General features: G+C 33.4%; 1 protein-coding gene across 2 annotated transcripts; it reads right to left on the bottom strand.

Moving 5' to 3' along the window:
- Positions 1-56107: 56107 nt before the first annotated feature.
- LOC143225542 (uncharacterized) lies at positions 56108-121647 on the bottom strand. 2 transcript variants are annotated; one of them, XM_076455179.1, is made up of 9 exons: positions 121508-121647; positions 92952-93153; positions 77287-77468; positions 74865-75002; positions 73431-73516; positions 66289-66490; positions 57342-57463; positions 56760-56901; positions 56108-56295 (listed from the first exon to the last, which is right to left on the bottom strand). In XM_076455179.1, the coding sequence occupies exons 1-9, from the start codon at positions 121530-121532 to the stop codon at positions 56129-56131; spliced, it is 1266 nt and encodes a 421-aa protein (XP_076311294.1). In that variant the 5' UTR covers positions 121533-121647; the 3' UTR covers positions 56108-56128. The 2 variants fall into 2 exon arrangements, with proteins under 2 accessions (XP_076311294.1, XP_076311295.1); XM_076455180.1 differs by having other exon boundaries at positions 56168-56384.
- Between the last annotated feature and the right edge of the window lie 9698 nt (positions 121648-131345).

Genomic DNA, 131345 nt, shown 5'->3' on the forward strand with positions numbered 1-131345 from the left:
ATTAATTTTATAATTCTTTGTGACGCACAATAACACTATATTCGAAAGATTATAGCGCGACAGTTTCCCTAAACATTATCAGGGAGGTAAATAGCTGTGAAGTGACTATATAGTGTGAAGAACTGAATAGTGGCCAATAACACCTTTTGTTCACTTCACCTGCCTGGTATATTGGCTTTAATCATAATGACTACAAAGCACGTTCACACCAACACTATGTTTGACACTTTTCAGTATGATGTAGGTCCAGTTTATATCTCTTTGGTTAACTTGTGTTCAAGGTTAGTGATGAGGAATGGACTACTCCGAAACAAGTATAACTCAATAACACATGTTGATCAAAGTAAAGATTGAACTGGACTTCCCTTGGACTAAAATTTCGAGATAAAACAGTTTTCAAAATACTAAATTTATTTATTGCTGTTCTTGGGTTTGATATCACGAAAGAATTCCCGAGAAACAAATGTACTGCATTACTTTATTATGTGTGACAAACCAATTACTGACACAGAGGCTATAACGTGAGAGTTAGCGATACACAAAAATGTTACACTTCTGTGGGGTAGTAGTAGTTTCTATTGGAACAGGCAGTCAAGGACTTACTTTTCCAAGGTAATATGTAACACTTCTCTAACTACAGACTAAGTTGTTCTTTTTTTTTTTTCTTTTGGTCATAACACGAAGGTGCGTAAGGAAAAAATAAACTTTCCTTTAGAAGATGTAACACGGATGTTTTCAAGAGAAATACTGTATCTACTCTTTTAAATGTAACACTTCCATTCTTGTATGTTGTAAGAAAGTTTCTGAGATTAGCTTTATTTTATATAAATATAAAGTGACATTTCCTAGCATATCGATCAATTATACAGATAAATGTAATAATGTAGTTACAGGAAAACAGATTTGTTCTAATTTTGAGAGATCCAATGTGACAGATCTATAGGAATATGTCAGGTTTCAAGAGACGAATATCTGTTCTTTAAAAACATGTAGGCCCGTCATGGCCAAGAGTGTTAAGGCGTGCGACTCGTAATCTGAGGGTCGCAGGTTCGCATCCCGGTCGCGCCAAACATGCTCGCCCTCCCAGCCGTGGGGGCGTTATAAAGTGACGGTCAATCCCACTATTCGTTGGTAAAAGAGTAGCCCAAGAGTTGGCGGTGGGTGGTGATGACTAGCTGCCTTCCCTCTAGTCTTACACTGCTAAATTAGGGACGACTAGCACAGATAGCCCTCGAGTAGCTTTGTGCGAAATTCCAACACAAATCAAACAAACAAACAAACAAACCAAAAACATGTAACACGACTATTGATGCAAAGTAAACCAGATATGATGAAACAAGTAAAGACAATAGGAACGATAAGCAACCTTTCATTGGACATTTTGAATCTTACATAACCTTTATTCAGCAGTTTATTACAGAGATGGAATAATTACATTCAGATATTGGCATAAATATCAACTATTGTAATAACATAAAACAGTATGAAAATATTTTAATGTACAGCATTTTTTCAGAAAGAGTTCTAACTAAAAAGAAGTTAGGTGGTTGTTAAGTAATGTTGAAGTTCATTAATAAATATAATTTTTTTATCATTAACACAATATTTGATTTTTTCTTAATAATTTTAAAGCTTCGTGATTTCTTGGTCAGTTTCTCTGTCTGCACGAACGGTAAAAGAGATGAGAATTAATGTTTGCTTGTTTTTAACAGAGATTAAATACGTTATATTAAAACGATCTTGAAGCCCACCATTATAGTCCATGTCACCACGTCCGGTCAAGTTTATCTGGCGACATGCGATCTAAGAATGGACTAGCAGCGTAGTTTCTATTGCAAAACACTCCACCATGTGGTTGCTATGTTTAAAGCATACCTCTCCTTTTTGTAGATTTTCTTAATCCAGTTAATGATCGAGGACTACGATGATTTTTAACATCCATTTTAATAGTCCAATCACACAGAAATACAAAGGCATTGCGTCCGATGGTTTGAACGGTATGTTTTCTTGTGAAATAGTATGAATACCCTATTTTGCTCTTCAACTGTTTGAGATACGCGCCGGCTGTATTGGGGAAGCAGCTTGTGTACGTGTAATTTGTGTTACAACCAGGCAGAGATTCTTTGTAATTATGTTGCATGCTGATGCCTGGGAGACGTGGACTTTTCTGTCACCGATCATTTAGTTTGTGAAATATTAACTCTCAGAAAACCCTGTACTTTCCTTGCCATGTCTGGGATACGAATTGTTGCATATCTCTTTCTGGATGGTCCGGTTAACCTAGTTGATCCACATTCTATTAAATACAAAGTATGTAATTCTATATACATTTTATGGTCTTAATGTACGGATATTTTCATTCGGAAGAGTCTGTTACATGCTCTTCCAAATGTGATCAGCTTTTGGCAAAACTCTATACCCACTGTCCGCCAAACAATGGCAAAATGTAGTTTTGATGCCTTTCGTTCCACAGCGACTTTATATGTGTTATATTTGCCTGTTTGCATATTCAAAATCATTTTAATATAACGTACTCACATCTCTGTACGTGTGGCAGGATAATATTTCATTTTTTCGTAAAGTCAAACTTTGTAGTTAAAAGAGATATTTTAATTAATAAGAAGTCTAAAATATTATTTTCTAATTAAATTGAGAATACTTTTTGTATTGACCTGAATAGTTTCGTTACTATTTTACACCTTCTCTGCTTAAGTATGGCATGTTGAGGCTTAGAGAGCATAAAAAAACACTGGAGGTTTGATTTTTTTCTTGAAACTTGGAGTTAAGGAAATTACGAGTCAGGTTTGCTAGCATGCTCGTTTCAAAAATTTGAGTAGGAACGTTTGTCTCAGTATGTAAAAGCTGGAAGTTCCAGTATATCTCAAAAGTTGTACTAAACAAGCAAAATAAGGCATCCTGTTCATATGGTGTGAGATAAAACTGTCAAAAGCTGTAACTAGACGTGTAATTGATTCTTCCTATAAATTTAGATTGCCTGCTAGTTGACCATTTTAATGACTTTGTTTGTTTGCTCTTAAGAGCAAAACAAGAGTAAAAGAGTAAAACAAATTCGAATTAAAATTTTGGATATGACTCCATGAGTTATACTATTATCATGTCACTACACGTTACGTTCATTTCAGTAAGATTTTCAGGCCCATATTTGAACATATAAAATAATCCCATTATTTCTAGAATTTTGTCATTTTTAAACTCTCATGTTAATATTTTCTCTAATTACGTGTACCTGGAATTTACAAAATATATTTCACTTAGACGTACCAAACTTTAAGGCTAAACTAGTTAAATGTAAAGAGTAAACACCATTCTGGGAGTAACCATCCTTGTGATGTCATTACCTTATTATATTAACTTCAGACGACAAGAGCTGTCTTTTATTTAGGCTTAAACGACATCTTCTGAATTTCTAAGAAAAACAGTTTTCATCTTTCTTATATTTTTTTTTGTTTATGTTGGAAAGCATAGGACTACAAAATGGGCTATCTGTCCTCTGCCCTCCATGGATATCGCAACCTGATTTTATAGCGTTATAAACCTTCCTGCGTGCCGCAGAGTCATATATATATATATCCAAAAAAGAAAATTAAAACACGGAACAATCACAGCATTCTTCACTTGATAAACTGAACTTAAAGAAAATGCTGAACTTATAAACGTCTATCAAATTAATATAAATAAATATAAACGTTTACATATAAATTGTTGAAAGAAAGATTAAAACGCCGAGGTAATCTTTCCTTGTTTTTATTTTGTCGTCTTTAGAATCAACATATAACTCGTTCCGTTGAAACAAATGTCATCATGTCGACCAATGTCTGGGCTTACGATTCTGCTGTTACTTCTGGAAAAAAGACAGATCGAAAACGCTACGGTTTTATTACTTGTTTGTTCTTTAAATCGGTTTAATAATCTACGTTCTCAGCTTGAAAAACCATAAGCGATTAAGATCGCTTTAAGGACTAAAGTAAAGGTTAATGTTGCAACCAAACAGCCTTCGTCTGTTTTTGGTTTTTTTTTACTTAAATGACAACCTTAACGATATTTTTATTTGTTTTTGTTATTTTTTCACATTTGATCTCAATATAAATACATTTGTTTCTTAGTTACTTATGCTTATAGTTTCGAGATAAAATCCGTGTAAATATTCCCCACTTTCAGCTGAGAGTGCGTTATAAGCGTGACAGTCAATTCATTGGTAGGGAATATCGTGCTGCTGACTGGTTGTCTTCCTTCTGGTTAGTGGTTCAGAATTAAGAACGTTGGCAGGTACCCTAAGTAGCTTTGCCATAAACAACATAAACACATTTTGTATGATTTAACTGTAAATAAGTATACAAACTACTCTGAAATATTTTTATTAACACTTTCTGTACTAAAAATACCGAGATTCTCCGCATACTTAATTTTGAGCTATATTGCTTAATTATCTTATCACTTTACAGTGTTGTACTTCACATTACTGACATAATTGAATATATCTGAAATATAAGGAATATATTTAAAAAATTCCAAAGTTATATAAGACACATCTTTTTATTCATACCTATAACTGAGTACTTGCAAGTTTTGTTACGAAATATTCGCTTCGCTTCCCTGTAAACTAAAGTCGTTTTTTTGCTGTGATGAAGAACTTAATAGTCATTGATGTAAAATATTTTAAAATTTCTTAACTTATTTAGACATTTTAAGCTGTGTAATGTGCAGTATGTTTGATATATATAGTAGATATGTTATGTATTATATATGACTGTTTATTGGAACCTTTTTACACGTTTTTTATGTCTTTGTCGTTTATTTACAGAATATCTACCGTTTTAAGTAAGGTTTGTTTCTCATGTTAAATGCCACATAGATTGAAGGTTGTCCGGGAATTGTAAAACTGGCCTCGTCAAGGGAAAGGGAAAGTAAAACGTCTGAAAATATATATGAAAAAAAAATAATTATGAATTCAAATATAAGTTTTAATTAAAATAATTAAAGACGGCAACTTTACATTTCTTGGTTATCAAGGAACTCAAGGTACCACAGCAGCCACAAATCTATAATGAACACCTAACAGTGTTCAAGAAGCAAAAACTTTGTTGTGCAGTGTAGTCTGCAGTGGCTTTGCTATAAGAAAACACACACACTCCTGTTAAAACCAGTGACGGACGTCAAACGTGAAAAATCCTGTGTCAATTAACACATTTAAAGAAAACACTTTAGCGATCCTCTGTTTATATTACATTATTACCTAAACAATCTCATGACTGTGAACGTAGTTTTGTCTTGTAATTCATTACTGCCCACCTATAACCGTCACAAATATTTTCAGACTAAGTTGTCTTTGTATGTTTGCATGCTAATGCTTATTTACTGCTCTCTTATTTGAAATTTACATAAAAAGACAGAAGGTCAGTGATATTTTAACTTCATTTGAGGTTGAAGAAATTAGAGACTGTGGTACTTTTAGCTTAATGTTGGGTCTTTGTTCTAGTTGAATAATCTTTTCGGTGTTGGTCTCTTTTACAGTTGAGTTCGCTTTTAGTTTTTATCCTGTGCAGTTCTTTGTAAAGTGTAGTTCTGGTCTGTGTTGTATATAGCTCTTTGTTTTACACTGTAGAAATCAGGGCACATTTAATATTGATTACTGTATAGAAGAAACGACACAAATAGTAGGTTGAAGAAAAACGACAATTTTTGCTTCATTTCCTGACCGTTCTTAGTTTCCTTGTCTTTAAATTTATACAACATGAAATTCTCTATTGTTATGATTCAATCTTTTGTTTTCCATTACTACTTGCTAACTTTCAAGTAGTTCTCTTCAACTTTCTTGTAAGTAATATTTATGTAACATTTATTTTAGGACTATAACAAAGCAAAAAAAAATATTACATCTAATAAATACTGTGATCACAAATAACCATATTTACTCTAAAATGGTAATACTTGTGTATCATTTTTCGTATTGTAAATGCCACTTTTTACATATTTAATTTGTTCTTTGATTGTCTAGTCTGGCGTTGAAAAAGCTATAACTCTCAGCTATTGGTCAAAGAACCTTTTGTTCCAGTGATATAAATCTTTAAACCTTCAGTCATTGTCCAATAAGCCTTTTGTTCCAATGATAGAAAAGCTACAGTTCTCAGCCACTAGTCAGTAAACCTCCTGTTGTAATAATGACAAAATAAAAGCCCTCAGCCACTGTCCAGTATACTTCCTGTTCCAATGATGGAAAATTGCAACCAACAGTCACTGTCTAATTAACTTTTTGTTAAGTGATGGAAAAGTTAAAACCCTCAGCTAATTTCATTACCCTTTATATGCATTGCACACTTCAGTGAAATTAAATGTTTACTTCTAATAAATGATTATCTCCCATCGTTTGCATTTAAAGTTTGAAGGGGTTTCGTGAAGAGATATATTAATATAAGTTTTTAATATTATTCATTTGATTCGCTTATTCTACTCTAACAAAATAAATCAACGAAAGATGCGGACATAGGTTCAAAGGTTATTGTTTGTTAGCTAAACACAAAGCTGCACAATGGGCTATCTGTGCTCTGCCCACCACAGGTATCAAAATATCACAAACTGCTTATGAATATAAATCTTCTCCAATGTGTTATACCAGAATAAAAACCACCACAAGTCAATTTTTTTGTCCATGTGTTTTTCATGCATTTAAGAACAAAATAATATGAAAACGAAACTTAAAAATTGAGTCCACCTTACTAGGCAAGATTCATCATTGATTAGATGCAATTATTGTGAAGAATGGTATTTGTTTTACTCCCATTATTCGAGCACGGTATCGGCAAATTATTACGAAACATATTAACCACAATGCATGACTAACAATGTTGTACCATTATACCATTTTCAACATGCCCCTTTGGTCAATATTTTTCCGTACCTGCTGAAGCCCTCATTTTCGATCGTTTCCGGAAAGATGTCAAAAGCGTCTGTTTGCGTGCCATACTTTGTTCGGTAACAATATTTATCGGTGACTTAGTAAGCTTGTTTGCCATGGAAAGCCTCGTCGAACACAATAACGAGGATGCAGTAGTACTAAGAACGTGGCGTGCAAGCTTTCCCAATAACACTTTTACTTCTAGGTGTTCGCCTTCTTCTCTTGAGGGGCTTCTAAAAACAGTACATGTTCATCGTGAATTCAGCTCAATCGATTTTAAAGAAAGCAGAAATTAAATTATATGCATTTAAACAAGTTAAAAAATTCCCGAAATAAGAAATATTTGTTGATCATTTAAAACAGAAAAAAAGATACTTCAAAACAAAAAAGCAAAAAAAAATCCGTGCATAAAAATAATAAAAATTAATTCATTTAGGAAAAAATATCGCTAAATAAAAAATCTATGTAGGAATTTTTATGATTTATCCATGTAAAATCGAGATGGTTTAGTCTACTACGTGATCATTAGTCGAATCAATGACATGCCCACTTCCATCCCTATCTTGTTTGGTCCCTTTTGTCAGGTTACTAGCCTACACAGTTACACAAGATTAATCATTAATTAATTACTAGTGCCCGACATGGCCAGGTGGTTAAGGAACTCGAATTGTAACCTGAGGGTTGTGGGTTCGAATCCCCGTCACACCAAAATGCTCGCCCTTTCAGCAGTGGGGGCGTTATAATGTGATGGTCAATCCCACTATTCGTTGGCAAAAGAGTAGCCCAAACGTTGGTGGGGGATGGTTATGACTAGCTGCCTACCCTCTAGTCTTACACTGTTAAATTACGGACGGTTAGCGCGGATAGCCGTCGTGTAACTTTGCGCGAAATTCAAACAAACGACAATTAATTACTAACTTGCAATAGCACAAAGTATCGGAGAAGGACACCGTACATACACTGAAAAATACTGATATAATAGGCCGCGAATAGTTCAAGGGAACAAATAAAATAACAGAAATTTTCAACATCCACTTATCTAAAAGCATACTCAGTCAACTTAGCATACAAGTCAGGAAAGCCTAAACACCCTTCTTGAAACCGTTATATACATAATTGACATCGTTCCTAACAGAATGAGGATTTGTGCTTGTTTGTTTGTTGTCAAGAACAAAGATAAACAGTGAGATATATCTGTACTGTGTCCACCGCAGGTATCGAAACACGGTTTTCAGCGTTATGAACCCACAAAAGGTATTGCTGAGATACTGTGGAGTTATGTATTTGGTATTGATTTCTCTTTTATTTTGTATTTTTTCAATAACCTACTTCTTTTTTAATGTAAAACATATTAGAAATGCATATAATTAAATTTCTATGCATAAGTATCATAAATTACTAGTGATTACTTTTTTGACCACGGGTCACTTAATTGGCAACTGATTATTTGCTTTGTCGCTACAAATCGTCACATTTATACAATGGTGATTTTAACAAGTCGATTAAACTCACTATAACTATGGAATATTACCTATAGTGTTATACCTCCAACGCCATAAAAGAGCATCTTTACTAAACATAGCGGGAATATTCCTAAATTTAGAGTGATAAGTGTAAAAAATAAATAAATAAATATTATGTGTAGTAAGAATCTTTATGATAAGTGATTCTCGATTTTCACGACACACAAATCAAAAGTACGTGCTGAATTTTATAGTTGTGTTGTAATCCTTCCCCTTTGACTAAATATTTTATAGTGAAGTGTTGAATTTACTAAGTATTTCGGAATGACTGGCTTTTTGCGAAACAAAGTTATGTTAAAAATAGTTAACAAATCTAATTCAAAGTATGTGACTATCACACGCGGCACGTTGTATCACTTAGTGGACCATCAAACACTTTGAAGTTCGCAGAATGCTAAACTGTTAGTCTACTTTAGTTCAGATGATGAACTAATTAGATGTTGTTCAGTTAAAGACGACAAAAAAACGTCATGGATAAAACCGCAAGCCATATTTCCAGTTCTGAACTAAGTAAGAATAGAAATATAATTTTCCTGACTAAAAATGCATTGTTTGTACAAATTAGGTTACGGTGTACTCAAGATTAGCAAGTAAATAGGTTGGATAATATTTTACAGAAATATACTTGAGGTGACACTACTTTAACGTATTCAAACGACGTTGATATGGCGCTTTTAGCAAGTTGTATAAAATTAAACTTAATTTCAAATACATTAATTTTTAGTACTACAGAACAGATATCATAATCTCACAAAACTCACTGTCCTACATCATAAAAGGTAAGAGCCTTCGTGTTACTGCGGTGAAACTTACACTGAAAGTCTGTTATAACTAGTTTCTTTTTTTCCTTTCTCCAAGATACGAGTAAATTCAACATGTGTTTTCTTCTTTATAGACTCATAAAGAGAGAAATGTGTGTCATATATTTTTCAGAGACTATTTATATAGCCCTATAGGTGCAACTAGAATACTAATTCGAAACAATTGCTAATAAACACAACTCACCAACCCTTTAATTCGTAGGATACTGGATCAGTTGAAATAAGTTCGGTGGTCTGAGATGAACCACGCCTGAACATCGGATACGCCTGTCAACCAGAGTCTGAATATGGCAGCAATTCAAATCTTGACGTGCGAAACGCCATTAATTAAATGTCAAGCTACATTAGGACACTTACAACTCAACGTTATTTGAAAGACAAATTATGAACGCACTCCTTATTCTATCATACGCACGCTGATACATATATATATATATAACACATATTAATTCGTGTCACGAATGAGACATAACCTAATGAACCATCCACCAACTTTTCACTGATAAACTCACAGATTTGATATCAAAGTATGATTTGACTACGATTTCATGAACCGACAAGGTTGTGTGTTTTTTATCGCACAGTAAAAATTCTGACCCTTTTGCACTGTTGTAAAGTAACCACATTTGCTCTTATGTATGTAAAACCGGCTGGTACGAGTTGAGAAAATTCTATGTAGAGGGGCGAACAACGTTTCGACACTATTCGGTTATCGTCAGGTTCACAAAGAAAGAAAGAGGTAACTGACCGATAGCTAACCACACAGTCAGTCGTTTTTTACATATATTTTTTTCTACAAGTGGGTTTTCTCGTCATCACGGATCACATTTGCTCTTGTTCTACTGAGCGGTCGGAACAGTTTCCTTGTTTGCTCTTCAAAAGGCTTTCCAACGCGAGTACTTTTTCTTCGTTTCAGTCCAGCTGGTTTTGTTTAACCCAGCTTTTAGCAGGTTACTATCTTCCAATTGATTTTTGTCATATCTCACTATGGATTTTCATACGAAAGAAAACAGATAAGGAGAAAACAAAACGGCCTAGTCGAATTCAGAATTCTAACTGAGTGACGTCAAGGAAGATTAGAGACAAAACGTTATCCCTACCCCTCGGATAAATAGAAAAGTCTTCTCTCGTTTCCATTATCAATATCCATGACAAATGATTGACAAAATTTCAAGGATTTCAAGTTTAGACGCGTCTTAGATTGCTCGATCTCTCACCAAATGAACGCCACACATTATTTGTGAATAAATAAATAAACAAACAAATAGAAGTAGAAAGAAAATTATATTTAAACACCACAATGATTGGCTAAAGTCAACCGAGGTAATTTTTTGTTCCTAAACTATTTTTTTATGTGTATAATAAAATATTCCATGCATATAAACACTCAACAATATATTCTCGCTCGAAGATATTTTATCTTTGACATATTTTCGAAACTCGTAATGAAAAATGTAAATATATCACTTTAGTATCCACCATATTGCGCCAACTTAACAAACCTATTCTCCTTTTCAAGGTCTCCGATGTTCAAACTCAAATTGGCAAACTTTTTTATTAATCCATTAATTCTGTTATTTTTCCCTGTTCTGTCCTTAAGACGCAAAGATACACAATGTGCTATATGTTCTGTGCCCATCACAATAATTAAACCTCAATTTTTAGCGATATAAGCCATCAAAATGACTCACCGCTTAGAAAATTCTGTTGTTGTTTTAAAATATCTATTACTATTCTTATCGCTAGTAATATTTTAATTAAGACTATCCTGGATAAGTTCCAAAGTAATTTATAATTTTGCATTCGAATTAAAATCATTGTTTTCTCTGCAGTGTCTCACAAAATATTTATAATTCTAACAGGTTCTTTTATACAAAGAAATCTTTTTAATCTTTATGTTGAGATAAATGTATCTAAAGATGAGCTAATTTTGAACAGAAGAAATCTGGATATTTTAAATGTCGTAAGTTTTATGAGCCACAGGTAATAAAACCATCGCAAAGAACTTCCTACACCACAAGAAAGAGTTCATCTTTACTGACTCCAGATACTTTCCCTCACGTGGCTTCGCTAACCCCACAGACTTTTTTCACTGCAATAAACAGTTTAGTCTAACTATGACCCAACAAATATTCTCCCATTGCAGAAAACAGTGCAGCTTCACTTCAAACCACTGATTCATGAGTCTACACTGAACTCCGAATGTACTCTGTTCTGAGCAACATCTTTATAAAATATCACGAGTGTTTGAAGCAGCTATACCTTAACTGGTGAAACCTAAGTTCCTGTATATAATATAATACACTACCTATAGGCAGTTACGAAACTTGTATCGAAAACCACCTTTTGCTTGTGCATAAACTTAAGCAGGATATGATTAATGGCTACAGTTTATAGTGTATTAATTAGCAAAATAATTATCTAAAGCTAAGACGTTACTAGAGTCACAGAATTGTCGTACTTCTTACCTTTGTTTACAGGTCACTTTATTGAACAACTCAATAGTAATTAAGTGCACAATGTTTTACTTCTTTTCTTGTTAGAACTTTTTTAGTTGATGAGTTTCATTGCACAAACTTGCTTTCCACTAAAAGTTTTTGTTTGTTTTTTTTTGCAACGCAATTTATTCAATAGTAAATTCTCCCATAGTTTAGGATCTAGCGTACCAATCTTGGCAGGCTCACTCGAAGTGGCCTGGGTCCTTACCTATAACAAGAGATTATCAAAGTCATCCAGGCTTGTTGGGGTCTAGTAGTAGATTTTCAAGGTAACTGAACCAGAATTTGATATCTTATTGTGTGTTCCTGGTTCCCTCTGGAATCCTCTGGAAACTGTTTTCATACCTTCATTCACAATCAAGCGTGACCAAGCTTGTCTCTCCGTGCTCAAATATTAAGAGCGAGTGTCCTAATGAGGTTTTTGCTCGGGTACTGACCCTCTCTTCTTTGATCGGTACATTAAGGCCCATGTGAACTATGAGGAGGCCTATGAATCTCGCAGCGGAGTGGGAAGTACTTTATACTAATTATCCTGATTAAACATACAATAAATTAAAAATATTAATTTCTGTTATCATGTTTAGTTTGTACGTCTTGTTGTAGAATACTTTACACTTAAATTAGAGCTTGTAAGTAAAAGAGTTGTAAAAAAAACACCTAAGTGCAAGTATCTTATATAGGGATATAGTTTTAATTAAGGCTTGGATTACTATTGATTTTTCATTGTAAAAGATCATGTGTGTGTTTTCTTATAGCAAAGCCACAGCGGGCTATCTGCTGAGCCCACCGAGGGTAATCGAACCCGTGATTTTAATGTAGTAAATCCGTGGACATACAGCTGTACTAACGGGGGGCATATTGTAAAAGAAAGGTGCACCAAATCTCAAATTACCAAATAACGTTTCAAACGAAAAAATCATCCTGACAGTTAAAATTTGTTTTATTATAGTCTTCTGTTTTAATGGTGGAAAATATTGATGCTCACACACATTGTCGGTTTCTGAAACTTTGATATAAGTATGTTACAAAATCAAAACAAAAAATATTAACAATGGCTTTACAAAACCTTAAATACAGCATGCATTTGATAAACATTTCCATATAATATTACAAGATTTAAATCTACAGATAACTGGTTACTGTTTATAATTTTTAATAACATATTTAATTAATTTGACTTCTTCTTCTATTCTAATACTGAACACTGGTGTAGCAATTCAAAGGAAAAAATAAACAAACTATTGTTGTGCACCAGACTTTCAAAATGATTTTTTTATGAAATCACCACTTAGTTTAATGAAAAAACTTGATGGGTTATTGGAAAAGTAGTACTACAGGTACTTCACTTTTCACTTCTGCTTAACTAGGAAAAAAACAAACGTGTGTGTACATATATATATTTGTATAAATATAGTGTTGGTAGTTAGGTCTAAAAGGTACAGTATCTGAACGCTAAATTAAAATTCACTAACCTTACAAAGACCCATTTCTCAAATATTATAAATAATTACTTAGATTTAACCCTAGATGACTAAACACTCTCTTTTGACACGTATTCGTTTTTAATACCTCATGCTACAACACGAGTAAATTATTTTTCGCCATTTCCGAACGTTTCGTTTCATTAAAAACACGACAGTCCTTTAACGATGCCACCTGTTGGCAAGCTTAATAAATTACAAAAAAAAAATAATTATCAGCGACAGAGAATAAATGTAATAAATAATATTTCTTAATAATATGGTTGATAGTAAGCTTAATACTATTATTAATTTCTGGCTGAAAGTAGGATCACTAAAAGGTTATATTATATTATAATATAGAAAAGACGTTATAATTTTAATTAGTCTTAGTGAAAAGTAATATCACCACTCTTTTCCTATTAGAACTAATGAGAGTGGTTCATCCATATAGTCGTTGTGCACATTAAGTCACCAATAATCATTAGCATTTAAAGTACATAAGCTATTTATCTTTTACATCGATCAGATCATATGTTTGTTAGTACTGTCTGAAGGACCTTTATTTGATTCGCTGTGCTTTCGGATTATTAAACCAATTAATACTTGTTGCTGAGTTACATTCAATGGAACGTTTTTAGTCACTTAATTTTCACTCGCTGTATACTAGCTTTGATTTTGATTGTGCCACGTGTTGGTCTACATATATTCCGATCTCCCCACTGTGCTGGTGCTCCCAGGAATTTCTGAGGCGGCTATTCTTTTACATAACATCGCCATACCAAGTTGTATGATAGAGATGATTTCCTATTAAAACGAAAAAAAACATTGAGCTTCCACTTTCGTTCTGTTTGAATGTCTCTCGCACGAGAAAAATTCTGAAGACAGCATGGTGAAAACACTTCTACTTCACCGATATCCATGTTTTCCTTCACAAATGGATCTTCTACCTGGATACTTCACTTAGAAATTATAAAATTCTGTTTTCAAACTGAAATTCATCTAGTTATCCTGATCCAATGATCAACCTTTCAACAAATAGGCCTGTTAAACCTGACTCCAAGTACTGTCATTCAGAAACTTATCTCTTACTCTCTCAAACAGGGGCCTGGCATGGCCTAGCGCGTTAGGGCGTGCGCTTCGTAATCTGAGGGTCGCGGGTTCGCGCCCGAGTCGCGCCAAGCATGCTCGCCCTCCCAGCCGTGGGGGCGTTATAATGTGACGGTCAATCCCACTATTCGTTGGTAAAAGAGTAGCCCAAGAGTTGGCGGTGGGTGGTGATGACTAGCTGCCTTCCCTCTAGTCTTACACTGCTAAATTAGGGACGACTAGCACAGATAGCCCTCGAGTAGCTTTGTGCGAAATTCCAAAAACAAACAATCTCTCAAACAAAGTCCACTGTTTAAAATACCCCCACTATTTTCGTGTATTACTTGTGAGGTGTACCCTCTAATTACTGAACAGAAATTATCTCTGTATTACTGGAAGATAGATTCGCGCTTCATCTAATCACCAGGATTAAAAACGCTTAAAGTCTAACTTACCTGATTCGCATTCTCATTGACTCTCTTCCTTTCTAATGAGCTTATACCTTTCGCCAACCTTATCAAGTTGAGGCTTCTAGATCACCTCCTTTTAACCACTGTAATGTGAAAACTGCTTCTATTACAATCTCCTCACAGCTGTGAAATTCCCTAATCCATCTGTTTGCCCACATTTTAGGAACCCACGTTTTGTCTACCAGCATGTTCGCCTAGAATTTCCTCCAGTTTGTATTATTTATTACATGAGTCACCCAACTTATTTCTACAAATGTACTGGTAAACTAACTATTAAGCTGGATGATCCTTCCACAATAGCCCTAGTCAGTACTTACAACCACATTACTCCTCTTTTAAACGTCTCTTATTACTGCTCATCAGAACATTCATTCGTATTGGTGACCGACCACTAGTTCTTCACACTATCAGTTATACTGCTATGGAGTCTTTAAGCTAAATACACCTACGTTAGAATTAATACTTATTTTATATTTTGTCAGCTATGACAGCCCAAAAAATCAGGATGATTTCAGACATTATGTTCGGTTTTTTATTTGTTAATATCTACTCTTGCTTTATGAAGTTGATCGTGTCATCTCGAAGAAAGGAAATTATATCATTACTACTCAATGATGAGACTTTTGTTCAGAGAGGTTTTTGAGTTATTTTGCACGAAACTAATATAATTTGTATTCTAGCTGAAGGTGATGCTATCGACCATTTACTTCTACGTAAGGCTTAAATATTTCCACAACAATATGGAGTAGATTTCTTCTAGACATCTCCTTCTCAGCCTCTACTTTGTGAAAAATACCTCATCTATAATTCTTATCCCACTGCATAGTGTCCCAACATCCTACATTTACACAATCCTTTGGCCCACATTTATTTTATCATTGCACTCAACTGGACTTAACTCCTCCTTTCAATATATGTAAACTAAATCTTCCAACCTACTTTTTTAAGTGTCATAGCAAATTTTCACTCCAATTTGACGTCTCAAGTACAGTTTCTCTAATAAGTAATAGCAGTCCTGTCATGTTTCCTTCCAATTTGACAACTTCGTTTCCTAGTATTTAAGACATCATTCTCGTGCTTGAGGATCTTTATTCCTTTTAGAGATGTTTCCTTCTTGATTGTATGCAACATACAGTTGTGGCAGTGTCTAAATACAAATATGTATGATTTAACTCTCACTTTCTTAAACTAACCTGATCTGCTAAATTATTTTACGATTCACTTTTCATTGTTAGGACCAACAACTCAGTGGTGGTCATGGTAGAGTAGTTATGCACAAATGAGCTCGCTTTAACTGCCAGATACACTCTTTCCTATTAAATAATTATCCTGGATGTCTGCTTATTGTGGTTTACTTCTCTTAGAGAATAATTACATTAGTCAAAATTGATTTTCATCCCAACAGTCCATTTTCTCATGCCTTTTTCCCTTGCAATGGATATCACATTTTATAACTATCTTGTTATAGTTTATTTCAACTTCTACAGATTGCACATTCACTGAACTTATTGAGTTTCATACTTGTTTATATGACATTTTATGTTACATGCTACCTCTTCATTTTCTTAGTTGACTTGCATTTAATGATTTATCTGATACTGTTCTGGCGTCTTCCACCATGTATCTCCTATTTTATCCATCAACATACTTTACCCTATTTAAGCCTGCATGTCTACATGTTGATAAATATGAAATATGCTTCAATGCTTGTAAAGCCAGTTGGACAGAATATTGTTATATTATTGCTAGTACTCTCTAACACTTTGAATACATCATTTCCTCTCAAAAATAGATCATCTTTTTCCCATTCTTCTGGAATCAGCTTTTGCATTTGCCAGTTCACTTCACAGTCCTATTATTCAGTACACATCTCATTAGAAAGCTTCACCTTGTATAGTAATGAATGAGCCTTTAACATCTCTCTTGGCTTATGTTGCAACGTTATCAACACACTTAGGCTTTTTCCTTCTCATATAAGCATGGCATGACCTAGTGGTTAGGGTGCTCAACTCTCAATCTGCAAGTTGCAGGTTCGAGTCCCCGTTTCCGAACATATTTGCCCTTTTAGCTGTGAGGGCATTATAATGTAATGGTAGATCCCATTATTTGTTAATAAACGAGTAACTCAAGAGTTGGTAGTGAGTAATGTTGACTAACTGTGTTTCCTGTAGTCTATCATTTCTAAATTAGAAATGGCTAGTGCAAATAGCCCTCGTGTAGCTGTGTACTAAAGTTAAGATAAATTGAACAAACCAAACCTTTTCAAATAGAATCATAGTTTCCACTGAACATCCCTTAACTTTATCTGTGAGGTGTAACACCAACATTAGCATAGACTGTAATGCTTTCTATCACTCGTCCAATCTTAGTCAGTTCTGGAGTAGACTGAGCTACTGAAATATAGAAAAACTCTTCAGGATATTATACTAGCTCTGAGTGGTCTTCACAAATAGGTGAAAGGCAGCCACAAGTTCAGAGAGATTAACTGATTCTATTTCAAACATGCTCCAGTGTAGTTCCTCATGCTTCATAAAACATTTTATACATTTACCTTTTACTCAGGATTTTATCTTGAATCCTGTACAATTTCCACTACCTTCTGTTTTAAAGTGAAAAAGTTTCCTATCCGAAATACTCGTTTTATAATGAATTTCATTCAAGAACCAGAAAGGGTACTGGGGCCAGCAGAGAGTTAAACCCTCTCTTTAGCCAAAAGAGAAAATGTACTTATTGTAATTAAAACTCATTATCTATGGTCTTAAAAGTAAAGTAAATTAATATGAATATGGTAAAACTGCTGTGCTTATTGGCTATAGCTAATGGTTTAGCGGATGTGTACTTTACAACACTGAAAAGGATTTCCATACAGAAATTATGCTAGTCAAGTGTTTAAATCTTTACTTAGTCAATGATGAAAGTAAGTGAGATACCAGAATAGAAAATAATCTTTATATAACATGAGTAGCTTAATTTAGAAGGCCAATCAAAAGCCATTCTAGGATAATAAGTATTTCATAAAAGTAAGAAGAAACAGATATTCATGAGCTATGACTATTGATAATAGATGTGTAGAATGACGAAAAGAGGTGAGTTCAGTTCCCAAGTACTTTCACTCAGAAACTTTATAGTCTTTGTGTGATCTTAAAGTCGAAAGGTGCAAAGTGAACCTTCTGTGTCAGATGCTTAATGAGAGTGATATCTACATATTTAACTGTTATATACTTTTATTGGTTCATGGTCTGTTAACAAAAATGATATCTCGATTTTGGGAAGGTTGATATTTCATTTTGTTTAAACCGAACAGGAAAGTTTCAATTTTATGTATATTGAATGTAAGTCACCAGTGTCTGCACCATACTAGGAAGCAATGTTCAAGCAGATAGCCACTATAGCAGTATCATTAACATACTGAAAATGTTGGTCAGGAGATGAAGACTTGGGTATATATGAAAAATACAGGATACAAGGAAAGGTGCAAAAGTGAAACCTTGTGAAACACATACATACATGTTACTGATTTACATTAGGTACACAAGAGATCTGGGCTGAATAGAGACTAGACATCCCGTTACCATAATAAGAAGGAATGTTAAAAAGATCCTTAGACAAAAATCACTTATCATCTTCCATTGAGAAAGTCAGTTAATCTGGATAAATGTAATTGGGTAGATTCATTGGAGAATAGTCATTATGATATTTTATTGTACCCATTAGCCGAACAAGGATTTTATCAGTTTGGACATTAAATGTAAATCAAATGCAACAAGGACAGTATGCAATTTTTTAACAATTTATTGGGGTGATCATTGTCAAACGTGTGGTTACTGCAACCGTATCATCAGCATAAACAGTGGCCAGGTAATCACAGTATCAGGTTTTTTAGCAAACAGTTCAGTTGGTTCATTAGAAGCGAGATCTACAACTGTATTCTGTAGAGTTATTTTGATATGGGTCTGGTAGGAAGGCCAACCTGTATCGTAGCAATTCAAAGAACTATTTTAAGTCTCTAGTCTCATATATGTGTTTTTAGTGGCTAGCTGAATTATAAATAGAAGACATACTTACCAGAAAGGGAAATAATATGGAGAGTTACTAGTGAAAAATATCATAGAGACCAGAATATCAGGGGTTGTCTAGGATTCAAGATAATTATTGGAATGAAAATACAAAAGAGATCCAGCAATATTGTTGAACTTGTTATGAAATTTATGTAATTCAGAAAGAGATTTACTGCAATAATTATTATCTGACACAGCATTATGGCCTTGTAAGTTATGGTACATGTATTTGAATAAGTGACAAGACAAAGGATGTCTAGTGACAAATGTGATGACACAATATGCAAAGTACACAGCAGATATGGCATGTTGAGAGTAATGTATCAGCTGAAGTATTTCTATTCAAATTGGAAGAATAGCACTATTATCTACTGCCATTTGATCTATTCCAATACTCATAGCCTTGCCACTGCAATGCTAGATCTAATCTTGCCATCTGAGATTGTTAAAGAAATATCTTGTTGAGAAGTAAGTAATCAATAACATCGGCAGACAGAAGTTACTCCAAAAGTTGTTGATTATTATGTAATGAATGGATGATGATAAAAAGAAGCTTTAGAATAGATTGTTTTTTGTTATTTCATGAATCATGAGCCATCAGAGAGTCACACCCATTTAGCCAAGAAACAGAGGAAAACTAAAACTTTGAGAATATAAGTGATCTGTGAGAAGACATAAAGGAAATAGTATGTCTATGAATGATATGACAGTATATTGCAGGCACATGTATGTCATTGGTGAAAACTGAAAGTTTAAAAAGTAGCCCAATAACAATGGGAGCCAATTTAACTGGATAAATGTAACTGGGTAGATTCGGTAGAGGAGAGCCATTACAATATCTAAATGTATGGAGGAGCTGAACGAGGATTTTGTCGGTTTGCACATTAAATGGGAATGAATTGCAGTAAGGATAGTATTTATGGTATGTAAAACCAAACAAATATTGCTTTGGTGTTGATAACAGACTGTAAAACTATACTGGGGTAATCATTGCTAGAAATGTGGTTACAACAACTTTATCATGAACATATTGAAAAAAGATGAAGTGGGAAATTAGGTTTTGGCATGTTGGCAACATGAAAGATATAAATGAAGGAGACAATACTAATCCTTCTGGCACAACAGAACAATCTCGTTAGACGAAAATTTCTTCTTATCTACCATTGAGGCAGGTGTTGATAAAGTGGGTGCAAAAATGAGTAGAGTTTGAAGATAAAGCCTATCTGTAATACAGAAATAAAAGCATATTCAATTTCATATAGAAGCTTGTATGAAGGATGAAAGAGAGATAATGATTAATTTAAACGTGTCATAAAGTTTAAGAAGTTTATTCATGATAAAAAATCGAGGTTAAAATTAGCTTAGGCATTAGAAGTATATGATAATACTGAAGAAAAACATGCAGTCGACCTACAAGAACCCATTTAAAGGTTTGGATGAATACATTAGTGAGATCGATGAGATTTTTTGGCTTTAAGAACAAAAGAATAGTAAAGTTTTCCAAAATTCACAATAAAAATTTGACCTCAGGACAAATGTTTCGAATTTTTCAAGAAGAATGTAAAACCAAGCCTGAGAATGGTTTACCTGAGAATAAGTTAATTAATACAAGTAGACTAGGAGTTGTGTTGCATCTATTTCTGATATCAATTTGGAGAATCTGTATAATAATAGGAGCATTTAAAAATAAAACTATTGTCTGGAGTATTTGTAGAATACGGAGTGATTTCAGGAAAAAAGGATCAGACCGAGCTAAAGTGTGAATAGGATTATGAGATAATAGTTCATCTTGAAATGAAACTAGATATTTAGTTGCCAAGAAAGAAGCAAGAACATGAAACGGAGAGTAAGGTGAGTCCCATCAGATAGAATAGGGTACGTTGAGATCTTCTCTGTCCTCTTTCAATTATTTGCACATTTTCATTTACATAGGGTTCGAATAAATTAACATGAATCAAGATTTACATGTATTTATACTAACGTTATACAAAAATGAACAAATATGTTTACAAGTGAGCAGTTTTTCAAGATTTGCGACTGTAATGTAAATCACTTTCACATATCAGCCCCTAAATATAGTCTCACATCATGTTTTCGTTATACGCTCCTTGGTAGCGGCGTTAAAAGTCCAGTATATCTTGGTGGAAGCGCTCGCCTTGCTTCTCTGTGTATACTCCCATTTTCTCCTTGAATTTATCAAGATGGGCGTCAAGGATATGGACTTTCAGGGACATCCTGCAGCACATTTTGCCTAGTTCTTCACCAGAGCCTCAACCAGTTCCACATAATTCTCGGCCTTGTGATTGCCCAAGAAGCCCCAAACCACTGCGACAAAGATTCCCCAAGATTCTTTTTCCTTCCTACTGTGTTTCTTGTGGAATTCGGTGCACTCCAGGACCTTCTTTATTTGTGGTTCAACGAAGACACCAGATTTGATTTTTGCCTCAGACAGCTTAGGGAAGAAGTCTCGAAGATACTTGAAGGCTACAGACTCCTTATCAAGAACTGTGGTAAAATTGTTCCATAAGACCCAATTTTATGTGCAATGGTGGGAACAACACCTTCAGGAGGTCCACTACTGGCTCACACTTGACATTGTGCCTTCCCACAGAGAATGCAGTCCGTTGTGATCACTGCTTCCTGTTGTAGTGCGTTGTGGTGTCCCTGCTGTCCCAAAGACAAATATAATAGGGAAACTTGGTAAAGCCTACTTGGAAACCCATCAGGAATGCTACCATTTTGAAGTTTCCGATAACCTCCCAGCCATACTAATCATACTTCAAAGCAGATGCTGTCACATAGTACTTTCTCGCTCTTGTCTTGATAAATTGGCCACATACATAGCAAAATGCGTCTGGAGAATGCTTGCAGCTTCTTGATACCATCTTTGATAAAATCAGATAAGTCTCTGTGTTCACTTAGGCAGCTAGAACTAAACTGAAGTGATGAGCCAATGTATATATATTACTATGGAAAGTTCTACAACTTTCAAGAAAATTCTTGAAAATTCTCGTAAGTTCTACAACATTCTAAAAAATTCTCTATCAACTACTCAGCACTGAATCTACCTGGAATGTTCTGGAAAATGGGTAACTTTGAAAATTTTATTACTCAGGTCACAAAAGCAAAGTTTGAAGAGAAAAATAGGTCTTGTTCATTTACTTTAGGCGTAAGCAATTGTGAAATAACACTTTCTGTCAAGGAACAAGAAAAAGTAAAAAATTTTGTTACATAGTGTAATATGAAAATACCATAACTCTCTGATGCATCTCAAATTTGTTAATGTTTATATCATTTCGTCTTTTCATCTTGTCACTGGCTAATTAAACTTTCTTTCGAATAAGCACTTGAACAGTATGTACTCTATGTAGATCTGTGCAGTCGGGAATTTTCAATTCTAGACAAAAAATAAAAAGTGCTGAAGTGTAAATTGTTGTTTTATATGTTGCAGCTTGAAACTGTATAATTGATCAAAATATGATACTGATTTGTTTTCATATATTATGTTCTCCATTCTTATCATCGTTACAGTTGATTCAATACCTTTTGGTTTTATCAAACAATTATTTCATCTAAAACAATTAGAAAAGTATCCCTATATTGGGACGTGTAGCGCAGATAGCTCTCATACAGCTTTGCGCGAAATTCAAAACAAACAATCCATGGATATTTAAAACATTATACACGTATTCAGTGTCAAGATACGGTCTCAATCAACACGGTTAAGCCTATATTTTGTTTGCTAAAATATATGATATCAGTTTATTTGTAACATTATCCATTATTTACGTAATATGCTTGTTGTTATCCTTAAATTATGACAGTAACACTGAAATCTCAATAGATTCTTTTGTAAGAAGTACTAAAGCACTGGACAACTGTAATTCTCCAAATTGTTTCTTTCAAAACACATGTGTACATTTCCATAGTTAGTAAGCAATATCCAACCCTGTAAAATGTTTCATACTCAACAGAAAATTAGTTACGAACATTTATAAATTATCTTCATTGGAGCGATCTCAGTGGTGTAACTGGTAATTTTCTCGTGGCCTCTTGTGGGTTTTAGTCCCGGCATGGCTAGGTGGTTAGGACGCTCGATTTTTAATTCGAGAATAGTTGGTTCGAATTCACGTCATACCAAACATGCTTCTCCTTTCAACCATGGAGGCGTTACAATGAGACCGTCATTCCCAATATTCGTTGGTAAAAGGTTAATCCAACTGTTGGCGGTGGATGGCGACGACTAGCTGCCTTCCCTCTAGCCTTACACTGCTAAATTATGTACAGCTAGCGCAGATGATCCTCGTGTAGCTATGCGCGATATTCAATAAACAAATAAACAAGCTCTTGTGGATTTTTACTTTTGGTAGTGGAAATGTGTGTAAATTTAACTGAATCCCACTGAGACTTATATTTCTTCAACTATGTACTTTACTTCGTGTAGCTTCTACATGCCAAAAAATGTCCTATTTACTTAATGAATGCACAATACTACATTCTTTAACCCGATCGTGCTGATTTTTTTGCTTGGAGCACATAAATTCATATTCGTTTTGTAAAAATATGTACATTTGGAACTACAGTTTGTTCTCACTTCGATTTTATTAGTACTTACCAAAAAATTGTATTTAGCATTCCTTTGTATTTAGCATATCAAAACTTGCATCAGTTCATTATTTGAAGTAATTATTGGAGATAGGTTCCTATCGCTCGAGCTCATGTCTGCTTGGCCATCATTCCTTGGTATCATTCCTTTGATAATTCCAATAACCCTTGAAAAGAATGTTCTTAAACGGCAACGTTTCTTATTGAGAACGAAGCACTTGCTTCATTTCATTGGAACATTCCATTCCAGTTGAGTTAACCTACATTCCTTATTTCGATACTTTTGTTATGCTAACATTCGCTGGATATCCTTATAGACTTCTCTTTAGAATCGTCAACCACAGACGTAACAACCTTGTCGTGCACAGGTCTATGACATCTACAGGCGGTAACGACGTAATCCATTTTTCCAAAAGAAAACTAAATATCTGTATTTAAATAAAACATATTGTCTAGATTTTAAACCCAAAGGCTTTTTACAATTTTCATTTCCATTTAGTAATAAAATTGATGGATTTTATATATAAGAACCTAATGGAACCTTCTGAAAAACGTTTTCAAATTTTTTCTGTTGTTACTTTATTACACAGGTGTAGAATGACTTTTTTCTTCATCGCCTAACGAACATTCTAAGACGATGATGTACCTTGTTTTTTATGCTTGTTCTTGAGAAAATTGATATGATATAATTAACCAATACACGAGTATAGTATTATGATCATTTTTTTCAGTATTCATGCAAGATTCTATGTTTTGAAATCTTACAGTAAGATAATTTATTAAAAGCGGATATTATACTTCCATTAACTAAATAATATTTTTTATGTTCATGCAGGCATGGTTACTATGCATAACATACATTTGGAATGCTTCTTTACGACTTACTTAAGTTGTGTGTCCATGAATGTTTCTGCCGTTTTAACTTTTATTGATATTCTGCTTTTAGCCATAGATTTAATGATCAATTATTTTCTGACACTCTAAACTGACTAAAATCTCTTAATTGATGTGTCACCTTGAATATCTGAGATTTTACTTCCTTGTTCTCATTTTGGAACTCATATTGCTCCGCCTTCTGCCATAATTTAATCTAAGAGTTAACAATCATCTCACCTCTTTAATGTTGAATTTAGATTTTACACATCCGGTGTTTTATATATAATATTGTGTCTAATCAGCTAGCCTGGTACTACAGCGTAAGTTTTGTCAACTTCTACCTCTGGAAGTCATGAACTCCTTACTCTGCATAACGTAACAGCAAATCATCTTTTCTTTTATATTATTTGCTATATTGGCCAGGAAAAAGTTTCAAAAACAAGTTATTCAATTAATTCACCTCTGTCAATTCTCAATCAGAGTCCACTTTATATGAGTGAAATAACGGAGATGACAAAGTGGCCATTCTTTATATTTCTCCTTCTTCTTGATTTCATTTTTCTTCTACTACAAGTTTTATAAAACTTCATTGGAATGGCAATTCTTACATCTCAATGCAATGTATCCTAGTCTCAGTGTGTTACTTCTTTGGGTATTATCACAAACTTTACTAAATCAGAGATGTAAATAACAAATGGAACTTTGGATAGTTTTGGGATAACCCTTAAAAAGTGGTTATAAAACTAGAAAGATCTACATGTTTTTGGCACATTCTAGACAATTATCTAGCATTAACTATTTATGCTTACATGTTGTTTCACGGGACTTTTACTCTTTATAGATGCACTAAAAACAAAAACATCGTGCCAGATGGATTCGTTCGGTTAACGTTTTATTTTACTGATTTCATTATTGAATCTAAAGTTTATTGTACATTTAGGAATGGTGAACATTTCTGTGTTATATAATGTGTTACCACTGAGGTCTCAAAATAGCAGGTTACTAGGATGCCTTAAGCTTCAAAAAAACGTTTTTGGAATTGGTCGGCTGTTCAGTCAGTCAGCAAACTAGAAGAAGTATCACATATAGATTTTGATCTAGCGTAAAACTGAAAGAAGAAAGACAAGTGGAGGCAGCCAAATGAAAAATTTGTGCAAAATATTTGTGAGCGAACCACATACTATAGCTGGCACACAAGTAAACATTTGAACTAATTTCCAGATGTGCCCATCGCATCATAGTATACTGAATACTGTATGAGTTACAAAAAATACGTGACATCACAATAGTAATTTTTGAAAAGATAATGTAGGATATTTCCCTACAAGTTTTCTCCAAAGTATATGAGTTTCATTAATACACTTTGTATGAAATAATTAGAAGAAACCGAATTTTAGTCCTAATTGTCGATTTGTAGCATCCATTTGCAATTTTCACTTTGATTGTAAGACAGAAACAACTTTTCAATAGATGATATAAAAACAGTACATAGCTACAAATTTTCAAACATACATTCCTAAATATTTAGTTAGAACTTGCTGTTAAAAGTGGGTAGACAATGTCCTGTTAGCCCCTCCTCCGTCTCCGGTGCCTATGATTTATCCTAAATTATTTTACAAATAGCAATATCTAATTATAAAATGTCAGTTTTATGCGACTCTAAACAAATGGGAGAAAAGCATACATCACTAAGGAAGATGGAAAATATTTAAAGCATACCTCAATGCTAGACCTTTTAAATTCCTTGCCATTACACTTTAAGGACTTCGTACATTTCAAGAAGATAGGATATCTTTGACTTCACAAAAAAAGAAGGATTCGCGAACGTTCCACTGTTCGTCCATCAGCCAATTAAAAAGGATCTCACATATTTAACTTGATATATCGTAAACGCAAAAGTAGGCAAGTTAAAGTTGGACCGAGTTTACTAATTCATACTATTATTTTGTTTCCATTCCAGAACTTCTCCCCTCTTCCACTATGTTCCTCATTGGATTTGAGAAAAGTGGTTGGATAATGAGTTTCGCACTAGAATTGGCAGAAAATTTTCATCCCCAATAGAATGTTTTCCTATGCGTGTTTTCATGCTCATATCTGATATGTAACTGACCCTTTCCAAGGTTGAATGTTATACGCTACAAACGCTGTGCATGCGCGGTAAGAAAAGGTTAGAAAACGATACAGATAAACATTACATCAGCAACACTAGAGTAAGCTTTTACAATAAGCCAGCTTCATCAATACACTTATGTTGAAATGATGGACACGAGCTGTAACTGTAACTGGGATAACGATGATTCACCTACAACATTGCCAACCTTTCAGCAGCAAATCCTAATATTCTAGGACTTGCCACACTATCCACCGGGCTTCCGATTTTGACACAGTGCTCTGCTAAAACGTTTACTGGACAGTTGGTAGGTAATGACCTAAGACCTGCTATAGCAACAAAAAGTGTAAAGATGTGAGAAACATTGTCCCTGTAACCCCAGACCAGTGATACAACAAGTTACATAGTTTTGATGCATAATAAGTATTTCAAAAAGGAGTTGTCCTTGTTTCAGAGATATCTGATAAAGCCAGGAGACTTGATCCAAGTCACGCTAAACTCAGATAAAAAAGCCTTTCAACTTCCCTGAAAGACGTCTTCTTGTTGGCTGATTAAGAGAATTCAATGACGATGGTGCTTTACAACTGTAAATAAGTTTTTCTTAAAATGTAATTTGTTAGAACTTATGTGCTTACTTTGCAAAATGAATTTAAGCTTTCATTTCTCAAGATCGTTAGGTATTCTAAACTGAGTTAATGCAAAAGTGTAAAGTATATATTACCACACTATAAAGATGTGATGTACAAGTTCATGTGAACACTAGAAAATTAGGAGAAACACTTTAAAGTATAGTACATAAAAGATTCAGGTGTTAATTGCTTTAGCGTAGAATTTAGAATAACAGTCTGAGGTAAAAAAGTGTAAACCATTAAAGATCACTTCTAGTTATTAGAGCGAAATAGCTCATTACAAGAGTCTAAATCCAGTTTAGATATTTCATTTCTACCATGCATAGTTTAAAGACTTTTGTGTGACAAACTAATTCCCACACTGTACGTTTTATGGTGTTATATGTTAAGTAATAGCACTTATGAAAAATGCCTATAGTAAGAGTCTCTACTTTACTGAGATTTATGGTGTTATCTAAACACTTATAGTTAAATGTTCATGTTATAATAAAAAAAACCTCATTTGTTCCTTCGAGGGGCTTGCTATAATCTAGATAAATACATTAATAACATAGGTAACAAACATGTCAGGTGGTTTTCTTTGTTTATCTTTTTAATTTATTGATATTTCTATTGAATTTAATATTTATTGTGCATTTAAGAATGATAAAAGAATCTGCGCAAGATATTGCGTTAACAAAGCAGTGTCCTTTTAATAAATATTTGTAGAATACAATGAGTATAGGGCACAACGTTAGTTTTCAATGAGGCCACTGATGTTTTTTGCCTGAGGAAGGATTGCACACTCATTTCAACACCTACACCTCTTTCTCTAGCTATGGTTTACCTAAGAAAAGTAAATAATGCTACTAGTAATCTATTTACATGTTAATCTGTCCTCTATCCTTCCCAAAAGTTCTGTTTTAACCTCTCTCTCCCAAAAACTGGTTAGAAGGAGTGGCCCTAATATCCTTCAGATTTAAAGAGTGTTGCAAGTGCATTATTGCACATGGTTTTAAATTAGAATTTCAAAGCATATATTAATATGATGATTAGTTAAGGGTTATTAGGACAACTACATTTAGTTTTCTTGTATCATAACGCTGGTTGGTAGGCTAGTCAGAGTAGACTGCTTATAGTTAGTTCACGTGTCCGATTGAATGAGACAGCTATCTGAAGGGCACTGTTTATCACTTCCGAGAGTCAGTGTGTATCTAGGTCAAGGGGGAATAGGTTCAATGCAATCTGTATTCAGTTTGAATATGCTGTAATCAGTTAGTTTCTCTGTAAGATCACCACAGTACAGTTTGATTTAAAAAAAACAACAAATGTCTGTATGTGTATTTGCCTGTACTTCAAATAGCGATACATTGCTATTTTTGTTGTTGTTTATTGTATAAACATTAATGTATAATTATTACATGAAATAATACAGGCTTTCTTTAATAAATTGTTGTTTTGTTTTCTGTGAAGACTAGTAAATGTTAAAGAAACGTCACACGTTGACCAAAGTGTAGATTGAGCTGGACCACCCTTGAACTTAGACTTCGAGATTAAACAATTTTAGAAACACTAAGTTTATTTATTTTGTTAAAGAAATATCATTTGTATGTTGTATTTCTTTGTATCACAGGTAAATAGTTTGATACTGAGTGAAAGTTATGTTTCTGTTTTTGACTTGAATGATCCGGGTTGGCTCAGACAAGTATATACATATGTATATCCAATTAAATTTTAATGTTTATTTCTTCCTACCATGTGACGTCACGTAAGTGAGATTCAACACAGGATTTGTATGTATGTTGTAATCCACAACGAACCCCTAATCTTAGAGTTATAAACCCGTAGACTTACCGCTGTACTAACGGGGAAAGGGGATTTCAACCCTTATCGTCAGCACCTCAGTTGGGAAAGTTGTTGTTTTTTTCAGGTAGAAGTTTCTCCTTATGTACGGTTTTCTACTCTTTACTGGCTGCACTTCTCCCATATATATGCATATTGTTAAGTATGTGCATTCTGGCAGCACGTGAGACGTTGTGTGTGTCGTATAACTTTGTGATTTTGTCTAAACCAATACCAAACTAATATGTATCTTCTTTTTCTTTTGCATTATAAAAAATAACCTAACTTCACTTCAGTTATGGTTATCACCATAATGTTCAGTTTCAAGTAATAGTTACAATATAATGAAGTACTATCCTCAGTCTGTTATTTATCGTCTTATTCTACATTATTTGTGAAAAAAGAGCATTTCTTTGCTTTACACGTTCAGTATTTTCTCAGCGTTTACGTAAACTTATCTAATATAGTTGCTTTCTACAACGTCCTTCGTCTATTTGGTTTACGGGCGTTCTCCCGTGTACTGACAGTTTAATTTCGTGGTAGGCATAAACAACCAACCTCACAGTTGTGAGTATTGTCTGATGAAAGTGGAAGACTAGCCTTAAAAGTAATGGAAGTTATTTATTGGTGTCCATTCAGAATATAATTTTTTTTATTATACTTCCAAAACATATGTGGATTTAAGTATTTTAAAATATTTGTATTTTAAAACACCGTCCAACATATCACATATGATATCGATGTATAACTGAATCTCTCAACATTCTTTGTTCCTATGATACATGTCGCGTTATTATGATATTGAATTCATCCAAGGAGGGGGGGGGGGAAACTTTGAGCTTTTTAACTCACAAATATCTCTGCATGACTGAGATAGTTTGGCCATTTTCCAAACAAAGCTGCATCAGGAAATAACCAGAACGGACAAAATGTTAGGAACTCTAAGAAAATTCTAGTAGGAAGGAACTAGATCCTTGTCGTAAAACTTTATATCAAGTTTCTGTTTTATTCTTTAATCTACATTTTCTGGTTATAATCAAATGTGCGTTCACTTTACCTTGGTAACTAAATTACTTGGCTCTTTGCCAAATTCCGTTCGATTGACGTGAAAAGTTCCCGATGTTAAACTGGAATCGCCAAACCTCTTCGCAGATAAGCCTTTACTTATTTCCCTTTGTTTTTAATCTTTTTACTACCATAGCTTACTTTTACATTTTAACTAACCTACAGAAAACAGCTTCGCAAAATTGGTGAATGGTGTGAAAAAAAGTTTTATTACTACAGAAAATTCGAACAAGCTTAATTTGAGATTTCAAGAAGTTGAGGAATCTTTGAAGAACTGTGAAATGTAATTGGTTGAATTTCTTCGTCTCTATTCTACATAATTTACCAACTATATAATGCATATTTTTCCCTTTATGATGGTTTCTAGTTAGGTAGACAGTATATCATATACTTTGTAAGCTTCTGTCAGAAACATGTGTACCCTAATATATCACTCTTAAACCAATTTAAACACGTATATAATCTGCCTTACTTATTGGAAAACGTCTGAATTATACTGTGGCCTAATTGTGAAAACAAAAGCTCTTACGTATAGTATTTCACAAAGTTATATGAGAGAAGATTTACGTGAGGCTGCCTACGCCTATAAATTAGCGCACTATAAAATTGAATTTTTTTTTTTACAAAAAGATAGTTTAATACATGTGTCTTTAAATTGCAATAATTATGCAACTGTTTATATGCATGGTAGGGCAAACGATAATATACGGTTGATAAAGTATAGCCGGTATGATACGATTAGCATTAAAGAAAATATTAAGACAACTATAACCAGTTCGATCATCGTTTGTTTCAGAGTGATAGTTAGAAATTAGCCTGTCTTCTAAATTAAACAGCTGTACGGTCACTTTTGTCTCACTCTATGTATAGTAAACACCTCAGTCCTATGTGATTTTAATCTAGTAACAAGATTTATAAACAAACACAAGGCTTTCTTTGTATAGTGATGTCATCATTTATAATTAAAAACAAAAACAATATAAACTTTTGAAATCATAACATAAATGTTGAGCTAATAAAAAAAAACAAATGTCATTTAATGACTTAACGGTTAGCTTTATTGTTTATAACTATACAGTTAGGGATTCGATTCCCGCAACGGATGTAATGTAGCTGGACTATTGCATAACTCTGTGCTGAAAAGAGAAACAATCAGTTAACTTTTGTTCACAATGTTTTAATTTCAGAAACATTATAATACAAGCAATATAGCCCCTTAGTGGCACAGCGGTATGTCTACGGACTTACAACGTTAGAAACCGTATTTCGATACCCGTGGCAGGCAGAGCACGGATTGTCCATTGTGTACACTTGTGCTTAATTTCAAACAAACAAGCAAGCAACGGTAGTGTTTCTTTTAGAATGTTCGAGTAAAGCTTCACAAGGGTCATCTCTGCATAGCCGTCCCTAATTTAGAATTGAAAAACAAGAGGGAAGGCAGTTTGTAAATACCACCTCCTGGATTACTAATGTCTGACAGAGTAGTGGGATTTGACCATCCCTTTTATAGGACACTTATGTTCCCAAAGTGCAGCGCGTGTTGTTTCTGCATCAAAGGGACGCAAGCCACAAATCCAGTGATTCAAAATCCGTACACCCCAATCATTATGTTACGTCTATGCATCCATTGTTAAATGTACAGAGAATCACGAAATACTGAACAATTAAGAACAGCATGCTTATCTATCTGCAATAATGAAGCTAGGAAAATCAAAATAAGAAACTGTGATAACTTCTAAGACATACCCAAATTATGTCCGACTTCAAAAAGTGAAACAATATGCTGATTACACGCACTACAAAATGTATACGTACCAAATGTTACGGTTCTTATATTTATAAATCTAAATATAACATCAAAGACACAACAATGAACTCGGTTGTTGTTTTTATCTAGACTTTATATTTCCATTTATCTGTAGATTTAATCTATCCATGTCATAATACCCACTTTAGGAAATGTTTCCTTTAAATGGTCAATATTTTACTCTGAAAGACACATGTCACGTCACATGAATAAAAAATAACTAATCAACTCATAGCTAAATAATTCTAAATAAAATTCAAAATGCAGTAACAATAGGAAACAAACATTTAATTTATAAAGATTTGTGCTGCCATCTATGTTTTGTTATAACAATATAAACCTGTAGCTTTTCAATGAATTAAAAGCAAGATTATGAAAAATAAATTTCGCTTCTGAAGATTGAACTTATATCTATAAAAGAGAAACAGCCCAAAAATTAAGGAACAACTTCTGGAAGCTATTTATATCATGAGCTAAGAAACAATTTCATGGAGAGAAAAGTTGAAAAAGTTTCAGTGTGTGATTTGTATATTATATTAATATTGTATTATTATTTGACAAATTAAAAGTTGATGCATAAGTTACCTAATGTTTCCATTAAGATTTAAGTGTTTAAATATGTGTACTAAATCTACAAAAGTAACTTTAATTTTCGTACACCCGACACATGTCCTATTATTTTTAGTTCTGATTAATAAATCGTCATTTTTTCACAGTTATTTTATCAAATATACCATAAACATTATTACTTCTAAGGTTTTGATAACATAATTATGTTTCTTCTGTGGTCTTTGATATCGTTTGATCTAAAGAATTTCATTTGCTTCACTCAATTGTCAGACCGAACGGTCGAGTTAAAACTTTCGTGATGAAAGATAATTTTAGCTAAACAAATGACATAAATAGAGCAGTTAGAAAACGGACCACCGATTGAAAAAAATGACAACTTAAAGATTGCAGCCAGCTCGTTGATGAAGCGAGGTCAATTTGTGTACTGCATGACATCCAACAAAAGCCCCAAAGTGAGGGAAGTTCTTGAAAAGACGAAATTGTAGGGTGCATTTTGTGGGAGGAGGAAATGTAAGTGAAATAAGATCTGACGGCTACGTCTGTCTGTTCATTCCAACGCTCTAAGCTCGTTCGATCGTTTTCAGTCTGCCTACCAATCTATCCAAACATGTACCGCTACGCAATTACAGACGCTCTTATAATACACGCGAAGAGGAGTCGAAGAACTATTGCCCCTCGTAAACCGTAGCAGTCTCGAACTCACGTGAGAGCAAATACAGACGGAAAAAAGCAAGCGTCTTCAGCTTACCGTCCCTCCTGGATAAACAGATCGGCGCTCCCAGATGTTGTTACGGGGTCCAATTCGCGCGCGGTCTTATCATTGAACGTGGATCATTCTAGTGATAACCGAGAGCGTTAAATTGACAGCAATGGTCACAGCTGCAGTGTTCTACTTTCACGTTAGAAGGGGGCGGCCACGCTGCCGAGTGTAATAAATCAGCTTCTGCCCGTCACTTTGCCCTAGGCAACCCCATCGCTTACATTCTCTGCTCTCCGACTCTGTGGAACACGTGTCAAGTGTGGGGCAGACCTGGGCGATGTATGTGTGCGGGATAACAGCACAATGTGCACTCGCCGTGCTTCAGAGCACTTTTCGACTTGAAACATGCTTCCAAGTAACACCAATAAAACTCTTTTGTCACGTTGTTAGTGAAATTTCATTGTGCTAAAAACATCTAGAATTAAACCGAAAAAATAACATCTTAATGTTTTTCTTCACTTTTTTTTATCCAGTTCCAAACTCTGATCAAATAAATTATTTTGTTAAATAATTTATAAAAGGGATTTATTCTCGTGTCGTAATTTATGTACTTTTAATCATGTAAAACTGAAACTGCCTTATTGTTGTACAAATATTACACAACAACTTTTTGTCTCAAATCAGTGAAGAAGGAAAACATGTTTCTAATTTTAAAACTTACTTTAGAGGACAAGACATGGTATGGGGTTAGGACACTCAACTTACAATCTCTTGGTTTCGGGATCGAAAACCGACCCTTAACATCCTTACCCTTTCTGCTGTAGAACAGTAAACTGACTAGTTCTCCGCGGAAAGTTTACGGATTTAGAAGGCTAAAATCATGGATTCGATTCCCCTCGGTAGACACAGCAGATAGCTCAATATGGCTTTGCTATAAGAAAAAAACAAACAAAACATGACTATCAGTCGTACAATTCGTTGGCACAGAATAGCCCAAGAGTTGGTGTAGGTGCTTCTAGTCAGTTATCTTCCTTGTGGTCGGCAGCTGAGTATTAGGAATAAAAATAAAACAAGCAAACAATATCTTAAGTTAATAATGAAAATAAGAATTGTGATCACCTTTTTAATAGTAATATTTCAAACTTTATTAAAGTTTGGTGTAACGTAACAAATATGGCAACAAATTTTGTTTTCTCAAGCTAAATTGTAAGAAGATCAGTGAATTTGTTCTTATTTCATGGACCAGCAATCGCTACAGAGTTGAGGGATATCTCACCTCCCAAAAAAGTGGACCTTTTCTTCTACAAAAAGAAGTTAGGTGACTTACATGAAAATACAAAGTGTTTAATAAAAAATCAAAAGATAATGTACTTTTTGTATTTTCGAAAATATTGAGGTGGTTTTGTCCACTGCCAAGCTGGACCTATATGTTTTGGTCCGAAGGATGCTTACTCTTGATCAAACTTTTACTCTCTTTTTTTTTTTTATTAGTTACACCTGTTCAGACTGAGATGTTTACATGTAACATAAGACTTAGATAACGCTTTAGATAACCTGAAACCCGCATACCGTGTAGCGTTCGTATCTGGTATCATGGCTCTTATAATACTTCAGTTTAAGAATGTGTTTATTTGTGTTTTCTTATAGCAAAAGCACATTGAGCTATCTGCTGAGCCCACCGAGGGGAATCGAACCCCTGATTTTAGCGTTGTAAATCCGTAGACATACCGCTGTACTAGCGGGGGGGGGTGCACTTTATGAAATCGCAGATCAAAGTGAAATCATCTTGGAGGAAAAGCTGTCATGATTTTAGGGTAAGGATTCATAACACCGATAAAAGGAGACAAAAACGCGTTTAATTCGCTAAATTCGAATACTTGTACCTAGTACCACGTTTAACATGGATAATAATTATTATTCAACTTTAATATCTGTTGAATTTCCTGATTTATGTAAGTCTATTTCAGCTGAAGATTTGAATTTTTCATTATCTCTCAGGAAACAGAATTATTGTAATTACTTCTGTAACTTTGAACAAACATTTCTCAGCATTAAGACTTGTTTAATACAAACAAGTAAAAAGTACAGTTGTTAGTTCGTATTACCGCTTCCTTTCACACAAACCTCATTTCTGTTCTCGCAAGCTGAACATCTAGCCCGTTCTCCTAGACCATCCAAAAATACAAATATCATCGCCACATATTCTGACAAAGGAAGAGGAAACAGCATTGTTATTTAGAAAAAATCGGACTACATTAAAACAAATTCTCTGTTTCAAGACAAAAATAAATTCAATACCCTGAATTGCAATGTCCTGAAATATCTCCATACAAATTCGATATTTCATTAGAAACTTAAAAAACAACAACAAATTCGAATAATTTCGACCCCTCTTATTCCCTAGACTATCTGTATATCTCAAGGTATTTATTGCGTTAGTAATATGTATAAATTTCTAAAAGTGCAAGATGCTGGATAATTGAGCTAGTTTCTAATTACAGTCCTGAAACCTTTAAAAAATTGCAGTTTCACTACCACCTTTCATTTTCATTTTCCAAGAAATTCAAAATTCAAAATCACACAAATTCATCCGATGAAAAATTTCGATGTTACCTCTATATTAGCTGAAATTTCATTAAATAAAATAATCGAAATTTGTCTATTACAGCTCTCTTCACCAAACGCTGATCTTGTAAATGGTTTAAACGTGTCACAGCTAAACCAACTCTAAATGTCACTGTATGTCCGTCAAACCTACATGGCGTTGCGATAGAGTCATCTTTCACAAAAGCACATGGCTTAAGACTGCCTGGGTGAAATCAGGCCTGTTTTATGTAACAGGCTGCCGAGATGCTTGTACAATCTTTCGCTCGAAATAATATGTTAACAGCTTTTTAAATTGCTATTAGACACAAATATGTAGAGTTCAATGGTATTGAATATTGGTAGATGTGTACTGTTCAAGATAAACGAAACTGATGTTGGTATTTGGGACTGGAGGAATAAAGTAAATCTAAACAAAACAAGACAAACGCCACCAAAATGTTATAATAATAAACTGTGAATTCATACAAATTAAGAAACACGGAAGTTAAGGCAACATAGAAACAATGTGAATAAAAAAAACTATTGTTTTTATCAAAAAACAACACAATGATAATTAGTAATGAGTTCAGGTTAAATATAATAAACTCGTGGAAAAATTATAGTGTACTCTAAAACAATGTTGGAGTTTTACCTTAATTTGAGGAAATACACGTAGTATTCTAGATGGCAGTTTTAACCTTGCAAGAGTATACCCCTGCCGGGTATATAATTATATTAGGAATTAAATACAAAGCCACACAATAGGCTATCTATGCTTTACTCATCACGGGTACCGAAACCCTGTTTCTGACGGTGTGAGTCCGCAGACATGTCGCTGTGCCACTGGTTTTTCTTTTCTGTCAGTTGAAGATATTTATATCAATATTATTTATAATGGCTGAGCAAAAATTATGCTCTAAAAAGTTCATTTATACTATATTAATAAATAAACAATTAGTTCATTATAGACATAGAAATGAGTGAAACTCATCGGGAAAAAGGATGTTTTCACAATTTCATCACTTGTAGAAAGTATGCTAGTGCTTTAAAAGCATAATTATTATGCCAATGAGAAAGAATTGGCAGTTCTTTAAGCCAGGCCCACCTAACGATAAGTGAATAGAATATCACATAAGCTGATTAGAACCCTGTAACAATAAATAGAAACCAAGAGATATCAAGCTGATGGAGCGAGTTATAGGGAATGCAGTTCTAGCAAGATATTGATGCCTCAGCTTGACAGCTAAGAAGTCAAGCTAACTGATTAAAACATAATGAAGAATTTATAGCTTATAAAGCAGGTTACCTCTACCCTTCACCCCGCTCCAAACGTATGGTATGGCTGAGTCACAATGTTGACTTCTCTAGTCTTAGGTTTAGTTGAAAGTAGTGGAAGGAGTACTACGTTATCAACATGGGCTAACTTACACTAACAAGCTGGCTCACTCCTGCACCAGACGGCCATGGAATTGATTGAATCACTGATGGCGCAGGGCAAATTAAATAATATGCGTCTTCTTTTTTTTTAACCATATAACAATGACCTCTCGAGTTTCTAGTTTATTTGTTATATAGTAATAGATTTAAAGGTTATAAAATGTATTTAGTTTTTGGAATTATTTACCAATAAAAACAAAAGTTGTCACTCTTTTAATATGTCTCTTTTTGGGAGATCTTATACAAGTGGAAAGTAGAGTGTTTATTGGAAATGCCCCCCAGTGGCACAGTGGTACCACTGCCCACCACGGGTATCGAAAACCGGTTCTTAGAGTTGTAAGTCCGCAGAGCACAGATAGCCCATTGAGTAGCTTTGTGCTTAATTCAAAACAACTACTTCAACAACATTATTGGAAATATGTTACAATATCAACACAAAGTATTCAGTACACTTCTGATGTTTATTGGAATGCTGTAATAATATCAACAATAAGTATTATCACACTTCTAGTATTTACTAGAACTACATAACAATATCAAAAAGTATTCGCTATTGGAACTATGTAACAATATCAACCAGGAATAACAACAATTCTGTGGCGTTTGTTTCTGGTAAGTTATGTAAAAAATTCCCAACAAATAATAGCTATATCTTTTGGTGTATATCTTTCTCAGAGCTTCACTGAATCAATATCCATGATAAGATTTGGATACATTTGTTTTTGAGCTAAGTTAACTTACATGATTTCCAATATAAGATGAAAACATATATGTTAATCTTTTTGTGCTTATATAGATGAATTATGATTATTGTTGCCACTTGCCATATGAAAGTACAGTTCCTTAATATTCCACATGAGCTCCACCTTACAAAAGACAAAGAGCACATATTTTATTAAAGCTACAAGCGACAAACATCTTAGATATTTTAACACATTGTTCCATTATATCTGATAATAAAATAAGGGAATGTTTTATATTCATATCATATTAATAACTAGAATATAAATGAATACATACTTAGAAATCATCCACTATTAGCTGAAATAAATTATCGATATTTTTTAAAAGAGGTAGTTTTAACATAACCATTCAACTGTACAGACAGAAACCTGTGTATAAAGACATTTAACATTATAATTATTACACGCACATCTTGTATTAATTACAAAAAGAAAAATCAAATCAGTGGCACAGTGGGGTGTATGCGGATTATCATGTCGACCCCGTTATAGTGAATAGTCCTAGACTTTATTCATTATAAACTACACAAACGTGATGAAGATAATGAAATTTTAAAATTCTTCTGTGTATTGGTATGAATATACAACAACTTACTTGGCAATAAACAGAGAATTATGTAATTAATCGAGAAAAAACAAGCAAACTCAACTTCATACGCTAAACATACAACTCCGAACACACACTGACTAAGTGAATTACTAAAATAATTCAATCACAAAAATAATTTTGTTTGATACTAAATCAAGTCCACAAATGGTTAGCAATTGGCTCTTGGTTGTTGGGAGTATATCATGGTTGTAAATTAATTCTAAAGATATCTATTGACAAAAAAAAAATGCTTATGAATCATTGCCATGCTACTGGAATAATATCTGGACAATACACGAATAGTGAACTGTTGTTGTATTATCTTAGAAGATCACTTGTCCATCAGGATGTAAATAAGCCATTGTGATTTGGACGCAACTGAAATAGCAAGCATGTTTGGAAGGGGTGCTAAAAATCACGTGCTTAGAAACATTTAAACCACAACTGACACGAATTCGTATAAGGTTCGAATAAATAAAAAGTTTCTACAGCGACGCAAGTGACATTTGATTATACATATTATCAATAAATGTACGGTAACTTATCACCACAATACAAAACTTAAGAATTTTGTTTTTACTTTAGTAGTCATTTAAAATGTAAAGTGTGTTTCTGAATTCAAAGTTAACGAGGAAATTTTTATTACAGTTATTCATAACGAAGAGCTATTCGTGAAGTCTTACAAGAATATTTCAAATATTCTTTGAATATTTGAACGTTTGAACGTTGTAATCTTAAATAGAACACTAAACGCTCATCATAAAAAAAGTGTTTTCCTTATCACACAGGTTAATATTTTGAAATAAAAATATCTTTTTTTTTACTTTTTAAAAATATTCCTAAATCATGAGGACCATATTTCCCAATTGTTAACTAAGTTAATTAAACCTTATACTTCAAAACTATATTTTCTTCGAGTTTTTGTATTTAATCTAAAGTTTTACAATCACGATTAGTCACTGATAAATTTGATTTCAGTTTCATAAAAAGTATAATAAAACGTTATTTTAATTGTAATACCAACATTTTACCGTAACTTATGTCATGGTATGGCATGGCCAGATGGTTTGGGCGCTCGACTCGTAATTTGAGAGTCATGGGTTCGTATCCCTGTCACACAAAACATGCTCGCCCTTTCAGCCGTGAGGGCATTATAATGTTAAGGTCAATCGTACTATTCGTTGGTAAAAGAGTAGCCCAAGAGTTGGCGATGGGTGGTGATGACTAGCTGCCTTCCCTGTAGTCTTACAGTGCAAAATTATGGACAGCTAGTGCAGATAGTCCTCGTGTAGCTTTGCGCAAAATTCAATAAGCCAAACCAACCCTTATTGAAACCGTTATATACATAACTGATACAATTCCTAACAGAATGAGGATTTGCGCGTGTTGGTTTGTTTATAAGAACAAAGATATACATCTATATATATGGATGTTATATATAGAGTTATATATGTTATATAGATATATATATATATATATATATACTTGTGCTATGCCCACCGCAGCAAAATCTTTGGTATAGCTTTGTGCGAAATTAAAAAAACAAACAAACGAAATATATAGATATTTAGGTTCTTTATGAGGAAAACATCGTGACTGTTCATCATGTGTGCTCCTGAGGACACAGTCCGCTCAATACCGGAGCTCCTCAGATCGTCTGGGCTTACAATATACAAAGATATTATATTCTTATTGAAAACTTGTAAAGATCCAGTAAAGAAAGATTTGTTAAAAATGATCAGTTTTGTTTTAATATAATGTCACAAACTACTGATCTGTACTTCACGCATCGATGGTACAAGGAGTTCTATACCATAATTGATATCTTATATACGATCGACAACACAAGCGTTTCGACCGCTGCTGCTTTGTGTGTTACATGCCTAGCTGATCTGATGAGCTCTTGATATTGAGCGAAAAGCTTCATCAGACCGACATGCAGTACATAAGGTATGCGGTGCTGTTTTGTTCCTTTCTGAAAAGGTGTATAGGAAGAGCCTAGAAAGAATTATTTAAAAAAAATCGTTCTTATTGACGTATAATGGCAATAAAATCATTGATTTATATATTTTACTTCACTTATCAAATGCACAATTAAAAGACTTTCTTCTAAATCACTTATTACTTTATGAATTTTATAATTAAACATATTTTTATTAGCACTGAAAAAGCTTTACATTTAAAATGAAATAACAAAACAAGTATACCTCTCTCAGATTTTCACATACTCCTGTAAAGACGAACTGAGATGTTTGTCCTATATACAATAAATATTGCATTTCTTAATCCTTAAGATCTCGAAAATATCACTTCATTTCATAAAATTTTTCCCGACCCCAGAGACTTCTGTCTTGAGAAATATATAGGCCAGATGGTTTGGGCGCTCGACTCGTAATTTGAGGCTCATGGGTTCCTATCCCCATCGTACCAAACATGCTCGCTCTTTTAGCCGTGTGGGTGTTATAATGTGACGGTAAATTCCACTATTCGTTGGTAAGAGAGTAGCTTAAGAGATGACGGTGACGGTTGGTGGTGACGACTAGTTGTCTTCCCTCTAATCTTACACTACTAAATTAGGAACGGCTAGCGCAGATAGCCCTCGTGTAGCTTTGCGCGATATTGAAAAACAAACAAGCAATGCTGTATCAAGTTTAAAAAATTTTAGTTATCCTGGCGTCTATATGTTATTTTTCTTTTGCCGGAATCTCATATAATAACAAACTGTCTTTTCCTTTATGGACTTCAGCTTCCAATGTTTCTTCCTCGTTCCTTAACTTTCTGGCGATTTATTTTCCAATTTCATTATATTAATTTGTCCTTGAAATTTCATTCACAGTAATCTCAATGAGAAAGGCTATAGGCACTTTAGCCACGCTTATAAATAAATTTGTCTCAGTGGTAAGTCTGAGGATTCATACAGCTGAAACTGGGTTTTTATAACCGAATTATCCAGGTTTTTTTGACACTGACGAACATATTTGTCGAAAAGAACTCACTCTGGAAAAAAACAAGAGTATTTTCCACTACAAACAAAACGCATTAACTGAATTTAAATATAAAAAATTTACAAGGTTTCGTGCATAGAACTAGTAAACTAATTTTGGACAGAAGAGATTCCCTTACCGTATTATGCTAACCCAGTTCATATGGCTTGGCAATAAATTCAACAATATTCTTTTTACTGATTACGTATGAGATTTGTAACTTGACGTAATAGGACGACCTATCCGTCCCATGTTAGTACAGCAGTAAGTCTACGGATTTACAACGCTATAATCAGGGATTCGATTCTCCTCGGTGGGCTCAGCAGATAGCCTGATGTGGCTTTGCTATAAGAAAATACAAACGACCTTTTCAGAACACCTTTAGCAAGGAAACCACTACTGGTTTTACCTTCTGTTAGTTTGAACTGTTATTATAGTTAATGCAAGCTACGTAACAGTTTTTATATGATACAGTATTACGTCTTTAAGATTAATTACATTATCACATCCATCATCTTTTGTTACTTTAAGGCTTCATGTCTTATTACTGCTTATTTTTTACCATGGTATTTAATTTATTTATTTCTCTTTGTTTGACATTTGAAGGATATTTGTTTTTCCTTCTCCGGTTATTTTAGTTTCCAACACTTCCGATTTTGACATTATTTTTATTTAAATTATTTGGTATAACTCAGAATTAGGATACAAGTCGTATCTTAATGACCACCATCTTGAACTGGATATGTAAGCTAAGAACTGTAGTAAGTAACAGTCAGTAGGTCATCATATACGGTTGAAAGTAGTATGAATTTGTCGCTTTTCCAAACATTATGTGAAGGCGTAGCCAAATTCTTAACGTGCTCGAACTGTGAATCTGAGAGTTAATGATTAATGAGTTATTGCCTCAAAAACGCGTTTCATACTCTGGGACTGTCAGTGAGCTATAAAGAGCGAGGGCTAGGTTCTACTATTTAGTCAGACAAGTGTAGCTCAAATATTGGCAATGGGTTCTGTTAACTAAAACCTTCTCTATAGTTTGTTAGTTCCAAATCAATAAAAAATGTGCGTAGAAAAAAACTCTGAACTAAGCAAACAAAACAAGTTTAAAAATACATGTCGGAAATAATCTACAATTGCGCTAAGAATATTTTCAGTCCAAATATTCCTGTTTGTATTTAGGTCATTATTATGATTTTATAAGTCCTTCTGGTGCAAAATCATATTTCTTACAAAATGTTCTGTGCAGTTTCTATTTTTAGGAGATGAATTAATCAAAAATCTGCGTTGTTCGTAAGAAAATGAATTATATAGAATACATACTTTGTTCGTACTTTTTAAGAAATTACAGTGTATCAAGAGCTATTATGTTCTTTGATAGGTTGTTTAGGCAGAGTATTCATGATGAAAATTTGTAGAATGGACGAGCACTGCCTGTTGTGGAGACACAAGTGTAGAGGATGACGTTTCGAAAGTATTTCGTCTTTCGTCTTCACAACAGGTAGTGCCCGTCCAATCTACAAAGTTTCATCAGCTTTTATGTTGTTTTTTTATATGCATTACAAGATGAGTTTATTCCAACGTTGCACAATCCTGAAATATCAAGGAATAAATGAGCTTCAGTACAACGTTTCTTTTCAATTTTACTCAGAAACGAATACCCAATTACGCTTATAGAACTTCATTGTCACTACCTGCTATAATACAAGCTTATATCAATGGTTTTGGATATAACAATGTTTCAGGCTTTTTCCAATGTTTAGAAACAGTAGAGTTGCCAAAATGTTTCAATAAACATTAAACATCTAAATCTTATTTTTGTGTTTACCAGTGCTATATAATAGGAATGAAAGTTTTGTTTTGTTTATAAAAAAATAAAAGGAAACAAGATTTATAAGTAAAGTTAAGTATGTCGAGACTGTAAGCTGTCTTTCTAACGTCTACACTCCTTTAATATTTTCTGTGGACGTGATTAGTTTTAAAGAGATAACACAGGTTTTACAATCATTTCTTTACCACGGAATGAGATTTAAAAAATTACTCACATTTTTAAAGCATTTCAAAGATTAAATAGTCTTATAAATGTTAATGCCATTAAAAACTTATAATTTGTATCATTTAGTTTATAACGCAGTTTTGAGTTAAAACCGTACGAATTGATGCTCTTAACTAATTGCATAAAAATGTGATGAAACCAACTTTTCCCTGCCATTTATTGAGCTTGACAAGATTGTCGATAGGCGACAGCAGCAGGCAGTTAACAAATATTGTTTGTTTCTATGCCAACGAATACTAAACGTGTTTTGAAATTAATAGGGTTCTTCAAAGTCAATCCTATCACGTTATGTAAGTGGGCGAGACAGAGTGTTGTATTGTCAATCATAATAAACAGAAACCCCAGCAACACCTAAGTAGTACTCTTGCAAATACCTCAGTACACCTTAGAAACAACAGCAATATAAAAACATACCCATTAGTTAAAACCCAAGTAGTAGTATTTTGATGTCTCGCAGGGGTGAGGGGTGGGGAGTACTGATGTTAAGTTAGTATACGCAGAAAATGGTAAAATTTACTCCATGTCTTGTTCGAAGTCATCTAACTTAAGCCTTGTTTGATTTTACTAATGTTAACGTTGTACTCTGAAAGAGCTACAGTCGTTTTTTAACGTTAACTAATGGATTCATTTATTATTTGTTTTCAATAAAAACTGGCAAACAAAGAGCAGTCTTCTGTGAAACTGTTAATGTACATGAACTATGTTGTGTTTCTATCCACCTCAGGTTTAATCTCTGAGTAGCACCATATTAAACTTGCACCTTTCCACGGATTAGCACGATTCTAACTAATTTGGCTACTTTCTCGAGAAAATAGCTGTTCATTAAATACGTGGGCTAGAACCAAAAGATATGTTACTTTTAATTATAGTGATTTATTGGTTCTTTCGTAACCTTAACTTTCACTTTGCAAGCGATGACGTTGCTTCCGGTCAAATTAAAATATGGTTTCAGACCTCGTTGCTGTCTTAAACACTTGTATTTGAGTTTTCCACTTCCATATGGAGCGTTGAAAGAACTCCTTTCTCTAAAATGCTGTGTTCTCCAGCCTCTATGGTTTAAAACTCTCACTAAAGAAATGTTAAATTCTTCCACTTGTAACTACATCCTGCCAGTGTTGAATTATTCAGAGATAAATAGGTGCTAAACAGGTCACCCGAGGGGCTAGAGCTCATATCTTTTGCGGCACACCATTGCTTTAGCTCACGCGGATTTTTCTTATCAAGCTGCATTATCATTTTTATAAACACACACGACCTAAACAGAACAAATAATTATTATAATTTCACATATATATTTAATACTTATGTGATTTATCAGCAGTATACACTCCCGCAAGCTTTAAACACGTGCGTCATATTTTCTAAAGAAGTGTGGAGTTCATGTGGTTTTTCGAGAACACCGGTTTACCTTCGAATTGAGCTGACTCAATGTAATAATTTTGTATGTTAAAACACTTTTTAAACAATAGTGTTTCTTAAAGTATTATATGTTCTTCCTTCTGATATCATGTTGTCTAACTAATGTCATGTATGTGCGTGTGAAGAGACATACTAAAAGCAGACGCACCCGCAAAAGCGCTATGAAAAGACGGTGTACAGACTGGAACTATAGCAATAATTTATTACTGCACAGTGAAACTGTAATTAAGACAAAGTGTATGAAAGTAGCAAAGGCCGAAATACCCAAGTGCCCGAGAGTAAGATAAGAGTATAATCTCTACCGCAAAACGCACCAAAACTGCGTTGCCTAGGGCAACCAGGTAAAGTTATAACAGTGTTTGTTAGTGGTGTAGAGGCCAGAATTTCCTGAGAAAGGGCCCTATCTCCGTACTAACCCTTACATGATTTTTTTTCCTTATTCCACCACCCATTCTTTAACTATTATTTAATCACCTAACGTTAAAAAACTGCTTAATTTTGAAACTTTATGATTTTTCAAATTCCCTTCTTGTTTCATCGTTTCTGATTTCAAAGTGACACTTTATTAAAATACATCGAATCATTAAGAATGTTTAATTTCACATGATAAAACTCACATTTTTGTATCACGGTCATGTTCGTAATAAGTAATTTTAACACGCAGCCACCAAAGAAACAACAGTGAGTCATATTACAAAAGTTCACTCTCTAGCTAAACGTAATATCTTAAAACAATGTTATCTCCAGGTAGGTGTGAATACGTGATATGCCAGCTCCCACGTAAAAAACAAACAAGAAACAAATAACGCTGATGACTGCCGGTTAAGAATCATTCTTAGCCTCATCGAGGTCACTTCTATCTCACAAAAAGGTCAATTTTTTATCTTAAACTAATAACGTCAGTAAATGAAAGATAAAAATAAATAACAACTCAGTTGGGATCTTACATACATGTTCAACGTTTATTGAGAAAACTCTTATACCCTCTCTTCGCCTCCTAGTGGTACAGACTCACTACCAACCGGGCTTCGATTCTCGTGAGGGCAGAGCACAGATATCCCATTGTGTAACTTTGGGCTTAATTTTAAACAACCAGCCTTCTCAAAATCATTTTTATTTACCTGTTTCTGCACACTAATATTTGAAAAACGTTATTGTAAGCATTTCTAACTTGAGGCCCAGCATGGCCAGGTGGGTTAAGGCGTTCGAGTCGTAATCCGAGGGTCGCGGGTTCGAACTCCCGTCAATCCAAACATGCTCGCCCTTTCAGCCGTGAGGACGTTATAATGTGACTGTCAATCCCACTATTCGTTGGTAAAAGAGTAGCCCAAGAGTTGGCGGTGGATGGTGATGGCTGGTTGCCTTCCCTCTAGTCTCACACTGCTAAATTAGGGACGACTAGCACAGATAGCCCTCGAGTAGCTTTGCGCAAAATTCAAAAACAATTTCTAACTTGTTATATTTCTTTGTATTTCACTATTTATTTGACGACAAACGATGTATTATTATTTATTTATTTTTTTTGTAAATAATCTATTCATATGTACTCGCAATAACACTTTTAAAACTTCGGTGCTATTGTGTTAGCTCCGTGATCCAAAAATTTATGGTTCGCAATCCGTTGCAGCAAAAACTCGTTTCATATTTTAAAATAATGAGTGCGCTATAACAATGATAGTTAAATCCCACCATTCAATCAGATAAGAGCTGGAGGTGGGTATTTGTGACTTTGGAAAAGGTTTTGCCTCTGGTTTTCTCCAACTATTGTATAATGTTTATGCTTTTAGCAAAATTCGATCTCGAAACAAACAATATTTAATCTTATACAAGCACTTCTAGAAGGAACCAAATTGTCTGCACGTAAAATTAGATGTCGGTATTAAGAAATTAACATTAACAAGTCTTGATCGGTCTTTGACGAAATCCATAATTTTTTTCGGTCAGACTGGACGATGTGATCTGACAAGAGTAAACCATTCTAAACGCCTAGTCATCGACTTGTATTCAACAATTCTTCCTATAGCACTTTGACCGACTTTTATTGTCCATGTTATCAGACCAGCTCTTTTCTCCCATCTTTAATAAAAATCCTGATTTTAATGTAGCTTTTCGAACTCTTGAATACAAAATAAGTGTTTAGTTAATAGTAAAGAATAATTTACTTCAAACAATGTTCTATTTTTTTCTGTTTTCGAGAACTTCCAAGCAATTTATATCTAGAATACAAGAACTGGATCTATTAATCTAGCATAATGTCGAAGACTTAAAATAATCCCTGCAGTATTATTTGGGTTTATTAACATTTAATGATATATTTCAAAAGCAATTACCCTGTGAACTCTATAACACCGAAATTATGACACTGACCAAATTAATGTTTAATTAAAAAAGGTCGTTTTAATTTCATTGAAATTGTAGGCAATTCAGACGAAGTAAAATAATATGTTTTATGGATCATGGCTAAGGTACCTAAAAAAAAATATTTTTTACGTATGTGAAATGAAATAAACCTTATATTTCAAACCTGGTTGAATTTTGGTGGTATTACTTAAGTGACTGAAGCGGTATTACGAATGAAGTTGTAATTTACGGCACTGCACAACTTACAACTAAGAATTCGAATCCCTCTTCAAGTGAAATTAATTTATTTATATGTATATGTATAATTATTTAAGCGTAGTTTTAATGTTTAAAATTTTCTAAACAACGGATATGTCCTGAAGTATCTTGTATATAGTATTCTATGGATGACGACAACGCAATGCAGCGTTTTTAAATATTAAATGTGTTTTTAATGTGTTTATTGGCGGACCTTAAGAAACATCCTTTTCATTGTAAAACTTCCCGTACATATTTCCCTCTGTTGTTGCACTATGTGATCGTTGAGTTTAATACTCACTTTCGAGATGACGAATTACAAACTCTCTTTGTTAACCTGGACATGACTTAAAAAGAACGTTGTTTTCTATTTTATTTTAATAAAACTTTTAATACCCATACCAGCCGTCTTGTGACACATTAATCCTCGATCTATTTAATAAACAAACACCGACTAATACGAATTGCTTTTTTTGACAAAGATAATTGAGTGTAGATAATCATTGTTAATTTCTAAAAACATGGCATCAAGAAATGGATTTATTATTTCTTTTTTAACGAAAACTGAATTAAATAATTTTACAAATTCAGCAATGTCATTTTCAAAAGCTTCAGATGTATCATTAACATGCCTTTCAATTCATATAGCAGGGTGGAGAGGAATTCAGTATTCAAAATTATGGAAGTTCGAGCAGGTAACCCATGATCTGAGCTGTAATTTGTTGCTAAAACGTACTTTCATAAAAAAGTGTGGCGGTATTTAACAAACGTGTACTAACTGTTGTACCTCAGGCATGAACTAAGAAGTCTGTTCAGTGTAAGTCTGATCATAAGCTAAATCTTGATATCAATCTCAATACTCAAATCACTGAGCACGAAAATACAAAAAAGAAAAGAAAACACTATATCTAAAGCATTAAAGATATGACATCTTTGGACGCATTAGATGATATTGCGACTTAATACAAGTACTGTCCAAAGATTTTGTTGTTTTAATTTCGCGCAAAACTACACAATGGCTATCTGCGCTAGCCATCTCTAATTTAGCAGTGTAAGACTAGAGGAAAAGCAGCTAGTCATCACCACCCAACGCCAACTCTTGGGCTACTCTTTTATCAACAAATAGTGGGATTGACCGTCACATTATAATGCCTCCATGGCTGAAAGAGCGAGCATGTTTGGTGCGATGAGGATACGGACCCGCGACCCCCAGATTATGAGTCGAGCGCCTTAACCCCCTGGCCATGCCGGGCCCGGGAACTACTTCAATTATGTTTTCGAAATGCCTCACTTTTGTAAGTTATTTATAACATGTACTTTACTCTTATATTAAATAGTATTACATTTAATTTGTTTAAAGAGTTAGTTATGAAAGTTAACTTTAGTTTTATGTCATATACAGCAGTATAAGATCTATAATGCTCATATTTGTGGCCCATACATGGTTCATTGTCATTTTTAACCGAGTATTTTATTGTGAACGTTATCCGAGGTAGGCAGAACACAGAAGGGGCTTTGTGCTTAATTCAAAACTTCATACATTTCAAGAACGCAAGCGCCATCCTTTGACAAACAAATAAAACGTTAAGACTATTTCGTTCTTTGATTTAATTAAAGAAGATTAATTTCTAAATACAAATCCTTCAAGCTAACCAGTGATTAAGTTTATACAAAATCGAATAAAAAATGATTGAAGGTACTGAAAAAGATATCACTATAATGACTTTTAATCCTCTCGAACAGCTGTTCAAGGACTTAAAAATTAATTTTGACTCAATTTTCTGGTGAAAAACATTGTCACTTTCCACGGAGAAAGATATAAAGTACATCCATTCAAATCAGATAAATGAAAGGTTTTTTTTTGTCGTGAACAAATGACACTTAAAACAATAATCATGCTTATTCTGAATGAATATAATGTCAACTTTTTAAAGTTATGTTACTACATGTTTGAAATATTCATAGATATCATGCATGTTCACATTTTTGTTGAAATGTTTAGCTGTTTTATGCAATATATGTAAAAATATAAATATCCAAAATAACATCAACTATTATATAAATGTGTAAATATATTTACTAATGAACAAGAGCGTGTTGTAATATTGTTGGCCTCATTAGTAGTATTTTAAGATATAAAAAAAAAACTTCCAGATGTTTTCCAATTTATCTATGTAGCTCAGTATGAGATTTGAACTAGACCACTCTGTCTAATAATCCATTAAGAATATTTATCCATGATCTGACCCAGTACTAAACATAGAGTAAATCAGTTGGACTAATAGCCCTTGATGAATATTAATTCATGATTTGACCCATTACCAGACATGGATTAAGTCAGTCGGACTATTAGCCCTTCATGAATATTCATTCATGATCCGACTCATTACCAGCTCCGAACTAAAACGATCATGTTAATCAATCCAGATCAGGAACGTCGTTTTAAAAGCGACAAGGGCGCCTCCACACCACTCTCGAGGGAATCTGAAATGGTAGTTTCTGTAAGACATTTCTAATCAAGCCTGATTAAATGTATGCGAAAATCATGCCATAGAACAGGACCCCCACCTGAATTGGGAACCACCGGCAAACGCCAGCCTTATTTTCCCCCATCTCTAAGCCTTTTGTGAATTGAACTTTCCGTCCTAAATATATGCATATGTATTTTCTGAGCAAGTGCCACCTCTGAGCTAAGCCACATAAATTAACAATTCTCTAAAAATATTTAAATATTATATAAGCCGTACAAGAACACTAATTACAGACATACAAATTTATTATAACTAGCAAGCGTTTACAATGACATGAGAAACATGAATATAACTGGATTCTATTCATTTGTCTTATATGCATAAGACACAACATTTAATTAAAACACATAGAACATTAAATATCTCGTCTCTCTGTTCTTTAATCTGAACTAACTTTATAAAATAGATGCCGACATCTTGAACATTTTCCCACGCATAATAAAACTATTATTGTTGTTTTTTAACTTAATACTGTATAATTTGAGAAACTTCAGTGTTATACATATATCTCCACTAATACATCACATGTTGGGAAAAGCGAAGATAATTTTTATTTTCTAGAAGAACATGAGAAAATAACGTATGTAATGTAAACCAATGTTTCATCAGATATTTTGATATAACCTTTATCATTTTTTCAAAACAAACAAACTAAATTAACCATTATTTTCTAATAGAATTTTCATTTCCTGTTTAGCCTCTAATCAAAGATTTCTGACTAAATAAATAGTATCAAATTAGATGGGCATTTATATATAGAACTTTACTCTTAGAATATTAACTTTGATCAAATTTATACCATTTTCGAAGTTATTAAGCTTTATGTTTTGGCTATTATATTGATGAAAGTTTTATATATTTTTAATTTCGTATAATACCATAAAACACTAAGTAGACTTAAAATCTGTGTTTTATCAACACCTTTACTAAATCATCATTGGGAGTTTCATCATTTTCTTTAGAGTTCATCTTTTGAACAAGTAATACTACCGTCCAAATAAATTCCTTGCTCATCATTGAAAACTATTATTACTCTCTTGACCCACGTCAAGGTGTCATCACCAGCCATCTTATCACTGGTAGGGCAAGTAAGATTTTAGGTTATATCTTAAGAAATAATTAATGCAAATGGTTATACTTTAAGAATTTGTTACTGGTTACTCCTTTGGATTCTTGGGTTCCATCTTGAACTTCTTACCTTAGGAAGGATACTGAATTATTCAGAGTAGGACTACTGGAACTATACCTGGAGTGGGAAGCACGTTAAAATATCTTAAATCTTTTACTCTTAAAGAAAGAAGTTAGACAGGATCTGATTGAGATGTTCAAGATTCTTAAGGACATGAGTGTCTATAAATCTTTTTCTTTTCTTTTTTTTTTTTGTCTATTTAATTATCAGAAAGATAGGACTATGGGATACAAATATAAGTGTTGGCAAGGTAGAAGTGATCTTCAGCTAACGCAGCTTTACTCTTCTAACAGGGTAGCTGGCTTTGGATGAGTTGCTTTCAGATGTGGTAGGCATCGTAAATTTAATGGAATCATGGGAAGGCTTAATACATATTTCAATGTTTGAGTTTTTGTTAAAATACTAATTTGTTTTAGTGGATGGAAGAGCCTAAATAGACCGACTTATCCCTTGTCGTTTATATTATGTCGACTAAGTTCAGTCTTATCATCACCCATACAAACTTCAACACTTCCATATGTGCTATTACACCTTGGAGCATATTATTCTGTGGATCATTATCACAATTCTTACAAACTTTATCATATTACATATCACCAACTACATGTTTCATTATGATCGTGAAGTACTTCAGCATTCCATAATATATTATTTTTATCTACGTCCTATTTTGCGACTTATTATTATCAATACTACAAAACCTTATCAACTCATCCATAAATATTTCCATAAATTTTGTGTTTCATCTTCATTCTTAATACGTGTTATTATAATCAAGAGAACAGTCACTAATTCATTGTCACATTTATCGTTAAGAGTTTCAACATCTTTTACAACAGTATTTTACATGATGCTCTGTAACACTTGTATCCATACAAACCTTTGTATTTACTATATTAACCACAATATTCGCTTTATAATTATCTTATAAATTTCAGTAATGTGTCAGAATTAACTTTCTATTTTATACATTATATTACCAGATGCGAATTGTTCATAAGCATAATTCATTATTTTTGTGTATTTTTTTTACTGGTTTCTACAAATTGATCAGGCATCATCACATCACATAAAGAAATCTCTATCTTGTTACTTAACAAAATTCAGTTATCATATGCTAACCAATAACTACGTCACTCCAAGTTTTGTCCCAGAAACAAAAATAAAAATAAAAACTTGTTTCAAAAAGTCAAGCCATTAAATATTAGAAAAAATTTAAACGATTATGAGATGAAGACACTGAGAAACGTCTCTGAACACTGAAAAGTGTAAAGTGATTGAAAAATCTATTTTTATAATAGTAAGAAAGGCTACATGTAGAGATTGACGTTATACGTATCACAGGCAGTGAGCTTATGAAGGCAGAATATGTTTTAAAAGTTGCAAAAATACCATCCGTTTCTAATACGAACCAGAAAAATGTATTTTAAGATTTGTAAAAACAGTTTTCAATAACTTCCAACTGATGAGAACATCTCAAAAGAAGTTTAAAATACAATGGTCAAGATTAATACATGACATTAAAAACTGGACATATCACAGGAGTAAAAAAGTATGGAAACAACAAGCAATTTGATAAAGGTTTGATAAAGTGGTGTTATAGGCGGATTACAATAAGTAATTTCAAGACATTATTTTTTACTTTCGATTTTACAGTTAGAAGAAAACTGATTACAGTTCCTCATTTCTTTTCCATCTTTCTAACCTGATGTACCTCCTTTACCTATTAAGCGTCTCACTTGTGCTTACTGAAGAAAAACTTTTGTTTTGAAAATGACAAAAGGGTGGTTTCGCTTTGCCTTTTTCTTGCTCATAAATTAATAATGGAACAAATATTTTAGTGGTAAAATGACTATACATTAATACATAAGCCAAATAACGTCAGACAAATATGAGCAAATGCTATGAGTAAATCTGATAACATACAAAACTAACGCTTATCAAAGTTGTATGAAAAAGAAAGCAATCATATATATATGAGCATTTGAAATTGAATGAATTGAATGGCTTAAAAGTCACCCAGAGGCAAAAAAATGTCATGAAGGAAAATCACGATCTATGTTAGGAGTTAAGTATGAGATTTTAATTACTTAGATTATTACGAAAAACATATAACAAATCTTTACCTTGAACCATTGTAACATCTTTCATGCCTAAAACAAGAGCAGCATGTGTTTATACATTAACATTTAAAAACTTTACTTAATATTCAAAATTGATTTGATACCACATCTTAGTGCATCTAAAAAAAAAAAATGTTAAGAACAATTGAACAGTTACTTCTAAGTTTCAAGATCGTAATACCTGTTTTATTACTGATACTAGAAATCAAGATGTTCTTTTAAAAAACCCATTTCTCGTCATAAGAACAATAACGATTCACTCTTCAGGTTTGCATGTGCAACGTAACAGAAAAGATGACCGCAAACCACCAAGATAATAAAGTATCATTCTAGTAAAAAAAATATTATAAGGAAATTTAAAAGTTAGTATCAAATATTTCTTTACTGGCTCTATACTACAAAAACCCGAAACGAAAGATTTCTAAAGAAATTGCAATCAGTACTATTGTAGTGTAATGTTACACTGTCTATGAGCAGCATATTATATGATTTTTGTAGCAAAACACTAACTTGGATTTGTAGATAATGTAGCTTTTTTGTTTCTAGGTAAGAAAAGCAAACAAAGCATCGTCCGCAAAAAATAGTAGCTGGAGGTATACGAAATAAAAATTGAGTTTTGGCTCATAAAAGTATGATTTTCAGATCTAAGTCATAAGTTTTCTGAGTACCACAGCACGCTTCGTGATGAAGCAGTGTTGGCGCTGTGCTTCATTAGCCTGCTGCTTTAAAAATTAGTGTAGACACTATAAATATACTTTAAACGTACTGAGTGAGGTCCAGCAACTTCTACAATTATGGCATTATAAGCAATTTTAACAAAATACCACTACACGAAATTATGTCTAGCTCAAAATCTCTCTGGAAAATGTTAGGTTTTTTACCTAAAATTTTGTTTAAAATTATTCAAGCTTTTCACTTCACTTATTCAGATGTTAAATTATCAAAGTAAACATTTAAAAAATCTTTATGTCTTGGCTTACTACCTCAAGGAAGATGTTTTCTCTTGTATTGCTAGTCATTTTTAAAAGTAAAAACACATACGATGTTGCCCCTAATTAACGCCCCTTTTCTAATCATGTCCACCTCCCCCACACACCCCTGGTCGCAGAGATCACCAATAAACACTGGTAGCAGCAGATAATTGTTACGTAGGCCACAATTTTCTTGCCTTTTTTCGCTGTTGCAGCAAACTTTAAAGACTCTATGGCGATGCCGATCAGAGGAAGTTACACGGTACACAGCAGGACCGCCTCACAAGACTTTTTGACACTTATAAAGAATGATTAATATTTTACTGCGATAAGGAACACTGATGCTTTAGAGCAAAGTTAGAAATAAATAGACTATATTCGCTACCACTTATTATAGATACATTTGTTTATAATAGAGATATTATCAAATGGCACAATTAGTCTTCAGTTAACGTCCCCTTTTTTTGCAGTTAGCAACGCCCCGGAGGCGTTAATTAGAAGCAATACGGTATTTCATAATACTAAGTATTCACTTCTAAACAAATAGGTTCTCATAAAGTGACACAAGTGACACTATCTACGACATTACCAGATAAGTACATTTGCTAAGTTATTTCATGTACACGTCGATGATACTTTTAAATAACATTACTTAGGACTAGTAAATTTACTATGTAGGTTAGAATGGACTAGAAATATTTACTTGTTTTTAAGAAAAAATTTTCAAAATAGAGTAATATAAAGATCCTTTTACGGCATGTAAAATAGCCAGAGGGTTTGAAAAAGACGTACTCTGCTACGTACGTGGCTTTATTTTAATTATATAATCAGTCAATGCAATATATAGTTCGTTAATGTTTTCTATTCGAAAGTAACTAAGCTACCTATTTTTTGAAGAAAACCTAATAACTGGCGGTGCACATTAAATTTCATTTTAATTACAGTTTGTTATGAAATGCTATAATGCTACTTTACTTAGTTATTAAGTTTTATACTGAGCAAAAATAAACAATGAATATCTAATATATCTATTAACATTAAAGTTTTTACAGTTTTTCTTATTAATTGATGTTTCTAATTTTTAACAGTACTATGTTACTACTTCAATAACTTTAAATCAGTTGTTTACCCTTGGGCACCTTTAACAAAACCTACTACATTAGGCCTCTAGCACACCACCAAACTCTTAACGATACTCTTTATAAACATTATCTAATATACAAAACGATTCCAATATTCAACAGCACATCTTCATGTTTCAACATGCAAACCACAAAAACCCTTACATATTTTCCATAACCTTAACGTCGAAGAATGATACTCTTCACACACATAATTGTAAAGTCATAACAATACCGAAATAAAGCAATCACTGCCACAGTTACTTTTATGTTAAGTGTGCCAGTCAGTAGACTGTACCATATACTAAATGCCAAACAAGGCAACATGCAACATTATAGCTAAGTGTTCTGCGATTTTTATAAAAATGCCAATTTTGTTGCTACGCTTGTATGTGAGCTGGCTATGTGTAAGATTTAACAGACACCTGAACACGTTTGTTTACATTAATTGACAATACTATTAGTCAAGTCTGACCCTAACTTACAACAAGAACCGTATGTACTGGACTACAGCTTAGAAACTTTAAAAAACAAAATAAAGTTTAGAAAGTGGCAAGAAAAACTTGAGTGGTAAAGCACCTCGTGAAGTACTCTATCACATGACTTGAACAATAAGAAAAACTTGAGTGGTAAAGCACCTCGTGAAGTACTCTATCACATGACTTGAACAATAAGCATGAATTCGTAAAGCACATTTTAGAGTGAATAGACACACACATATGCTTGTTCCCAATCTCACACCAAAAAATAATGGGTTATACAATGCCCTTTATTTGTCAATAGCTTCTATAGACTCTGCTTTGGGTGGTTCATCGGCAAATTTCTCAGGTTTATCTTCAGGTTCCAGCTCCTTAGTTTTGTTTTTTTCATTTTCATCCTCATGTTTGTCTTCTTTTTTCTCCTCTGTTTTTTCTCCATCTTCTTCTGTTTTATCTTCTATTCAGAAAATAAATGCATTTTGGTAGGCATATCTCTCACACACATTTTTCCCCAGAGCTTTATGATTTGCTGATTTAATTGGTAAACTAAAAAATAAAACGATTTAAATGTGTGTAAGGTTTTACCGTATTTTTAATGTATTATTAGTATATACATTGGCAAAATATTATACTGTGACGTTGTGAGATGTATGAACACAGCGATAATGCAAGACTATATACTTCAAACATGAAAAACGAGAATGTCAAACAGAAAGATACAAAACCTGAAACTGACAGGTGAATCGACCCACGGGTAATAAAAAGCAAACATAAAAAATAGAGTGTTGGAAATATAGTTATGTAACCTTATGCCTGTGAGACAGCCACAATCTTAAATAAGATAAAACAAATTACTTTATATTACTTAATACATTAGTTAATATTACCTTTAATACATTCGCCCTTAATAAAAAAAAATACCTTCTGTAGGCTGCTGTTCTTCCTTTTTTCCTTGTTTGTACTTCTTAGATTTTTTCACAATTCCATTTTCAATCAAACTGTAGGCAGTGTCAAGAATGGTTTGGCTGAAGTCTCGGGGGGAAATCTCCAAGACTTCCTTCATCTAAAGAACGAAACAAATAAATATTTCATAAAACAAACTCCACCAAGAAACCGTAGAGTGAGCTTTTACACCCTGGTCTTCCATTAACTTTCACTTGAAGTCTAGTGAAATATATCCTATTTCATATTTTACTTACAATGTTTGTTTTAAAAAACTCAACACTGAATGTTTTAAATTTAAATTTTACTTTTTTAGATTAAAAAGTAAAATTTATGTTAATAAACAAGACAAGCAGACAGTAATTGTTATTCATTTTCTGTCTGTTCGTCTTTTTATTAACATAACTCTCTTAAGATAAATGTAGTTTATTAATTAAAGAAGAATATACTTTTAAGTTTTCTCAAAGACTCCGAGTTTAATAATGATCGATACATAATGGAGCCAATTCTAGTATCAATTTCTTAGCTACCAAGTAAAATACTTTATTTAGTACTACTTACTCGGCTGTTGTCAAATTTAAATTCTCTTCCTATGCGTGGTAACAAAAGTCTGGTAGACTTGTTAATGAAACTGTTCAACCACACAGCGAAATAAGGTGCGTTCACAGTTGGAATTCTATAACCTATTAAAAGATAAGTCTTTAGTTATTCAGAAACTAACACTTATTTTAACATTATTTAACTATCTTTACAAAAATTTATAAAGATTTCCCTTCACCATCTTAATCCAGTCAGACCTACAGAGTGTTCATTCAGATAATTGACGTCATAAACGAAATTAGCTAATGATGGCAATACGGCAAAATGCTCTTTGTTTTTGAATTTCGCGCAAAGCTATACGAGGGCTATCTGCGCTAGCTGTTTCTAATTTAGTAGTGTAAGACTTGAGAGAAGGTAGCTAGTCATCACCATCCACCGCCAACTCTTGGGCTTCTCTTTTACCAACGAATAGTGAAATTGACCGTTACAGTATAACGCCCCACGACTGAAAGAGCAGACATGTTTGATGTGACTGCGATTCAAACCGTGACTCTCGGATTATGAGTGGAGCGCCTTAACCACCTGGCCATGCTAGGTCTCAAATACCGTGATATTTTATGAAAAACTTCAAGTACAATACCAAATAAAGGTAACAATATTATTTTTAAAAAAACCGACATACAGTTACGAAAGAAAGTGTTCGTACTTCTGCGTCGCGAGTAGTTTTTCCTCATAACTTAAAGAGTATCACGATTAGGATAATGAAAGTATAGTATATTATAAATATTATACTAACACACATCTACATAAAGTTTTATGTAAAATGAACGACAAATATACTGTTTATAAACAAATAACCAAACACAGGAGGGGCAGAAAGTGTTCGTACGTCTACTTATTGGTCAGTTGTGTAGCCTTTCAGGTGAATTACTTGGTGCAATCTCTCCTCATAGCTCTCCATGATTGTTTGACAGTACTCGACTGGTATTTTCTTCCATTCTTCTTTACAAAAGGCCTCCAACTCTTGCAAGGTTCTCAGATGACGCTGATGAACCCTGTTCTTCAACTCATGCCAAAAGTTTTCAATTGGGTTGAAATCGGGTGACTGCGATGACCACTCCAGAATGCTTATATGGTTCCTCTGCAACCAGGATTGCACATATTTCGATGTGTGCTTAGGGTCATTGTCGTTCTGGAAGATTCAACGACGCCCAAGCCGCACATTTCGAGCATCATTCTTGATACAAGTGCCTAATATATCAACGTACTCTTCTTTTTTTCATGATTCCATTCACGCGGTGAAGGCTGCCTACACCAGAAGAACTGAAGGGATGGTGTTCTTTGGAAGATTTCGTTTACCTTTCTTACGGAAAATATTGCAAACATCATTGTGGCCGAAAAGCTCGATTTTAGTCTCGTCTGACCAAAGAATACTCTTCCAATAGGTAAAGGGTTTATCTACATGCTTTCTTGCATACCTCAATCGTGTTTCTAAATGAACAGGCTTTAAATATGGAGTTCTACGAAGACGGCATGCTTTCAACCCAGAAGAGCGTAACATGTTCGTAACTGTAGAGGTGCTTACTTCAACCCCAGTTTCCCTTACCAGTTTCTGTATGTCATTACGTGTTAAATGAGGGTTCCTACTAACTTCTCTGAGAACCTTCCTCTTGGTTCTCTCTGGAATTTTGGTGGGGCGTCCAGAACGAGGGAGGTTAGCAGTTGATCCTGTAAGCTTAAACGTGGCAATTATGCTTTGAACAGTAGATTTCGACACATTAAGTTGTATAGCAATACCAGAAAGAGACACACGAGACTTGTATTTTACAATAATTCGGTTTTTTTAAATCACTAGACCAGTGGTGCACAAAGTCCGGCCCGCGATGTTCAATGGGAAAGTCAAACATAGAGAGTTCGCGCCTGCGCGAAGATTAAGCGCTCTAGAAGAATATGCATTAGATTAGATACTGGATGGTTTCATATTTGTGTCGAGCAATAAAGAAAATTTAATAAGCAAATCTCGTTAATGCATAGGCATTTAATCATTGACGCAATGACGTAATATTTCCATAATTACAAAATCTCACGCGTTCCAATTGTTCTTCGAGATTTACTTACGAGCCCTATTTTGATATTATTTCGTAACAAAAATGACAGCTAATCGTAAAAGAAAAGTTGACGACGAAAACCAGCAGTTTCATGATGATTGGACTGCGCAATACTGTTTTGTTCAACAACAGAAGAACGTGATTTGTCTGCTGTGTCATTCGACAGTAGCAGTGGCGAAGGTATCCAATATAAAGCGTCATTATGAGTCAAAGCATAAAGATTTTCACAACGTTGTCGGTGATGAACGGACAGCTCTAATTGAATCTCTACGGTGGTCGCTGAATCACCAGCAGAACGTTTTCTCAAAGCAGTCAGCATATTTAGGTGCAGCATGTGAGGTCAGTTACGATATTTCGTTGGTGATAGCGAAATTTGGCCGACCGTTCACTGATGGTGATTTTGTCAAGCAATGTATGATTACTGCATCGGAAAAGTTGTGTCCGGAAGCAGTTCGCAAGCTACAGATGGTGGCTTTGAATCGTATAACAGTTCAACGAAGAATTTCACACCTATCAGCAGACGTGGCAAGGCAGCTTACAAATAAAGCAGCCAACTTTGTCTACTTCTCTTTGGCAGCAGACGAGTCGACTGACATCAGTTCAACAGCACAGCTACTAGTTTTTTGTTCGTGGTGTGTCGTCATCATGTGATATCACAGAGGAACTAATCGGCATGGGTTCCATGAAGGGTCAGACAACTGGGTCTGCTCTATTCGAGGAGACAGTACGACTGTGTAGTAGTGTTTCATTGGATTTCACGAAACTGGTAAGTGTGACAACTGATGGAGCACCAGCAATGACCGGAAAAAGTAGCGGGATGGTAGCACTGTTGATGAAGCATCGAGGAAAGCAGAAGAGACAGTTGGTGAAGTTGCACTGTATTATTCACCAACAGAACCTGTGCAGTAAAGAACTTGGTTTTCAGGCACTGATGGCATTAGTGACGAAAACCATTAATTTCATCAAATCACGAGAGCTCAATCACCGTTAGTTTCGAAGTCTTCTTGAAAAAATTGATTCAGACTATGGTGACCTTGTGTATCACTGTGAAGTACGCTGGCCGAGTCGAGGGAAGATGCTCAGAAGATTCTGGGGGTTGATTGATGAGGTGATATAATTCCTCAGAAGCAAGAACAAAGACACAGAAATGATTTCCATGACTAATCCAGCATGGCAAGCTGATTTGACCTTTCTGGTCGACATGACACAACACTTGAATGATCTGAATTTGAAGTTGCAAGGCAAAAATCAGCTTATCTGTCAGCTTGCAAATCACGTCTCAGCTTTCAGGACAAAGTTGCAGTTGTTCCGATAGCAAGCAACATCAGGCAACTTCGTGCACTTTCCCACTTTTCAGACACAGCTACAGAAGAATCAGGACATTGACACACAAGTTTATGTTGGGAAGCTAGATACCTTGATTCAATCCTTCAACTCACGGTTTCATGACTTTGACCAATGCAGATTGTTGATGAAACTTTTTGCTGATCCGTTCAATGTGTCAGTGAATGACTTGTCAGCAGAATATCAGCTGGAACTTACTGATCTTCAGGCATCTGATGAATTGCGTGCTATTTACCGAGAAAATAGTTTGCTTGACTTCTACAAAACGTTGCCTGATACATTTGCTAATCTGAAAGAGAATGCACTTGTCCACACCAGCATATTTGCCAGCACGTACTGCTGCAAATAGGCTTTCTAGCATATAAAACTGAACATAAACAACACTCGCAATCAGCTGACTGATGATCATCTGAAAGCAATCTTGCGTCTTTCAACGTTAAACATCAAGCCGGACATTTCTAAGCTCGTAGATGACATGCAGCACCATCCATCGCACTGACTTTGTGACAGTTGACGTATCATAACATTTCTTAGAATAATGTGCAAACTCTTTGATGTAATCGTTATTTGTGTGTTCTTAAATGTGATGTCCATCTTGTATAAAACAAATGTGGGACGATTTTAATCTTCACTTTTTTGTGGCCCCCAACGATTACGAGAAGTCGGTTTGTGGCCCCTGACTCAAAAAGTTTGTGCACCACTGCACTAGACAGTTGTTTCCTGTTCGCCATGATGACCAAGCAGATAATGACGGAGACGGCGCTAAATTGCCGGAAGTACATTCTTTGCTGGCTATATTCCAATAATTTTGAACCCAGTGTCTAGTTCTGGAATGGTATAATGTAGTTTATTCGCCAAACTAAACAAAATTTGTACGGGAATATCAGTTTTTTCACACGTTCTGATAGATGTGTGTTAGTATAATATTTATAATATATTATACTTCTATTAGCCTAATCGTTATACTTCTTAAGTTATGAGCAAAAAACCACTCGGGATGCAGGGGTACGAACACTTTCTGTCGTAACTGTAATAAAAATATTCTGATTTGTTTTTTCTTTAATTTCCTAATATTTGTTGCTGCGAATAACATGAAAAAATGAATACTTTATACAAAAATGGCTAATACATGACTTAAATATTTAATGATACAATCATCTAACGTTATTTCATTTGTTCGTTCACTTATAATTTTATTTTGGGGATTTCAGTACATCAAGACAAATATCAGATTGTTAAAAGTTGATACTATGGCCTTGAATGTTTATAGATAGCATTCCGGATAGACATCCGGATATTTCCAATTTTATAAAGCGTTGCCTTTGTTTCACTGGCGAAAGAACTATTTAATAAATATTTTGATAATGCTGTGCCTAGTAGTTTTTGCACTCATTATTCTAAATACAAAACATTTTTTTAAATAAGAATGTCTTTAAAAACAGAAATAGCATACACTGTCAAAATATCTCTTCGATTTGGACATGATGGTAGGTAAAACAAAATACGCGGTCTAGCTAACAAATAAATATTTGCGGTAAAATTCTTATCAATGCTATAAATATAGTTATCAGTTTGGTCGCCAGTTTTGATTTAATTCCTTTATACATTCGACATGCACCACTAAAAACCTAAAATACTCTAGGTATTTGGATAACGTGTGACATACCATCATAACTGATTATCTATTATTATTCATAAAAATAACTGGTTGTTTACTTATTTGTTTTGTTTTCTCTTCTTCCTGAACGTAAATTTCAGTGAAAAAATGATGATGTAGAGGCCTAATCCATTCTTTGATTTGTCACCAGTTGTTTTGTTGAATAACAATGGATAATTAATTATGACAATATGTCTCATTTTCCTCCATGCATTAGTGGTAGATAAAGGATTATACGTCATAACCAAACATTTCTGCGTCATTCGTATCCCAGCTGGCTTGATGAGTCCTGGTATTGAGCGAACATTCTTGATATAGCAGATATAATGTGGTTAACATACGATTACATTCCTCTTTACTTCTGTAAGTTCTTATCATTAAATAACAGACAGTGGTAGAATTATGCCAGAAAAGTTTGTTGTTTTTTAAATATAAACTTCCTGATTTTTGTCTTTATAAATTAAATGTTTTATTCAAGCTTAATCAGATGACTTTTTAAAATAGAAAGTTTCGGGTATGAAATAACGGGAGTTTATACAATAAGGGGGAATTCATATTGAGATCAATAAAATCACCTGATGATGCATACAAAACGTTGTCGAAACGTTGTACAGTTATCATTGTTAAACTTGTAATAAAGTTGTCTTCCTTGCTTTTTCAAATTCTCTCATCCCCAGTGGGTCAGCGGTATGTTTGCGAACTCACTCCGCTAGAAATCGGATTTCGACTCCCGTTGTGAACTACACTGTGTAGCTTTGTGTTTAATACTAAACAAACAAATCAAACTGTCTCTTCACTTCATTACGTGCAACCAATGTGCTAATTACTACTGCAAGATGTACTTTACTCTAATCTCTACCTAACGTGGAAGAGATAAAATGTAGAAAGTTTTCACCATGACGAATTCCATTATGTCAAAACATTATTTTTTTATTCTGACTAAGATCCAATTTGTTATTAATTTAAATATTTCTCAGAATTTAAAATGTATTGTTGTAAGTTGATAATGACATAATATCTAGAAAGTTTATTAAAATTTGATGACTCAGAAGGTTCGTAAAATGTATGGCTCAATGGAACTAATATAATAAATACGAGTAATAACTAATGAATTAGCAGTTATTGAGTATCGAATATCTTACGAGTGTTTCATTTCAGTATTAGACAGTGAGAGTTATCGCGTCAATTCAGTCACACGATTAATTACTAAGAAAATTCAATAAACAAGTTTTCTATTTGTAATTTAGGCTTAAATAACCTTAATATCATAGTTTCTGCTGAAAATCAAAACATTGCTTGTGAACAAAGGTCTACCACAAGTTACATAAAAGTGAACGTAGCCTGTAATAAACGTTGTAGAAGAAATAAATAAATAAATTCATTATCCTTATGTGTGTGGACTTCGTATTATTTTCATCAAATAATTCGATAGAACCCGCCTATCGATAGGATACGCTACAATAGAATGTATGTATTTTACAGTTATATGTGATTATTTTCAAAACTATTTTAAAATAAGTGAAGGAAAGCACACAAACATCTTTGATATGTCGATTCTAATCTTATCATAATGATAGTATTGTATGTTTTATAGATAAAATTATATTAATTTACTGTTACGGACGCTAACCTGAAAATGTATAATTAGAGGTAGATAACGCTTTATTGTTAAAATATCTCGCCAGCGCCCTAACCCACTGAGTTAAGTTACATAAAGATGGCGACAGAAGATGGTGTTCCGAGTATAATTGCAAGATTTCATTTCCCAAAGAAAGAGGACTACATTTCTTCAACATTAAGACAAATGAAATTATAATTTTCACATGCGCGCTGTATGGAATAATATCGGCAAATAAAAGTTCAAAAATACAAGTAACTTATTTTAGGCCTAGCCAAATCACCCACTCTCAAGGATACATCGATATAACCCAGTTACAATATTAGAGTTCGGTATGTACAAGATGAACGTTTTGACAAAATTTAAAGTTTAGCTGTAGCCAACATACTTCTAGAAGTAACGTAAATATTCTCCTTTTTTAATGGTGTGTGATTTTTCGCCTTTAATTTAGTTTTGTATAAACAGTGTAAGGATGTTTTGTTACTTTTCACGTGTTAATAACACTAGCTAAACTACAGAAATCTTCTAATATGACGATTATCCATTTATTCCTGACCCATCTTTAAATTTACATACTATACAGTGGGCAATTAATAACGAAAACAATTCATGTGGGGTCATTGTTATAATACATGATAGTAAATGACATAAAAAATGAAACAATTGTAGGTTTACTTCACATAGTACATTTGAGTGAATTTGTCTTTAATGGCATATATGTGTAAAAATATGCGACAAGTTTTATGGAAACGAGAGACATTCGCTTTAATTTGAACAATCGAGACAAATTTTTGCGTTTTTATTTTCGTCTACTTATGTTGGTAAATAATTCTAATGAACCTATTAATATTATATATATTGTAATTTTATTGCTTATTCTTTCTCATCAAGGTTACTTGAATATTTCAAATAACATCACATTTTAAACGTTTACAGCTACTCGTCAAATTTGACCACGTAAACCTTCTTCAATCATAACTAGTTTTCAGTTGACACAATCAACTACAAGGCAGCGCCACCAACTTGATATCACAATATTTAATTCATTAATGTATTTGTGTGTTTTCTTATAGCAAAGCCACATTGGGCTATCTGCTAAACCCACCAAGGGGAATCGAACCCATGATTTTAGCGTTGTAAATCCGGAGACATACGGCTGTACAAGCGGTGTCTAATTCATTAATCAAAAGTATTAATTTGCTCTATAACTCAGTTTTTGAAAACATCATGGTATTAATCCTAAGCACTTCTCACCAATTAATTTTTATATTAGAAATAACCAAAATATGGCCACCTAAAGCCAAGAGAAACTATATTATTAGCTACGGAAAAGGTTTATCATACGTACAACGCCTTCAAAGTATGCGATGAAACTTTTGCAACAAATATGTATGATAAATGGAACTATTCGCGATGTGTGTGACTCTATATAACAAAGAGTGAAAGTGAAAGTATCAGCATATTAAATATTTTCTCAATTATCATGGCCTTGAAATGGGTCAGAATACATATAACACTATAAAGCATAATATCCGATTCTCATGTAATGATTAACAAAATATTGTACAGGTGCAAACAAACAAAGGCACGGTGAGGAAGAGGTTCAGGAGAACTTGACCCTTCCAGGTCAACAAATCCCAAAACGGACGTGTGTTTGTGTTATTAGAGAAAATATACACTCTTGATAACCATAATTTCCTGTTTTTAACAGGTAATTTCTAGGGTTATCGAATTTCAAAGTAAAAAAAATGGGGCTTTTTTCACGAGTGACATTCTAAGAAGTATAAAACAGCTTAAATCACAATAAATACTTATTATTATTATCATTAAACTTAAATATAATATTATAAGTTGTTGGCATGTAGCTAGGAGACACAGGAAATAAATATTTAATGGAAATTATTTATTACCATAAGGGGTACCTTAGAGCGAAAGGGTGCAAAATTATGAAAAAAAGGACAGATTGTTACCCCTGGGTCCGCTAGTGCTCTAAAATATCTGTGATCTAAAATTAGTAACAAATCTAACCATGCAAAATAAGTTCTAATGTGTGAAAACAAGTTGTGTAGTGTACAATTATTTTTAAACAAGAGGAAAAACAATTTTAACACTTGTTAACAGACATCTGTTAAAAGTATAATGAAATCTTGCACACATCGTAAAAAAATGTTATTAGTTTTCAACTCAACTACATATATATTCTGTGTTTACCATATAAACCGTTTTGTCCAGTTCTCATACCTTGAGGTTTGAACTCCTTAGTTAATATAAGAGCTATTTCCTTTAACCAAACAGTCTCAGCGCAGATAATATGACGATGACCTTCAGCAGATGGCGTAGTCATGGCTTTCAAGTGCGCCTGTGCTACATCCCTCACATCGCAACAACAGAAGTTTACTCTTGGAACCAATGGCATTCCCCGTTCTAGCAGCCTTTTGACAATCTTTAAAAAAAAATGTATATGTTATTGTAAGTTAAACGGGTCCGTCTGAAAAACAGTTCATACTGCTTAAAAATTTAAGCGGAAAACGTCTAATAATTTTTAAAGAACAGTATCAAAGTTGCGTTAGCGATTCGATTTTGCACTCACGGTAGCATGACAAGTCCATGGTTTGGCGCAAAATAAAAGAAACAAATTTATGATTAAGGAAACACTGTAAGCCAGATAAGTAACTAAAACAACTAAAAAAACTGACTTTGTGGTTTTTGATGATGAAAGGAAAAGAAAGAATCTTAAGAGTTTATTGTAGGCGATTCTCTAATTAAGTATATTGAAAGGTACATGTGTGATGGAACAAACAGGAAACTGATATGTAATTTTCTTAACGGTTACTACTGTTATGTGGAAGGTGTGTGATATGCAAAAGTATGCTTTCTAACTGCTTTTGTGATATACTAAAATAATGTTTTTATGTAATTTGTATGCAGTCGTGACGTAAATACATGGCCCAGGAAGTCGTCCAGATTGGTTTATTCTTTGTTCTATCAAATAAGTAATATATATTCTTCCCAAGAGGATATATTAGTAATATATACCATCTGAGTTGAAAGGAAGGATTGGTAACTGTAATATGTTTTGTTGAGCGAGTTGACCTTATCGAAATGTTACAGCTGACCAGTACTGTGATCCACGTTGCAATAAAGATGCTCGCACTTTCAGCCGTGATGGCATTCTAATGTTATGGTCAATCCTACTATTCCTTGGTTAAAGAGTAGCCCAAGAGTTGGCAGTGGGTGATGATGACTAGCTGCCTTCCCTCTAGTCTTACACTGCTAAATTAGGGACGGCTAGCGCAGATAGCACTCGTGTAGCTTTGCGCGAAATTCAAAACAAACCAAACCAGTACTATTAAAGAACAAATGGTACAATGACGCCGTCTATTAAGTAAGAACAAAAAACGAATTTACCCGTTCACTTCAGACGTGCTACTATCTTGACTTATTTCTACTAGGAGATCACTGGACAAAAATTGCGCTCGAAAGTCCCCTACTTTAGCTCAAGACAAATCAGTCTTGAGAGAACAAAAGTTGTAGTACTAACCACAATCCAATAGATATTTCATTCCGTTTCTCTCTGTGCAAGTACCTGTGCTGCATTTTCACTTTTGTCTGTTGTGTTCGTTTTTTGCTAAATTTATTCAGTCTTGTAATTTTACACACACACACACACATTAAGAGAATTCAATTAAGTTATCAGATTCATAATTATATTTCTTATTCCTTGAGCAAATCAACTGTTATTAACTGGTCGAATTAGTTTATATTTGTTGGAAAGCCAGTTTTTACTAGAAAATACTCGAAGTATACTGGAAGGCGAAATTTTGAGGCCATGGTGTCAAAGTACTGTAATGTTTTATAGTGATAACATGTGCATTATTAGATCTTGCTTGATCTCTTGTTCTGAAAAAAGTTTAAAGACATACTTTTACTGAAAACAAAAAAAAGGAGAAATTTTATAGACATAAAAGTATTTTGTGGACTTATACTACTAAAAACTGGGTTGCAATACCCATAATGAATAGAGTACAAATAACTATTTGTGTAATTTTGTGCTAAATAACAAACAATAAAAACTCACGACTGAGAAAGAGAATTTACTTTTGGAAAAAAAATGGTTGTATAGGGGAGATGTCAAGTCCCAGATAAGTCCCCTACTTTTCATAGGACTTTCACCATTGCTACAAAGATCTTTGATATTGGTTAGCCTGTAACTACTGACCCAGGGAAATTTGGTCGTGTCTGATGCCACTTGAGCATAAGATATCCCTGAGGATCAGTCTTGATAGAATGGAAGTAAGGATGACTGAGGTTCGTCAAAATGGAATGGTGCCTAACAAATTTTAGACCACATAGGGAGGTTTATAGCAGACTCCTGGATGTTGCAAGTTAGAACATAACAGCTTCAACTCTGGTCAAAACTACCAGTCAGAATCAACTCCCTGGTAATGAGACAACAGATACTCCTGGGTGAAGTATCTTTCAGGATAAAAATGATCCCCATGACACTGGCAGCAGCTCATGATACTTGGCAGTGATTTATATACCTACTGAGGTGTGAAAAGCCTTCTCAATATATTTCCATCCATAACTTCCACCAAAAACTAAAGGCATTTGTAACATTTCCTGGAATATGTCATGATTATAAGAGAGAAAGAAGCCTTTTTGTCTGGTACACAGGTTTTTGTATGAAAAGTCAAGCAGATTCTATCCCGATGAGAAACATAGCCCACACTGGTTACTAAAAAGTTTCATGCAGATCACCGAGGAAATCTAGATTTCTCTGATTGTAGATTGGAGTACAACAGTAATGACATAAGTTTTAATAAGCAAGTAATGGTTAGTTTTTCTAGGTATTTTAGCTATATTGACAAGAGTTAATAGTTGACTTTTTTATTGTAAGTGAAAATTGCTATTCATTTGTGTGTTTTTTTTATTTTCACATGCATTGTTTCATAGAAATGTTTGCTTTTAATGTGAAATGGCATATTTCATATTTTGATATAAAAACTACACTGGCCCTTTCCAGCAAGGTAAAATGACCATTAGTCAACTTCATTATTAACATGTATATCCTTGTTAAAAGATTTTAACGCTGATTCTGGTTTTTTGTTTCTTTTTTTATATTTATGTTATTTGGTCTTGCATGAGTTTAGTTTGTATGTTTCATGTTGACAGTGTAGTACTGTATTTAGTATTTCATTCTTTGGTTTTACTTTTTGTCTATATATGTACTTCACATTGCATTATCAATGTTAAAAGGTATACTGTACATTTATATGAGTTATAGAGTGTTTATTATGCATTTTTCTTTGTGCTATTTACAGCTTTGAAAATATAGTTATTCTTTTAGTAATGTATTCCATACTGCATTTAATTTTAATTAAAGAATTGTTGTTTTAAGTGTTGTAATATTTAAAGTATTAAAGAATTTTATTTTTATACAATGTGTTATCTAGTGTTCAAAAAGTGTAATTAAAGAGGTTGTTTTTTATAATGTGGATCTCATATTTAATATTAGCATTATCAAAAGATTGTGTATAGTAGTTAAATATAAATCATCTTTAAAGGATATGTATGTGCTTTTAAAGATGAAGTAAAGTTAACATTCCTTGACCATGTTGCTAGTTTAAACATTATTGGTTTTTAAAATTAAATCTAATTACTGGCTTGAAGACAAAACTGAAAGAAAGAAGTGAGGGAAAGCATGACATCCAGCCATGAAATGGGTTTTCTATCTGTTTTAGCAATATATTATTTTATTCTAATTGCTTTTTCCTTTGTTCTATATAGGGGAAAGGATATTGCAGTAACATATAGCATATAGGTTGAAAGGATTGGTGAATGTAAAATTCGTTCTTGCAGAGTTGACAATGTCTGAATATTACAGATGAACAACGTTGTGAAAGAACAAAGGTCAAGAAATAATGCTGTTTATTAGAAAAAGAAATCAAATTTATTTTTTGAATTCAAGCAGTATTCTTACTTCAATTCTAAAAGGAGATAATCGAGTGGAGATTGTACTTGAAAATCATTGTGTTTTATGTCTATTGAAATCAATCCCAAATGAGTGAAAACTGTTGGGCTGAGCACAGCCTAGTAGGTACTCAACTGTGTTTCTCTTTTAATTATACATATGTAGCATTTTCATTTTATCTCTTAAGTAATAAAGATTATATTCATTTGTAATAAATTTGCTCAGTCTTATTATTATTTCATACACTGTGCTCACTAAGAAAACCTTGTTATCAAATCCAAAATTATTATTCTTATTTTGTGAACAAATTTGCTCTTATTACTTGGTCTAAATATCGGAAAATCATTTTTCCCTGAAAATATTGCAGATAAACAGGGAAACAAAAATGATTTTTTTTTTTTTTTGTAGTACTTGTTGAAATTATTTATATTTGTATTAGCAATCACAGTAACGTGAAAAGCCACTGACAAGGTAAAATAAATTATTTTAGAGCTTTAAGGACAGGAATTACCAGCGAGCTTACTCTCAGGAGTATGTCTACTTGTGGAAGAACAAACTTTAAGATGACATAAGGATTGATGGAGTACTAAATTGGTTGGAGAACAGTATCTGGAGAAGCACTTAATTTTTATTATGAATTTCTTAAATAATGTTGGCATGATGATAAGAGGACACTTCAATTGTGGTGATGTCACTGTCTTAGCAGGAAACTTACTGACAGGAAGTTGAAAATAAACTCAATTGGAATTTCAGTCTTAGGTGTTATAGGTATATTAGATTTCCATTCTTGGTATTGGGCAAATGAATATAATAATTTTAAAAGTTTCAAAGCTTTCCATTCAGACCCTTCAAATAAAAGAGGGAGAGATGTTTGACTGCTAAAAAAAGCACTGAAATTTTATGAGATTGTCAAACAATGTCGAGAGTATTTGAACTGAAGTTCCTGAAAAAACAACTTTCAACAGGTATTTTAATGAGTACTGAAACAGACAGAAGCCTATAAAGAATACTATTTTATGATTATGATAAACTATTATTTTAGAGACATTTTCTGGTTAAGTCTGTTGCAGCTTTTATAGAGCCTATTTCTAGAAACTGCTCCACATTATAAGAAATACTAAGCAGTTAATGGGACAATTACCAGTGAAATGAATTATTAATTATTATTTTTCATTAATGAAAACTACTAAATTTATGAAAACATGAACAAAATAAAACAAGAAAGTTATTGTTAGTGCTGAGGAATATTTATGAAAGCCTCTTTGATTCAAACATCAAATTTTACTTTAAGTAGCTTTAGTTAATTAACATATTTCACAAAACAATAGTCAAGATTTATATTAATTCTTTAACAAATGTTTAAAAGAAATGTTTTTATAGAAAAAAGGAGCAGCATGAAGTGTTAAACATGTTTATACAGGGTTTTATTGATGAAAGAGAAAGCATATATTTAAGCTGATTAACCTTAAAAGCTATGTTGAGAAACAAAGCTGTTAAAAAATGCTTGGGAAACTTGTAGAAAGTAAAGTTCACGAGTTTAGTTATTTTGAAAAAGTTCAGTAAAGACCTAATAATGAATTTAATTTGAATGATTTTTTTCAAACGTGTCTTAGGATTGGAAATTTGTTTTTTATGATTAGAAGATTCTTCATGTGACATTTATTTTTTTTTAAAAAAGGGAATAACCAAGAAAGGTTTTGTTAAACTATAAACCATTAGTTTGACTTTATTAGCAAATTGTTGTCATTTATATTCAGATACCAATTTTTTCAAAGTAGAATGAACTGGTGGTGTGAACTTTCTCATGTGTACCTATGTGTCCTATATTTCAAACTCAGTTTATCAAATACTTACCTTAAATTAATAAATAATTGATGAACTACTTATTTTAAACTAAGTTTATTTACTACTTACTTTAAATTCAGTTTATCAAATACTCGGAATTAATTCAGAATACGAAATTAATTATTAAAACAGTCAAGTCTTCCTCAGTTTTTAGCAACAAGAATTATAATTACTACATTTCTTATATTTATGATTAAAACGACTAACTTATCTTATAAAATACTATTAGCAATATATGTATATATATATGCAAATATAAAAGGAAAACAGTTAACTATGAATAGTGTTTGATATAAGCTATTCAACTGACATCGATATCTAGGTGGTTACAATTAACTATTATAAGCCTGTAAAATGAAACATTCACATACCTGTTTCTCTCGAAAATTGTTTGCACAGGTATTCAACAAGAAAGATGAGAAAGTGGACATCAAAGTAATTAAGGGTTTTTAATAAACTATTAATTCACGTAGAGTTTTGTTGATTAAAGACATAACCCTTCCTAACGTACATAATGAAGAAGAAACAAAAATATCACAAAGTACGTTATTCATCTTGGGAACCTAGGCCAAAAACAGTTTACAATTAAAGATTGTTTTGACTAAATGTTACAATGACTTTTGACTTAAAACTACGCGTCAGCCTCCATCGACACCATGTACGGAATTCTGAGAATTGTCCTTCTACGGTTATAGTTATTTAAATAACTTTAATAGATTAACTTTAACATTTTTCTTTTCAGAGTTGTAATGAAAAAATATCGCTCTTCTGGTTCTTTCATTTTTAATCAAAATTTGCTAGAAATGAAATTTTTAATTCATGAGTTGGTGTTCATCGGAGCATGTTTCACACACGTTTGCTAGCGGAAATAAAGATACTTATAAAAACCATTAATATGTGATAATTCGTTTTTACTATAAGATTTTAACGTAAAGGCTGTACTAAATTTTATCTGTTTTTAAACTTTCAATGTATAATTATTTGTTATAAAATTATAATTATATTTTGTAATTTTGATTTACCTGATTAAAGTTTTTGTTAGTTTAATAATTACAACTTAATTGTTTTAACAACTATAATTTCCTTTCAAGTTTTTGTTCTCTGAACTTTATAGATGTTTACTATTTAAAAACTGCTAGTAAGCTGTGAAACTGGTTTAAGTGTTAACTTTTTCGTGCAATGAATGGAATTGTTTGTAAAAGAGAGAAATATGGATGAATATGTTAAAATAGGGTTGTTTATCGTTAAGAACAAAATTGTACGAGTATTGAACCATGGTTTTTTGTGTTATAAGCCCCTACATTTTACACTGAGCCATCGCGGAGAGAGACATTAAAATACTAAATTAATTAGTGGTAATATTTTCTAAACGTGTCGAAAGATGGCAATTCTGACAATATGGCTGTTAGGGTATAGTTTGGTATGAGAAATGTTACTTCCAGCTCGGCGATAAACTTTAAGGCTGGATTCGACACTCGAGCTGACAAAGCACAAATTACGCTTGAAAACACTTGTACAACATGCATGTAAAAAGAAAAAAAAAGTTATAAAAACAGATTCTCACCTCATTGCTCGTGCTAAGTGTAGGAGTTAACACAGGACCACATACCAGACCTGGGTTGATGACCGCTAATTCGAACTTTTTCTCGTCTACATCAGAAGTTTTTTAAAGCAAAGTAAATGCAAAAAAAACACACAGACAGTACTTATATCCTATCTTTAACAAGCTTCATTTATTTGTTAAGCAATTTGTTTTATAAATTTGAAGTTTTTAGTCATAAATAATATTTTCCCCTAAATTTTGATTTTGGAATCTAAATTTCCAAATACATTTCCATAATGTTTAATTATAAATACTATTTTTTCATCATAAACTATTTTACTTATACATTTTTAACATATAAAATTTTAGTTGAAATAAGGATGGCACTTTGTAAAATCCTGAATAAAACAAATGTTATACAAGCTTTAATTTTATCAGGCTATCTATCAATAATTGTAAAAATAAAGATAAATCTGTCAGAACAGTTAATATATATATTTATCTTACACTAAAAAATGTGATTATAAAAGCAATACATCTGGTAAGTCAAAAAATATTCCACCTAGTTAATTATATAACCAGATTTAAAAATAACAGCGTAATAAAATAATTTGATGCAAAGATAAGTAAAGAAGTTCTTTAATGAAATATATTTATGTTATATTGTTGTGTTATTTAATGAAACTTTGTAAAGAGAAACCACCTCACATTACTTCTAATTACCAAGAAGTTTGATAAAGAGAATGTTAGCTTTTTTGTTATTTAAAGAAGTACCTTGTACAAACTAATAATAATATTGAGCAAATTATTAAAGAATTAACAAAACTTAAAAACCAGCTAGTTTCGACAGACCTAGTTCGTCATTCTCAAGGGATAGAGTGTTCACGTTTAAAACGGCCTCAAAAGGATCAAAATTCACGCTACTGCTGTCAGTGAACCTTGACCCCCCTGGGGCTGTTTTTAACCTGAACAGTTTTACTGGTGTGTTATTACTGTTTTTCTGTTATCTCCTTTCTTCCGTGTTTTTATGCTTTGTAAGGTATTCGGAATATTGTAAAGCTCTTGAAATTAGATTTCGCTTAATGTTTTCAAACAGATATTTTAAACAAAAAAAACAAATTTGTCAATAAACTTAATTGCACAAACGACAAAATAACTAGTCTCGTAATTAGCAGGTTTGTCAAGTCAGGTATTTTGAAACAAATAGAACCGTGAGGGGTAATATTCACTACCACAACTGATTTTATTTCTATAATCCGTCTAATTTGTCAGTTATCGTACCTTGTTTATCTAATCAAGTAACTGTTCAATTTAATATATCTTTATAAACGAATTTAAGTTATTATACTTAGTTAACCCATTTAGTGTCACTTTAGCACATAAAACGAATCATCTCAATTATTAAATATTGTAGCCGTTTAAACACATAATATTTTATCTAATTAGTCATCAAACCTGGCAATTCTTTAACAAATTCCCATGCTTCTTTCTCAGCCATTGTTTTACTTTTGGAGTACAAGTCGAGCGTGGTTGACTCAGTGTTTGTCCAGTCATCTTCAGTATAAACCTTTCCTTCTTCTAGAGTGGTTTCACCTAACAGAATAACAAAATGTCACAACAATTTAGGAAAAAAACAGCAACCTACAAATTTATCTAAATGATGAATTCATTACAAGAAGTGTTCTAAAAACACAAACATGTTTTACTAATATTGAGGCTATGTTAATAAAACGGCGTGTTAAGAACAAGGGAGGTACTTTTAGTACATCGAGAAACAATATATAAGTGACAAAACTAGGTATATTCGGAAAACTTGAAGTATCAGAGAAACATTGTTTACTGAGTAGAGTAAATAAGCTGTAAAATAATTTATAAAATAGATCGTAAGCAAAACTTGATGCAATGAGTAAAACTTGATAAATGTTCATGTATTCAGGAAACGTGAATAATCACAATAAAAAACTAATTTATCTATTAGAAATGTTTATTTAGTAAACATGGGATACTGAGTAACTGTGATTTACAAGAAAACTTGTTTACTCCTGAAGAAGAAAGCCCTCGAGTTGTAGGCTTTTTATTTTATATCAAGACTTCTTGAACTTGTGTTTTTTTCTGATATCTTAAACATTACAAGAAAACTCTTTAACATTAAGTTAAAATGTACAGATAGAAAGATAGGAACAAAATAAGTCTGCAAAACCTGTTAAACTGAAAAGAGTAAAATGATTCAACTTGTACACCATAAAAGTACTGAATGATTAGTGAAGCTTAGTTTACTTGAATAGAATTATATATTCAGGAACTGTATAACTAAGAAAATCATGTGTATGTATATATACAGTACTGTGCAAAAGTGCCAGGACAAATCCAAAAACTAAATGCCAGGCTACTTTAAAGAATAGTGGAAAGTAAATTACAGGTAAAACATCAAAATTGTATCAATCTTCATATTTAGTGGAAGGAAGTGCTTGTGTTAAGCAAACAGTTAATATTTTGTCTTTTCTTCTTTTAGCTTTAATAACTGCAGACAGTCTTTCAAGTATTGTACAACATATTTATTCAGTGTTCTTTGGAATTTTACTTCAGATGTCTCTAATATACTCTGAAGTTTCTTTGAAAGTAACTTCTGATTTATCAAGTTTTTGATCTATCAAATCCCAAACCTTCTCAATTTGATTGAGATCAATGCTTCTCGGTGGGGAGTTCATTGCATAAATTGAATTGCTCCAGCAGCTTCATTCGTAGTAAACAATTTCTACATAAATTGGATGAGTCTTTGAGGTCATTACCTCCTGGTAGTAAAATCCTTTGCCAATAAGAAGAAAAGCACTGGGTGTAACATGACAGATCAGTATCTGATGGTACTTGCGCTAGTTCATTATTCCATATATTTTGCATCTACTGTCCCCTCAGCAGAAAAACACCAAAACCATCACAATGCCTCTTCGATGTTTCATGGAAGGTGCTATTCTTCAAGATAAGTATCTTTCACCTTTCTTCTACCGGACGTACAGTCAACGCTTTGAATAAGTATTTCAAACTTGGACTCATCCGTCCATAATACCATTTTTCAATCACCAACAATCCAGTTTTTGTACTTTTTAGCAAACTCCTGTCTCTTAACAATATTTGGAGATCGAAATAAAGGTTATTTAACTGCTACACGACCAAATATTCCATTCTTGTTTTGTTTTCTTGACACTGTATATTTGGACACTTTTCTCTCATTTGGTACATGGTCGTTTATCTCATGCTTGAGATCAGTGGAAGTCTTCCTTCTGCTCTGAAGGCCGCATAAACAAAGATACTTAGCATCAGTATCATTGAGTTTAGGTGTTCTGCCTCTTCCATTCCTATTTTCAAACTTATACCTATCTCGGTTTCACGATCTATGGTGAACTTGGCAATGTTTGGCAACATTTTAAGTCTGCAGCAATTTGTTGAAGGGTTCAGAGAGGAAGGAATTAGTGAATCATTACCACAGTGTTGAAATTTACATTCTATAATGACATGGAAGAATTAGCCTCATAAAATGGAAAGATTATCAAAATATTTTTGTCCTAACACTTTTCAATAGTACGGTATAATGTAGTATTCAATGCTTTGGAAATTATAAAAAAGTCCATTATCTCAAATTACAAACTTCATTTGATTAACAACTGGAATATTTAAAATATAAACATTTTAGTATAATATTTCACAAGTGTTCTACTGACATCAACTGAACATTAGCAAAATGTTGTTTTAATCTTAATTATGTTCTTATATAAAATTTTCGATTTAAAGTTTCAGGTGACTTACATATTGTAGCATGAATTGTAATAGGTTGGCACATGTAAGGGGCTTATACAGTGGGAACTTTCTCGTGTACACTTACCATGAATGGCAGCTATTGAACTAGTAAGTACAACCCGTTTGACTGTTCCAGCATCAGCACAAGCCTGCAGAATTCTCTTGGTTCCTTCCACAGCAGGTTTAACAACCTCATCCTCACTTGCAGGTGGGATATTAGGAAACGGGGAAGCTACGTGGATGACGTAGCTACAGTCTTTAACAGCTCTAATGAAAAACACTTTAGACTGTTAGTCATTTCACTTGATAAATCACAAGCAGCATAATGTTATGAACCACTTATATTTTCCAACTCATTAAGCTTTATTTCTTGTTCGCACTACTAACAGTATATATACACACCAAACTACTTATATTTAAAATAACCCAGTTAGAGATAAATACTTAATGGGAAAATACTAACTGGCTAAGATATAATTACTACTAATGGTAACAAAAAAAATTTTCTTCTTTTTAAAAGGGTAAACTACCTGGCAAACGTATAGAAACACATAAGTCGCGCATAAATCTCCTTGTAATTTTTGTTCCAATAAACATAGCACAACTCTTGGTCTGAATAATTGTTTATATTTTGTGAGACCTGTCTTATGGTCTAACTAGAGTTTGGTTTGTTCTTTCTAAAGCTCAGCCAATTCACAACATTAGGAAGACTCTGATCTAATCTTCTGAATTATTATTCTAGATCATCTTAAAGAGTAAAAATATTTGAATTCGAATAGCCCAATATAAGATGTTGTTTTTGAAAATCAAGTGTGGATCGTACCTGTATTGCGACAGTGAACACAGTTCTATTAGAACACAAAACCTGATTTACTGACTGTTCACTATTCAAAATACAGCTCATACTCAACCCTTTTTGTCTTGATCCGACAAAATCAGGGTCCCACTGTTTATCTGTCTATAATAATCACCCATCATTTTGGAAAATATTATCATAACAACTTAAGAAAAGCGGTGCCAATCATCACTGAAAGTGATAAATGGTTTGTTTCTCATCCTTCTAAATTACTTCTATATTTATGGGAAGTATGTTGCAAAGTCCCTACAGATGATGACCGTTTACGTGTGGACTAATTAGACAGAGTAAATTAACGTGAATTTTTACAAACAATTTCTGACACATAAATAATCGAACTTATTTCGTAATCTGACAGTTTAATCACATACTTTTTTATCTATTGCATTATCCAGTTTTTAATACCATTAAATGAATTAGTGCACGGTTAAACGCGTGTAATCAAGTTTTTTTACGACTAGGTCATATATCGGTTTTCTTTTTTGGCAGCTTATAAACTTTCGTAAATTTGCAATTATTCCCTCCGAGTCTCTGTAGATTTGTTTCTTTGTTTGTTTTATTTCGAGCAAAACTACACGAGGGCTATCTGTGCTAGCCGTCCCTAATTTAGCAGTGTAAGACTAGAGGAAAGGCAACTATTCATCACCACCCTCCGTCAACTCTTGGACTACTCTTTTAATAACGAATAGTAGGACTCATCACATTATAGCACCCCTACGGCTGAAAGGGCAAACATTTTTAGTGTAAATAAAGACTCGAATCCACAAGCCTCAGATTACGAGTGGAACGCCCTAACCACCAGGCCATGCCAGGCTCTCTTTGCAGAACATGCTGCGTGGATCATGCCATGAGCTAGTCTGGATCTTTTTGACAGGTGAATGTGTATTTATAAGTATTACAATGAATATCAGGAAAGTAACCTGATAAGTGAAATCATCTTCATTCGAGAAAGTGAACATAGGAAACAAAATGGAAAAAAAATCTGAGAATTTATTTTACTATTTTAACAAAATTGTACTGTAATGGAACTAAAACGTAAAATATATAAATAAATAACTGTTTATAATTGTAACAATATAATTAGCAAATTAGCTTTATTAAAGTAGGAGCCAGTTTCTGATATTAAACAAAAATGGGTTGAACAAAAAGTAAATAAATAAAAAATTATAGTGAATAACAAATTTTTTATAGAAGGATATAGCTGAATCCATGAGAACAAGAAATGTCCGATGAGCCGTATCTTCTTTCTGTGTTAATAGCCCAGACTTTGTACCTAAAGCACTTGTTTTACCTTGAAAGTTAACAAATTCATTAAGTCAAAAATAAACATAAATGAAGGTGGTTATTTAAGAAAAATATTATAATTATAAAAATCCTCTTTAATTCTGTCACACAACGCTAAAATCCGGGATTTGAATCCCTCGCTGTGTACACAGCAGATAGTCCCATGTGGCTTTATTCTAAAACACAAAAACTTTAATTTTTAACCTAATGAAACTGAGACCAGTATTTTAGTTCAAGGACAAATTCGTGTATAAAACGTATCTAAGCAAATCAAAGATATTCAGAAAACAAAACAAACCTACAATTTGAGGAAACAATGGTATTGCAGAGTTTTAATATCACAAAGCTGGCTTTAGTTCAGCACATTCTTGAATTTGTAATACCTAATCATTCTATACTTATCATATACTAATTTTCAGAACATAATCAAATGTAATATGAATATTACATTTTATCTAAATATACCGTGCTGTTTTTGATGGTTTCTTATGTTTGCTAGCTCTGTATTATTTTTATACTAATTAGTCAGTTATCTGATAGTGAAACGCATAAATTTGAACCTAGTGTGGCCAATTAGTTTGCGTTCGAAGCTATGAATCTATTATTCTTATAATACATTTGAACGTACGTTGATTTGCATTTGTGCAAATGTTTTCCGTACAGGATTATAATGAACTTTCCTTATTGGTTGATTTTTAAACATATTTCTATTGTATTTCTATACACCATAATACTATTACTATCGATAGGTCAAATGTGGCCTAGCGTTTATCGCGCTCGACAGATTGCCGCAAAAATATGTTCCGCAATTTGAGGCCGTGAGTGTGTTATAAGATTGACTGTCAAATCCTACTATTCGGTCAGAGACAATGATCGCCTAAGAACTGGCGATGGGTGTTGTTACCTGCCTGCCTTTCTTACAGTCAATTAGTAAGTTATTAGGAACTGTCATTGACATAAAACCGTAGTGTAGATTTGCACAAACGAATTGTTTCTTACATAAATGAAAATTTAAAACTTTGTACGTATAGACCAGTGGTTCCCAACTTTTTTTATGCCCTGCACCCATAAAATATTTTAATATGTTCTCTCATCTCTCATAGTAATTATTTATTTAAGAATAAAGGTAAAGGTAGCCAAAACAAATGTTATATCGCACCCCCTGGAACGCTATCTCGCACCCCTGGTTGGGAACCACTGGTATAGACAGTCTTAAAAAATTCATGTTGTCACTAACAGCTAAAAACAACTGTTAAATTCATCATATTTCAAAAAGCTGTCAGTTTGTTTTTCCAAGTAACAAAGACTAACAGCTTACACGATTCACAAGATTGCAGAAACGAAACAACCAACTATGGCTGTGACGATTACACGATTAACCGGTTACGGTTCGGTTACGAGGCAAAGATTAACCGGTTACAAAAGTCCGTAATCATCGCAGCCCTACAACCAACATGACGGTATAGTACTGAAAGAGTTGGTTTAAGATATATACAAGCTTCATAGTTATCTTGGTGATTATATAGTAAAGAAACGGAAGAAATTTAAACACAATTTATATGACGCATTTCTGTAAATTTTATTACAGGTTAAATACTGTAATAATTCGTTAACATTTGTAACTGAAAAACGGCGAACGTCTATAATAAAATGTAAGGTTTAATATCAGCAGCACATTTTTTTACTCTTATTGTCTTTCATGATAACTGAAGAAAAATAACAGGTTCACATTTTAATCCAATACACCATCAGTTTCACTATAAATAAATATATTAAGTACCTCATATTTATTTTTAAGTAAAACAAAACAAACACAACATGATTAGACAATTTGTTCTTTAAATTTGAGAATGGAAAGACTATCAGTTCATAAACCAATGTTTTCTACATCGGATTATTAACGTAGAGAGACTCTATATATTAACACAGCTGATACAGTCTCCATAAGGACCGTTTTAACACCAAAATCTAGTGAACAATAAAGTACTAACAAAGGAAACAGTAAGTAGTTATTTGAAATGTGTAAAATGTGCTTTTGGATATGAGGGATATATTACAGATATTGTATCGACTTCCTTCAAAAATTAGTCATTTACATATAAATGGACCCGCCTTTATCATCGAGCACCAGCATGTACCGTCATGATATTAGCACAGCAGGTGTGATGGGACGAAAGGCATATATACGTATATATATGAAAACGAATAACGCGGTACATACATGTGCTCAAAGCGCAAGAACGATAAATTCAAATGTCTTCCTTTCCACATTCCTCTTAGTTAACTCATTTTCATAACAAGTTTTAACCCTAGTTGGTTTCTTCACTGTTCCGCCAGTCTCCAGTGTTAAGTGGTTAGAGAGAGAACCACGCGCTTTGCCAATAGAGGTCGCTACACGAATATCAACCTTGGGGAAAGGAAGAAAGGGTAGCGACGATGTTTGTTTGTTTGTTTTTGAATTTTGCACAAAGCTACTCGAGGGCTATCTGTGTCAGCCGTCCCTAATTTAGCAGTGTAAGACTAGAGGGAAGGCACCTAGTCATCACCACCCACCGCCAACTCTTGGGCTACTGTTTTTACCAACGAATACTGGGATTGACCGTAACATTATAACGCCCCCACGGCTGGGAGTGCGAGCATGTTTGGCGCGACGGGGATGCGAACCCGCGACCCTCAGAATACGAATCGCACGCCCTAACACGCTTGGCCATGCCGGGCCGGTAGCGACTAAGACGCCATAGTTACACGAACTGTCACCAGTGGCAATTGAATCAAATCTCATTCCTTTATATCGTACAAGAGTCAGTGTTCTGGATCGTTGTATATTAGATGATGTACAATAGTTCTGGGTTTCATAACATGATATAGAATTGAATTTTCTTCAAGAAGCAATCGTTGATCAACATGTGATTAAATAACAAAGATCAATAAGAGAGCCTGATTGAGTAGGAAGTACAACAAGTATTGTACACAAGCTTAAAAGTATCATACTTGTATGAAAATTATTTTAATCTTGGTAACTCACACATATTTCAGTTTGTGTTATTTGTCAGCATGTCAGAGGACTTTGTCCCTCAGGTAAATTTGAAGAACACTGTCCAAATTGTAGAATGGATGATACTATTGTTTCTTTACGTGTCTAAACAAATTCACCTTCAAAAAGTTAGGCTATGTATAAATGTTAATGTTTTATATTTGTAAAGGTATATTTAATGTCCAATATGTGAGTTCTATATCAAAAACAGAAAGTTGTAATTTAGAAGTAGGAAATAATTTTGTATTTTACCATCAAATGCTTGAGAATTTCGAGAATGTACATTTAGTTTTCGTTATTGTTATATAAAGTGTTAGAATATATAAATTTTTTTTTGCTCATGGTTAAGTTAATGTCATACAAAATCCATTCTTCATTGTCACAGTTAATAAATGGTGAACAAGCAGTTTGTTTTAGTTGCAGAATGTATCCTGAAATGATAGACAGTAAACACAATATTTCAGTATGTGTGATACTTGGCAAGTGTTTATTTACGTATACTGAATATAACATTTCAGTTTTAAGTTGTAAGGGAGTGAAAAGTGTGGGTCAAAATCTAATGCTGAGCACGCGGTGACAGTCAGTTTAGTTACAGATTTCAAATGTATGATATTTTTGTATAGTTTGTAAAATAAAGAAACTTTATATAAAGAAGTATATACTGCAGGTTTTATTACCTTAGGCTGTAAGTCAGTGTTTTATAAACTATGTTGTTTTAATAAATACCATGTTAGTATATCTGGAGGTTTTGCTAACAATTGTTTTAATATGTGTGATACTTAAGTCTGAGATTTTACTTACATGTACTAAAGATAGTATTTTAGTATGATGAGAAGTGAGTTTTACATAAGAATATCACAGAGCATTGATTTGTAAGTAAGTATTTTTATATATTTGATTATCTATCTATAACATGTAAATGAAAGATAACTAATGTTATGGTAACAATTTCAAAATCAACGTGATGAAATATGTGTTTTAAAATAATTGAAAAATTATCAGTTGATTTATAACTTGCCAACTCTTTTTTTATTCTGTTCATTTATGAAAAATGTGTTTAATGCTTTGGTAAGCAGTTAGGTTTCTATAGTATTGTGTGTAAAAAGTTATATTTTGCACTAGTGTTTAGTTGAAAAGTTACTATAAGTTAACGTAACATTGTCTTAAAAATATGTATTAGTTTTGAATAATTACATTTTCTGAGTCTGAAACTTCAATGAACAAATATAACGTGTGACTGGAAAGTTGTTACTATTTAAATACAAGTTAGACTGTTTGTTGTAGACTGTGTGTTTGAACTTGGGAACGAATTTATTAACACTGTCGGGAAATAACTCTGTTACCATTCGAGCACATAATTCGTTGTACTGTATAACGAAAGCATAAATCTCATACCTTTCACATGTCTGTAAAGCTGATGTCGTTTTTAAGTCTAAGTAGATACAATATTAAAAATAGAACTGAATCGATCATATGCAAACTAACTTTCATTTTGAAAAATATCTTGAGCTATATTTTCCTACTAACCCTATCTGAAATTTTTACCCAATGTCAGGCAGAATTTGATCTCTTTGTTTGTTTGTTGTTGTTTTTTTTATTTCGTGCAAAGCTGCGCGAGGACTATCTGCACTGGTCGTCCCTTATTTAGCAGTGTAAGACTAGAAGGAAGGCAACTAGCCATCACCACCCACCACCAACTCTTGGGTTCCTCTTTTACCAATGAATACTGGGAATGACCAACACATAATAACGTCCATACAGTTATGAGTAGAGTGCCCTAACCACCTGGTCATGATTGGTTCGATTTAATTTTACTGACAATAGTATAGTAAACTGTTTGTTGTTGTTGTAAAGCGTGGTTGAAATACTATCAATTAAGTTCGTTCGTATTTTTGACTACTTTATAAGTTTAACAGTTTCAGTTAAAGCAATTTGAGCTTCTGACAGTTTGCAGTATGTCGGCCAAAGTACTGAGTATAAAGTATACAATAATTGTATGCTAAATGAAACGTCCCATCAAATATTAAGAAACAGAATGTAGTGAATACACATTTAGTGTTTTGTATCAACATGTAACGTAAAAGATCTATGTTTACTGGCTTTTAAAATTCAGACAGGTATACAAAAACCCTAGTGTGTGTGTGTGTTCTTATAGCAAAGCCACATTGGGCTATCTGCTGAATCCACCCAGTTGTCTCATTAAAATAAGGATTTTCGTGTCCTTTTCAAAATATAAAAATGTATTAAAATACGGAAAATATATTCAGGATGTATCAAACGCGTACTAAATCGTAAAAACGTGATTGGTTATCTTGTTCAATAAATATAGAAACATGGCATGGTAAAACGTTCCAGCAGTAAGACAAAATAAGACATGTTTGTTTGTTTGTTTTTGAATTTCGCACAAAGCTACTCGAGGGCTATCTGTGCTAGTCGTCCCTAATTTTGCAGTGTAAGACTAGAGGGAAGGCAGCTAGTCATCACCACCCACCGCCAACTCTTGGGCTACTCTTTTACCAACGAATAGTGGGATTGACCGTGACATTATAACGCCCCCACGGCTGAAAAGGCGAGCATGTTTGGCGCGACGGGAATGCGAACCCGAGACCCTCGGATTACGAGTCGCACGCCTTAACGCGCTTGGCCATGCCGGGCAATAAGACATGCTAAAACCTGCATGCTGTTCTACAGAAGTATAGAAACATCTTTGTAAAATGTACATTGAAATCTGTATACACTTGGTAACAAAGAAAACCTTTTTTAAACACGTGTAAGGCATACAAATAAGTATATAAATGAAAACTATAACGTAATTTATGACTTCATTCAAATAATGGATAATATGCATGCTATAATAATTGTGTTGTTGACTTATGAAAGTTAAACAGCGAGGTCGTTAAAATCCTATGAACATTAAAACTGTCGTTAAAATAATGGTTTTTACCTATAACATAATTAGATCTATCCATTGATGACGTAATCATATGTGGAAGTATAGTGACCACAAAACTCGTGTAAGATAAAACTATTAAGTAACGTGTTAAAATCGAAACAACGTTTCGACCGTTGTTCGCTCTTCTATGTAAAGTGTTTTCTCAGCCCAAACGAGCCGTTTTTGCATATAGATTTACATATAAATTATCAGAAAGTGTGATTAAATATAGAATTAATAAATTAGCGTTTCATACCGATTATGTTAAACCTAGCCTTTGATTACATGTCGAGGTATGTGATCCACTTCGTAAAATTCATTGTCTTGACGTCATATCCGCAGATCTTGGTGGTCTAACAACAATCGTTCTTTGGTGACATAACTACATGACACTAGCGCTTTCTTGTGACACTTTGTGGCAATATGACGTCATCATTTCTAATGACATCATTATCTTTACCACTTTCCTCTTTTCCTTGGCGCCTTTTGGCGGAATAATGCGCAGTCCACGCCCTAATTACTAACGCATCTTTAAAAGTATTATACTGCATATATAAATAGCACTTCATAGAATATTTCCTTTCTCATTGTTCAGCCCACTCTAAAGAAAAACTCATTTATGGAAATTGAGAAATAATGAATTGTGGGAAACAAAAGAAATATATGAAATGCTATTTTTTACACACCTCTACTTTCAAGTGACAATGGACAAATTAAAGAAAATGTGGGTAAAAAATCTCTATAGTTAACTCATTTTTATGCAGTTTGAGACATTGGTTTTCAAAATTCGGCCAGCTTTCGGTGTTTGAACCATAGCTTTTAAAGATCAATAATAGTTTTACATTCCTTTTGCAATAAGTTATAAGGAAGAAGAAGTTGAAGGAAACTGTTTTATCAGTGACAGAAAAGGACATTACATGAGTTATATGAGGTAGTTTTATAAATATTACCTTTTGTTTTTACTATTTTACCAGTGGGTACTTAGTCGTTTCACTTTTGTGACTCTACCTTCAGTTTAAAGTTACTGGTAAATATTTTTATTTTATTTTAACATTACTGGGATGCATCATCATCTGCCCACACTGGTAGATGAACAAGAGCTAGAGAACTGTGTTGAATTACTATCTCGTAATGTGAGGACGAAACCATACTCAAAGTTAAAACCAGGAACGAAACGTTCCTTCTCAGCTCACGACACCAATATTTGATCACTCCACTCGTCAGTTGATGCCCTTCTCAACCCACTGATTGATCTGTATTAACTACTTACTCAATTTTTATTATGGTAAAGTTGTCTCACGTCCTCCTGATGATGAATTTACGTGTCTTCCCTGAACCAAACCACTGTTGGGTACTGAACCAACATCATGTCTTTTTTTTTCCCCCTTCTTATCGTCCGATATGGATACCAATTCAACTCGTTCTTTGTTTTGCAAATCTCCAGACGTTGTGTACGTGTTCCAGAATTAACAAAGTTTGTATCAAATATTTGTAAGTAAAAGTCTGAGTAAAACATGTATTTTATGGAAATTTAAGGTAACCTAGAAATTATAGGATACTCATGCTTTAATATAAAGCATGCCTCATTATAAAATACTAATGTACAGCTATAAACATTTCAAAACTCTTCCTGTATTTGATCTGAATCTAAGTATTTTTTTATCTTTTTTTAGATTCTTTAGTGTATAATTAGTGTAGATTTAATATTGCTCCACATCAGAAACCTACTTTTTCAGAGAATATGCTTATTTTAAAAGTTTCGTACTTTATACATTTAAAGTTCATTTAGTGAAAGATCTATTGGGCCCGGCCTGGCCGAACGCGATAAGGCATGCGCTCGTAATCTGAGGGTCGCGTGTTCGCATCCGCGTCGCGCTAAACATGCTCGCCCTCCCAGCCGTGGGGGCGTTATAATGTGACGGTCAATCCCACTTTTCGTTGACAAAAGAGTAGCCCAAGAGTTGGCGGTGGGTGGTGATGACTAGCTGCCTTCCCTCTAGTCTTACACTGCAAAATTAGGGACGGCTAGCACAGATAGCCCTCGAGTAGCTTTGTGCGAAAATTCAAAACAAACAAACAAGATCTATTGATCGTGTGCATAGGATGTAAGAAAATATTGTTTGTTAAATTAAGAATTAATATGTTTTGTTTTTTTTAATATTTGATTGATATCAATAAAATGTTGATCAGACTGTCTAACTCTCAAAGCTTTAAAGTTCGATGAAAATCATAGTATTTTAAAAACAGTAGCATTACAATATGAATGAGAACAATCATTATATGTTACAAAGAAGTAATAAACAGTATTAACGCATGAACAACAACAATCACAATATATTAACACAAGCCACACGAGTCAGTCCAGCATCTATTGGTACCGAGCCTAAGATGGTCAACAAGGGGGTCGTTCCGGAAACCGGTGATTTAGGGTTACTTCGTTAGACCTCGATAAATAAAGTTCAACACAAATTGTAAAAAGGGAAAGAAAAGAAAGAACTAAATAGTAATGAGAATATCGCATATCATAATGAGAATATTAATGGTATCGTAATGAGAATATTAATGGTATCATAATGAGAATATTGGCGGTATCGTAATGAGAATATTGGCGGTATCGTAATAAGAATATTGGTAGTATCGTAATGAGAATATTGGTGGTATCATGATAGGCATTATACTCTTCACTGCAGAACTGGCATTTTTAATTTGAGAATTGCTAAGGAAGTAATTCCATTCTACATTGTGCATCTGTTTCAACACCTCATATTTAGACTTTACTGTGCTGTTAATTCCACAAAATGTCGGAGCTAATGTTTTATTATATATATGATTCCAATCATCCTCTTTGAAAATAACGATACTGTTGTGCCCGATTTTATGTTTCCCTGCAAATCCAGTAATTAATCGACAAATCTCTGATTCAGCTGGTATGTCATATCGATTGGCATATATTCGAATAAGTTATTCTCTCATCTGTTCTGGACCTACAATTTATTTTATTCACTATACTGATAGCACTGTGACATTAGTTTAATTTTTACTGACTTACTGAAAGACAACATGATTTAACTTGTGTATATGAAAACTTGGATTGCCATGCATCTGAAACATCGTTTGCGATATAATAGTACATGTTTAGGAGCAAATGATATGTTTTCACGCTAATTTTGAATTATGATCTACGTAGGTATTAGAACAATAGAAAAATAATTAATCTTCACTACACTCTGACTAAATAACATCTAAGAAACGTCATTTCAAATACAACTAAGCTACAGAATGTGCTGAGTCCTTTAACAGGACCACATAGTTTTTCTGCCCAAAGCTACACAAGGGCTATCTGCGCAGCAAAATGTGTCTCTATATTAATTATCTTGACCTGTTTTGTTGGTTGAAACTTCTCGTCACATTCTATATAATGCTCTGGTATTCTAGAAATAGTATTTAATTGAATTAAAAGAACAGTTCATTACAACTCGTAATAAACTTACTTTTTTATGAACTTTCAGCTCCCTTATCTGAAGCCGTAAGAGAAGAAATGTATACTTAAATCACTTTAAGAACACAAACATAAAATGGTAACTAATGTATGCTTTTGTACCTCATTCAATCCAGCTACTGTTCTTCGGGTACTTGAAACCTTCCTAAGAAATTATAGAGCGCGAAAATACGCCGAAGTTTAGCTCAAATTATTTCATTCAGAATAGATAAATTAAAGTTTTCTCTCATAGTCATGCTATGAAATGTAAACAAAACTCCTTCGAATGTATTGAAATATTAGTTAAGGATTATTTAACCACGACAACGTTACCACCAAAGGCAAAAGTGATTAGTAGTGAATTTAAATTTGTTTTTACAACAATTTACGATATTAATTTATAGAAACACAATACGTTTGAAATTACAATTTAAGATGTGTAAGGCATAGTGTTGGAATACGATTTAATATGTCTACATTACTTAAGTTTACATTCTGGTGTTTTTCTAAGCAACAATCAGTATGTTCGTAACACAGTTCTTAATGCATTTCTATTTTGATAAAACCTACTTTGAGGCTAATAAAATTTACAGACACCTTGAATTGATGGCGAAGAATATTTTAATGCTCGTTTAATACGGTAACAAATGTATAACGTTTCGGCAATAGTTTATGACGATAAAACCTTGTTGAAACGTACTTTGTTATTGTATTAAACTCATAATAACCTTCAAGACTTCTCTAAAACTTATCAGTCTCTTTTTTATATTCTTTAAGCCTACATATGTAAGCTGCAGATTAATTATTTATAACTCTAGGTTATGAGCATTTTTATAATCCAGGTTTGACAGAAAATGACCTATTATTTAGCGAACTGAAGATCTGAGAGCCTGGAGTTCGAGACATGGTGCTATTAGGCCCTCTTCGTACTTTCAACTGTAGGTATATTATAAGAGTTATAGACAATTTTGCTATTCGGTAAAGAGCACCTAATTCAGGCTGATAATGGTACTGTCTGGTTGCCTTTCTTTTTGAATGCAATTTATAATTCAATGATGCTTTGTTTAGATTATAGCGTTCGTGATCTGACCGTTTAACCCATCGTGTGCATAAAATATCTTTCAGATAAAAAAGAAACATACTGACAAAAAATAGAAGGAAAGTTAAATATTAGAACGAGTTTTTATACAACAAACTGCTATAATTAAGTTCTGGTGAAAAATTCTGTGTGAAGCAAAGCATAGAGGTGAGAAAAAGTAGTGAGAATCACAAGTTCCACAGTAAACATTCTGTAAACCGACAGCTCAAATGTTCACGATACTTTTTTTTATTTTATTTTTCCCTCTTATTACACCACACAAAAAAGATGTATCTTCGTAGAATCTCCTTTATATACGTAGTTGGTGAAGACATATTTGGTAGATCTGCGTGTTCAAAGTGATATATAGAAATTTCTGCTATGGCAAGGCAATAAAAGTGATCTCACTGGTGCGTCTTCAATCATTTCTTAAAACCGACTTTTTAGTGGAAATAATACAATTCCAAGGTAAATATTTAACGAATGCATGATACAGTGACGTTATTGGATTTTCTTTGTTCAGATAAGATGGCCTCTAATTCTTGCGAGTTTTTCTCCAAATGTTCAGGATCAGAACACAAAGGTTTTAGAATGCTTAAAGGGTAGTTAGCTGTCTAATGACATTAACTAATACGTCGACGAGCATGTGTTGGGTCCGGTACAGCGCTAAGGAACACAATGAAGTCGGTGTTTCTGGCACATCGTGGAGTGGTAAATAAGATGTGTCGTGTGCTGAAAGTGGTAAATACTGTTCCACGTTTATTTTGTTTTCGTTTGTTATATTTCAAAACTTCTTATTTAGCTGATTTTCTGCCCATTTATTATTGTGAAGTAACCAATTTTCTATGTAAAATACATCGGTATTTTCAGAAATAATTGATTGGATTAATTATAGCCTGAATAATTTTTGTTTATATTTATTTGTACATTTCATATATTATTAGAGACCCAGTAATGAACAAAGCAATAGACCAATAAAAAATTCAGTGCATAAATAGTTCAGAAAAATGTGTTTAGAAACGTTTATTATGGACTACTTAAGGTAATTCTAGAATTAAAATAAAAAGCAGAATATGCCTTATTGGCAGGCAATATAATAATAATATTTTAGTTCGGCTATTCTTTTTCAACTATGTTCATCTTGAAAGTTCCTTTTGAAATTCTGTACAGTTTGTTATTCTTATTTTTCCTCCAATTTTATGACTTTGTACAACTTGGTGTCCTTTCTTTTTAACTCCATACATCCTTATATTATTTTTTTATAACTCCGTAAGGCTTGGTAGTCCTTTTTTAAAAACTCCAACAGCTTAACACTCTTCTTATTTAAGTTGTTTTTATCTTTGGTGATGGTAGGTTGGATGCTTCAAGAAAGTGAAAATACATCGTATTTGCTTTTCTTTTATCAGATATTAGAGGCCATGCTGCCAGTATAACGTACTTTTCAGGATTGGAATAAAACTAAGTTTATGAAATTTTTATTTTATTGTCACTAAGCTTTCCCACAGTTGAGTTTATAATAGACTAAATGGTCATTCGGTTTTTATTTTCCTTCCAGCTAGATATTTTTCCATTATACATTTCGAGCTTCCTAAGTTGCCAGTCTTTAACCTTGAGATGTTCTTTTGTTAGCCCTAATTTAACAATCCACATAAATATTGCGCAAATAAATATTCCAGAAAACTATTCATTAAGACTGACTAATTCTAAAAGCTGTCCCCAATAAACTAGTAGTAAGATACCAATGTGATGTAAAACTTTCTTTTTTGGTTAAAAAAAGTCCTTCAAATTTTTGTTTATTTATCACTCACGTTAATTAATGCTAACTATTAAAAAAGCGCCATGTTCTAAAAGTATATTCTAACAAATAGCCGGTCAGTGAACTTTACTCAGGTGATTAAATTGTGCTTGTACTGAGTAGAGCCATTTCGTATTATACCAAGTTTCTCTTTATTTACCGTTCCTTGAACCTTGTGTGTGCCACCAGTCTCATTTATTGTTTTTTATAGTGTACGGAGTGAATGTATATTTACCCTCAATATAATATCCAAGACATTTGTTAGATATTTAGTGTAGGAATATGAGGAAGGTGGAACGTATATATACCGAAATTTCATTACATATGTTGTTATCCGTCATTTCTATAGCTATACTTTTCATTATTAGGCTATGTTATAATGATTTATTTTTTACATTCTCATGTTAGAAACCGGGTTTCACTACTCATGGTGGGCAGAAGCTTAACTACGTATTCAGTCACTAGACGTTACATTTTACAGTATTCTCAAGTTATTGGCTATATACTTCATATAACCTGCAATAATTCGTTATGATTTTTTTATAAATTTAATTCAATCAGTATTGTATACTTTGTTATCTCTCTCTACACAAACGTATATATTATTACTCTAGACTATTATTAATCTCACTACTCTGATATCACGCACTTCACGATCATTAGGCACTTGATATCATAATTTGTTTTCAAGTTATTTACTTACTCATTTAGAATTATTATTTGTACTACAAATAACTCATCTTTGCATGCCTCAGTTACTTGATATTACGTTCTGTACTATCATCATTCAATGAGAGAGGATATTATACTTTATACAAATGTTATTCATTCCAATTTATACTCCATACTCATTTGCTATTTGGTATCGTATTATACACTATCCTCAGCAGATACTCCGTACTAAATTCTCTTTTTTTTTTACTGTATTTTTATCTTATCGTTATGGCACATTATCGTAGTAAGACCGTTTATAGTAACTTACTTTTTTCACATCTTTTCTATTGATAAATTTTGTTTAGTTATTTCTTTGTTGTATTTTCTAACTATTTTCTATTTAATCTCGAGTTTATATTTCTCTTCTTTTATTTTCTCGTCATCTTCTCTTATCCTTCTATCTCCTTCCCCATTTTCATAACTATTCCGTTATTTTGCACTATCGTCAGCTTTATTCATTGTAACCATGAAACCTATATGACACTACATGACATAGTTAATAATTAATATCTTTAATACTTAATAGTAAATTGAATCATTCAATTACCAATTAAAGTAAGAAAAGAAATTTGAACTCACTCATTCCATCCTTCGTCTTTTGTCAAATCAGCTTCTACAAGTTCTATCTTTTGTGGAGCATCTGGACAGAGTTCTTTGATGGGTTTCAATTGTTCTTCATTCTGCAAACTTCTGACGGTCCCTCGGACTTTGTAGCCGTCCTCCTGAAGTAGCTTGATCACGTGACTGCTGATAAACCCAGTTGCTCCAGTCACGAGGACCACTGTTGAGTAAATAAATTAAAGTTTAACGCTCATTCATATTTGCATATCATCCACGGAATCCGGTAATAATGGCGTTGGTAAACATTTTACCAATAATATTGACATCACTAATAATGCAAATTTAAGAAACATTACATAAAAATCTTAAACATACAATTCTACTGTAGCTTTTCTTTCTTTGGAAAACAAATGGTCTTTTTTTTTCCCCCCCATTTTGCATTACTACAGGTACCGGTGTTCTCTGAACTAGCCATCATTCGGTCGTAATTAGTGTGTTGATGTCTATCTGATTCCTTATAATCTAATCATTCCGAAGATAATTCCATGTTTTTAGATAAGTTAGAAAAACAACTACATTTTGCTTAAAGATTCCGCTCAAACAAAAACACATTTATACTTGCAATTCTAAACAAGAAGTTTAAACGTACACACAAAAAACCTTGTGTAATTTTTTTCTGTAAATGATACGCATACACAATCAAAAGTTTGTGTAATCTTCTGCTATACGTTACACACATACATGTGTTAAAAGCAATTCCCATAGAGTTTATCTTCACACACAGGAGATTATAACGCCTTCACCACAGTTTTCGTAACGCGTAAACCTAGTGAATCTCAATATCTTATACACTTTAAAAAACAATTTATCTCAACTTTTTAAACAGTATTTTTTTATATGTCCAAAATAATTTTTGGTTTAAACACAACACATTTTCTTTCCTGTTAGCTGTAATATATTATTACAGCATCTATGGCAGTCCATATCATTTTATCGCTATAAAGACCTTTCTTTAAACAGATTTGAGTAGTTTCTAAAATAGGTTCCAAATGTCAACCTTTTGGAACTTAAAGACATATAATGAGTTTAAATTATTGCATTCTTAGTTCCTTAGCATATTTGTTATTTAAATATTATAATAATTCTTAGTCTTTCGTGTAGTATAAATTGTAAGTTAGCATATCACTGAACATTACTAATGTCTGTTTATATAGCCACTGGATTATTTCGATTGGTTAAAGATACAATATTGTTTAAATAACCACTTAGCTTATTCATATGTTCTAATAAATACTTTAAAGCTTTTTTCTTTCTCTACAAATAAATATTTATTTCATCCATTTAGTTTGAATTCCTGGTTCTTTTATAAACACCTCATTTACGTAGCATAAAATGAACATGCTTGTTTGTTTTTGAATTTCGCACAAAGCTACTCGAGGGCTATCTGTGCTAGCCGTCCCTAACTAAGCAGTGTAAGACTAGAGGGAAGGCAGCTAGTCATCGCCACCCACCGCCAACTCTTGGGCTACTTTTTTACTAACGAATAGTGGGATTGACTATCACATTATAACGCCCCCACGGCTTAAAAGGCGAGCATGTTTGGCGCGATGGGGATGCGAACCCGCTACCCTCAGATTACGAGTCGCACGCCTTAACACGCTTGGCCATGCCGGGCCACAAATAATACAACCAAGCGATAAAATTATTAATAACTTTAAAGAAATTTTTGATCCCGAAATGCCCCCCAGTGGCTCAGCGGTAAGTTTGCGGACTTACACCGCTAAAAACCGGGTTTCGATACCCGTGGTGGCCAGAGCACAGATAGCCCATTGTGTAGCTTCGTGCTTAATTCCAATACAACAACAACAACATTGATCCCGAAAACTAGGATATTCAAAATGATAACAAGACTGATTTTGTAAAATTATTTTGTATCTTCCTTATAACTATTTTGAAGTTTATAATGTCTATTACATTGCAATAAATTAAAATTCATAGCTAACATATTTTCATATTCTTGAGATCTCTGTTTTTTTCTCATTTCTTAGTTGTTTTTTAACATGTTTAACTTTCTACTAAACAGATAATCAGTAAATGTTTCTTTATCATAAAGTCAATAGCCATTATACTGTAATATATTACCCAATATTTCTTCACCTATCTCACAAATTATGGGCCCGGCATGACCAGATAACTAGGGTGCTCCACTCGCAATTTGATGGTCGCGGACTCGAACCCCCGTCACACCAAATATGCTCGCCCTTTCAGCCATGGAAACGTTATAATGTGACGGTCAATCCCATTATTCTTTTGTAAAGTAGTAGCCAGAGATGACTAGTTGCCTTCCCTCTAATCTTACACTGCTTAGTTAGAGACGGCTAACGTCACGTGAAATTCAAAATAAACAAACACAAATCATGACACTGACTAAAAGCAACACCATCGAAAGATGTGACGTAACACATCTAAACTATTATTACTTTATTACTTAGAACAGTGTTTGTCAAAATTTCTATCATAGATCGCGAATCCCCTCGCCTCTATTTTATTTTACTTTTAGTTGTTAGATACACAAGTGCTGACTGTATTGCGTTTAATGTATTCGCAATATTCATTGCAGCAAATAAGTTTTGGCGATGTGTTTTTTTCTACTCAATCACGGATTCCCAAAATGCTTCCGCGACAGATTATCAAAGGAAGTTATTAATTCGCTTAAATTTACAAAGCTATTAATTAATTAATAATTGTAATTACGTCAACATATAGGCAATTTACCATAACAAAAAACAAGTATACTTTTGATTATAAGAAAAAGTATACAAATTTGTCTAAAATGCACATAACGTCATTACAATAGATTGTTTGTTTGTTTGTTTGTTTGTTTTTTCTTATAGCAAAGCCACAAAGGGTTATCTGCTCAGCCCACCGAGGGGAATCGAACCCCTGATTTTAGCGTTGTAAATCCGGAGACATACCGCTGATTACAATAGATACATATTATCTTAATAAAATGGACGTAACATGTATGTCAGTATCTATGTATGTAACCAAAACTACAGAAGAGTTTTTAAATATCAACATATTGATAATATTGATTCAGAGTTAAAATACTGATTACTTAAAGACTTTATTAAGGTATGTTTTAAACTTATAAGAAGAAAATATAAAGAAAACCAGTCAAAACGTGAAGATCAGTAAAGGGTAATCAGTAAAGATGTTAATGAAAGGAGAAAGCAAGGAAGAAGATAAGAATGATGACAGGCTCAAGAATCTATGAAACAAAACGAAGACAGGATAAGAAAAATGGTGCAATATGTGGAGATGAAAATGTTTAGAAAATGTTACTTTATTTTGCAATTTTTTAGAATTAGGTAGGTATATTATGATTAATAATTACCACTGACAGTCACCAGTAGAGAAACGTTTCTGCTGATTTTAAGAATTAGTGAAAAAGTCTAATTATTTGAGTAATGAATTACAATAAATTTTAACAAAATTATTTCATAAAGTATTTTTTACTTTAGTTTTCGATAAATATATCCTATTCATCGTTATCCATATCGTGAAAACATTATTGTTTTTGCTGGTGTAAAGATATATATTCAGTACCTCCCACAAATTGTAGAATATAACATTTTTTGCATGTTTAAAGGCATTTATTCGAAGCCAGTAAGTATCAAATTTAAAATTACTGTGTACACTATAATGTGGATATTTAGTCTAGTTGAAGATTTGACGTTCTAGGTAGCAAGTGAGGAACAATATCTGGATATTTAAATTCTCAAGGGATAATAGTGTCTTATCAAATATAAAACTTTAATTTGGGAGTAGCGGTTTTTTTTTAATTTATAAATGTGCTGTTTACAGGTAATACTGACAAATAATTCACCTTGTACTACTCTAAGGGTTAATTTTAATTTTTTGCCAAGATTATTCAAAGACGCAAAGTAATTGAGTCTTAACTCTGGATGCACAGGTTGCATGTGTCTAAAATCTCCCATTGGTGTACTTTGTGTAAAATCATGACGCATATTATATTGCGTACTTTCTTTAGAATAAAATAATAAGGAAAAAAAAGGCACAAATGGCGAAAGAAGTAATCCACTGACCACATCCTCAGAATATTCGATAAGCGATCTCAAGAGATTGTTTAGAATCGTCGGTCCTCGATTTAAAAATTATTGTCCGTAGCCGGACGGTTTCGTCCTTCACAGAAAAAAATGTATGCTATACCGAACACATTACTTATTTAGAATAACATGTAAGAAGTGCACAATATGTTGGGCAACTCTTTAGTTAAATAACATGTAAGCAACGTACGCTATACCAGACAGCCCCTTAGTTACAATAGTACTTAAGGAATGTGCACTATGCTAGACAACCCCTTAGTTAAATAGCATGTAAGCAACGCACACTATACTGGAGAGTCCCCTTAGTTACAATAGAACCTAATGAGTGCACACTATAGTGGGCACATTTTTAATAATAGGTAAGCAAACAAAGTGACGTGACGTGATGCTGCTAATCACGCCCGCATTTGCATTTATGAATGCGTCATAGAAATAACAGTGACCTCCGTTCTTCAGTTCAAAAAGCTAGACAAAGTCACTGAGATGTTTAGTGTTGGTGATTGGTTGATTTCCCTGTAAGAATGAATAACTAGCATATCTGAATCCTAGAGATCACTAACCTGGCCGTTCAGCTTTATAAGGTTCAAGTTAAAATTCTAATTCTAATTACCTAGTAATCAATAAAAACATGATTGTAAGGTAAAAGATTCGTACTCTTTCATTCAGTTAGCTTCTGTTCACGTTTAAAATAAAATTACTATTTTTATTTAAATAGGAATTCTGAGGATTAAAACGATAGTGCAAAACCCCACAAAGACACAACATGGCTTAAAACGTTAATATATATATAAAGCAAAACGTTCAATAAATATAAAATATTGCCTAATATTATACAGTTGTTGTTTTGTTTCTTTCTTGAATTGTGATTTCCATATTTTTATACGTCACTCTTATTGTTAAAGATATGAGAAATTTAATAAAACAGTTCAATGTAATCATTAAATTACGAAACACACTTAAGTAATATTTACGAAACAAAAATTACCGTGGACGATGGAACAGCAAAATTATGTATTTATTCAAAACCACAAATGATGTCAGCAAAAGGGGAGTAGATAAAGTTCACTAGATAAAATTCCAACAATTTTGCCAACAAAACGACACATAGTGGATATTGCTCACAAGATAAAGTTCCAGAAATCTGGCCAGCTGAACGATATATAGTGGATGCTCTTTACTGGATAAGGTTCAATAATTTGGTCGCCAATGCAGTGATACGGCTTATAAGATGAACACCTCTAGCGACTTAACCAGCTAAAAAGATAATGACTGATATTGCTTAGAGACTCTTCAGTGCGTGATCAGCGGGCACGAAGACACTGTTTCAGTAATACAGTGAGAAATAGAGTGGATATAATTTGCATCACACAATTAGTGAGTTCAATAGAAGTTCAGTGGACTTGGCTTTCAAGGCATTTTTATAGAAAGATAACGGAAAGAAACTAATTAAAAAGCTTAAGACATTAGCAGCATATCAGGAATACAGTGAATTTTGTTCAGGGCCTGGTTTTAGAAACGTAATAAGAGAAGCAGTCCATTTAACTCATATAAGCTGACTTAGTCAACGTAAAAGTAACCAGCTGAGATAAAACAGTCTTTTAAAAGTAAATATAAATAAAGAAAGAAAATAAATATTACGATAGTGAAAAATAAACGGCTACAATGGATAAATATTTTAAACTTACATTTGATTATATTGTCGATAAAATGTTTAAAATGCAATTCAACAAATTTTGTTTTATCCTGTATAGCAACCATCTTGGGTTACACGACTAATGCCTTCTTAAGTTTCTAACAGCGGAAGAAAAAAAACAAATATTGATCTATTCAGTCACTATTGATGAGGAAAAAATTACTTTCGAGCAGCATACGTTGTCGTTCATAACGTATCATCACTATGAGAATTACATTTTTTATCTTAGGTAGCATACTGGATTGTTTGGAGAGACCTCAAGTAAAACCTATATGTCACAGATTCGAGCGTTGTTTTTTATTGGTTCTTTTTTTGTCACTATCGAGAATATTCCGGTGATGTTATTATTACTATTTTTCTGTTAGTAACGACTAGTCACTGGACTGTACTTTCAGAATGATTCAGAAAGTAGAAAACATGCTTTATCACTCAGTGATAAATTTCCGGTTTTTTTCGAGGTTTCTAATTTGGTATAAATATATTTTCACTGGATTCTACAAGCAGGCACCAAAAATTAATTTTGTTAAAGAATGCTTTGAGACAAATAATACAAAGTCAATGCCAGTCTATTTAAAAGATTGAAAAGTGTTATACCTCTATACTTAAGCGCTTCGAAATAATATTACACTTTCTATTCTTATGTTTACGTTTTGTTTGTTTGTTTTTGTAATCTTTTACTTTTACCACGAATTAAACTTATTTCATGTTCAACAGGAACCGTTTTTGTAGCGTCTACTCCGTGAACTCTGAATTATTACCAAACGAATTCGCAAGAATTTAAAAATTCTATTCTTCTTGCCAATTAAACTCGTAGTCAATCAAAACTGTCAGTTTAATGGCATGACCTTTTGACAACTGAGTAGACTCTGTAGAAAAAGTCGTACACGCTATCAAACCCACCAGAAAATCATTATAATTTAAAGGTAATGACTAACAACACGAAAAGAACTAGAGGCCACATCGATTACCAAATACTTTTCACCTAATAGTCGCAGTAGCTACAAATTCAAAGTCCCACAGTGACTCAGCGGTATATATGAAGACTCAAAACTCTAAAACCCGGGTATCGATACCCCTGGTAGATACAGAACAGATAGCCCATTGTGCTCAACAACAAACAAACGAGAATTCAGTAATGTGTTTATTCTATAACTACATATAAAATACACAAATAAGTTCAACTGTAGATAAGTAATAAAGACCATGTGTACATTGTTTTAGACAATAATTGTACCAACAACAAAGTCAAATAATTAGATACGTATATATATTAACTTTACAATATTCATAGTATTCATACAGCGGCACCATGACTTTATGATAAACAAATTCAATAAATCCATGTCTTGAGACGTTTAATTGCGAATCACACGATCCGAAGCCACTATCCACGTAATCGCATTTCATTATGTTTATTTTGAAAAAAAAGGAAAAAAAAGATGTACTTTAAACGAGATCAAAAAACAGATAACGACTGTCGATATCTTATCAGAACCTTTTTGACATCAAACGCGAATGTTTCTTCACAGCGGTATCGGAGCTGTTAAAGTGAGTTTATTGTAAAGAAACATTAAAATGTGTTCCAAGGATGGGTCTGTAAGCGATTGATCTGGTACACCCTATGGTTACAAACTGTATTTTGTAAGTACTGAAGTACATGAAAGTGTTAACTTTTTATTATATATTCAATGCTATGACCTCATCTGAAAATATATTTTATTTTACATGGATATTTCACTGATATTATATATAGATACAACTTTTAAAAATTATTTAGAAAGTAACGCCGTGGAGAAAAAGCGCCTTCTAAATGGGCGTATATAATGAACATACACTACAATTAAGTTATAAAACATACTTCGCCATAACCGAAAATACATCGAAAATATACAATGTATATCCTATTTTATATCGCTTTGGAAAAGTTTCTCAAATTGATAACTTGTGAGAAAAGTATTAGGATTAGCAGATTCTGTAAGAATATGTGTTTTATCTTGTTGATAAACATAAGGTAAAGAAATAAAAGATTTTATTGGTTCTAAGAAAATGAAATTAGCTACGAATAATAACACGTTGCATACAAAAAAATAAGACACAATAGGAGTTTTTTATCGCTTCTCTTGATTTCGAGATATGCAGAAAAAAAAAAGATATCGTATGGAGCCCAAAACAACGCCTAGAAACAGAAAATGGGCAAGAGAAAATGGTGAAAGCAAACAAAACTGTCTGTCAGTTGTACACATTGCCTAGACGTAACCAGAAACAAACATTTTATACACGCTCTAATGCGGTTTATTTTACACTAGTGTTAGTTTCTGTAAGCATAGTTCAAACGAAAACAATACAGAATAACAACACAATTTTAATTTTAATTATGAAAGCATACGACTATAATTTTTATTTTTATTTTCAGATTGTTATCGAACATAAGAAATTGGCTTTATAAAGCAATAATTACGTAATAATCTGACAAACATTTGTCTTGGCTACTAGGCCCGGCATGGCCAGGTGGGTTAAGGCGTGCGACTCGTAATCTGAGGGTCGCGGGTTTGCATCCCCGTCGCGCCAAACATGCTCGCCCTCCCAGCCGTGGGGGCGTTATAATGTGACGGTCAATCCCACTATTCGTTGGTAAAAGAGTAGCCCAAGAGTTGGCGGTGGGTGGTGATGACTAGCTGCCTTCCTTCTAGTCTTACACTGCTAAATTAGGGACAGCTAGCGCTGATAGCTCTCGAGTAGCTTTGCGCGAAATTCAAAAAACAAACAAAAACAATTCTTGGCTACCATTTAAATAGAAAATACTAGCAAACTCATAAACAGTAGACAATTTTATCAAATATTTTATTTATTTGATGTTGAGCAGAAAGATGCATAGTTTGGTGTCTACTTCCATCACACGTATCGAACCACAGATTTTACAGGTATAAGCCCTAAAAATTAAAAGAAATTGGGGCGAGGTATCACTAAAAAGAAGCACCATATGTGTTAAGCACCCATTAAAAATTGGTTCAGTACTGAGAAGATGTCATACCAACAACGTAAACTTCAATTATTGTAAAGCTAGGACTTTATTATTGCTGTCCATGACGTTATGATGCATTCAGTACAAAGTTATAGGTATATATTTCATAAATCACGCTACTTTCAGATATCACACGGTGAAAATAAATAGTTGATTAAGGTTATGAAAAATCTGTGAAAAAAAAAAAGTGAATAATAGCAATACATTACACAAAGTTTGATAATAATACATCTTTGGTAAAAATACTAAAACTTTTAGAAAACGGCTAGAGAGACACGCACACACACAAGTGGAACGTAGTATAAAATAAGACACAATATGAGAGTTAACAAAAAAGTGGCCTATGAATAAACAAAAATCGGTATGAGTTCGGGCCAGAATATGGCATGTATTAGAGCGTATTTTGTTACAAATAAAAGTGGTGGGAATACCTTTATTCATGTGCTACAGATAATAGTAACCAAAATAATAAATGTAATTAACTTCAAAAGCTTAAAATAAATCCCGTAGGTAGGGTTTTGCATAGGAAGAGGGAAGGGCTTTAAAATTGTTTAAATGATTTATGATCATGTATTGTAAATACAGATTTACTGTGCAAAAATTTGGAGGTAGTTTTGTATTTGAGAAGGCGTATCCTGTTAATTTTTCTAGTGAAAAATCGTATTCTTAGTCTTAAAATGTTTTTTCTTTTTAACCTGGAATGCATTCGTAAGATTGCATTAAGACTCACCAAAACATTATAGATTCTAAACAAAAACATTTTGGGTCAACTTAAAAGGCATCTACTTTTGTATTTCAGAACGGCTGGTATGGGTATTAACACTTTTACTGATAAGCAGAAAACAACGTTTCGACCTTCCTAGGTCATCTTCAGAAAGGGCTTTACTTGTCTACAGTCTTGAAGATACATATTGTTTTCAAAAGTTACTGAGAAATGCCTTTATAATTGGAAAAAGAAAGCTTACACAACTAAATTAATCAGAGTAAAACTGAAACACACCAGTAAATTTCCTAAGAATTTTCTGAGAATAGAGTTGTAAACCTAAATTGTGTTTACGATTCAGGAACCAGTAGTTTTTTAGGATATATTCTCATAAATATATATATATACACAAATGTACCACAGTGTTTTTAAAGTTGCCAAAGAAGTTGAAAATCACTTTTTATATCCAAAAAGAAAATACTTAATGAAAGTGCGCATGCGCAATCATTTGTGTCATATTTATAGATTCCTGGGATTTAATTTCATACTTATTTTAACGCTACTGGTTTCTTTTTTCTTTTAACTATTATACAGTTGTTGTACGAAATATTATTGTATTGTTTGTATTTTACTTTTATTTTTTTATTCAAAACATTACTATTTATAAGCCATATAAAAGCATTTAATTTATTATATTATATAGGCACTTGTAGGACCTTATAGCTAGTACAGATAAAAACTGCACATTAAATTCTAAATTCCTATGAATCTTTATAAGATAGTGATAAACTCAAAAAAGTCATTGACCTAACTTTTCTTAGCACAAAACGCACTTACTTTTAGTAAAACATATATATATATGTATATAATAAGCATAGAAGAACCAGCTTGAAAAATATAGTGCTAAATACCACAATGTTCATGTTGGGAAGCTTGTATTTATTTTGTAATGGACACTACTTCCTTAGCAGCTGCTCCAATATGGTGGCCCTAGAACACTGCCAATGCGATAGTGTGCTCGAGTCTATGGAACGACACCCCCACAACTCGATCGATAAACTGTCAGACGCTATGACTAACAAAACTGTTTTGTGTGCCTGACTACCATCCGAGCCTTGACTAGCTCTTCCATTCCTTAACGTTTTAAAGTGAGCCTTTAACCTGGAATGACGGATTTTCATATAGAGAGACCCATTCTATTTAAAGTAATAACAATATTATGCATGTAATATATACACAGATGTATATATACATAACAAATACACGGATATTTTGTGCACAGTATTTTCTTCTTAATAACCTCTGACTAAGTTTTAATTTTTTAGTTTAGAAGATGATTAACTTTCTTTTTTCTCAATTCAAACTTTGGTTCAATGATAGTCATTTGCAACTGTATATACAAGCACGAGCAATGGTGCTTGTTATCGTAATTTGTTTATTACTGACTTTCCTACAAATCGAATTCGAGACATATTGAACTAACAACAAATAACTAATAACAAAAACATTCTGAGATTATAAAATAAATCTGTCTATCGAGAGTTTAAATAAATGTAGCTTATTAAATGTTCCAAGCGAACGCATTGAATTTCTACATATTTTCATATCCTCCATGTTATCACTTACATTGGTAAATTTTTATTTTAGATACCACATACTTATGATTACGTTACAGTCTGTATTCGTATGTTAAACACTATTTAACAAAAGCTTCATTAATAGCTATCTATTTGTGTAGAAAGTTCCGTATTTTAAGATGGTACACGTAACGTTTGGTATGGAAATGCTTAACATATGGATGAACGTCTTCTTACAATGTGTCATTGGTTTTTTGTTATATTTTTAATTCCATACTTCTAACATACTACGAAACTAAATATCACCTCCCATTCTCACAGTTGTCTGCTTCCAACTTAAATTTTTCCGTACTTAGGTTAACAACTTTTCTATATGCTGTAAGTGTGTGTGTTTTTATAGCAAAGTCACATAGGCCTGTTTATTGTCTCAAGGGGAGAGGAACCCTTGATTTTAGCGTTGTAGATATGAACACTTACCTCTGTCTCAACGGGGGACTATACTGTAAGTATCTGATAATAAAATAAGCATTCCTGTATTTTTGGAGTACCCTTCAACAAGTTTTTCTAGCATCTCGGTTAAATATAAAAACAAACTTAATAACAGAAAAAAAGAGAAAACATACTCTTCCTCAAATAAGTCGCACAAACTCAGACACACTAGGAAATCAATATAGTGATGAAAACTGAAATATAATTGCTTCTTGTTTACTGATAATGGACTTCTGAAGATTCCGAAATGTCTAATAAATGCTTTGTAATTACTTTCGTGTTTTTCTTCATTATTATATTCTAATATATTTATATACATTTTACACAATATTCTGTAGTAAATTACAACAGTATTTTATTTTACATTTGTTAGAGTTAATCAAAATTTATCATTGTAAATGTTTTTCTTTTTTTTTTACTTATCATCGTTACATACACTTTCAAACCTAAAATCACTTTTTTTTTCTCGTTAGTAATCTACTCTCTAAGAGGGGGTATATACAACGTAACAGGACGTGAGGCGTGCTATATTTGTTTTTGTTCACTATCAAATACTTGCGCGGTAAATATATAAGAAATTCAATTCAAGATTATTGAACTCTGATACGCTTATGATTTTATCTAGATGTTTCTTAAACCTTCGAATAAAAAAAAATATCATATTGCAATCTTCAAGACGTTATATCAATCTCTGCTTCAAGGCGATTCGTTACCGTGACAACCTGAATAGATGTACTGTTGTTGATACAGTCAACTCTTGTAGTGATAAACTTGGCTGAATAAAGTACCAGAAAATAATTGATATATATGGAACAACATGTATTGAGTAAATTATAGTGAAAAATGGTTTCTAAGTAATATATATTTGTAAAGCTAGATGTCTAAAATTGCTAAGACGTTAGGTAGTATATCGTCTGTTATGGAAGTTATTTTATAAACGTTACTAATAAGATGTTACAATGAAAAAAGAGAATCTTTACCGTATATAATTATTTATAGCATAATAAATTCTTTCATAAATCTTTAATCACGCGTCATGTACCTAAGTCAACAATACGACTTTTTTGTTTTTTATAGCCTCTTAAACCTTTGTTTTTTTGTTTTGTTTTTTTGTTTGTTTGGGAATTTCGCACAAACTACTCGAGGACTATCTGTGCTAGCCGTCCCTAATTTAGCAGTGTAAGACTAGAGGGAAGGCAGCTAGTCATCACCACTCACCGCCAACTCTTGGGCTACTCTTTTACCAACGAATAGTGGGATTGACCGTAACATTATAACGCCCCCACGGCTGGGAGGGCGAGCATGTTTAGCGCGACGCGAGCGCGAACCCGCGACCCTCGGATTACGAGTCGAACGCCTTACGGGCTAGGCCATGCCGGGCCCTTCTTAAACCTACACCATACTTTTGCATCATGAATTTTATAAGTTTGTTAGCACAACGAATTTTGTAAAGAATTTAACTGTAAAACACATCTTTGGACTATTTTATGAGTACTTTACATTTTACTAGTAAAGATACATTTATACATATATATGTTCATTCAAGTATTTTGGTTATCTCGTTAAGTATAATATTAGAACTACATACAAATAGAGGTTTTGCGTGTGACGTCACTCTTGACCTAGTTACTGCTGACCGCCATGATGGGTGGCACGCTCGGCGTGTTTATATTCCAACACAAGGGTGATTCATAGTCAAAAGTGCGCGAATATACACTCGTGTTGTGCATTTAACTGTTCAAATCGACATGGACAGGTGGAAAATGTGTCATACTACAGATTTCCTAAAGATCCCACCTAAAAAGACGATGGATTGCAGCTGTCAATAGGAAAAACTGGACACCCACAGAGCACACCAGACTTTGTAGTAAACATTTTGTGTGAGGTATGTATAATTCATCTATAGCCAGGCTGAACAAATTGAAACTTACATGCATGATATATGTATAGCAGAACACACTGCAGCACCAGTCAAAGAAATGTTTTTGCACACTTTTCTTTTACTTTTAAATAACTGAATAGTATATTTACTGAAGGAACAATATCATTCATGATGAATAGGTTATATAGCCATTTGTACATTAAGACAAAATGTTAATATCTCTTAAAGGTCCAATTTAAGTGATTCATCAGAAAACCACAACTGGCACAAGATTAAAAAGTGTGCAAATAATTACTTTGTTGGCTGTACATTCAGTTGTTAAACAATGTTCAGCATATTCAGTTATATATATATATATATATATATTCAATTAAAAGTGTACAGTGTATCTGTTATATATATAAATATTATCTGATGATGCCTGTAGATCTATATCTTAACTAAATTATTGTACTCTGTTTCAGGGACGAAGAGTGATGATCCCCTATCACCTGACTATGTACCTTCCATATTTCATTTTACACGTTCTCCCCTGAAGAGAAGGAAAGCTGCTGAATTGTTTAAATATGAAAACAGGAAAGAAGTGACCAAAAGGAGAAAAGAACAACAAAAGAGACATGAAGCTGCTGCTGGGCTGTTTGACCTTGCTTTCATAGAATCTGCTGGCACTGCTGCCACTGATAGCAGCTGTACTGATTCTGCTGATGAACTTGAAGCTGCATGTGATAATTTTGGCTTGTGTACATCACAATATACAACTGAGACATGTATGCAGACGGAAATATCATTCACAGACTTAGTTAGACTTGAATCTGAATGCCAACAGTTGCGGAATGAAGTCCTCCACTATAAAAGTATAGCAAAATCGAACTGTTTCGAAGATGCTACTTTTGCAAATGACGACGAGAAGGTCAAATACTGTACAGGTCTGCCGTCATATGTCTTGGCTGGATATTACTGACGTAAATACACGTGGCGGGAGAATATACGGGTCTCCTATACCCAGTTCCTTCACTTTTTTCTCATACCTGGCCTTTTCAGCACCTGTCAGGTGTGCTACAAGTGATGAAAAGCCAGCGACAGCCATTTACATGTGAATAGTACTGAATACAGCAGTTGTTAACTCGTTCAGTCATGCGGGACACTTGCCACCCAATATGGCGGTATGTTTACAAACCTCGTTGTGGTCACGTGACACTAATAGGTTCACGCAAAACCTCTATAGGTGAGATTTGCTATAAAATTTCATATATTTATGACCAATGTGAAAATGTGTGAATAACGACTGCAGACACCTTACAATAAACAAAACACAAACAACAAAACACTCGCTAACTTTACCATTTCAGCAGCAACTAATTAAAGTAGGAGATTAATTCCTGTAAAGTTGTTAGCACACATTCTAGAGGTTATTTAAATCAAATAACACAACACATTATTACAGAACATATATATGAGAGAAGAACATCAGCGGGGAATATACATTTCTTGTTCGTCATCTGCAGAACAAGTTATTCACAAAACATAATATTCCAGTCTTCACAAAATATGGTGATATATCTCCCCAAATGATCATCATGATGAAGGAGTAATTAAATGTAGTGTTATATCATCCAAATTATCATGATGAAAGAGTAATTAAATGTAGTGTTATATCACCCACGTTATCATGATGAAAAAGCAATTAAATGTAGTGTTATATTACCCAAATTATTATCATGATGAAAGAGTAATTAAATGTAGTGTTATATCACCCAAATTATTATCATGATGAAAGAGTAATTAAATGCAGTGTTATATTACCCAAATTATTATCATGATGAAAGAGTAATTAAATGTAGTGTTATATCGCCTCAAATGATCATCATGGTGAAAGAGTAATTAAATGTAGTGTTATATCACCCAAATTATTATCATGATGAAAGATAATTAAATGTTGTGTTATATTACCCGAGTTATATATATATATCATCATGATTAAAGATTATTTAACTTGAAAATGAAATCTAAGGATTGAACAATGAAATGTAAAAGCGGCATCAGTAGTTCAGAGATCCACTTCCTTTTTCATTTTTATTTATATGAATTTGAATGATATGTAACTTTTCTTCTTCTTTCTGACCGTCAGAATAGCTTCTTCATTTGACACGACCATATGAAATTTGCACAACGTTTTACCCTCATTTATGTTCGTATCAAGACATAGTTTATGGCTCAATAATTGTTTTTGTCTTTACTTTCTGTTATAAGAATACATCTTTCTACCATAAATCTGAAATGCCGTGTATCTCGCTCTATACCACCTAACAGTTACAACATTTTGTACGTGCAACAGGTATCGAATTAAACAGACATGATTTTCATAGATGACGAACAGTATGTTTTAAGTTCTCTCCTGCATGTTAAATGTTAAATACATAAAGTTAAATAACTTTGAAAGAAATTAAGAATATGGACATCTTTTTTTTTAATGCTGTACAAAGAAATGTTTATATAACCTAAGAAGAAACTTAATCTGTACTGCCTTACAATTTGAATCTATGCTATAAAACAGACTGTCAACAAATCTAATTACTGTATATATATATATATATGTACAGTTTCCCTGCACATCAGTAACCATTCGAACTGTTCCTTCATGAAACCTTGGCCAGATCGTTATCCTCATTTTAAAATGAAGTAAAATATGACAATAATAAAGATTATCCACTATTTGTAATTATTTCTGAAAAAGAAATTAACAGACAATCAATTAAATAAATAAGACACCATAAGAACTGATGACAATAATATGTAACAAATTCATGATGACGAGAAACCCACTTGAAGTAAAATTGTATTTTCAAGACGGTTGGTATGGGTATTAATACTTTAATTAAAATAAAGTACAGAATAACGTTTCGACCTAATTAGGTTAATCTGAAAATGACATGAGAAGGTCAAAACGTTCTGTACTTTATTTTAATAAGGTTTAATACCCATACCAGCCGTCTTGAGAATACAAATGTGTAACAAAAACCATGGTCTGCGCGACAGTATTTAATTGTATTATTAATCAGTAAATCACGTTTTTCGCTGCTTAAAACAACGTTATTTGAATTTTGTGTCAATTAAACACCATTATTCTTAGTCTATTGCCTAAGTTGTTTCTGTTGCGTTGTGTTAGCAATTAAAAATGGCCTCGCCTGTTCCTTGCAAACCTTTTATTTACCTTTCTGTTATCTACACCTCTCAATGCAAGTTTTTTCTATCTAAAAAATTATTTACTTAAATATTAACAGAACCTAAGCCTACTCTTTATTACTTTCCGATAAAAAACAAAACATTAACAAACAAATTTCAGAGCTTTACGAATAAAAACTAATATTTCCCAGTTCTGGGTGCACCATGTATAATGCTCATCTTGTTACATGTCAAAAAGATATATCCAGAACATGAAAAAATAATGAAAACGCAGTGCTGTTTCACTACTCGAGTTTCCAAATCGGTTCATAGTGAAATGTACACACATCACTACAATTATATTATTAACACGCTGACAAAAGCACGTATCTAGCAAATGAGATAATGCTTATGTTTAAAAAGAACGTCATTATTACACTGCAGTCAAGGATTTATAATACTAGGAGCTCGTAAAAGCAGTAGTGTTTATTCCTGTGACTATTAGCACTGTCGGTTCACAGAACCGGTTGCCTAGCAACCTCAAGCAATACATTTAAAATCGTACAGCTACAGTTCATGTAAAGGTAAATGTGCAGACGGCTAGGCACCCCGATTTGAAAAACACATCTTACAGTAATTTGGATTCTTGCAAACAAACGTTTTGAGGAAAATCTTCTCGAGCTGTCTAGTTATAGAATGAACCAATTGCAAGAACTATTTCATATGAAATCATTTTAGCGTTATTCATTAATATAATATTTTATTTTCTGTTAATTCTCTTTGGCTTCTTACCCATAGGTGGTTTTTGTTCACTGTATTTTAATGCTGAAATAAAACAAGGAACGATGCTTTGCTGTCCTTAACAGTAAATACTGCTTTGAAATTAAATTTTCAAAGGAACTGTTTGTTTGAAGTTAAGCACAAGGCTACACAATGGGCTATCTGTGCTCTGTTCACAACGGGTATCGAAACCCGGTGTTTAGCATTGCAAGTCCGGAGATATATATATAGATAAAAAGGAAATTGAAAATTCTATCCACATTTCGCTTATAATGTAAAATTTGATGATACTCTTCACACAGAAGTTAAAAGGTAACATATACTTGTAATATATTTTTGCAGTGGATAAAGCTGTTATAATTTACCCTTTTATACTTAGAAAAGAACATTTTATTGACATTTGTGTGTTGTGTATGCTTGGAATTAAGTTCAAAGTAACAGAATGGGCTATTTGCGCTTTGCTTACCACGGGCATTGAAACCTGATGTAAGTCCGCAGATATACTGTTGTGTCACTAGGGGCTTACTTCGTGTGTTTGTTTTTGGTTTTAATTTCGCGCAAAGATACGCAAGGGCTATCTGCGCTAGCCGTCCCTAATTTAGTAGTGAAAGATTAGAGGAAAGGCGACTAGTCATCACCACACACCACCAACCTTTAGTGGGATTTACCGTACATTATAACACACCCACGGCTGAAAGGGCGAGCATGTTTGGTGCGACCGGGATTCTAATCCGCAACCCTCGGATTACGACTTGAACGTCTTAACCCACCTGACCATGCCGGGCCAGGCTTATTTCGATTCATTCTGACAGGTTTCTTCAAAATCTTCTAGCAGGTGTCCTGCTTTTAGCTAATTGAAGCTCCAAGAAACAGGTTATGGAAGATCGTAAACTTACTAATCCTTTGTCCTGTCATTCTATGAGTTAGCAGTACGTTCAGGGATTTATAATGGTTAAATTCGAAGTTCAGCTCCCCGCGGTGAACAGAGAGAAGATAGTCCAACGTGTAGCTTTGCACTTTCTTGTATTTTCACATACCACAGAGGTCACTCTTGACCATTTTTTTGTATTATCGCCCTCATGGGACACAGGTCGTCTCAAGTTTCTGGGTGGTTTTTTTTAATATTTGTACACGTTAGTATATTATTCGAATTTATTTCCTTTGAATATATATAATGTCGTTCGTTCATGCACTTGCGTTTGTTTTATCTTTGCTGTCAATGTTAGTTTTATTCTTTATAAAACATTTCGTGAAGTTGTATCAAAGAACGGCTGATATGGGTATTAACACTTTTATTGATATGGAGAGAACAACGTTTCGATCTTCCTAGGTCACCTTCAGGTCGAAACATTGTTCTTTCCATACCAATAAAAGTGTTAATACCCATACCAACCGTTCTGAGATACATTTTTATTTCAAGTGGGTTTCTCGTCATCCATAAATTCGTGAATTTGCTGTGTGTTGTGGATAGCTATATCTTAACGTATCATTGTACTTGAACATTACAATATTATAGCTATGACACTGCAAAACCACGTTATGCTGTCAATCACTGTACGGTTCATTGTTGTGCAAGTCAGGCATCTGATGATAAGGCATGTGATATGAAGTACAAATAATCTGTCTTTTAAGTATCACAATATACAGTGATGCCACGTATGTTTGGCTGTCATCCTGAGACAAATAACAGATTTTGAATTGCTTCAAATTATTCGTGACAATATCACACACAAGACATTTAGTGTTTCAAGGCTCAAACTTGTTTTGTATGAGTTTTATTTCACAAGGCTGACCATTGAGGTGCATACCACTTACAGGAAGATACGAGACAGCTCGCCAGCAATGATGCAAATATTCCTGCTTTATGCTTCACATGCCTGTTTGGAGAGAATATGAAGTCAAATCCAATTTTATTTTAATACCGATACGCAACGCATATTGTCCATATTGAAAGTATTGTATGTCAGAAATAATTACTGGTGTACAATTACATCCTGTGAAATGGATCCATTAATGTTACACATTATAAGTACCACATCCTACAACACTATATGCTGCCGTGTTCCGGTGCAATTGACCATGATTCCAGCCTAAGAGATGACAATGCTCGTTTCTACAGTGCTAAATTAGTCAACACAATGCTTGATGAATAGTTGAACGGACTGGTCTAAACGCTCATTGGATTCCCTTCGCATCCAGTATGTATGAAATGCTCTACGGAGAAACATGGTGTCCCATAAGTGGCTTTAGACGCTTAAGATATCTTTGAAACATCAATTATGTGATCAAAGATGTAAAAGGACCAAATCAACATACTGATTTTAACTATGCAACACAAGTGCCAAGCTTCTCTTCCTTCCAGTGTTGGCTATACTCTATATTGAAGTGAAATGTCACAAACTAAAAAGATGTAAAGTCAAACATTTATTTACGATGTAGACTGAGCCATCAGCTGTTCGACTTATACAAAAATAAACTGGGTGGGATAATTAAAATTATTTTATAATAGTGATTGCGCCTTTTGATGTTGCAACTTTCAGTTAGTCTTCAGTTTTGTATGTAGTTTATTTGAAAAGCTTCGTTAATTGTTTGTTAACTTGCGATCAGTAAAAGATCCGATATTATCGTTATTTTACCTTACATTTGCGTTTTTTTATTTAGTACTCTAACATGCATTTACAAAAACCATGTTTTGAATGTTCTATATTACAGTAAAAATAATTTTAGAATATGACCTCGAACTCCAAAAGATTATCTTTACGTTTAACGACATTTCTAGTTTTCACTTGTAAATCAAATTTTCAAACAAAGGGAGAGGAAAATGTCTTGTAAAAGTGTTCACCCATATCAATAAGTTCACATTTTGATAAAATATAAATAATGTAAACAATTCTTTAATGAATTTGTTTTTATTCAAAACTCTAATGATCGGACTGTTGTGTATGTGAGGGAGAATACATGTCAGCAAAATGTGCAAAGAAAATATAAATTCAATTTACAGATAACAGAAAGATTCACTCCAGTGCATTCACTTCCTTCTTTGGAAGCCACTCCATTGTAGATTTGTCCTTGTGTTTTGGGTCATTGTCCTGCTGAAATGTGAAGTTTCGACACAGTTTTAGTTTCTTGGGTGACTCAAACAGGTTTTCCTTTAGGATCCGTCTGTACTTTGCACCATCCATCATCCTCTCAATTCTGACAAGCTTCCCAATCCCTGCTGATGAGAAGAATTTCCATAATATGATGCTGCCACCACAATGCTTGACAGTCGGAATAGTGTTTATTGGCTGATGTGCTGTGTTTGAATTGCGCAAGATATAACGATTTGAATTTAGATAAAAAATCTAAATTTTTGTCTCGTCTGACCACAACATCTTATGCTACATATCTGAAGTATAATTTACACGCATTGTCACACACTCCGTATAAGAGTTAAGATTATTATTTCTCAGTAATAGTTACTCTCTTGCCTCTCCTACATACAGGTCAGCTTTGTGTGGGGACTGGGAGATGGTCGATGATTGAACATACTCCCATCTCTAACATTGGGGCTTTGCAAATCTTTGAAAATCACTGTTGGACTCACAGTAACATCTCAAACCAATTTTCTGCTAGCCCAGATGCTTAGTTTAGAAGGGCGGCTTGATATGGGTAGAAACTGGATGATATGAAGTATGTTGAACCTCTAAATGATGGACTTCACTCTACACAAAGAGATAATCAATTACTTTGATATTTTATTGTAACCTTCTCCTGATCTGTACTTTTCTACCACTTTATCCATGACTTGTTTGGAAAGCTCCTTGGTATTCATGGTTTATTTATCGTATCATTATATGAGTTGTTGCTGGAACAGATACATTTACTCTCAAGTCAAGTTAAGCCACTTTGATTACACACAGAATGAGACTAATATACTAAACTAACCTTTTTGACCTGAACTGATTTAAGGTTACTGTGGCAACTGAAAATATTATAATCTAACAAACTTATTTAATATCAGAATTTTTTAAAACTTTCTGAGTTGTAATAGATTGTGTGTAATCTAAATGTGAAGCCAAATTTGAAGTTTCATGATTACGAACTCAGACGGCAACAAAATGTGGAGAATTTTTAGGATTGGGTGTGAATATTTTTCAAAGTACTGTATTTTATTCTATATTCCTTCTGAGATGAGTTATTTAGTAAACTTGCCCTCTTGTGTTCTCAAATACCATTCAACAAATGACATCAAGTCCAAAATAAACATTAAAATCTTAATAATTTAAGTTTATAGTATGGATTTTATTTTACCATAAAACTATCATAGAGTTATAATTATTTGTTGTTGAACACAAAGCTACACAATAGGCTATCTATGATACCAGGAATATTGAAAACTAGTTTTTAGTGTCATAAATCTTCTGACTTACGACTGAACCAATATTATAAAGTAACTTTGTGGTAAATACTTTAATAAGTTTAATATTAAGCTTCAGTAGTGAAAATTCTGATAATAGTTGCTTAATCTCCCGTTTTCTTTTAACTTTGTTTCTCAGTGGGACAGTGGTAAGTCTTCAGATTTATAACACAGCAGATAGCACTATGTGGCTTTACTATAAGAAAACACTCACTCACCCTTTTAACGTTGCTTTTTTTATTTATATATTAACAGATAAACTGAATATCAATAATAATTAGCAAGAACTTATGAGTAAAAGTAAAGAACATTTTATAATAATATTTAGACCACACTATACTTGCTATGTCCAGTGCCGGCGAGGAATTTGGTATTACCATGGATCTTTAGGCCAGTTAGAATATGAAATGCACAGTAGTGGTATGTATACGTGTATAATTGCATTCTAAACAAAGGCTGAATGGCTACTACAGGGTTATGCCTTCTCTTTAGCCATGAGATATAACTAGAAAAGTAAAAATTGATAGATGATGGATGAGTAAAAGACGAGAGGGAGTTCAACCGTCTGTCATGATGGTATTACTATGAGGTTCTTATATTTGTATACTCATCTTTTTGTATGCTTTCTCCTTTTATATGATAATGATTAGTTACACATGTACAATCTTGACCAAAAACGCTTTTATACTGTTCTATATTTATGTTATTGTGAATATACATAGAGTCGTTATTGAGTAAATGCTCTAGTAGTAACAGAAAAGATAGCGTATGATCTTACAAAGATATTCGAGCTGTTATTCTGGTCAAATCACACATACACACTCATTTTGTATAAAATGGTGAGATTTTGATATAATATTTTTCGAAACAGATCATTTTTTGTTCATACAATTTATCTGTACTTGCTGTCGAGTCGTGTCGCGTCATGTGCTTGAAGGTATTGGGTATCAAATTGTTCGACTGTCAACAAACGGTATGAAGCAAATGGATATTGTCAAAACAGTAGGGTAACCCCAGTATGCTATATCCAGAATCCTTAAATGTCATTAGACTACAGAAAACTTTGTTCTAGGAAAGTCTACAAGTAGAGGCTGAAAACTACTGCCCGAGATGATCATGTTTTCATCAGGTTAATATGTGAAGGTCGAAAGAAGTCTTGCAACACTTTACGAGAAAAATGCCTTTAACACATCATTCCAGGTTATCCAGAATAACAATTAATAGAAGACTGACCAAACAAGGTTATGTTGCATTAAGTGCCATTTGCAAACCGATATCAACCAAAATTAACCGTCATCACCGTGTTACTTAGGCAAGACACCATGCCAACTTGCAGTTACGACATTAGCGGCGTGCTGTCTCTTTATATGAGTCCTGTTTCCGACCTATTAAAGCTGATGGTAGGAAGATTCGAGTTCGTCGTTTGTCTGGAGAACAGGTGAAGAAAGACTGACTTTCCCACAGAACACACACAGGAGACGGTACAGTACATGTTTGGGTAACTATTCATCATGATGGAAAAGCTACTTTTTATATTCTACAGGCAAATGTCCGTGGCGCCTACTATAGATTTGGCAATAACTTTGTGTTCTAGGATGAGAGTGCTACTTCACTCAGTGTGCGTGTTGTACAAGATTATCTCCATCAAGAGAATGTTACAAGACTGTCATGTCCGGCAAAGTGTGCAGATTGTAATTCCATTAAGAACTGTTGGACAGAACTGGACCAGAAAATTGTTAATCGCAATTTCTAAGTCAGCTACTGTGTTGCAGCAACTTCTAAGAGACAAGTGAGAAAGAAATTACGATGCATTACATCAGTAACCTCATCGACAGCATGTTACGTCACCTTGCAGCGGTTATTAGAGTACAAGGAGAACCAACCAATTACTGAATGTTTAATGTGAAGTAATGTAAGGCTACAAACTCTACTTATAAAAAAATTGATGTTATATTTTGTCATTATATGTGTTCTGGTAAGGTTTTGTTTTGAGAGGTAAAATGCTAAACTGCATATTTTTTCTATGGGTATCTGATAAAACTCTCTTCACTATTTTTAGGAATTGTTCATAGAACCTGTATCATTATACAAATTACATATGTAGATCTTTAATATAACATTCATTTGTCAGTTTAACAGCGCTAAGTGTATTTGTATTCCAGCTTAATAGTAATAATGATCTTATCTGTGATAAAATATGAAAACATTTTGATCAATAATATATTGGTCTTCGTCCTATATTTGAGGTGTTGAATCCTCAGGATAGATACAATCTGGAAAATGGCCCTGCATGACCAGGTGGTTAAGGCGCTCGACTCTTAATCTGAGGGTCGCGAGTTTGAATCCCTGTCACACCAAACATACTCCCCCTTTCAGCCGTGGGGCGTTATAATGTAACAGTCAATCCCACTATTTGTTGGTAAAAGAGTAGCCCAAGAATTGGCGATGGGTGGTGATGACCAGCTGCCTTCCATCTAGTCTTACACTGCTACGTTAGGGACGGCTAGCGCAGATAGCCCTCGTGTAACTTTGGGCGAAATTAAAAAACAAACAATCTGGAAAATGTAATATTAGATAGTCAACTGATTAGGATCATCAGAAGGGAATGACATAATGTATCAATTCAACAGATGCTTCAGAATATTTATAAGGCATAGGGGTAGCTAGAGTGGATGATCAAGTGTATAAGCAAAGAAAGCATTCTGAGTACAGAAACATTATAGTAGAAGATGAAATTTAGTCAAATGGACGACGTTCTGAAAACGCAAGTCAGAAGTATTTCGAACATTTGTGTTTCTACAACAAACATTTGTCATCCAATCAATTAAATTTCATCAAAAATAATCTGCCTAAACAATCTATCATAGGGAAAGGTATTGCGAAAATAAAATACATTTCACAAAGGTGTTTAGTAGGCCTAGATAACTGAATGTGAAGTATTTATCCGGCGTTTCAAAATCTGTAAACAATGATAAAAGAAACAAAGGGCGTAAACAATCTATATAGTATGACAATAAACAGGATTTAAATCCTAGTATCGGACAAGCAACAAAGAAGTTTTAGCCAAAGATATTGGAAACACTCTCCTCTAAAGAAGCTTTTCGAAAGTGACTCCATGATACTGCATAATTTCAGAAAGTTTGAGAGGAACATTCTCAGTTTGAACATTAAATATAGATGGGTCACGACATTGTCGGAACCTGTCTCGCGTAAAACCAAATAGAATTGCTTTGATTTTATTAACATTAATATTAAGACCCCAGAGACGACTCCATGTTATTAACTTATTGACAGCAGCTCGTAGAATTCTGTTGAGAGTAATCATCGTCCTGTAAGTGGTTAACAGAACAATATCATGAGAAGATGGTACATTGTTAACAGATGGGATGACAGAAACTTGCTTGAGAGCAAGGAATAATGTTACACTGAGTTGTATGAAATAGTCTGGAAGCGAATTGTTTTTTTTCAAAATGTTTGCTAAAAATGCTTGTAAGACAGATAGAATGATGAGATTCAATATTCCCTAGAGACTTAGACAGTTTTAAGAAACGTAGAATAGTGGATTTCTTTCAAGAATATAAGTAAAAGCCAATGGAAAGAAGGAAATAATCAAGGAATGACTAGAGAAAGTAGGAATCGCTCAGTGTGGAGTGTCGAAAATGAGATAAAACAATCCTTCTGAACTAGGAGGCACGCTGCATCTACTTTTTAAGAGTAAAATTAAGTGAATATCCTGAACCGTAAGCAGAGCATTTAGTGAACATTTTACGATATTATGGAGCGAGCGAATCCGTTGGAAGAAATATATCTGAAAAATCCTTACAATCTAAAGTGTGTTGATCTGAAGCTTGAAACTTGGATTCAAGAAAAGAGACAAATACATTAGCTTTATGAATGAAGGAAAGATGTTCTTCATTATCGACTAATGTTAGGTAGTGTTTAGTAGTGCTTTCTTCTGTCAGTAGAATGTCAATGAAGTCGATTTACCTGTAGCACGAGACAAGAGGAAGCTTTATAGACAACAAGAATAGTGAAGACGAAGAAGGTCCACAGTCCGAAGAGACACCACAGGTTTATACTGTTCATAATATGAAGTATGGATGGATGCGAAGAGATCAGTACGAATGGGAAAAGATCCCAGGGTACAGGAGACAAAAGTATAGATCAGATAGACCAACAGTGGTTAAGACACTATTTAAGTTAGCAAATTACTTTACAACAGCTGTGGTGATGTGAATTGGATAGTGTTGGTGTACTGTAATTTTTTATTAAAGTTAGTGTACGGCATTTTAAACTTGATGTTATTTAATTATTTTAACACTATATGCATTATTTATTATTTTTTGAATTAACTTGTTCATAATTCGGAATAACAAGGAATCAACAATATTAAGATCACTTGCACATTCCATGATTAACATGGAAAGCTTGTTCTATTTTAACCATCAAATTACCTTCTTAATTTACCATTCACTGTCGGTGAGATCCAATTATTGAGTAATTTTATGTTCTTGCCTTTTACAGCTTCCAGTGTAAAAAAGAAAAAAAACTGATCAAAACGATAAGTTATATCATTCATTTTCTATCTAATAGGCATAGAGGATCCACAATAACCAACAAAGTTGAAACATGTTAGCAGTTTGATACATAAATATTTTTGAAAAATGTGCTTCAAAATCGAAATCAACAGTCCAGCATTACTTTTTTTATTTAACAATTAATACAACCGTGCTTGCTCTTTCAGCTGTGAGAGCGTTATAATGTGACGGTCAGTTCCACTATCTATGGGCAAAGAAGTACCCCAACAGTTGACGGTGGGTAGGGACAGCTAGATGCCTTCCCTTTAGTCTTACACTGCTAAATTAGGGACGGCTAGCGCAGATAACCTTCGTGTAGCTTTGCGGGAAATGCAAAAAACAAATAACGCAAATATGTATATAGACACACAAATAAACACACACATACACATATTGTTGCTTTTTTACTGCAAAATTACCCAATAGGGAATGGAGCCGCAGGTTTTTTCCGGTGTTATGTTAGTCCATAAACTTTCCGTTGACTTCCCAAGGGTGTATGTTTATATATATATATATACATATATGAAGATACACAATTCAATTCATATAAAAATACATATGTGTGTGTGTATTAAAACGACATTGCTAAGTTTGTACAAAATAAAAAATTGGACACATCCAACCTAACAGTAAGTACACTATTAGCTACTTTAAAAATTAATCAAATTAACTGATAAATGTCAGTGATGTCGAGAAAACCCACTTGTAGAGAAAATATATGTAAAAACGGCTCGTTTGAGTTGAGAAAATATTTTATGTAGAAGGTCGAAACGTTGTTCACTCCTCTACGTGAAAAAATGTTCTCAACCCAAACGAGCCGTTTTTACAAATATATAACTGATAAATGGCATATTACTATTAAACTAAACTACAGAAAACTAGTTATAAACACCAGCTGTTTTCTTGTTAAGATTTCTGAATGATGCTACTTCATAATACTGACTTCGTGCTTTCGACTTACACACTCTTTTTACAGGTGAGACCTTTGATAGAGAGAGGTAATGAACTTACAAGCGTAAGTGCACCATGTTTGTTTGAAAATTGCTCTGTAGGAGCACCACTTTCAATTGTGACTTTCAGATTGCGTGAAAGTATTCAGCTTTCCTGTGAACGTAGCAGAACGGTCACTTTTGTATGGTCTTTATTGTAAGATTTCGATTCTTCTTCTGAGTTTTAGATTTCAGACAAATATCTAGTAAAGTAATATGAACAAATTTTAATACAATAATGTTTCACTAGAAAACAACATGTTTTTAAAGCATTGAAACATAATTATTTTATTAATGTATTTACTGTTGTAAGATGTTGAGTAATGTTCCAAATATTGTTCATTAACAGATCAAATGCCTCGAGATAGAAAGTCATGCCTAGATGACATGGTGAAACTAAACTAATCTCATACTTGGCATTCTGATAAAAGAAAAGTGTAAAGGAACCGGATAAGAAACTGAGCACATCCGCTAAATTACGTAAACCAGCGAGAGTCTTAGTTTCCGGTAACCTGCCGCCGATAGAGAGGAAAAGCGCGCGCACATAGATGGAAAACCGTTATAAGATTTCATATAAAGATATATGTTGTTTTTTTATGATAAAATTTTTCTGTCTACAAGTACATAAACGTTAGAATACTAAAGCGCCCAGACATCACTAGTTGTAGGAAAAGTACACTTATTCATTTTAATATTGAACTGAAATGTTTGGGCGATTAAAAGCATGGAAACGCGAAATCTTGTTGTTGTCGTTGCTGTTTTAAAACATTCCAATCTAAAAATAACCCAGAAAAATTAATTATCTACTGACGACAAAATGATGTTCAGAGCTTATGGTGCGGGATCGATGCATCATAAGAAATGTTGCTTTTAGAAGCGGAAAGCCTTTATATTACCTTAACATTAACAAAAATTAACGGCTGTGTTTCAGCATAAATATGAAATTATTATAATATATATTTACTAATGTAACCAGTACGTTCTTTAACTACTGAAGTATGCCACAGTTTTCGAAAGAAAACATATTTCTGTTATGCAGTCAGTTTCGTGAAAAATGATGTAATTCAAAAATATCGGAACTGAAAAATAAGCTTTACAATTGAATAAAAAGTTGAGTTATACGTGTTTGCCTAAAGGTATTTGCATCTACGAAAAGAAATATTTTACTTACAAGGTGAATCCGCTCCAGTTGCCATCCTATCAGAGAGATTAGAAACACAAGCGTCACAACATACGCTTTCAACTTCGACTGCTCTTACACTCTGGTCTGATTTATAGATAGCAGGTCTACCACACCCTATAATGGATCAAGAAGACAACTTTTAAAATTAATCTAACCCAATATTTTTAATGTATCAAATGACTTCTGAAGGTGTTGGATATTTATAAAAATGTGAAATGTATTTTGCAAATTTATATATATATATATATTTAAAATCTTATTTTACATACTTAGTAGAGTAGAGGGCAGCACTTTCTAGATATGCTTATGAGTAATAGATACAGTCATTGGAATGTAAAAGAAAACCAATGTTAAAACATATCGAGCAGCGCCATCTACCCTGCTTGTAAATTCCTAAAAGAAAATCTAGATGAAATTTCGCACATTTATTTATAAAGAAGTTGTAAAATTAGACCAATTCGCCAATATTATTAAATATATATATAAGTAAAATATTTACTGAATACTTCTACACCTGATTATATAAAAACGTAAAAAGTATTTAGAAATATATGTTTTGCAACAAAGCTGAAATAGAAATCCTTATAACCCGAGCACTTTCGAAAGGTTGACCTTTCTTCTTCAGGTGCAATCTGGGAATGCTCAGTATAAGTGAACAAGTGATATATAAAGATTTAGTTTAGTAACGTCATAGAGGTCATCGGACTTTCTGGGAATTGTTTATTTCTCTGTGTAGTGTTGTAAGCGTCTCATTTCCAGTGCTATGTAGCCGATGGCGATAATGTATACGAAAAAGTGTTGGTGGTATTTTAACTTTGGAATGGATAAAATATGGGTGTGTTTTTAAGAACTGTGCTTAAGTGTTTAATTAAAAAAAGTAAAGATAACACCTGGAGAGTGATTTAGAAAGATATGTTATATAAATCAATTTAAAAACAGGAAAAAAGGAATTATTAAATTTTAGGCATTGGATCTGTAAATCCCAGCTGGGGCAACTTGATCATACTGCTGACCCATTGCAACATATAAGTAGAAGGATAATTTTTAGAAGCGTCAATGTATTGATAATCGAAATTTTACAAAGAATAAAACACGACTATGAAGTCTTATTTAAATTATTAAATGTATAAGGGTGTAATAATCACTTGGTTAATGTTATTTCAATTTTCGCAGAGACTCGCAATAACTCTTTCTCTTGGCAGATAAAAAAGACAAAAAAAAAAGAACTTGAGATTTGTGTATTGAACACGAAATTATAACAAAAAGTTGATAAGTTCGTTGGAGATTGTTGATGGACTGCAATATTCAAGACTTACCATAAATTCTCCACCATATATAAGTCAGGACTTTGACCGGGCTACTGCAGTACATTCACTTTTTTCTTTTTAAGCCACTCTTATGTAGATTTGACCTTGTGCTTAAGGTCACTGTACTGCTGAAATATGAATTTTCGACCCAGTTTTAGATTTTTGGGTGACTCAAGCAGTTTCTCCTCTAGAATTCACCTGTATTTTGCTCATTCATCATTCCATCAATCCTGACAAGCTTCCTAATCCTTGCTGATGAGAAGGATCGCCATAACATGATGTTGCGACCACCAGACTTGACAGTTGGAATAGTGCTAACTGGCTGGTGTGTTGTGTTGGACTTGTGTAAGATGTAACGTTTAGAATTTAAAACAAAAATTTCAGTTTTCATCTCGTCTGACCATAAAATCTTCTGCCACATGTCTAAAGTATAATTTACATGCTTTGTCGCAAACTCCATACGAGATCTTAGATAATTCTTTTTTAGTAATGGTTTATCTCTTGCCACTCGTCCATAAAGGCCAGCTTTGTGTAGGGACATGGAATTTTGCAAATCTTTCAGAGTCACTGTTGGATTCACAGTAGCATTTCAAACCAGTTTCCTGTATGCCCAAATGAGTGGTATAAAGCACATTCCACTTCTTATTAAGGGACTTTATTGTACTCAAAAGTTTAATAAGTTGCTTTGAAAATTTATTGTAACTATTTTCTGTTCTGTGCTTCTCTACCATTTTATCTCTGACTTGTTTGGAAAGTTCTTGGCATTCATGGTTGGGTTGTTGAGTCATTATGTGAGTTGTGGCTTGATCAGATACATTTACTCTCGAATCAAGTTAAACCACTTTGATTACACACAGATGACAACCATTACACCAATTTTGTGATCTTCTAAACTAATCTTTTGCGCCTGAATTGATTTAGGATTGCCGTAGCAAAGAGGTTGAATGCTCATGCAACTGAGAATATTCTAACCTTCTTTGAAAAATCTAACTTACTTACTTTTATTATCTGAGTTTTTAGCTTTATCAGTGTGGAGTAGATTATGTATATTCTAAATATAAAGCCAAATTTGGAAGTTTCATTATTGCAAGCTCAGACAACAAGAATATGTGGAAAATTTGGATGTACAGACACTGTACATAATATATAGTTTTTAGAGTAGAGATGCAAGTTAATAACCGTCGAAATGTCTTGTTTAATTGTTGATAATTTCAACACGCTTAAAGTATATTAATAATCACATTACAGCCAATGCTGATGATCATGTGCAGAGTTATTAGGGCTACAACATATGTCTAAATGTACATGCTGACATCCTAATATAGTATGTTGATTGAATGTGATATTTTAAGATGTATATGTACCTATTAATCTGAAAGAAATATGAACATGTTCTTTGCTTATATTGTATTATTTATAAAGCTTTTATCTTGTTTACTAATCGTAACGTCTTATTTTCCTCCATTGTACCGTATTCAATGTTCTGAATTGTATACAAACCACTAGCACTGCGTGAGGGCAACTAAATAATTAAGTATGGTCTAAAAGCGACCAAATCTTGATTTATCCTGACATCAAATTGTTCTGCGTGAAGTGTGTAAAGGATATATCTCACTTTCTTGGTTCGATTTCTAATAGCCAAATTAATTAAAGAAAAAAGACATGGTGTGGCTGTGACCCAGAGCTATATCACTAAGTAATATCCTCTTTAGGAGTGTTCCACTCGTTCCCTTTACTTATCGTAAGAATTGCCACTATTGTCAGTTAAAGCATTCATGTCGGTAAAACTGTAACTTTGATTGACTAGCATCCTACGTTCTTTTATAGCCATCAGACGTGAAATATCCAACAGAGTGCACATTTACAGCTCTTCGCAGGAGCTATTTTAATGAATTCACTAGTCTCTAAATCTTAGCCTAACCCAATGTGCTTTTTGCTGAACGAGTTTAAAAGAAATTCAACCATTGAACAAAGAAACACTTGTGTACTTTTTATTTATATTATATATTTATTAATAGCATTGATGTTGTCTTTCTATATTCACCTCTAAAGTCCCGATTATCTTTTGCTTGTTATGGATATTTACACAAAGCTACAGAGGGCTATTTACACCAGCCAGTCCTCATTTGGAATTAATAAGACTACAGCAAGAGCAACTAGTCCATCAGAACGTAATTCTAACTATTTGGCTACTTGTTTTTCACCGAATTGTGAAAGTTGACTGTCACATTTGTAATACATCCACGGTCCAAAATTTCGAAACGGAACAAGAAATCGGTTATTTGAAAACATATTACATTTAAAAACATAAAATAAAGAATAAAACAATGGTTTCATGATGACTAGGTAACACTGGAACTATCGGTTTCTAAACATAAAATCAGTAAGTTAAAAACTTTATATTAAAACACAGATTTACAAAGCTAAATATAATTTAGCTACACGAGGGCTATCTACGATAGCTGACCCTAATTTAGTAGTGTAAGAGTAAAGGGAAGGCATCACCACCCACCGCCAACTCTGGGGCTACTCTTTTGCCAACGAATAGTGGGATTATTCGTAACATTATAAAGCCCACACGGGTGAAAGGGCTTGTTTGGTGTGACGGGGATTCAAACCTGCAACCCTCAGATTACGAGTCGAGCGCCTTAACCTCTTGGCGATGCCGGGCCAACATCCCTTGTTATCGACAAATTGGAAATTAAGCTTACTGGTGTTAAGTACAACTTCCTACAAATGTAATTTTATTGTGGGTTTGAAAGCACCTTTTCTGAAGAAGGGTGTTAAATCAACTTTTTTTAAATACAAGGACTAAACATTTAATTGTGGTAATTAAAATTTGTCTGTATGCATGTTAAAATCTACTTTTTCATTGGGAAGTCAAGAAACGTAAAAGCTTTCATCCAAACATAAATTCAACACTAATAAACATTTCTATGTTTAAATAACTAAACAGTTATTTTTTAAACTAACAATATTTTTTTTTCCGTGTAGATAGAGACACAAATCACTAAGTTGCTGTTCTCAGGCAAAGATGATACACATTTGCAATGCTGCATATTACTGGACAGTAGCTAAACAAAACTCTTGATGAGTATCTCTCAGGAATAAAGAGGAGATGTTTTGCAAGCAGGAACAGTTTCACTGTAACCTTTTAGTGCAACATTTGAAAGGACTTCTCTTGGACTCAAATGGTGGCACAACATAATAAGAATCATTGTGGATTTGTGGTATTTAATTTTGCAGTGCTATAATGCTTTACAATTCCCTTCGCTTCCCAGCTTTCGAAGCTTAAACCAATCACGGGTCATACTGGTAGGCACTCTGTCAAAGCAAAATATCTGTACTAGGCCTAACTGTCACAAAGCTTCCATTGAAGAACATGATTCACTCGGTTTAGATTACTACTAACCCCCTTTATAATTTACCGTACCTCGCCTAGTTCGAGATTTAGCCACTCAGACTCACAGGTGTGCGGTCTACTCTATTAAATTCAGGGGTGTGTCCATTCATTGTAACATCCTCCACTGACGTAAAGTCTGAACTCTGTGTTGAGCCTTGCAGTCATGCGTTTTTTGTGAATGCTGAAAAGACTTCAACTATGAACGCATGAAATAGAGATTTGTTTAATGTGTTCCGCATATACATGACCAGAGCACGGCTCTGTCTTGAATTACAAAGTTAAGCTCTCGGCTATTTTATAAAAAAAAAAAACAATAAAAATTATTATAAGTAACTCATGAACATCGAAACTTGGGTTTGTTACTTTTTCTTAATAATGCCTATATTTTTCAATGCTGTATAGTACAGGTTCCAATAGGTATTTTTTTAACTATGAGAAATTAAAAAGAAAAGAAGGATTTTATCATTAAACTACAAATATAACTGAAATATAAAGTAAAGTAAATGAACGAGCCTCACTGTGGGCTTTTCTTTTGTTACAACAGAAATAGTCTTCACATTATATTCTATGAGGTTAAGTTTTTAAAAACCTACCAAAAACTTGAGCACCTTCACCGTCATGGATTCAAAACTTCCAAGGCTTTCGTTCTAATAAGACTTGATAGTCAATTCAAAATAGCTCATATGAATATAATCACCAGAAAGACAATAAGTGAGTTAAAAGACCTATCCGTTGTATCATTTCAGAACCATCAAGACTGGTTTAGTTCTTTCTCATGTGTTTCTGATAATGACGTATTCAACAGCCAATACGATTATGAAATACGATACTTAATATGTATAATTATCGGATTAACTAATTTACATACTTGAAATTATTATTATTTTTTCGCATTTAACTATCATTGCAATTTCTTTATACTACGGTTACGTTGACTCAGCTCTGTAAATCTGTGGGTTTATAATGCCAAAGATTAGGTTTCGATAGTCGCGGTATACTGAATACAGATAGCATGTTGTGCTTAACAACAAAACAAGCAAAATGTTCATATAATTATGAAATATGCAATTCTGTCGTATCTAAGAACAACTATGTAAAGTACGTGCATGTAACATTGTAAGTTATTACTTAAAAGTACATACTAATGAACATAACTGACAAGTTATCATAGATTAAACATACAGAGGTTTTCGACGTTATATTTAAAACTGTCATTGCTGTTGGTGAAAGCAGCAAACATGTGTGTATTTTATATTTAAAATTATGTCATTTACGTTTCTGTATATAAGATACATATTTTGTGTCATTTTTGCGATTTGGTATTCTCAATCACATCATGAACAGCGGAAATGTAAGTATTTGTTACTTAACTCTAACGTTATTACGCGATCATTTATGGTGTTTTTGTTAATGTTTTTTTTTTTCACCAGATTTGGTCTAAGTTTCGAGATACTCCCCCTTATCACGGCATTATAACTTTGCATATAAAAATAAATGGCCTGGCATGGTCAAGCGCGTAAGGCGTGCGACTCGTAATCCGAGGGTCGCGGGTTCTCGCCCGCGTCGCGCCAAACATGCTCGCCCTCCCAGCCGTGGGGGCGTTATAATGTAACGGTCAATCCCACTATTCGTTGGTAAAAGAGTAGCCCAAGAGTTGGTGGTGGGTGGTGATGACTAGCTGCCTTCCCTCTAGTCTTACACTGCTAAATTAGGGACGGCTCGGTGCAGTGGGCTAACAACCTACTCACTTAAATACTTGTTGAAGAATCCGCAAGCGATTGCGGCCCTATGTTCCTAGATGAAATCTAATGGTGATAACTAACTAACTAACTATATAAAAATAAAACATATTTATGTACTTCATTTATCCATTACAACGTTTATACATAAATAAATTCCCAGTCTTTTGAGATTATTTATTCTTCACAATTTGATTTCGCGAATGATGGAGATTTTGTTATCGAAACGATCGAAAGAATTGGTCAGAATATCATAAGGACGTCCCGAACGACTAAGCACAAAATAATATAACATAAACGGGACATGTTTTTGATACTGATGTTGTATTATCCAAGGATAAGAATGAGAAACATGAGAAACAATAAGCATATACTGAAAACTACTTTAATCCGTTTTAGAATAACTCGATAGTATTCGATTTACTTTATACGTTTCACTTACGAAGTTTTAATGATGTGTAACTGTTATACCTTTATTAAGCACTTACATTTAAAAGTCTGGAGCTAATATAGAGGCCCAAGCCTTAGACATCAGTCTGACACGGCCCGACCCAGTTTGATAATTATCCAGAAAAAGTCATTCAAAAATGGCCATCTTTCTACATTCTAAATTTTTTTTGTATATACATAGGCAAGTATGTATGATAAAAACTCATAAAAATATATGTGTAAACGGTGTAATTATCATTGTTATATATTTAATATAGTTTCATTTACACATCATATGAATTATGCAGGAATATCTGCCTATATACAAATCTAGTTTTTGGGCTTTACATTGATTATCATGTTTTCGCAGATAAAACATACTGTTTCAATTTTTTTTCTTTGAAACATTTTTTAATCAACCTTCGTTTCTTAGCAGATTGACTTAAAATTTCGTACGGTTATACCTTGGTCCAATACGTTTAGACGCCTTTTTTTCATTTTCTTCTGATTTAGGTCTTCTTAAGGAGTTAATGGGATCAAAAACCAAACAACCCACAAATATATATTTTGAGCTTCTGCACATCATATTTACAACAATTAGGATGCACAAATATAATTTTTTTTACGCGCCCGATGGGCCAAATTTCATAAAAAATCATAATTTTAGCGATTTTTATTACTATTATTCCACCATATTTCGGCCGTATTACATTGGGGCTTGGTACAAACATGCTTTTTAACAGGCACAATACATATGTGTGTGTGTGTGTGTGTGTGTACATGCGTATAAAAGTGCTGGATATGTCCATTTTTGGTTATTTTAGAATGGGGGTCAACAGATTAAATAAATCCACAATTTTAAGAATTTTGGTCAATTACTTAACCATATTCCGATCAATTTACAAAGAGATACTCTTAGCAAGTTTCAAATACGTACAAAAATTTTTTGAGTCTGTATTTAGCTTAATTTTTCAACGGAAAAGCACAATTTTGGGTTTGCGTGAACTATTAATTTGTATATCAACCAATTTACAAGGTATTTGGTACAAAGATACTTTCCTGCAGGTCTCAAGCAATGATATACATATTTTTTTCCTTTTTTTTGTGTTATCATGATTTTTCTGGAATCAAAATTGGCCATTTTGGAATTACGAACGTTGATCTCATTAATTGTCTAATGCAATTGTTTTGAAATATATAAAATGGTTTAAGTGATCGATATATCAACAGTTGTAGTAGTGTTTATGTCTTAAACTCTCTTGGTTCTTTATGACTGTAATATTGTTTGTTTTTTTTAACTTCGCTCAAAGCTTCGCTAGGGCTATATGCGCTAGCCGTCTCTAATTTAGCAGTGTAAAACTAAAGTGAGGTAGCTAGTCATCACCACCTACCGCCAACTCTGGGGCTACTCTTTTAACAACGAATAGTGGCATTAACCCACATATTATAACGCCCCCACTGATGAAAGGGCGAGCATGTTTGGTGCGACGGGGATTCGAACGCACGACCCTCAGATTACGAGTCGAACGCCTTAACCCACATGGCCATGCCGGGCTTATGACGGAAATATCATGTTTTATTACTATGCGACAATTGAAACATTATACAGAATATAGGTCAAGAATTTCTTGATTTATTAATGTAAGAATCGTAACGTTCTTTATGTTTGGAACTTATTGTTTTATTATTTGAATTACCAACAGGAAAAAAAGTTATTTTGTTGTTTCAGGTAATAATCATGGTTCTAAACAAAATAAACGATAAATAAATGAAATTAAGGCCTGAGGTTAAAATTATAATATTGAATAAGAAACATGCATCAATATAATTTTAAATATTATCTCAACACACATAAAAGGGCACAATATTTTCATTCGTTGTTGTTAATTTAAAACACAACTAAAAGGCTAAGAAATATATTAATATCAAACCTTGAAAAAGCATATATTTTTCAATACTACAAAACTAGTAAAGAAAACTTGAGAAAGAGTGGCTGTCTTTTTCTTTCTAAAATCTTGTCATGTGTTGTCTCATTTTACGACTTCAACAAGGGAGTGTTGAGTGGGACGTGTTAGAGCGAATTTCTCGTTCGTTGGTTTTTTTTTGTGGATTTTCAACTACCTGTCCAATCATAGCGAAGAGGATACCTGGAGGCAGGAATTGAAAAGCTAAGAAGTAACTGTGCAGTCCATTTCTCAAGTAGGTGTGCTCTGTGTTGTACGTCACGAATGGAATCTGATTTACAATGACTATGGCGAACAGAATACCCAGCTCCACTAATTATGGCGGTTGCAAGTAGGGAAGCGAAAACCGAGATCGGATCTAACAGCCCATGAATGCTTTCATTGTCTGGTCCCGCGACCAGCGCCGGAAAAATAGCTTTGAATAATCCTAAGATGCACAATTCCGAAATTAGTAAGAGACTGAGAGCGGACTGGAAACAACTATCCGAGAAAGAAAAGCAGACTTTTATTGACGAAGCCAAACGGCTGAGAGACCAACACATATTGGCCACACAGGAAGTTCAAGTCAAGACGCAGGTAAATAATCCACAAAATTACCGTTTTCTTTATCCTACATAGACACATAGATCAGCGAGTTTATGTTACCTCTGCGACCGCGCAACTCGCAGCTACCGACTATTCAGAGAAGCAACAGATGGCAGCGATTGTCATGCAAGCTTCATCTTTGTCTCCTTACTTCACGGGTGTTCGAATTGTACACCTCTAACACTTTCCAAATCTGCGTCCACTTTTGGTAAGGCTAACCCCAGCACTGTACAATCCCAGAATGTTATCTACAAAAATTGTTAGTAATTCAATAGGGTCAGCCGCTAATTCCATCTATAGGTCAACAGGGTTCTACCCACCAAGACTTTTAGTTTTCAACTCTTGGGTGAGCGGTACGTCAAACGGTCAGGTTTCAGCTCCCTACGCTGTATCAGGTTA

The sequence above is a fragment of the Tachypleus tridentatus genome, chromosome 9, assembly GCF_004210375.1.
Source record: "Tachypleus tridentatus isolate NWPU-2018 chromosome 9, ASM421037v1, whole genome shotgun sequence".
Classification (NCBI taxonomy): Eukaryota; Metazoa; Arthropoda; class Merostomata; order Xiphosura; family Limulidae; genus Tachypleus; species Tachypleus tridentatus.

Bases quoted from the DNA above. Each gene is read 5' to 3' on its own strand.
- LOC143225542 (XM_076455179.1), bottom strand. From the start codon at position 121,532: ATGGCAACTGGAGCGGATTCACCTT. The intron at 73,517-74,864 runs GTTTGATGACTA...CTTCTGATGTAG, and splicing joins ATTTGTTAAAGAATTGCCAG to ACGAGAAAAAGTTCGAATTA. The intron at 66,491-73,430 runs GTGAGAATCTGT...TTTTTTTTAAAG, and splicing joins CACTTAGCACGAGCAATGAG to ATTGTCAAAAGGCTGCTAGA.